At 35.8% G+C, this 133595-nt stretch overlaps 4 protein-coding genes across 5 annotated transcripts in view; 2 read left to right on the forward strand and 2 right to left on the reverse strand.

Moving 5' to 3' along the window:
* LOC138335073 (homeobox protein EMX2-like) overlaps positions 1 to 11527 on the reverse strand; it is a 24780-nt gene extending 13253 nt beyond the window's left edge. The window contains exon 1 of the mRNA XM_069283976.1: positions 10475 to 11527. Within this exon, the coding sequence (XP_069140077.1) occupies positions 10475 to 10937 (463 nt within the window). The 5' untranslated portion in view covers positions 10938 to 11527. The remainder of the gene's footprint in view (positions 1 to 10474) is intronic.
* A 22267-nt stretch (positions 11528 to 33794) lies between these two features.
* LOC138335074 (sideroflexin-5-like) lies at positions 33795 to 73318 on the reverse strand. The gene is made up of 12 exons (XM_069283977.1): positions 73198 to 73318; positions 72422 to 72490; positions 67777 to 67881; positions 62504 to 62558; positions 59947 to 59972; positions 58495 to 58605; positions 58123 to 58188; positions 57668 to 57758; positions 56896 to 57015; positions 43433 to 43511; positions 39726 to 39843; positions 33795 to 36488 (listed from the first exon to the last, which is right to left on the reverse strand). Exons 1-12 carry the CDS (start codon positions 73252 to 73254, stop codon positions 36411 to 36413), a joined length of 975 nt encoding a protein of 324 aa, XP_069140078.1. The 5' UTR covers positions 73255 to 73318; the 3' UTR covers positions 33795 to 36410.
* Positions 73319 to 73372: 54 nt separating this feature from the next.
* LOC138335075 (putative pre-mRNA-splicing factor ATP-dependent RNA helicase PRP1) lies at positions 73373 to 83747 on the forward strand. The gene is made up of 13 exons (XM_069283979.1): positions 73373 to 73503; positions 75651 to 75748; positions 76075 to 76223; positions 76731 to 76921; positions 77502 to 77703; positions 78015 to 78191; positions 78836 to 79090; positions 79319 to 79577; positions 79882 to 80073; positions 81252 to 81374; positions 82514 to 82704; positions 83120 to 83289; positions 83558 to 83747. The coding sequence occupies exons 1-13, from the start codon at positions 73454 to 73456 to the stop codon at positions 83700 to 83702; spliced, it is 2202 nt and encodes a 733-aa protein (XP_069140080.1). The 5' UTR covers positions 73373 to 73453; the 3' UTR covers positions 83703 to 83747.
* A 7672-nt stretch (positions 83748 to 91419) lies between these two features.
* LOC138335076 (transmembrane emp24 domain-containing protein eca-like) lies at positions 91420 to 104562 on the forward strand. 2 transcript variants are annotated; one of them, XM_069283981.1, is made up of 5 exons: positions 91420 to 91592; positions 95576 to 95691; positions 100599 to 100703; positions 101057 to 101203; positions 101731 to 104562. In XM_069283981.1, the coding sequence occupies exons 1-5, from the start codon at positions 91421 to 91423 to the stop codon at positions 101878 to 101880; spliced, it is 690 nt and encodes a 229-aa protein (XP_069140082.1). In that variant the 5' UTR covers position 91420; the 3' UTR covers positions 101881 to 104562. The 2 variants fall into 2 exon arrangements, with proteins under 2 accessions (XP_069140082.1, XP_069140081.1); XM_069283980.1 differs by lacking the exon at positions 95576 to 95691 and adding an exon at positions 95059 to 95174 and having other exon boundaries at positions 91421 to 91592.
* Positions 104563 to 133595: the final 29033 nt, after the last annotated feature.

The raw sequence follows: 133595 nt of genomic DNA on the forward strand, positions 1-133595 counted from the left end.
ATTTTTGCCAAATTTACACCCTTTATAGAAAAAGTTCTGGTATTAAATTTGGTTGTTATTTGGTACATCAACAGGGAAAGGGTTGTTCTTTCTAAACCAGGCAGAAAATGGGGGGGTCCGTGTGCTTACTTTTTTGCATTTGAATATTTGTTATTTTTCAGTATTTTAGAGTAAAAATTAAAAGTGCTCCAAAAGTGTTTCATTAGAGTAAAAATTAAAAGTGCTCCAAAAGTGTTTCATTTTACACATTAATGCTCAATATTTAAATCACCACGAACCCAGTAAAGATTTACAGAAAAAAAACTAGCTCAATACTGCTAAAAATACTGGCGCAGTGATGATTTAAGTGAAATCAATTTCATTAAAAAATGGGTAAACTGTCGCTCAAAGCGAAAAAAGACACCATTTCAAAATAGCCGCCAAATGGGCCGTTTCTTAAAAATACCGTATAAAAAAAATCTACAAAAAATAGAAATGAATTATTTTGACAAAATTTGCAAATGGCTACAAATATTGATAGATTGTATTTGAAAATCTCAGAACTTCCTTGATCTATGTCGAAACGAGACTTTAACGGGACTGAAACCTCAGAAGAATACATCCTTAAAGATGCTTCACCGCCGACAGAGCATAAATGATATTCATCATTTGAACAGTAATTGGCGTTTAATCATATATATATATGCCTAATTAACATAAAAAATAACATAAAATAATTCAATTTGCCTATGGTGCATGCGCAATCAGTACTTCATTCTATATAGGACATAGTGCCACGGATTTTTTTCGGGATGCAATTAATTATTTTTTTTCATATATTTAACTTGAAGTAAAATTAGAAGCTCAAACTTTTCAATAATGGTAATGATGTAAAGTAAGTAACTTTCGTAATTGAAGAAAAATACTAAATCGTCTGTTCTTGTTTTTTATAGTGAAACAATACCATTTATCAGCGGTGGAGCATCTTTAAATAGTAAATGTTCAGTTTAAATAATAAAGAATACTTTGTGGATTTTTTTTTCGTTCTCCTTATGCAAATAGATTAGTCGAACTATTTTTTTCAATTTATAGATGAGGTTGTTTTTGGTTTCAAATCAACTCTCAGAATGTGTTCTTATGAGTTCGTAATCAAGGTGAACCAGTGTTTTTTCTATATACTACTTAGTTTTATTGCTAAATGTCCCTTTGCCCTTTCCGTAAATGCAAGCACGCTTTTTCCTTGCGAAAAAAGTCCCCGTTTGTCTTCGCCTAATAGACATTTAGCCTTCTGCGATGGGTTACGAAGTGTGTACGTCTTCGTTGCAACCCCTTTGCCCTTTAGAGAAGGAACGAGAATGGAAACTTAGAAATTCTCTCGGAATATTTTATAATTAGGAAAAATCAATCACTTTTGCTTAAACAGGGTTAATAAGTATTAGACAATACAGTATTTGTTCTTATTGATTCCCTATCAATCTTTTGCCCTTTCCGGTTTTCTAAGGAACAAATAGTGTTTGCGGTGAAGAAAATGTCAACCATTCTTCCTTCTCAAGTCTTTCATTTATTTCTTGAGTAGAATTAAGATTTTTTGTCCACTTTGTACCTGTGTCTTATTTCTAGGAGCTCCTTTGCCCTTTGGCATTGTTAGACTGATAACAGAGGTAAGGAAAGGCGCCCAGTACATCTAAGAAGGTCATGTTTGCTCTCCGGTCTTGAATCAACAATATTGAAGATTCATCGCAAATAATGTTGACCTTGTTGTATTTAGCGTTCTTTGGTCTACATTAGTCTTTGAAGACATTCATAGAAATTAGTACTGGTCATGCAATTAGTAAGGCGAAATTTCTATGAATCTTTTAACAATTGTTCCTTCCCACTATTTTGTTAATCATTAATCTACCTTTAACCTCCTTTTGAAAATCAAAATTCTGACAAATGGACTCCTGCCCTCATTTATGAGGGATGAATAAGTGTGTCACTGATAATGATTATGTTGATGCCTATTAGGTTGAGGGTTGTGGCGGTACTTATTGGCGAATGTCACAATACGCCATGGTAAACGGTTAACGCCCTGTCTTTGTCCAACACTTTATCATTTAAGGCTTTCAAATCTTACGAAATAGCTCACAGCAAATACATTTCTTTATATATTTTTTTCTTTCATCATTGAAATTAGGATGTAATTGGACAAGTGCTTACCCAAGCGCGATGTGCCACTGAATACTGGGATGTCAAGAGGAGGTTTGAAAATTGTCTCGTCCAACCTTTCATTAAAGGATCTCAAGATATTTTCAATATTCAAAATAAGAATATATGGTATGGGTAAATTGTACTTTTAGTTCGTTGATTGAAATTACTGGCATCATTTCGTAGAATTTTTGACGAGTACATATGACACTGTAGGATAAACGCTGACACCAGACCTTACTGGTACAGACTGTCTTACAGGACAATTCTTTACAATTTGTCGTATAAACACTTCCTATTAACATGATTAAAAGATCGAGAGCACTTTTAAATGCAAGTCTACGCAGCTTTTGTTATCTGAATGTACATATTAAATTTGATGTAAAAAGTTGTGAAAGTTTTTAAGGATGAATATCGTATTCATTATTCATTCTCATTCAAATAAAACATTTTGTATTTTGTCATTTTGGCAGTTAGCTTGTAATACTTAAATCAAGCGAAAGAGATTCGAAGTTTCTTTTTATCGTGCGCATTTAGATATATCGATTAGAGATAGCATTAGGACAGGATTACTGGCGAATCTCAATACCACGAAAAGTTTCTGTTTCCCCGATTGAATGTTGCTCAGAATTACTTTTTTTCTCTTTTGTTATTAACTTGTGGCATTTTAAAACATTTACAGCAAACAAGAGCACCTGGTTTCGTCTGAAGACATATAATATTTACTCTAGGAAATGCATAATGTTAGAGCCATTAAAGTTTTAAGTAATATATTTATTTGTTACCTGAATTTGTAAGATTACATACAAATATTTTTGCAGTGAAACTGATTTTCATGAATAGGCTCAGAAATATTTCAGCCAAAATAGGATTGTCAGTCATATTTGTGGTAATAGAAGCAATCTTTGATTATGTACAGAGTGTCAGGTCTAAAAACAAACCGGCATGAGGCGCTAAGTTTAACCCGGGATAGCTCACAAAAAGCCAATCGCCTTTACCAACACAATAGAAAGAAGCTGTGAAAAGCTCTTGTGTGGGTTAAGACACAGGAATGTTGTCTTGAACAAACGATTGAAGATTGTAAGAATAAACAATTAAACTGACAATTGATATTTAATGACTGCACGGCTCATGAATTTGCCGATTCTTTACAAAGAAGCTAATGTTCTTGTGCATGTTATAGCTGATTAAACAAAAGCGGACCAACCGCGCGACCGAAGGTCACCTCTTATCACGTTCTTTATAAAAAAAACTGGCAACATAAGTCATTCTAACTACTTAGCATTGCCTAATTTACCTTTTTTATATCTGCAAGCTTAAATCCTCCCTTTTAATATTTCAGAATATTATTTTCGTGCAGTTTTAAACACACTTTGCAAATTTTATGTAAATACTCCTCGCAGGTGTTGCGTTGAAAATAGCTTAAACCCTTACCCAGTATAGAACATACAAATGTGAATGCATTTTGAGCGTCAAGAAGAACGGCTTAAGCTGGCCATGAATTCAGCTTCTTTGAACAATGTCTCGCTAATTAATTTTCGTTTTCTCTAGTTTGACAGGCTCACGTCCTGGTTAGGATAATTAATTTTGTCTTTGTGCTCAAGCTACTGGAACAAAAATAACAATATGTTTGGTTTAATGGCCTGCCCTCAACGACTGGTCGTATCTAGTTGCAAAAGCCAGTACCGGTAACAGATGCGACGCCATGTTCCCTTTCAGTCACAATATTGTTCCAAGATGTGTGATTTTAACGCACGAGGTCAAATAAATAAATATGACAAGAAGGAATGTTCCCTGAAGGTGACATTAGAATAGTACGTTGCTAGAGGTGTCAAAGAAATCAAATGGAACGTGCATTTAAAATCGAAATAAATACAAATGGCATTTCAAGAATTTCGATACAAAAATAAAATGTTAATTATCATATTGATGGATTTCCTTAATAGACAAGTTATTTATAAAATAGATGTTTATGGTATTTTAGGTCAGTGTGTGTGCGAAAATGTCATGTGCATAAAATTATGATCAACAAATGTGATTGATGCAAATTAAATTTTTGTATCATTGTTTTGGATATGTATTTAAATATCACAAATATTGAAATAAAGATGCCTGAAATTAATGTAATTTAACAATGTCATAATTTGTTGAACATTATAACAATTATTTTACTAAAATATCAAAATACTGATAAAATTATAACATGAAATAAACGTTATACACGACGTTATGATTTAGTAAAGATTGTACTTTACACTAATTGTTTTGCTCAATGTATGAAGTTGGTCATCCAATTTATTAACATTACCCATGTTAAGTGGATTAGTCAATGGTTAAGATAAGCCCTATCATGATGTTGTAAAAATAAATTTGACCTATGCTATTGTTGCCAAACAATAACTATTTGTATAGAATGTTCCCCATATAGACATTCCATACTTTTACAAACAATAAAATGATATCAACATTACTTTATTTGGTTCACAAATTCAGCAATATGTTCTATTAATGTAACAAAATGAACAGCTTTAATTCATTCCGTCTTTATAAATAGGTTTAATCGAATGGAAAATTCTTGATATATAAACGATAAAACGACAAATATATATAACTGTCAATTTTATATCCCGATCATGTAAACGGTAAGGTTAGATATATGTTTAGATTCCTTTAAGTCCCGAAAACAAAACAATTATTGTAAAGCAATTTCCACTTTAATGCGCAACAAATTAACCTAATACTTGCGTGTTTACGCTAAATCAATCCTTTAGGTGTATATCTGATGCGATAAGCATGCTTAATGAATTCTCAAATTTCATGGAAAATCATAATTGAAAAATCTAAGCCTGTGTTATTCTTTACAGAGCGTATGTTCTTTATCTATAACGGCATGTAAACACTTTTCTAAAACTACTCATTTCTCGTCTTGATACGATGATCGTTTGTAGATTATTTCTTAGGATCTTTGTAAGCGAGGTAGTTTGTTTCCATGACGACGTGACATTTACATTATAGAATTTGATATTATAATCATCTACACATGCTATTGGCCTATCTGTGTGACTGTTCTATCCCACAAATTACTCTATGACAACCTGAAGGAAACAGCCACGCCCATTCAATTTCTGCACTGCACACATTTAAATCATCTATCAATGGTAAACACTGTGCTTGAAAATTTGTTTCTGACGGCTTGAAAATGTCAGAATTCTAAACGCCATAGTGATAAATTGTAAGACCAATTGGATAGTAAGCAATTTTTGTTATACATTACAAAACGCACTGTCAATACGGATGTTATTATAAGTGAATATTTCAATCTCTTAGCAAAATAGGAACAGCGTACTCAGGGGAAATATATATACGCTAGCATATTAATTGATCTGGCAAAGGTTTAGATATATACGTCTAAGAAAACTGTTTTTATCTTAATTTGATAAAGGAATGTCATAGCCATATGTTTAAAAAATGGATGTCAAGTACATTTGAGTATTTTGTACGACAAAAAGTTTATATGATCAGCCTTTCAAGTACAACAAAATATACGGATAAGAAGGGATTGTAGGAGAGGCCGAAAACGTTTATTGAAATGTATGAGATCTTTAATAAACAGTCCCTAGTGGAACTAGCGTGAAATATATCCTTCAGTGCTTCAGTGTAGTCAGACGTCTCATTTCAGATGTTTTAAGGTTTCACAAAAAAACGTGTGGGGCTTCGCGCTACGCTACCCTCACCTCCTAAACACCGTACTTGGCGATGCAATCAAAAACGCATTGCCACTGGTGTTAGCGGTAATAAAAGTCATTGGAACATTCGGGGCGCTATGTGTACGAGTTTATCGATGAGGTGTTCCAACAAAAGACACCACGGTGTTTTCCATAGAAAATCACCACTACTGTAAAATCGCCCTTATTCGTATGCCAATCTCCCACAATGTACCTGATACCTATATTTACTGGCGTTTAAGTGGGATCCATCTTTGCCTTTCCCACGAAGGGCTACATCAACGGCTATCAATTGCCGGGACAGAGTCAACAGTTATAATTATCATGTCATTTCGTATATGACAAATTAGCCAAATACCCATAAAGTTTAAATACATAAGTACAGTACCTGTGTTAAAAGTTACAGCGATATCTCGCTGGAAGGCAAATATATTTGTATAATATGTAGTTTAACTTAAAACAGTAACTTCATCATGTGTTTTCAAGTGTCAGAAGAATGAAGGGTATTTTTCAAACGATAAATGTAAACACAAGCGGGTAATTTAAGAAAAAAAAAGAAAAGAAAAATTTTGAAATACGAGATAAATTTCGTTAAACGGGATATAAATTATGTGTGTTTACTGCTCTTTGAATAGAAACACATCAACATTATTTACACCTAAACAGCAGTTGGTTTTTGTAATATAATTGTATTATTCTGATTCACATTCCTTAATTACCTATTGCTGTCCAAAACCACGTATTCCAAATGATAAATTCAAATTTAAACTTCAATGAACTCTTTATGGAGTGTGTTGATTTGAAATTAAAGACATTTGTCGGGAGATACAATATATCTCCCTTTCAGGGTTGTTAAAAGGATACCTCTATACCAATGGTGATTAGCCATTATAGAGTAAGTATTTGAGTATATTTACTTATCACACGACCGGAACTTTCGAAACCTTTATTTGACTATCATAAATATGCTATTCGTGGGCATGCGGGAAATTTAATTGAATAATGATTTTTAAAATAGGATTAATTTTTAACAATAGTATTGTTAGTATTTTTCCACACTTCAATTTTAATCTTTGTCCTTGTCAAACTTGATTCTATATTTAGAAGAATTATTTCCACTTTCAAATGGAACTTTATTTCCTTTTCATGATTTTATAGAAAGAAATTACTATCCTAACAAGCTTTTATAATTTGGTTACTTCGTCTAATTAAGAGTTATTTTAAAGTAAATAACACCAATTTCCTCTGTAGGCATTCTAAACAAAACAACACTAAGCGTACAATAAGTAACACTTTCCTTTGTAAGTCGAATTGACCACATCATTAAATTCAATTTGTGTTATCTTTATCAAAAACACTTGTCGTACACATGTAATTAACTCTCGAACTCTATCAACTTTGCATTGTTTAAATGCACTGTGTATCTCCGCAAAACCACGCCCATCTCCCCGGGGGAGCGTTTATCTCAGAACCTGGTTCGGCGTCCAAGACGCGCGTCACTGACTTTCTTCGTTTGATCATTTGTTAATTAAAACTTAAGTAAGAACTGGCCAGATTCATTCCTGATTATTATTTCCCTCGCACTGAAATGTAAACCTCCATGGAGACAACACGTCACGGTAAACTGATATACAGAGGGTTTCCTCTTGACGAGGAACTGTGAAATCATAGCGAGTAATCCCCCGGGACCAGCAACACTATCAACGCCTTGTTAACGGGCTAACAGACAGTCAAACGTTTGGCAGATCAACCAGGGATATTACCACAGCTACATATCAATAAACCTTTCTAGAATTATTATATATAATTATATGCCATCCATTTTAATAACTGTCTATATTTATTTGATATCTGATAGTAATTTATAAATTATGTATCCACTTGAAATTGTTATGCATTTTTATTATATAAATATCGGTCTTTCCTTTATTTTCAATGCACAGTGTGCAATTATTTATTTTCTAAACCTGAAAATATAAAGAAACTTAAATTTGAAAAACAGGTTTGGAAATTTATTGATAGACTACTTACTATTATCTACTATAAGTATTTTTTTTATTTTTTTTAAAAATCGTGTTATTAACACAATTTATCAACAAATGTATATTGTATATTAATAAGATATTATTATTCGAAATAAATATAATAAACATATCTACATCACTATCTTCTATGCCATGTCATTACTTTAGTATAAATTCTTTATTGTCCGCATGTCATATATTTACAAAATAAAAATAATACGTGATGACAACAAAGACTTACATAGACCTTAATTTTATTCACAGTATATAAATTTAAAAGAACATCTTTTTTTAGAAAATGTCTTAATTGGATCTATTTTATATTATTTTTTTGACCAGCCACTGCAGTATATAAAAAACGGCAAAACGCAATTCATTCCAGAAACAACAATTAAGAACAAAATAATTTCTGTCTGAGAAATTATGAATATTTTTAACATATATTTTAGCACAATTCGACACTGCAACTAGAGATAAAACTTACTGAAACTTGAAGAAAATGTTATTTTCTCTTTAGCAGTGTTTCAGTGCCGTACATAAATGTCGGAAAGAAATTAATGTTGTTTTTGGGTGGCGAGAAAAGTTTTCCGGTATGTTACATTTGTCAAAACAACGATGTTTTCTCGCAAATGAATCAGTAATACCACCAAGTGATGTGTCAGGACCTAGAAACACACATGGTGTTCATTCTTAAGTTACAAAATGATTTGTTAGTATGTTAGACGGCTTAAAATTCTCAATACATAAACCATGACACCATTTATAAGAAGTGGTTTTGAATTTTAATAATTGTTCCATCTTGGTGTTGTCAGATAAAAACAAAATCACAAAAGATTGATATTATTTGAATTGCTGCAAATTAAATTGAAATCATCAGATTAGTTTTGTGTATAAATTATACATGATCATTCACTGAAAGCGGGTTATATATTTTCGCCATCGCCATACTTCACAATAAAAAAAACCCAACCGGTTGTGATTTGCTGCGATGTAAGAAGAAAATGATAATAATTTGGCAACATGCATGGGAAAAAGTATTTTTATGCCATGTCTTTGTGTGCCATTGATCTTTGTGAATGCAATTGTGAATTTCACATTCGGAAAAATAACCCCAAAAGATCAATAATCATACACGTGAAAATGTATTTAATTATTGTTAACGATCAAGCGTGTTATGTATGGTTAATTTCAGTTTATTTGCTCCTAAACGTGAGATAGTTTTGTATGGAATAATGACAATAAATTTGGTCGCGTTTATTGAATAATGAAAATGGATTTCAACCCCGGAAATACGGGTCATGGATAGTAATTCTATAATGTGTTTCACTTAAACACCATACACACGACAGTTTGTTGTTTAGAATTAGCGATGACCAAGAATAAAAGTTTGAACATATGATATATTTGAAGTAGGGTTCCGTCAGAGATCACGACATATTTTAAGAATGGTTTCTTTATAAAATCACCCAATGATTTGTTGCTTAATTGACGTAATTTACCTAATACTCTTGTTAATATGGTCAATTTACCCCACGCCTCATAAAACTAGAATAAAACAGTACTGGCGTTTTACCATATTAAAAACTTCTTCTAAATTGCTAATAGTCAATATAAGATAATTGGTTGGTGTCATACGTCATGATATATGGCTAGCCAGCCGATTAAACCTTGTATCCTCAGGTAATTATTGCCTGGTACCCCGGGGTGAACCGCCGGCCGGAGAAATCAAGGTGCCTAAATATGAAGATTAATGAACCTAAACATTGTCCATGATATTTTTATGAATTACTCTTTGAACCCAACTTTAAAATATATAGGCACAAAATTGTTGCAGTCGCGTCAGGATATCAGGAGAATAGTGTTGGTCATGTGGCGTTCAACCGTTCGAACAATCTTGGCGTCATCGTAAACAACATGCTAGCAGACATAATGGTAGAACAATATTACAACATAAATTACCTTTTATTTTTATAAAGATACTTTTAAAAATAGCATAGCACCATATGATTCTAGCTTGTATTTTTTTCTTAATATTTTATATTCACATAAATATTCAAAACAATTATTTTCTTTTAAATTTACATCAAATGGACTATATAACTATAATTTATATACATTAATTGCATTTTCTTATATAATTGTAAAGTTTTGATAGAAAAGTAAAATAGAAATAAATTTAACAATAGTTATCTGAATATAATATCCAAGCAACCACATAATCTAAAACTTTCATAATAAAAAAAACTAGCCAAGGTTTAAACAGGAAACAAAGCATATTTACTTCATATAGAAATAAATTGAGACAACAAGATTAGATAAAACACAATATTAGATTGGAAGGAGGAATGAAACAGAAAAATAGGGTAAACAATTTCGTCAATATTTATTGCAAATTAGAATTTTTTTATGATATGAATGTATTTTTAATAATTTCCAGTGCAATAATTAATTACTAATACCATTCATACCCAATAATTCAATAAATATTGACGATATTTCTTTAAACACATTATGTTAAAAACATTAATCATAAACAGTTTAATGTATACATTTACTTACCGAAAGGAAGTCCAAACAAGCCCTGGGGATGTCTTGCTAACATCCAGGGGTACATATTGGAGGGATCGCGACTAGCACCTAAAAGTCCGGGATAAAACGGATTGAGGGTTGAAACTGTAGGGGGAGGTAGTGTCCGACCCAGGGATGTTACCCCCGGGGCCATGGTGTTTTGAAACGCCCATGCTGCAGATCTCTGTAATGTCAGTAAATCATTATGGTTAAGTTGAGATTGTTCAGCTAGAAGAAGGTTTCGCACATGTGGAGGTAATGCCGGGTGTAAGGGTGGGATCCTTCCCGCGATGAGGGCAGCATCCGGCGCTGAAGATGAAAGTCCTGAGGGAACGGAACTAGAGATGCTGTGCTGTGGTTCGGAACCCGAGCTGGTTCGAGTATCTTTATGAATCAAGGAATCTATAGAAAATCCATTTGAAGCGTGTTTTGGAACAGGCAAAATCGGCTTCATGTTGACTTTCCTGTTTCCACGTAGTGTTGTCACAAATTTTAACTTGATATTGTCATGAAATTAATAATGTCTTGTCAACCTCATATACGATTGTTTTCTTGTATATATATTATTAAGTCAATATCAAGAATGTACCGAAATACATAATTCGGAAATTTCAATGGAAAAGTTCCCGTCATAAAATGATTAAAAAAAACACTAAATAATGTTCTTTTTTCCTTTGATAAATGTTGTCCTTGAGTCAACAACAGATGATGTCTACCTTTACATCTGCAGCTTCTCTTTTACTGTAATATGATGGCACTTTCTCTGACGGACGATCCTAACTGGCCAGTAGAATTGCTTTCGATCATTTTCTTTGAGCTGGTTTCCTCTGGTGAATAGGTTTCAGTTGGGCGACAGTGATTGGCCAGTTAATGCTGTGTCGTCTGCGGGGGTCATTTAACCCGATAGGTGGCAGCACATTATAATTATAGACAGGATCGATGTTCATAGCAGTCTGATGTATCAACTATTAGCTGATGGTGTATTTCTTGTCTTAAACAAATTTCGTATTCGCTTCAACTCAAGTAATCCACCGTTTACGTCTAACCTACACAAACCGTATGTTGCCAGATATCCCTATATATATTCTGCTGAAACGATCAATGTACTGAAATCTCTCATTGTCATTTAAATTATAGGGGTTGTGACAACAATATGTTGAACCATAGTGTTTTCAATAGGGGCAGCCCTCACTACATGACGATAACGTAGTTTATTTTGTTCAAACATTGATGAACACACTGATAGAAATTTAATTATGTTAAAACGTGAAGCGAGGAAATCTACAAGATTTAAATATACCTTTGCTAATAAATTATTACCGAGGCAGATTGTGACCTATGTTATTTCCCCAACATGTTAGTTATCAATCCTAGGATTTTAGACTACAAGTTTTGTAAAGGGACTAGGTATATGGAAGGGTTTACTAGGTACGATATGTTTAGAATACCATTAATACATGTACAATGTAGAAGTGATCTGCATTTTTTCATGTCGAAACAAAACGTTTTTAAGTCATTTTGTTGAAATAACACTATATTTTTGTTTTTCTAATTTTATAAAATTTCAGGTTATGAAATATTCAAATAAAAAAGTCAATTGTTTTATTTTAGTATGTCTTTAAATCACATGTTAAATGAAAATGAGATGAAATTGATTAATTGACAAAAATAAATTCTAAATGTTTGAACACGTATTTTGTATTTTCTATGATAAAATATGTATATAAATATATAAATATGGACGACCACAATGAAGGATGAAATACTGCATTACATGTCTTCATGTCATGTGTACCTTTGCCCTCCATCAACTTCCGCTTTATGGTGATAATTGAAAGGAACTGTAGTTTAAACGTTAAATTAAAATATTATCCCAGTTTTGCAAACCAAAATAATTTTAAAACAGACATAAAATATAATGCGCTTTTCAACAAGTCAACATCACAAATGGTAATGTTTCAAGAATACAATAAACACCAGTATATAATAACAAAAATAAATAATCATAAAAATAATAAATCAGATACGCATCTTTTTTTAATGATGTCGTGTTTGATAACATGAAACAAAAATAAAACGACATTTTTTAGAAAATAGTTCTCAATGATGAATAAATCTTTCAACCATGTTTCAAACTAATGTACACTGATGGATTTACATATATAACATCTTCTTACAAAGTATACCAAAGACGATTGCGACCAATTTACGAAAAAAACAAAGGTTGATAAAATGTGTCTTCATTGATTGTTAAAATTGTCGAAAATTAGTTTAAATTATATCCATTAATTTTTTTCTTCCTATTTATTGCATATTATTTTCAAATGATGTAATAATGATAATTATTAACATATGATATCAATAAGCCTTTTCATATGTCACACAAAAAATCATAACTGTTCAACAATGTTAAATAGTTTCAAATTAATGTAATAATGTGAGAAAATATATTCGTGTTGACGGGTGATTTCCACATTTTGAATTTTAATTTTCAAAAAGTAATTTCTGCAGACTATATTGAATATCAAATATCTGTTATGTATTTCAAAACACATATATCCAGGGTATTAACATTCTTAGAGATTGCCCTATTACCTTCGTGAAACACAATGCGTGAAACACAAGCGTTATATCAAATTGCAGATGAGACTTCAAGACAATACCCTTCATTTGCAACGCGTGAGAAGTTCTTTTGTGGCTCTCATTCGCAAAGTTTCTACCATTTTCCTAAAATGGCTATCTGTGAACAATAGTCTTATTTGTGTCAATAATGAGTATCTGGTTGTGTAGTATACGAGGCCTGACTCACACCCACCTCACATGACATTGGTCCTCCTTGTGAGTTACACCGTTATTTGACACCCCTCTGTACTAATTCGCACCCAGTCGTAGAAGTACCCATAAACACATCGTCACCATCGCCAAAAAAAAAGAATTCCCTGCGGGAGCAATGTTGTCATAACAATGGCCTTATTTTTAGAAAATAATATCCCCAAATGAAAAACGAAATTATTTAAGAGCATCGTCCTTATCTTCATGTGCTTCAAAGAGAAAATACAGAACATTTCCCTAGACTGTTTAAACATCCTAGAATTAAGCTGTTTGGTGAAATTGGACCGAACGATCGGGGAAAATAATTCAGCACCATTGATCTAGTTTTAATTGCTGAAACTTTTGCAATATATATGTTATTAAATCAACATAATCTAGTTACTACTTAGAGCTGTTTAAGTTGCCATTTTACAAGATGTAGCATCAGCGTTTGTTTATTTAATAAACAGTGTTGCTATGATTGATACGATCTGTTTTACACTTTTTCAAATCTGATTTCCACGCTTTTAATCCTAACTTGCATGCTGAATACCAAAAATGGTATTCTTGCGAACACATTGCATTTAACCAACGAACATATAAATTAAGTGTTAATTCGAAAAGAATAGAAGTTCACTTTTGATTTCGTAGCATTAAGGGATCATGTCATCTTTCATCTTTACACTATGTTTATTTGAATTATCAATCTCTAAATTGGTTTAGGGAATGGTTTGATTTGTATTTATGTACGGATTGATATTCTCAAGATATCCTAAATGTTTTCTATATTTTTATCCGAATTTTACAGAATTATTACAAGTTCACATGTCACATCTAATTCTGTATGTTGATTGTATGGCATTGATCCATTTAAGCTTAAATCATTTAATTTTCTGATTGTTCTTACACTTATTTGAAAAACAAATGCTTAGTTCAAATTGTTTAAGCTTCGATTTTCCTCATTCTTAATTCTCATGGGCATATCCTAAAAGTAATCAGCTGTATTTTCTAAGTTTTCAATTTGGTGATGGATTTTAGTATTTAATAAATGCTATATGTCATATCACCTCTGAATTAGCTGTTATGCTTGATAGCAACACCAAATATTTATAATAAATACATATTAGAAATGTTACAATGAATTTTACCAAAGTGGATGTATAGTTTATTGCATTTATAACATTTTTTGATAGGTATGAAAAGGTTTTAGGAAGTTGGAAAGTTACATATTATGACTACAATTATGGATAATAAAATTTATAAACAAATCCATCCGAAAGATTGCAAAAATTGACACTTCATATATACCTGATTTAAAAACCATGGTTACCTTTAAATTACCTTAATTAACTCGTCAGAGATATGAAAACACAGCAGTATTAATCATGGAATGTGATGTGAAGGCGTTAACAAAACATTTAATTCACAAAAAAATTACCAACTATAAATTAGATCATTTTAAAATTCCTATAAGTTGTCTGGTTTATTCATCATATAATGTATAATCATCTAGCTGAACCTCAACAAGTTACACATATCCATATTCATAGTGATTTTTATTTCTATTTTTAGCAATTGTCAATTTTGAAAAAAAATGTGTGATTGATAGTGCTTGGTTGCAAATATATGCAATGAGAGCTTACTTTATTTTGGAACTTGTCATTATTGATGGTTGTAGTAAAAAAATGACTGTAGTTTTAAAATAGTTTGTTAGGATAATAACAGAAATAAAAATCAGTCAAAATTGGATGAAAATATTTTAGATTAATTGATGAAAATGTTGACAGTTTATAAAACGATTGTAAGCTTGGATGAATTTGACAACTTCAAGCTGTTTTAAACATTTCGTCTTCAGGTAAAAATCTAACTTCTTTGTTTGACATTTGTATAATTATATCATCCGTCTAGTTTGTGTTTATCCTGTACTTATTATCAGTATATTATGTTTATCTGTATATATTTTATATAACATAATAATATAAACAATAATCATATCAAATTAAATGATTGATGTTTATGATGTTTACTATGGTTAATACTTATATATGTGTAGTAATATTGTAATATTACTGTGTTACCATAGCGACAAACAAAGAACCCGACATAGGCATATAGACAGAGTGAACCAATTCATGCGTGACGAGAGACTGGAAAGTGATAACAACTGAAGGGAGATAACTGTGGGCTGCTGTCACTATTGATGTTATAGACAATTTCTCTTATTCATTTGACATGACTGCTTGTGTAATCATTTTGTCATATTCCTATCGTTATTTCAATAGTGCATTAAAAGAAATGGTAAAAAATGACAATTCGTTGCAATTTATTGAGAAATCAATTAGTGTCAAAATCTGTTTTCTAAAGATGCAAAAGGAACAAGTAAAAAGTGTTCACATCCGAATGTTGGGTGATACCAGATGATATGTTCCGAAAATATGTGCTAAAGTACATTGTAGATGAAAATTGACACGGGTCATGTGACCAACCCAACCTGTGTACATTAGCTAATATGCGTGTGGTATATTGAAACTGCTTTTCCAAGCGAAGGAATTATACCATTGGTTAGAAAAATTAAATGACATTTCGACATTTTGACATAATGAACCTCAAAAAACTACAGTAGATTTGAATCAAACAATACGCACGCTCTACTGTCAAACAATACACATATCTGTAAATTTAATTATACTTGTCAACTGAAACAACACTTCGTTTTTTACACGCGGAGTTTGGATGCACGGTTTGATATTTTTAAACCTAAACAGGCAATGCTAATTTTTGTGGTAAATTGAGCATGGATTATGCCAAACTGTTGAGGCGTGTGTACCATGAAGACACGTTGACGTACCAAGGGTTCCTTATAATGGCGTGTTCATCTTTCTGATATTTCAGCCTGCGATTTCGCGCTGCTCGTTTGAGAAGGATCTTTGGTTGAATGAGTTCATGTTTTCATTGACAATAGAGGATAGAGTGATTATCGTAAGCAGTCCATCGCCAAAAGGCATTATCGTCGGAACGACAACTTCCTGATGTACGAGAGCTCTCTTATTTAATTAACTGTGCAAGAGGCAAAGAAAGCGAAACAGAGTTCTAAAACGCAGCTTTATATGTGTCACATTGTCTTTTTTCACAGATCATCTTTTCAGTTTAAAAAAACCTCTAAATTAAAACAGTGATTGCTATTATGTTTAGAAATAGTAAACAAAAAAGGTAATTATTTGATTATCATAAAAATATAAACTGGTATGTCAATTTCATACATGAATAGTATAAAAGTATCAAACCATTTGTGAACATTTACCATTTTTGTACATTTTAACATCATTATATTCGTAAAAATGAATATATATAATAAATATATTACACATTTTTTTTTTTTTGTGAAAACGTCTTTTTATTACAAACGAAAGCTTTCCTCTAAGTAAACAAAAATAAACTGAAAGTCGAATTTGAAGTTGATCTGTTGATTGGCAATGAATTCTTCTAAAAACGTTTAGTTCATTTAAAGCAGTACTCATAATCTTACCTTTTTCCAAACAACCTGTCTCAATAATTTCTCAAAATCATTCGAAATATTGGAACATTGTGAAAGATGAACTGAAAATGTATTTAGTTTACAACGTCATTTATTTTTTTAACTATTTTATTTTATCTTATTTCAAAGATATCACTCATTTTGATTGTACTTGCCATATGTACAAATACATACATAGACTCAAAATGCTACTACTAGAAGGTTTTTGCAATAGCTTAATTTTGCGGCATAAATTTCACTAGTGACAGTGCGGTATCACATGGATGACAGTGAGGAAAGGATAATTGGACTGTTTTCTTTGTCCAGTGGAGAACATCATAACCCTAACCGGTCAATTAGGTCCGCTTTAACGTCCCATACACCGTAAACAGATTCTAAACAAGCTCTTATCACTTACAGTAACCAGCATGTCACCGAAGCGTTCAATTGACTCAGATCGCGGTTCAGAACTTTACGGCTGGCTGTTCCAATGAGGCTCATGGGAGATCAATTCACAAGGACGATTTTGCGGTAATCGCGGACTTAAAGAGTAGGCTATCAACTGGTAAAGTGTGCATAGAGTCCATTGGGAATGGGACGGAATGAAGACAGTGATCACATGCACATATAGTAAACAATTAAATACAAATCTGAAACTAATTCACAACATGAAATAGGTGATTAAAGGGATTTTGGTTCCGGGTTCCGTGAATCAAAGGAAAGAAGCGTTCTCATTATTTCACTACGCTAACTTTTGATATTTAATCGGGATTGATTATCTATCTTTAGATGAAGATAGTTCACCGCTGTCCTTCCCCAATTAATCCTAAATACAGTAAACGGGGTTCGTACTGGTCACCTCATGGTAGTATATTACGATAAGCCTGTTATTTTATTAATATGATTTTGTTTTTAAAAAGTATACAGTGTATATAATTTACCTATTGCCTATCACTTCACTAATTTATTTTTCGCTACAACAGAAATATTAATATAAATATCGTTCCCGTAATATATGACAGTAACAATAACCTACTCTAGCGATTAAAAACAACTGATAGTGTATTGGTAATGCATTCAATATGTATCAACTCTTCAGAGGGGAACATAACATTTCCATTAGAATTTCGTTTCTTGTCTGGCGGAACACATCTTTTTTATTCTAAATGCCAGTCTAATAAGTCAAAATCGAATTGACCTAATTGATAAGCTTAAAAAATCCACTTCAATTTTATTTCTCTCCACTGGCTTATTATTTTCGAAATGGGATGGAGCTTGATATCTGTTTTTCGATTCTAATTCCTTTTTCTAATTTATAACATTTTTTAAATTTTCATATATATTTATTGTTTGTATCGTTGTTTATGCAAATGATCATGTACATTACTGTAAATAAACTCGTAGTTGATGGGAAATCTTACCTATCTTAATGCTTATGGGGATGTAATTTTACTATTTTTGGCAGTGTGTTAATAATGATACATATCTTAATGTGCCACATAATTTCTCACCAAGCTAATAAATAGAGACGATATGTATTCAGTATTAGCTTTCAATAACATGCAGTTACATTAATATGCCATAATACATTACAGCTCATTTAAGCATAGCATGCTATACAATCCTTTCGCTATTGTCAAAATGTCAAAATAGCGACAATTGAAAAACGTTATCATGTGATATATTTGAATACACATTAAAGTTCATTTTCATATTAGTTTGGTCATTATATTTAATTCTTATAACACGTACGACTAATTTAGTCATATGGTTAAATTGCCTAATAATTTCACTCAATTTAATGCAATAAATGATCTGATTGGGAGTACATTATATTACTCTACTTCCTTCTTTTGTTATGAGGTCATGCTTTGTCAATACCTGTCTAACCGTTATGGGATTGTATTATTGAAAACTGATTCTAATTTGGACTTGTCATTTGACCGAGATTGGGAGCAGGAAAATATCTCACTTTGCCATTTCGCATTTGTATATTTCAGAGATATCTGCTCTTGTGCGTAGGTCACAACTGTGACGCTAAGTGTTGATGAACACAACGTCATTATATTTTAGAGAAAACTACGAGAGTTTTACTCGTGAAATAATTAATTCACAATCAATACCTACCCGCAAGGGCAGGTAGCTGTAAATACAAAGACGAAGTTCTATTCTATAATGATTGTACTTCAATGAAAAAAGACCAATTTTCATCGAATGGAAATAGGTTATGACAACATTTTATCACATAATCCGCCTGATATCTAGTTGTTTCACTCATGTAATATTTTTGCATATGCTGTTTGTGTAATATGACCTGGAGCAATTTTCATCGAATGGAAATACACTATGACGTCATCAGTAAATCATCAGAAGTAATAAAATGACGTCGAGATAAATGCCGTGACGTCAACAATTCGAGGATGGTGGGACAAAAATGGCAGCCTCATTGGATTTTTGCAATACATTTTGACGTGAGATTCTCCGAAATGTAAGTTGTTGTAGTGATGTGATAGAAATATCTTTAAAAGATAATGTTCATTTCATTATTTCAACAGTAAGGCTCGCAAAAATCAAAACTTCCTAGACTCGTTTAATAAAGTCTCGTGTGAAATGAACATTTACTATCCTACATTTAACTGAAACACCAAAGACTTGTAATTTCAGAATTGGAATATTGACACCTAGCTCGCTAAAAGAGGCTATATTCATAATAAGTCGTTATTGAAGACACTAAATAATGAATTGAAAATATTGGTCGAAGTAGGAAACAATACGAGACGAGTACAGAACAATAAAAAATCTTGTCTGTTTTATAGTCCAACCCGGCTAAATTGGTTCTTGAACGGAATTTTAATTGGCGACCCCCTAGTAATGTCAATCATTCATTTTGTAGCTATTTGCACATTATGCAATAATTATGAACAAAAGAACACCAAAACATAAATACGTGTGGAACTTATTTTAATAAGAAAGTTATGCTTAATAAATCAAATGCACTTCACATTGCACGATTTATGAAATGTTGTTGACAATCATTAAATAAGAATTTGACAGTTTTTATTTGTTCTTTGCCCTTGAAACTGTCAATCAATCATGTCACAGTCTTACAAGATAAATCAAATTGTTAATAAGAGCATAAAATGTTACTCTCTTAAGGAACGCTTTGTTTTATTGGATATCCAGCATATGGTACATAGTAGCTCTTAGACTCATCATGTGACAAGTTAGAACGTTATCGGGTGCCAGTTTCATCATTATTTCTTAACTTTAGGGAATTTCTTAACTTAAAATTCTTTAAAAGCATTACAGAAGTTATTGGAAAATGCCTTAGGTTAAGGCGTTTCTCATAACTTCTGTAATGCTAAATACAAATGTACTATTTTTAGATAAATCAGATGATGAGTAACATCCATCTTGGTAGAAAAGCGTGATGATATAGGTTCCGAAATAATAAAGGTAATTAACGATCTTGTATTTAATGCACAACTACTTCAACATTGAGAATTTATCAGAATCAAAAAGGCGAGAAAATCAAGAATATATGTATGGAAAATACCCGCCAACACGGAAACATAAGACACTAAAAGTAACAAATTTACAGAGGATATGATGAAACACATTATAGATGTTTACGAAAATACATAAAATACACCGTGAGAATGGAGCCAGGATCTCCTGATGAGTAAGCGTTCGCTGATTTATCGCCAACAACACCAACCGTAATCAAGGTCTATTCTGGAAACTATTAGGTAGACCGACAGTACATGACACGTCTGATAACACATAGAACAGTAAAACACTTTCGTTTGTGTTGGGTTCTGTGGAGAGTTTTTTGTATGTTTTATATGGTTTGTTTTTTTTTGTGTCTTTTTGTTCGTTTGTGTATTTGTTTCTTGTTTTTTTGGGGTTTTTTTATTTGTTTTTCATGTATATATATTCTTTATTTCATTTAGCAAATAGTCTAAAAAGCCTTTGTGCAAAACAAATACAGACATGACAATGGTAAACAGACTTTTCTGGAAAAAGAATGTACACTATATATATATATATATAAATAAAAAAAAAGAAATCATATTATATAATAATTAATATGCGAGGATGCAAGGTGTTAAACAGCGTATAGAGGTTCCTATAACCAATATAGACCTGAAAAGTTGTTAGTAGGTTGATTGGTTAGATTAACATCCTCAGAACAACCGATGTGGTGTAGAGTATATACGATATGCTGCGTGTATGAAATGCGTGTGTGGTTTGGGAGACTGCGGTATGTTCGTGTTTTGACACTTTGGTATGATAGAACTCTTGTCCTTTATAGTGCTTCCCACTGGAGCATGCCACCAAAGACGAAGTTCATTTATTATTATCTTTTGTTTAGTGCATTGATTAACAAAACAAATCGTTCAAGTGCATAAAATATATGTAGAAGTCAAAAATACTATGTTCTCAATGTAAGAATCGCTAAATACAAGGAAACAGATGTAAATACTATCGAGCCGCGAAAATTATTCATTACAATGGAAATATAATAATTCTATCAATATTCAGTAGAGGTTAAGGTACGAATGTACACTTATGTAAATAAAATCATTTTGATAATTAGAAGTTAAAACTAAAATGAAACGTTTAAGGAAATATTTGTTCTGCCAGATCTTGAACTTGACATGTTGAAGATTATCCGATAGGTTTGCAATAAGTTCAATTTTCTCTCTCCTTTATGCTGCAGTGTAAGTATAGGCCAAACCTTTCAGTGATTTTCCCACCGATTCTTGGACGCTGTGGGCGATATGATGATGACGTCACGCCCGTCCGTGACAAGTGTACAGGTATTGAGGTAATTAAGCAGGTAGATAACCCAGGTAGATCTTTAAAGCCTTGCCCAGTTCTCGCTACCTGCATGGACGGGGTCGTGTTAGTGACGCCGCTTACCCCCGTAGAGGCCTGAGCGATTTGTAATGTTACACCTATGGCGATTGTTTTCAGTTGATCAGCTCTGAAAGGCCAATGCGGGTAATTTGTTGTAAAACTATACACAAACCCGTGTTGTGTTTACAATCCCTGGGACCTTATGATCCCATAAATAATTACCGAATCAGATAATTGACTTAAAGAGTTTCTCAAGTTCCCGATTCACGTTAGGAACACGACCTTATTTCGCTGTACTCTATAAAAACATGTTTTGTTTTACTAGATAGTATTTTATAATGGAGATCTGCAAAATTATTACTACGTCAAGAGAGTATTGAAAAAAATCGACAAGTTATTAAGCCCAAAAGATAGTCTTGAGTTAGAGACATGGCACCGTTGGAATAATTAACCGATTCTCAGATACGTTTCGTTGGGAAAATTGACTTTAATTATTCTATTAGTACAGGAATTACCGGTGTCGTACAATGGGGCGTTGTCTAATAGATTTTTAAGTTTCCGAAAATTGTGCAGAAATTAGTTGGACAATTGGAGCATTTTAACACACGATTTCATTGTTCGATTGTAACAAGATATTACAAACTTTGGCCTTTGGTTGTATTTTATTGTAGATATAGGTATCCCAATCTTACTTATATTTCCTCTTTATCTGTATTTGTATCAATGAACGTGTGATTTATGAAATCAATTTCCAAACTACACTTGAAATTATTCGTTGGTTAGGTCCTGTGGTGTACTGAATATTATTCTGAAAAATAAAAAATATAAATTGTAAGATAATGAACATAGCAATGCCATATCGATAAACATTCATATGTTTTTCTCCCATACTTCACAGGGATATCCGTTGGTTGCTAGGGAAAAGATATCTCTATCTTACACAGGGGGTGTAAGATAGCTCACACGCGCTAGACAATAACGTGACGTCATCAATACATGCGGCGCACATTGTAGATGACGTCGTCAATTTTGACGCATAGCGACGTTGTAGCGATAATGGCGCGATGAAAAAGCCGGAAACCAAGTGGAATTTCATCATTTTTCTGCTATGTAAGATTCTATTAGTCCATCCTAGCTTTAATCGTTTGCTTATTTTTGTTTTTGTTTTTTGTTGTTTTTTTTTCAAAAATAGAAACTGCTGCTGCATTACTGATGTCAACATATTCCGTCTTTGCATATTACAGAGTTAGCTCCCTTGCGGGCAGGTATCGATTGTTACGTCATTGTTTTGTGAGCGCAATTCACGTCGTTTTCTCCGAAAAGTATGACGTTACACTCGCAAACACATAACGTCACAATCAATACCTACCCGCAAGTGCAGATAACTCTGTTATATGCAAATTCGGAATTAACAGTTCCAATTCTTTGGAATTTTCCTCCAGTGGAAATAACGTATAAACATGTAAAATTCCATTTCTGTCCTATTATATGAGTATACCATTATTTATTTGTCTATTCGTCACAAATCTTATTATAAATGCCTGTAGTTGTTATTCCTTCTAGCGCCTTTCCACCTAGGAGAACATCCTGTTTCCAAAGCGCTGTGTTCACTACCTAAGTTAACCTGTTGACGATTTCGGTCGAACGCTGATTAACCACGGAGGTAGGGGCTAATTAAATGTCTAGATTTTATCATTTATCGCTCAATCAACGGGCGTTAATCAGCGCATGCGCATTGGTGTGGAACAAAACAAAGACTAAAGAGGTCTACCGCGCGAACTACTGGCTTTCAGGGGAAAGTTCTGCTGTCAAGGCTAGGTTTTGTCATTGATATCATAGTCTTCATGCCAAATAATGCCTAAATTTTTGTTCATTTACTTCATTTTACACGAAATAGCCAGAGATACAATTGTAAAACTTTTTAGTTTATGTTCAAGATTGGTCGTTTTGTAACCTAATCAATCATTTTATAAAAAGCGACACTGAGTTCACTTCATCAATGTGTTCCATATCGACAAAGGAAAAATCAATTAAAACGTTGAAAGTGAAAAAAACAGACATTATCGAACTTTTCAGTGGCATGCTGAAGAACTGACAAGCAGGCGAGTACTTTTTTCTGTTCCCTTTTCTTTACAATAATCTGTCATTGTCACCACCCAGAATTGAACACAAGGTCAAAATTGAGCCATAATTGATTTAAAATTCAATTAAACTTTTTTTAAACTGCTATTATCTTCATATCAAAATAATTCAATTACAGTCATACTTTGACCACAGATGACTGGACTATGATGTGTTAATACATAGTCTTTAACTATCTGTACCTAAACTTTTTGAATTATCAAACTAGGTCTATTTATTAATATAAATAATGTATTTTGTATTTGTTGTTGACAATGGGATATGTTCAAATCAGTATCATACATATCACTTGTATTTATTCAGCAGAAAAATGGAGAATTTAGAAGGTACTAATTTTGAAAGTTGAACAAAAATATTCATTTGAACCGTATATTCAACCTTTTGGTATTTTATCAACATATGTTGTGAGGATAATAATAAAATGATTTCGGAGATGCAGAAATCGGATGATACTATTTGTCATCGGATTACAGCTGTTCAAAACAATCTGATTCAGAAGGATGTTGATTCAGTAACAGATGAATATCCATCATTTATCACCACTTTTATGTAAGTTATTTTCGTCTATACGTACAAATACACATATTCTTTATGCTTTTCTTCAATGGTATAAACTATTGATCGATGACTGTCTTGTTTTAAATGTTAAGCCAGACATTTCTTATTTAGAATTTCAAATACTTTTTCTCTATTTGTGTTTTTCTGCGGATTCCTTCTTATCCTTGCGGGTTTTCAATACTTTAACTGTAAAAAGATGTCTATTTAATATGACCACCAAGTCTTTTTCTGTTTTGTTTTTTTAGTTTGTTTGTTCCTCGTATTGATGTACATGAACATCAATGTCCATTGACAATACAACAACAAATTCTGAAAATATATTGATATATTTTATTTAAGATATAGTCTACTAGGAATTATTTCAAATGTTAATAATGTCCAAATATCTTTTACATTATATCAGTAAGACACTTACAAGATTTCTATGTTTGTCCCTCAATCATTTCTGAATCAGCCGCTTGAAACAATTTATGCAGAGGAAGCGTATACTGTCTGAGCTCTGTGAAATTGAAAAGTAATTACTCAGTGAGGCAATTGTCGGCAGCGGTCAGTCCTGGAGCCAATGAGGACATGGTCAGTCAGTGATAACGCTTAGCAAAGACGTCCGGAAAGATTTATGGTCATTTCGCATGCTTCGGACCGCAACGCTTATCTAGACATATCGATATGGGTCGGCCAATTTGTTGTAATGAAGTCCTTACTGCGGCCTAACTATAGAGTAATGTCTCCTCCTTAGAAGTGGTGCTGTTTGGTAAATGGTCCGAGACAGAGATGGACGGTCTATAAGATCACCAAAGGTCCGAGTTATCACTGGACGTAGGCATGTGCACTGTGTGAAAGTACATGCATGTGTGTTAATCTGTCATTTATATCTGTAAGATTATAAAGAACTTCTATCACTCGTTCTCTCCTTATAACATTATCAATAAACGTTCAATGGGGATCTTCCAGGAACTACGAATGTCAGACTGGACGGTCGTAAATCCGAACAATTTAATGTCAATAAGTTTACTCCTTCTATTCGCGGGTTTTTCAATTTCGCGCCTTCGCGATTGTTTACAAAAGCCGTGGGTTTTTTCCATATCGTCACAAAATAAACCCTAACGAAACATTCAAGTCTGTATGAGATTATTGTAACTTAAGATTTATTATTGAAATGAGAAAGGAAATAAACTTTAATTTGGTAAATATAATTTTGTAGGCAACGAAAATAGAATCACATGTCTTTCGAAGTACATAAGGGTTTCTTCGGCTATTATTTTTTTATTATCATTATTTCCTTCCACGACAACCGCTTCTATCGGAGCAACAAGCATATACCACACGGATAAAGATTATAACTCCATTCGCAGCTTCAAAAGTTTCTTACTTCGATTAGGAGAACGATTTTAGTAGGTTAGTGAAATCGGTGATTAAAGAGAATATGATGAGAAAATATGCATTACACGTGGAAATACGTGATAAAATCTCTCAAACAAATTTCATAAAGATAGAAGTTTGGTGATTATTCATACTGTATAACACGAAACACTGGTCGGTACTTTATAATATCGTGGTTTAGAGCTCTCAAAAAATTTCGTGGATATACATATCCGTTATTTTGGATATAAATATCCGTTATTGTGGATAGAAATATCCGTTATTAGCCGATAGAGCAGTGATAGTAGTAATGTATAAAACATCTTTTTTGTTGCTGTTTTTTTTCTTATTCGTGGTTCTATAACAACCACAAAAACAAAGAAAATGTCTACACAACGAACATCCTGTGTAATACAGTAGGTCACTACTAAAGTAACTTTCTAAAGCATTATTTTGGAAAATTCACTGCGTAATTTTTTAAAAATGAAGGTTGGTTTTTGCAATTCAAGTCAAGAAGTCTTTGACATGTGCCATATATCAAACAAGTGGGAATGTTTAATTATTTTTATTACTAATCTAAGATGGTGGTGTCGAATTTTCCCTTCGTTAATCAGTTGGCAGAAACGTACCTTCAAAATCAGCCAATATTGACTCTCAATGCTTTTGATTTGGTTTAGCAGAAACTGCAACAGCTAATTATAATTATGGCATGTGTTGTGTGTGGTGAATGCGTGAGTGACTTTGGAGGCTGTGTTATGTTCGTGTTGTCTCTTTGTAAAAGTGGTAACATCACTGCTCATGTTCTGGGATGTGTCTAAATCAGAACGAGATCATGGTCTGAAGTCCGGAATAAAACACAAAACTTCCGCGGCAGTTTGATAAAATTTCATTTTCATTTTTACACAATAATACGAATTTTGAACGAGACATCAAATGTCATTTTAGAACAAATGATTGTTTCAGGGACCTTTTAAGGCCGATTGGCATATTTCAAGGACTTTTTAAGGCAGAACTCTTTATTAAGGACTTTAAGGACAACACACAAATTCAAGGACTTTTCGAGGCCTGTGCACACCATGTAAAGGTTACCCTGGTACAGATGTGCTTAAGCTGTAAGTATATGTATATTATTTTGTACGATGCACGTGTTACACTTTTGATGATCCATTTTTTATATCTTTTGAAATGAAATTAGTATTCCTTTTACTGGGTACGACTGCTTTGTAAAGGATTCATAAAGCGGTAACGTTATCTGCATCCCCATTAAAGTGACACCCATGCGTATGAAGATATGGTTGAAAATTTAATTATTATCATACATGAGCGAGTTCTGTCTATATTGACAAACATGGTATGGGGTACAGTAGCTATTTCTGTCGTCAAGGTAGGACATCACGAATACACGTAGTTATCTATTCTGTAAACTTAATTGGATTTATAAACAAGAGCAATGATATTGTAATATAAACCAACATTTACGAACAGTAGCCCCCATAAAACTCCTCATCGTTTGGGAACTATTGCAAAATGATGAAAGCTCATGCGAGGTCTTTAAAAAGTTTGAAACATTTATACTTATATATATGTGTGTTAAGTGCGGGGTAGACATGGATGGCACGGCGCCGCCTGGTGGTCCGAACCAATCTTGGGTAGTGTTATCCAACCCCGGATCGGCCACCCACCATAGGTAACTAGATAGGTCACTTTTAAGAGTTAATTAGCCTGAAAATGGTATTATTATGTAGAAAAGAATAACACGGCCAAAATTGTTTACAATAAATCAATTTTAACACGTGCAAATTTGTTATAGTATGTCTAAGTGATTTCTCTGGTCTCTGCGCCACACAGTAGGCTACGAGTCGGTCACAATGCGAATACGCCATTACGGGGCCAAATAAGTCATGATGATTGTTTAAATGTGTAATTGAAGGTTGTTGCCTGGCTTCTGACTTTTGACAAAGTTTTATTGTGTGGGCGGTTCTGGGTCTCTCTATCATACATCACATGGATAACTTACACAAACACCGCAAGGAGCCATGAGTCATTAGAACCGTGCAAAATGGTACGAGGGGATGCATCATTTAGATCCTTAAATTTCCCAAAATAAAACATAATTATTCTCAAACTCACAGTAATAAATTATGTATAAATACTTAAAAATGCGTACGCACTTTACACCATTGTCACCATTGCAGAGTTTAAGCTTATAATTTTACTTCAAGATAAAAAATATTTAAAACAATTTATTGCATCCAGAAAACATCAATGGCACTATGTCCTATATGGGATGAAGTGCTGATTGCGCATGCTCAAAAGGCAAAATAAATTATATATTTTTGTTTCCAAATGATGAGTATCGGCGGTGGAGTATCTTTAATCTATGGCACGAATCGATTTTAAGGATACTATAAAAGTAATATCCATCATAGTTGGATCTTAGGAATACCTTCCCGACATATTTAGATACTGCTGGTGTAACGCTAAAGTGTCGGCTTGACCTGTCCTCCTTACTTTGTTATCAATATATTCCATAGCAAACATTTTCGAAACAATTCAATTTCTGCGGTATAACGTTTCTTAAAACACCATCTAGCATGTTGTTCATTGCCTTTTGGAAACATCCATCAATATCAATTCCTCTGCTACATTTTCTTTTTGATACTACTTTTGTATTATTTTGCCATACCATCTCGCTTTGAAGCACGCTTCCATAATCCTCTGACATCCGTCCTGGTTTTGAAACGTACCTTCTATATTCATTTATCCATACTTTCTATTTTTATTACTTTAATACGTTTTGCTTATCTTTATAAATTTATTAGCAACTTTCCTTAACAACCTTGGCTGTTAATATGACGTAAAAACCAATTTTTGAAACTGCAACAGCTAATTATAATTATGACATGTGTTGTGTGTGGTGAATGCGTGAGTGACTTTGGAGGCTGTGTTATGTTCGTGTTGTCTCTTTGTAAAAGTGGTAACATCACTGCTCATGTTCTGGGATGTGTCTAAATCAGAACGAGATCATGGTCTGAAGTCCGGAATAAAACACAAAACTTCCGCGGCAGTTTGATAAAATTTCATTTTCATTTTTACACAATAATACGAATTTTGAACGAGACATCAAATGTCATTTTAGAACAAATGATTGTTTCAGGGACCTTTTAAGGCCGATTGGCATATTTCAAGGACTTTTTAAGGCAGAACTCTTTATTAAGGACTTTAAGGACAACACACAAATTCAAGGACTTTTCGAGGCCTGTGCACACCATGTAAAGGTTACCCTGGTACAGATGTGCTTAAGCTGTAAGTATATGTATATTATTTTGTACGATGCACGTGTTACACTTTTGATGATCCATTTTTTATATCTTTTGAAATGAAATTGGTATTCCTTTTACTGGGTACGACTGCTTTGTAAAAGATTCATAAAGCGGTAACGTTATCTGCATCCCCATTAAAGTGACACCCATGCGTATGAAGATATGGTTGAAAATTTAATTATTATCATACATGAGCGAGTTCTGTCTATATTGACAAACATGGTATGGGGTACAGTAGCTATTTCTGTCGTCAAGGTAGGACATCACGAATACACGTAGTTATCTATTCTGTAAACTTAATTGGATTTATAAACAAGAGCAATGATATTGTAATATAAACCAACATTTACGAACAGTAGCCCCCATAAAACTCCTCATCGTTTGGGAACTATTGCAAAATGATGAAAGCTCATGCGAGGTCTTTAAAAAGTTTGAAACATTTATACTTATATATATGTGTGTTAAGTGCGGGGTAGACATAGATGGCACGGCGCCGCCTGGTGGTCCGAACCAATCTTGGGCAGTGTTATCCAACCCCGGATCGGCCACCCACCATAGGTAACTAGATAGGTCACTTTTAAGAGTTAATTAGCCTGAAAATGGTATTATTATGTAGAAAAGAATAACACGGCCGAAATTGTTTACAATAAATCAATTTTAACACGTGCAAATTTGTTATAGTATGTCTAAGTGATTTCTCTGGTCTCTGCGCCACACAGTAGGCTACGAGTCGGTCACAATGCGAATACGCCATTACGGGGCCAAATAAGTCATGATGATTGTTTAAATGTGTAATTGAAGGTTGTTGCCTGGCTTCTGACTTTTGACAAAGTTTTATTGTGTGGGCGGTTCTGGGTCTCTCTATCATACATCACATGGATAACTTACACAAACACCGCAAGGAGCCATGAGTCATTAGAACCGTGCAAAATGGTACGAGGGGATGCATCATTTAGATCCTTAAATTTCCCAAAATAAAACATAATTATTCTCAAACTCACAGTAATAAATTATGTATAAATACTTAAAAATGCGTACGCACTTTACACCATTGTCACCATTGCAGAGTTTAAGCTTATAATTTTACTTCAAGATAAAAAATATTTAAAACAATTTATTGCATCCAGAAAACATCAATGGCACTATGTCCTATATGGGATGAAGTGCTGATTGCGCATGCTCAAAAGGCAAAATAAATTATATTATTTTTGTTTCCAAATGATGAGTATCGGCGGTGGAGTATCTTTAATCTATGGCACGAATCGATTTTAAGGATACTATAAAAGTAATATCGATCATAGTTGGATCTTTGGAATACCTTCCCGACATATTTAGATACTGCTGGTGTAACGCTAAAGTGTCGGCTTGACCTGTCCTCCTTACTTTGTTATCAATATATTCCATAGCAAACATTTTCGAAACAATTCAATTTCTGCGGTATAACGTTTCTTAAAACACCATCTAGCATGTTGTTCATTGCCTTTTGGAAACATCCATCAATATCAATTCCTCTGCTACATTTTCTTTTTGATACTACTTTTGTATTATTTTGCCATACCATCTCGCTTTGAAGCACGCTTCCATAATCCTCTGACATCCGTCCTGGTTTTGAAACGTACCTTCTATATTCATTTATCCATACTTTCTATTTTTATTACTTTAATACGTTTTGCCTATCTTTATAAATTTATTAGCAACTTTCCTTAACAACCTTGGCTGTTAATATGACGTAAAAACCAATTTTTAATAATCCTTCTATATTCATATTTCACTATTTTCAAAATCCCTTTTATCATCAAGCACCAATCAAAATTATTCGTATAGCTTCATTATGGAATATTTTCTCATTATATTTACTAATTATTCCTGCAAACATGTATTATTGTAGAGCATAAATGCAGCCATAGCAACCAGTTTACATGAATAATCAGGGAAAACTTAACAAGCATGCTCACCCTACCTCTGGCAAAACTCAAGTTGTTTCTTGGTAAGTATTGATTTGTCAAATACAGCATTACAACTTATGTATCTTATGCCATGTCCATCTATCAAATACACATATAAGCTATAGTAAACATTATATGTACAATATTCAATAGAATGTAAAATTAAATACTGTATAAAATAAAATGTTTGTTGTGTAAAACAATTATCGTGGTATTCGTTGTTGTTGCGTAGTACACAACTACAATATTTATAAAAGATATTTCTACTTACAAATCGAAAGTACCAACGGATATTTCGTGTTATGCAGTACTGTATACTAAAAACAGTTATTGTTTAATATTCATTATCATTATGCTTGTTCATTTTAAGGAATTTCTGCAACGGATGACAAAATACGCGATGCTATTTAGGAAAGGAAATGTGTGACTGAAAAAACATACACCGCGTCAAAAATATGCACTAGTAACTGATATTAGTAATAATTTGGCAAATTACTTCCAAAGACTGTCGAATGACCGTTCATCTTTAGTTACATTATCTGTGTGCCCACAGAAAGCACTACTGGATCCGTCCACACCGAAATGACGCTGTGCACGTGCGTTCCGTACATAGGAGTCACATGAACCTTACTCATGTTTGGTTGTGTGCTTTGTTGTATGATCTGCAAAGCCTTTTATAATGACAACAGAGTCGCATTTCATAATGTATTGGTTAACATGGAAAGATGGAGGTAATCAAAAGGCACTCATTCCGTTGCGTCTAGTCATTGGTCGGATGAAAGTCGGTTCTTCCACCATGTTACCGATGGTCGCACGAGTGTATAGTTGGAAAGAAGAACTACATACCACCAGAGAAACACTCATAGCAACAGTTGCATTCGGTGGTGGCTTCGTAAAGGTTTTGGTTTAATTTCCTGTGACTGTAAGTTGAATCTCCATTAAATGGTCTACAATATACCAAAATATCATCATGGAAAGAGTATTATTACCCAATTTTGACAACCATCCATTAATATCTCGTCTTATATTCACGGACGACAATGCTGGGCCCCATCGATCACGTGCTGTGATTGACTTCCCCAAAAACAATGCCATAGACAGTCTTCTTGGCCTGCGAAGAGTCCTGATTTCAACCCCATAGAACATTTATGGAACTATTTAGGACGCAAAGTCAGAGCTAGAGATCTTCCGCTTCAAAATCTTCTAGATTTGACGGCGGCACTCCATGAGAAATGGAAAAGAATCCCGATGATTAGAATATGCCGTCTGATATAAAGCATGTGATGACGTATGACAGAAACACTTACTGTTAACAGAGGATACACCAGGTATTGACAAACAGCTCTTTGTGCAAATAAGAAATGGTATTTGCTATTTTTTATCATTTGTTGGAATTAAATTAACCTTCCATTCTATTGTAATTACCATACTTGTTAAGCCATCTTATTTTGCAGTTTTGTCGGGCTGGTTTCCTGCATTGCTAGAAGTTTTAATTTAACAATTTGTGCTGTAATCAATGGATTGAGAAACTTTATGTACTATTCTATCGTAAAAACATACAGATAATGTATACTTAAGGTGTTGTTCATTCGTAACTTTGAAGTTTGTCTGCATCTAAACAATAGGGTGGTGTTTACTTTATAACTTTTGACGCTGTGTATATTTCCTGGCTGTGTACCTCAAGAGACAACAAAAGAGTGCCATCCATATATATAATTTATTTCAGTTTAATTTTGGTATGTTTTGTATAAGTTCTATATATAATACATGAAATGGCAATTTTAGATTTTACATTAAATATACATGTAACGAAATCATCATAATCACACCCCGTACGTCGTACGTAAAATAACAATAATGACATAGATTTAGTCAAAAAGACACAAGCACTATTTAATACATTTTTGGCATGAATAATAGCAATAATTTACCGATTCAATAAACAAAGGATTTCTGAGACATACTTTCATTAAAGCGAACACAAATTGTGGACATAGTACGTCTTTGCATATTACAGAGTTATCTGTTTTTGGGAATAGATATTGATTGTTACGGAAATAGAAACTGTGTTGCTTGACCTTACAGGTAAGTCACTGTAATATGCGGAATCAAAGTCTGCATAGCTAAACTTTGGATACATAAAACACTGTGATGACTTTAAAGGTGTAAAGTAAATCATAGCAAGATAATAGGTGGTATTCAAAATATATCATTTAAAGTGAATAGTCGGGCAAAGGAAGCAGTGTTCTCCTTTAAGAATTTTTTACCGCTGGTCCTTAAGGACCGACTGACCCTAAAAGTTACTGGTACTGACTGAATGTTTTTGGTCCATACAAAGTTGCAATCCATCCTTCAGCCTTGTAGTTTATATAAAAAAAATAGCAACGTAATAGTTTTAATAACAATATATATTCGCATGTCCGGATTAGTATCGTGCACTCTCAAAAAAGTTGACTGAAAAGCAGAATATTACGAAAAATTGTTTTGTACAATTTGATCTTCAACATGCAATTCTATTGCTATTTTTTGCTTTGTATATATCCTCTAACTGGACCAAAAGTTGCAGGTCAAAGGACCAGCTACATGGCAAAAAAATGTCTGCCCGACTATAAAAATGTCAGTCATGGGCATACGGACAGGCGTTAATTTCGAACGCTGAAAGGAAGGCTGAAGTCGGTAAAAATGGTGTTCATATATCCAGTAAAATTTCTTATGAAATAGAAAAATAAAATTGTCGTATGTTTTGATATGTAAGGACTTTTGGAATGCCCATGTACGCCTTTTTTTTTACTGGTTTTCGTTGGAACCTCAGTTATACTCAAATACTTCTCACATTATAAATACTGTAAACAACCTTATTTTTCCACGGCGACGTAATTTCGCGTTTTTCGTGCTTACCGACTCTTTTCTTGTTAACTTAATTATGTGATTTAGATCCGTATGGTTCTACTCTATCTTGACTATAATGATTTCCATGGTGATTAATTTTCACGATTTCTTTTTTTTTTCTTCAAAACTCAAAACTTAATCTCACGTAAAAATATGTTGGTTTACGGCATAAACTAAGCAGTAGAATCCCGGAGATATTATCAAATAAATAAATAAAGTTTGAAACGCCATGACAGAGACTACTTAACATGGCATATAATTTGTAAAATATAGAGAATTACCTACTTTAGTTAGAAATGTATAATTATATTTTAACATAGTTTTTAACATCATGAAAGTATATTTTTATTGTAAACTTGTATTCTTATCACTATGGATTCATAAATTAAACATATTAAGAATATTATTAAAATAATAATTTAACCTACATTTCAAATGCAGTAATGACTGTGTTACAACTTATAATAAAACAATGAGAGCACTTTTAAACAATACACATTATTTCCTACATAAAAATGTGTTGTTTGAAGGCACATCTATTACATATGAAGACATTAATTACAAAATAAATGATTCTTTCAAAAAATGTATATAAGAAATCAATATATATGTATGATAAATCACAAAACATGATTACAATACTTCTAGCGGTAATCTCTTTTAAAACATTGGTTCATTTGAACAACAGCAATTAGGGACATACATGTTGAAATTTAATCATTTATGATGAATATACATTAAATGTAACATTATCAAGACTGATACATGAAAGGAAACTGAACAAAAATCTTAATCAAATGGTCAATTGGATTTAAAATAATATTATATTATTAGAATATTTTTCTTCTCTTCACTTTTAAGGACCTTATGTCAGTTCTAGTAACACTCCTGGCTAAGAGTAATATTAAACACATTACACCCTGAACATGGCGATATTATTGTAAAAGTTATATAATAATATGATATAAATTCATAAAATCCAGAAAACATTGCGAATACTAACTGATAGTGATAAAGATTAACAGTTATGATTTATTAAATATAACTAACACAACAAATAATAAAATATACCGCTACGTAGACGATACAATATGCTTAAAAAATGAATGAAGCAAGTTTCCTTTAGCAAAATAAGGATAATCATACAATCGTCGTCTTAAGTATTTCACACACTGACTTTTTCATTTCATGGAAACTTTTAGAAAAATCCCTGATTTATGAAACAATAGATTCATATTCAAGATTCATGAGTAGATATATAATAACATGTTTATCACTCACACATCGAAAGCTTGGTTTTAGCAACACTGCACATTTTCTCTATGAAACCAAACCAATAGGTCCTATTAATTAATTATATTCAAGCTAATATTTACTTAGGCCCAAGCGTTTGATGTTCTACCAGAATATTCGTATAAAACCAGAACAAATGTTTCACGAATAGCATGCAATAATTTAGTACTCTCTTTTCGGAAAGTCACTAAGACTTTGTATGGGTTAGTTCACAAAGATTGAAATAAAACACACGCTTGAATAACACACTTTTGATTAATAAAAAATAAGTAGGATTAAGTCAATAACTACAAATAAACACTTACTAAAAGATATTAAACACAAGCATGGATTTTTTAAGAGAAAAACCAAACCGTATCTTAGCACATTAATTCTATCAAAATCAAAATGACGCTTTAAACATTCTTTTTAAAATATTTAAACTCGTACGACAAAAGCAATGCCCATACAAAAAATAAATTTCAATGAAAATAGTTCAATGATATAAAAATATTCAAAATGTATTTTCAAACACATCCGATAATAAAGAATGAAAGACATTCAACGCGTTAAATACTTAACAATGGAAATAATTCGAAACCATCCGCAGATCTATATGGCATGAGGTCCGCATATCAAATTATCAGGAATAATAATTAAGGTGTATCAGCGTATATTCTGTATATAATACATATCATGTGTATAATTCATGATATGAAGTAACCAATATTTCGATTAAAAAATTAATAATATAAAAGTATGTAATTACGGTGCATTAATGATTTATTATAATTAAGATCCCATGAAATAACTACAAACTGTATACACTGCTTGTCTTGATATTGGTCGCATGTTGTCTGACAAACAATTTACGACCTACACACCGGAGACTGATGAGATCATTATATTGAATCAAACTTTCTTTAACGGCTACTTGTGTGATTTCTACATCTATCTCGATTTCTTTATCTCGACAATATGTCGTCGAATCATGAGGTAAGTGAACCTTTTCGAGCAGTAAAACCAATTTCAATTTCTCCTACTGGAAATAATGCGTTTTCATTTTCATTTTCCAATTCTTCGATAAAATAGAATGTATACATCTTTTAATCTCTTAACTATGATATCACCAAAATATGCTTTCGATACGCCATAATTATACGGCAGTAAATTGTGTGCTAGAGAAAGTCTGTTTACAGTATAATCTAAGGGATCTCTATGGCACTTTGGAAGAAGGCCTTAGTCACAGACTAAAGCCCTTTGTTGTAGGACAAGACCGATTGAGTCGTGTTGGTCTGGAGTTCCGGTTCCAAATCTTTCACGGATATCTGTAGAAACAAAATAGTAGAAACTTAAATGACTACATTTGGATACTGAGAATGAAAGTAAAGCATCTTCTCATGACAAAGAGCGAAAAGAAAAATTCATATATTTTACGCGAGAAAAAGAGTGTATGCACTAGACAACAAGAAACTTAAACTGAATTCAGTTCATACAAAATGTTGACATAAAATGGCAGAAACAACGCAAGTCTAACAATGTACTGATATGTAGTAGAGGTGAAAACGGTACAGAAAGAAGTACTTGAACTCATTTAACTGGACTGATGAAATGCATGGAGTAATATGCCTTAGCATATTGCTTGCAAAATAACGAAAAATATGCTACAAAATATGGCAACTGTACGCGGTGTCAGGATGAAATTGGCAGCTGAAATGTTTAACAATATACCTCAGGATCATAAAAAGGTTGCATAGTACACACAGACTATGTGCGAGGCATAAAACGGACGACAATATAGCCCCTGTTTTTGACTTATCAGTGCCTTAATGGAAACAATAAGACGCAAACAGCATAGTCCACCAGTCTTATCTCTCCCGGTAACAAAAATGAATAGTCTACTAATTTGCCAATTAGGAATCTGATGATAAATCATCAACACCAATGTGTTGTAAAGTGCCACATAACGACCAGAACGAGGACTAAGATGGCATTGATCCGTGCGACAGCCAATCTGTCGGAATGTCGACCCACCAAATAGCTATGCCAAGAATGGAGCGAGCGAGGGTGGCTTGGGCCGGTCTCTGGCAGTTGATGAACTGTGCTGTGGGATTGGGTAAGACGTTTATTTGTTCAGTGAAACTGATGGACTGAGAGCGCTGATGAGAGTTGTCATTTACTTGTACCCGGCATTGGACAAACAGTGGAATTATTTCAACGCCGAAGTAATTGGTGGCCCAGGCCTTGAATCTGCTGTCGGTTAGCATTACAGTTGGCAGCGCACACCGACTTTATCAGATGGTGGACAAACTATTTTGGATGGCTGTACGACATGCAGATACAGGCTGATAGGGTTCTTTTACCACTATCGCATGTCTCTCTACAGGGCAAGCTGCATTCATTACACCTATCTTCACATGTTTCACACCACAAAAAGGACCTAATTATATATATAATTGTATACGGAGTCTGTCATGGCGTGTACTAGAACAATAGATGGGGTATGTGGCATTGTTAGACGAAAAATAACAGAAAACAATGTCTGGGTAACCGTAATTAATACTAAGTATATATTTTCATAATTTTGGTTTGGAAAGGTCACTGCAACTCACTGCGACTTACCTTTACTCTAACATGTATACTCAAAAGATTTTATTTCACTTTGAACATTTTCTTTAGTCAGTTAATTAAATGTTGAAAAGCTATACGTATTTCCAAATATACTGAACATAATTCCTTTGCACGTGTAAATATATTTCCAAAATATATCTGATAAATGATATTATACTACGATTCACACAACATTGCTCACCATCACAGATATGTCAGTCTGTCTGGTAAGACGATGTGTTGGTGAAGAACCTTGGTTACAGGCTTGGCTCAGATTTTTCTCAACAATTACTGTTAAGTCAAAAATTGTGTTTTTCCTACTGTAACCTCGTGCAAATATATATTTAAATTCATTTTTGACTTATGTTTATTTCTAGAAATCGGGACTTGGTCAGTATACGCTGTTAGATGTGTATATTATGTGTTGAAGATTTAAATATCAAATTAAACATATTTGGAAATAAAACACAATACAGAAAGCATTAAAAAATTACTAATATTTGTTATACAACATAAAAGAACGCTCGTTCATATATATTGCATTTACGCATATCTTTTCAATAACAACGGCGTTTTATTGAAAAAAAAATAACATATACTTTGGACACGAAATGAAGAAAGGAAATAGAGAAGTTGTTAATCTGATATATTCAGTGAATGTAGCGAAAACCTGAATCAACCTGCTAGGTGAAGGATATAGGTTTCCCTCTTTCTCTTTTTTCATGACAAGAATTCCACGGAAGTGGATGTGTCGCCTGCATAGTATCACAAAAAAAGTTATTTATAGTTGAGAATATTGTTAATAATTAGGTGAAGTTACTCTTGTATATATTGATGGATTTTGCCCAGTATTGAACCTATGTAAAATCTAATTGATATAAAACAATATATTCTATCAAATTTGGTTTAAATCGGACAAAAAATATTTAAGTTATCGAGCGAAACCTTTGATTTATCTGTTTTGACAATTCTAAAGTCCTGTAGCTCTTGCAAATATTGACGGATTTTAACCATTATCGAACTCATCCGAGATATAACTGATATAAAACAATATATATAATTTGGTTGAAATCGGACAATAAATTTTTGAAGTTATCGAGCGGAAACCATGGATTTATCTGTTTTGACGATTTTAAAGTCCCATCACTCTTGCAAATATTGACGGATTTTGATCATCGAACTCATCCGAGATCACATTGATATGAAGCAATATACCAATTTGGTTGAAATCGGACAATAAATATTGAAGTTATCGCAAGGAAAACATTTCTCGGACGCCGACGCCAACACCGACAACGACGGCAACATAGTGATACCTAAGTGTCGCCCTTGCGTTGCAGGCGACACAAAAACTACAGCTGCTAATGCTTCTTTGAATGGGACACGGGTTTCTTATTCTTCACTTTCGCTTTCTTTGCTTGTTTCACGGTGGTCTGAGATACAGTTTGGTTTCGAAATACAAACAATATACGATTTATGATTAGTGGCAGAACAACAGTTTGTGAACACGTGTGATGTTTTGACAAAGATACATGCTGATAAAACTGATAAAACTTCGTCTGTCACTTTACCGTAGGGTCAACCATTCATCACGTGCTAGCACGTGCATCCAATCAAAAAGAGTGTAACCATCAACATTTGTACAAGAGAAATAAACAAAGCATTGTCATTAATAATCATCATAAGGTCATAATTATTAGAAATTAACACTGTAAACCAGCTTTCTTTCGCAGCTACTAAATTTCGCAATATCAATTTCAAAACAAGTTCGTGAAGATTAACTTTCGCAAATTTGAAAATTAAATGAAACTATATATCAATTTAAGCGAGGTTCATATGAATTCGTGGAGATAAACATTCGCGAAAAATTGGTTTACAGTATTTCTTTTTTATCAAGTAAATAACAATTCAATATCATGCTATCCTATTATTGTATCGTTTGTATAAAAACTTACCTGAGAATACTGGGGGAACATAGCGATGGCGACAGGTAAAGCACACCCAAATACAGCGGTACACACCACCGCATTAACCGCCAAATGGTACTTAGGGTTCATCTTCAAAAACCGAGTTCTACCAAAGGAAATACCAGTCTGTAGTTATATATACCAGTCTGTAGTTATATTTCTATTGGATAATGGATTCGTCGTAAATCGGATCAATTTACGTTCAGTAATGTAACAAAATAATATAATCGCAAAGAAGAGAGTTTTGATCTAAGTTAGTCTCCTTTAACATGATTTTCCATACATTTCTCACACATCAATTCGAATGCTTGATTCAAGAATATCTCTTAGATCCATTTTCTGGCTTTTTTATATATTGGCATTAAGTGGGTTTTTTTCTTGTGATATTTTTTGCAATACCTTTTCAACATCATGATCTGATTAACTATCTCCACAGTATATCTTTATTCATTTGCTTTCTTAATACTTAAATACTATGTATTTCAAATACCAATTAATATTCTGTCAAAAGTCTAGTGAGTTTTTAATACGCTTCTACATGTTCAAGAATATCAACAAAATACATAAATCACATTGGTACATGCCTGAACTATGTATAATGTAAAAAAAACCTTCTTTAAAAGATTTTATAAATGAGATTACTTCAAAACATCCATATTTCTTGTCTCATAATTTTAGTCACATTCAGACACTAACAAAAGACATATTAAATATCCGATACGAACATTTGTGTGCATATATTATCTTATCATGAACTTCATTTTATGACGAAATTCCCTGGATACATCACAACAGAATGTATCTTGAATTCAAAATTATTTTCTATTCTATTTTACTTTGTCTTTTTTCACTACACGTAACGTGTTGATTTGCCGAAAATAAAACGCAAATCAATCTTGGAATAACATACAGTGTATCTATGGAAACATAGTTCAAATTAAACTACCACTTGGTGTGTCTCGGCCAGGGGACAGAACCAAAAGTCTACCTCACAGGGGCGAACACTCAACAGAAAGCAAAAAGTGAGGCGGTGTCAATGAAGACGTTAGGAAGAGTACAGTCAGTAAGGAAGAAGAGAAAAGATAAGGTTCTAAATTTATTCGCCTTTTACGATCATGCAATAGGGGCAGTAGGTAAAATTCCAACGCCCTACCTCTACTAGTGACATGACTAGTGGGGACAGACAGGAATACCCAATACTAACTTCTCTACCAGTGACATGACTAGTGGGGACAGACATGAATACCCAATACTAACCTCTCTACCAGTGACATGACTAGTGGGGACAGACAGGAATACCCAATACTAACCTCTCTACCAGTGACATGACTAGTGGGGACAGACAGGAATACCCAATACTAACCTCTCTACCAGTGACATGACTAGTGGGGACAGACAGGAATACCCAATACTAACCTCTCTACCAGTGACATGACTAGTGGGGACAGACAGGAATACCCAATACTAACCTCTCTACCAGTGACATGACTAGTGGGGACAGACAGGAATACCCAATACTAACCTCTCTACCAGTGACATGACTAGTGGGGACAGACAGGAATACCCAATACTAACCTCTCTACCAGTGACATGACTAGTGGGGACAGACAGGAATACCCAATACTAACCTCTCTACCAGTGACATGACTAGTGGGGACAGACAGGAATACCCAATACTAACCTCTCTACCAGTGACATGACTAGTGGGGACAGACAGGAATACCCAATACTAACCTCTCTACCAGTGACATGACTAGTGAGGAAAGACAGGAATACCCAATACTAACCTCTCTACCAGTGACATGACTAGTGGGGACAGACAGGAATACCCAATACTAACCTCTCTACCAGTGACATGACTAGTGGGGACAGACAGGAATACCCAATACTAACCTCTCTACCAGTGACATGACTAGTGGGGACAGACAGAACCAATACTAACCTCTTACCATGACATGACTAGGGAAGACAGAACCAATACTAACCTCTCTACCAGTGACATGACTAGTGGGGACAGACAGGAATACCCAATACTAACCTCTCTACCAGTGACATGACTAGTGGGGACAGACAGGAATACCCAATACTAACCTCTCTACCAGTGACATGACTAGTGGGGACAGACAGGAATACCCAATACTAACCTCTCTACCAGTGACATGACTAGTGGGGACAGACAGGAATACCCAATACTAACCTCTCTACCAGTGACATGACTAGTGGGGACAGACAGGAATACCCAATACTAACCTCTCTACCAGTGACATGACTAGTGGGGACAGACAGGAATACCCAATACTAACCTCTCTACCAGTGACATGACTAGTGGGGACAGACAGGAATACCCAATACTAACCTCTCTACCAGTGACATGACTAGTGAGGAAAGACAGGAATACCCAATACTAACCTCTCTACCAGTGACATGACTAGTGGGGACAGACAGGAATACCCAATACTAACCTCTCTACCAGTGACATGACTAGTGGGGACAGACAGGAATACCCAATACTAACCTCTCTACCAGTGACATGACTAGTGGGGACAGACAGGAATACCCAATACTAACCTCTCTACCAGTGACATGACTAGTGGGGACAGACAGGAATACCCAATACTAACCTCTCTACCAGTGACATGACTAGTGGGGACAGACAGGAATACCAAATACTAACCTCTCTACCAGTGACATGACTAGTGGGGACAGACAGGAATACCCAATACTAACCTCTCTACCAGTGACATGACTAGTGGGGACAGACAGGAATACCCAATACTAACCTCTCTACCAGTGACATGACTAGTGAGGACAGACAGGAATACCCAATACTAACCTCTCTACCAGTGACATGACTAGTGGGGACAGACAGGAATACCCAATACTAACCTCTCTACCAGTGACATGACTAGTGGGGACAGACAGGAATACCCAATACTAACCTCTCTACCAGTGACATGACTAGTGGGGACAGACAGGAATACCCAATACTAACCTCTCTACCAGTGACATGACTAGTGGGGACAGACAGGAATACCCAATACTAACCTCTCTACCAGTGACATGACTAGTGGGGACAGACAGGAATACCCAATACTAACCTCTCTACCAGTGACATGACTAGTGGGGACAGACAGGAATACCCAATACTAACCTCTCTACCAGTGACATGACTAGTGGGGACAGACAGGAATACCCAATACTAACCTCTCTACCAGTGACATGACTAGTGGGGACAGACAGGAATACCCAATACTAACTCTCTACCTACCAGTGACAATATATGACAGTGACTAATGGGGACAGACAGGAATACCCAATACTAAACTCTCTACCAGTGACATGACTAGTGGGGACAGACAGGAATACCCAATACTAAACTCTCTACCAGTGACATGACTAGTGGGGACAGACAGGAATACCCAATACTAACCTCTCTACCAGTGACATGACTAGTGGGGACAGACAGGAATACCCAATACTAACCTCTCTACCAGTGACATGACTAGTGGGGACAGACAGGAATACCCAATACTAACCTCTCTACCAGTGACATGACTAGTGGGGACAGACAGGAATACCCAATACTAACCTCTCTACCAGTGACATGACTAGTGGGGACAGACAGGAATACCCAATACTAACCTCTCTACCAGTGACATGACTAGTGGGGACAGACAGGAATACCCAATACTAACCTCTCTACCAGTGACATGACTAGTGGACACAGACAGGAGACAGGAATACCCAATACTAACCTCTCTACCAGTGACATGACTAGTGGGGACAGACAGGAATACCCAATACTAACCTCTCTACCAGTGACATGACTAGTGGGGACAGACAGGAATACCCAATACTAACCTCTCTACCAGTGACATGACTAGTGAGGAAAGACAGGAATACCCAATACTAACCTCTCTACCAGTGACATGACTAGTGGGGACAGACAGGAATACCCAATACTAACCTCTCTACCAGTGACATGACTAGTGGGGACAGACAGGAATACCCAATACTAACCTCTCTACCAGTGACATGACTAGTGGGGACAGACAGGAATACCCAATACTAACCTCTCTACCAGTGACATGACTAGTGGGGACAGACAAGAATACCCAATACTAACCTCTCTACCAGTGACATGACTAGTGGGGACAGACAGGAATACCCAATACTAACCTCTCTACCAGTGACATGACTAGTGGGGACAAGCAGAGACAGGAATACCCAATACTAACCTCTCTACCAGTGACATGACTAGTGGGGACAGACAGGAATACCCAATACTAACCTCTCTACCAGTGACATGACTAGTGGGGACAGACAGGAATACCCAATACAACTAACCTCTCTAACCCAATACCAGTGACATGACTAGTGGGGACAGACAGGAATACCAAACCCAATACTAACCTCTCTACCAGTGACATGACTAGTGGGGACAGACAGGAATACCCAATACTAAACTCTCTACCAGTGACATGACTAGTGGGGACAGACAGGAATACCCAATACTAAACTCTCTACCAGTGACATGACTAGTGGGACAGACAGGAATACCCCAATACTAACCTCTCTACCAGTGACATGACTAGTGGGGACAGACAGGAAATACCAATACTAACCTCTCTACCAGTGACATGACTAGTGGGACAGACAGGAATACCAATACTAACCCTCTCTACCAGTGACATGACAAGTGGAAAGACAGGAATATCCAATACTAACCTCTCAACCAGTGACATGACTAGTGGGGACAGACAGGAATACCCAATACTAAACCTCTCTACCAGTGACATGAACTAGTGGGGACAGACAGGAATATCCAATACTAACCTCTCTACCAGTGACATGACTAGTGAGGACAGACAGGAATATCCAATACTAACCTCTCTACCAGTGACATGACTAGTGGGGACAGACAGGAATACCCAAAATACTAACCTCTCTACCAGTGACATGACTAGTGGGGACAGACAGGAATACCCAATACTAAACTCTCTACCAGTGACATGACTAGTGGGGACAGACAGGAATACCCAATACTAAACTCTCTACCAGTGACATGACTAGTGGGGACAGACAGGAATACCCAATACTAACCTCTCTACCAGTGACATGACTAGTGGGGACAGACAGGAATACCCAATACTAACCTCTCTACCAGTGACATGACTAGTGGGGACAGACAGGAATACCCAATACTAACCTCTCTACCAGTGACATGACTAGTGGGGACAGACAAGAATACCCAATACTAACCTCTCTACCAGTGACATGACTAGTGGGGACAGACAGGAATACCCAATACTAACCTCTCTACCAGTGACATGACAGTGGGACAGACAGGAATATCCAATACTAACCTCTCTACCAGTGACATGACTAGTGGGGACAGACAGGAATACCCAATACTAACCTCTCTACCAGTGACATGACTAGTGGGGACAGACAGGAATACCCAATACTAAACCTCTCTACCAGTGACATGACTAGTGTGGGACAGACAGGAATACCCAATACTAACCTCTCTACCAGTGACATGACTAGTGGGGACAGACAGGAATACCCAATACTAACCTCTCTACCAGTGACATGACTAGTGGGGACAGACAGGAAATACCCAATACTAACCTCTCTACCAGTGACATGACTAGTGGGACAGACAGGAATACCCAATACTAACCTCTCTACCAGTGACATGACTAGTGGGGACAGACAGGAAATACCCAATACTAAACCTCTCTACCAGTGACATGACTAGTGGGGACAGACAGGAATACCCAATACTAACCTCTCTCTACCAGTGACATGACTAGTGGGGACAGACAGGAATACCCAATACTAACCTCTCTACCAGTGACATGACTAGTGGGGACAGACAGGAATACCCAATACTAACCTCTCTACCAGTGACAAGACTAGTGGGGACAGACAGGAATACCCAATACTAAACCTCTCTACCAGTGACATGACTAGTGGGACAGACAGGAAATACCCAATACTAACCTCCTCTACCAGTGACATGACTAGTGGGGACAGACAGGAATACCCAATACTAACCTCTCTACCAGTGACATGACTAGTGGGGACAGACAGGAATACCCAATACTAACCTCTCTACCAGTGACATGACTAGTGGGGACAGACAGGAATACCCAATACTAACCTCTCTACCAGTGACATGGACATTAGAGGGGACAGACAGGAATATCCAATCACTAACCTCTCTACCAGTGACATGACTACCCTGACAGTGGGGACAGACAGGAATACCCAATACTAACCCTCTCAACCAGTGACTGACTAGTGGGGACCAGACAGGAATACCCAATACTAACCTCTCTACCAGTGACATGACTAGTGGGGACAGACAGGAATACCCAATACTAACCTCTCTACCAGTGACATGACTAGTGGGGACAGACAGGAATACCCAATACTAAACTCTCTACCAGTGACATGACTAGTGGGGACAGACAGGAATACCCAATACTAACCTCTCTACCAGTGACATGACTAGTGGGGACAGACAGGAATACCCAATACTAACCTCTCTACCAGTGACATGACTAGTGGAGGACAGACAGGAATACCCAATACTAACCTCTCTACCAGTGACATGACTAGTGGGGACAGACAGGAATACCCAATACTAACCTCTCTACCAGTGACATGACTAGTGGGGACAGACAGGAATACCCAATACTAAACTCTCTACCAGTGACATGACTAGTGGGGAAACAGACAGGAATACCCAATACTAACCTCTCTACCAGTGACATGACTAGTGGGGACAACAGGAATGCCCAGGAATAAACCTCTCTACCAGTGACATTGACTAGTGAAGGAACAGAACAGGAATATCTACAATACTTACCTCCAAGTAGTGACATGACTAGTGGGGACAGACAGGAATACCCAATACATAACCTCTCTACCAGTGACATGACTAGTGGGGACAGACAGGAATACCCAATACTAACCCTCTCTACCAGTGACATGACTAGTGGGGACAGACAGGAATAACCAATACTAACCTACTCTACCATTGACATGACTAGTGGGGACAGACAGGAATATCCAAATACTAACCTCTCTACCAGTGACATAACTAGTGAGGACAGACAGGAATACCACTCGATACTAACCTCTCTACCAGTGACACTGACTAGTGGGGACAGACAGTAATACCCAATACTAACCTCTCTACCAGTGACATGGATTAGTGGGGACATACAGGAATACCCAATACAGAAACCTCTCTACCAGTGACATAATCCTAGTGGGGACAGACAGGAATACCCAATACTAACCTCTCTAACCAGTGACCAATGACTAGTGAGGACAGACAGGAATACCCAATACTAAACCTCTCAAACCAGTGACATGACTAGTGGGGGGACAGACTACCAGTGAAATACCCAATACTAACCTCTCTACCAGTGACACAATTAGTGGGGACAGACAGGAATACCCTAATACTAACCTCTCTAACCAGTGACATGACTAGTTGGGACAGACAGGAATACCCAATACTAACCTCTTCTACCAGTCAGTGACAAGACTAGTGGGGACAGACAGGTAATACCCAATACTACTAACCTCTCTGGGACAGACAGGAATACCAGTTGACATGAATAGTGGGGACAGACAGGATTACCCAATAATAATACTCTCCTACCAGTGACATACTAACCTCAGGAATTACCAGTGACAGTGACATGACTAGTGGGAGACAGACAGGAATTACTCAAATACTAACCCTCTCTACCAGTGACATAGACTAGTGGGGACAGACAAGGAAATACCACAAACTAACCTCACTACCAGTGACACAATTAGTGGGGACAGACAGGAAAACCCAATACTAACCTCACTAAACCAGTGACATGGACTAGTGGGGACAGACAGGAATACATCAGTAATTCAATACTAACCTCCATACGACTACTATGGGTGACAGACACATACAACGGTGACTTGACTGTGGGGACAGACAGGAATATCCTAATATTAACCTCTCTTACCAGTGACATTGACTAGTGGGGACAGACAGTGAATACCCATTATACTAACCTCTCTACCAGTGACATGACTAGTGGGGACAGACAGGAATACCAAATACTAACCTCTCTACCAGTGACATGACTAGTGGGGGATCTAGACAGGACAATACCCAATACTAAAACCTCCTCTACCAGTGGACATGACTAGTGGGGACAGACAGGAATACCCAATACGATAACTCTCTACCAGTGACATGGACTAGTGGGGACAGACAGGAATACCAATACTAACCTCTCTACCAGTGACATGACTAGTGGGGACAGACAAGGAATACGCGCCATACCAAATACTAAACTCTCTCATACAGTGACATGACTAGTGGGGACAGACAGGAATACTCCAATACTAAACCTCTCTACCAGTGACATGACTAGTGAGGACAGACAGGAATACCCAATACTAACCTCTCTACCAGTGACATGACTAGTGGGGACAGACAGGAGGGCATTCCAAATACTAACCTCTCTACCAGTGACATGACTCAGTGGGGACAGACAGGAATACCCAATTACTAACCTCTCTACCAGTGACATGACTAGTGGGGACAGACAGGAAATACCCAATACTAAACCTCTCTACCAGTGACATAGGTCTCTAGTGGGGACAGACCAGGAAATACATCAGAAATGTGCAAGCACAAGACTAGTGGGGACAGACAGGAATACCCAATACTAACACTCTCTAACTCTACCAGAAATGACATGATAGTGACGGGACAGACAGGAATACCCAATTTTAACCCTCTCTAAGTGACATGACTAGTGGGGACAGACAGGAATTACAAATACTAAACCTCGCTACCAGTGACACAATTCAGTGGGGACAGACAGGAATACCAATACATAACCTCTCTATACAGTGACATGACTAGTGGGGACAGTGACAGGAATACCCAATACTAACCCTCTCTACCAGTGACATGACTGTGGGGACTGACAGGAAATCCCAATACTAACCTCTCAACCAGTGACATGACTAGTGGGGACAGACAGGAATACCAAATATAAACCTCTCTGTACCAGTGACATGAACTAGTGGGGACAGACAGGAATACCCAATACTAACCTCTCTACAGTGACATGACTAGTGGGGACAGACAGGAGATGCCCAATACTATAACTCTCTCTACCAGTGACTCATGACTAGTGGGGACAGACAGGGAATACCCAAATACTAACCTCTCTACAGTGACATGATAGTGGGGACAGACAGGAATACTCCAATATCATAACCTCTCTCTACCAGTGACATGATAGTGGGGACAGACAGGAATATACCAATACTAACCTCTCTACCAGTGACATGACTAGTGGGGACAGACAGGAATACCTATCTACTAACCTCTCGACCAGTGATCATGACTAGTGGGGACAGACAGGAATATCCCAATACTAACCTCCTCTACCAGTGACATGAACTAGTGGGGACAGACAGGATTAATACCCAATACTAACCTCTCTTCCAGTGACATGACTAGTGGGGACAGACAGGAATACCCCATACTAACCTCTCTACCAGTGACATGGACTAGTGGGGACAGACAGGAATACCAATACTAACCTCTCTACCAGTGACATGACTAGTGGGGGACAGACAGGAAATACCAATACACTAACCTCTCTACCAGTGACATGACTAGTGGGGGACAGACAGGAATATCCAATACTAACCTCTACCAGTGGACTAATGACTACCAGACAGGAATATCCAATACTAACCTCATACCAGTGACATGACTAGTGGGGACAGACCAGGAATACCCCAATACTAACCTCTCTACCAGTGACATGGGACTAGTGGGGACAGACAGGAATACCCAATACTAACCTCTCTACCAGTGACATGACTAGTGGGGACAGACAAGAATACCCAATACTAACCTCTCTACCAGTGACATGACTAGTGGGGACAGACAGGAATAGCCCAATACTAACCTCTCATACCATGACATACAGGACTAGTGGGGACAGACTGACAGGAATACCCAATACTAACCTCTCTACCAGTGACATGACTAGTTGGGGACAGGACAGGAAATACCCAATACTAACCTCTCTACCAGTGACATGACCTAGTGGGGGACAGACAGGAATACCCAATACTAACCTCTCTACCAGTGACCTATGACTAGTGGGGAGACAGGACAGGTAACTCTCTCTACCCAACTAGTACTAGCGACTCTCTTACCAGTGACCTCTCTACCAGTGACTATGACTAGTGGGGACAGACAGGAATATCCAATACTAACCTCTCTACCAGTGACACAATTACTAGTGGGGACAGATCAGGAATACCCAATACTAACCTCTCTACCAGTGACATGACTAGTGGGGACAGACAGGAATACCCAATACTAACCTCTCTACCAGTGACTTGACTAGTGGGGACACTGACAGGAATACCCAATACTACTACTCTCTACCAGTTACATATGACTAAGTGGAGACAGACAGGAATACATTCAACACAAAACCTATCTACCATTGACAGTGACTAGTGAGTCACAGACCGGAATACTCGATACTAACCTCTCTACCAGTGACATGACTAGTGGGGACAGACAGTAAATACCCAATACTAACCTCTCTACCAGTGACACAATTAGTGTGAGACAGACAGGAATATACCATCATACACCACTCTAACCAGTGACATGACTAGTGGGGACATGAACAGGAATACCCAAATACTAAACTTCTTTTACCAGTGACATGACTTAGTGGGGACGGACAAGGAATACCCAATACTAACCTCTCTACCAGTGACATGACTAGTGGGGACAGACAGGAATATCCAATACTAACACTCTCTCACATAACTAGTGAATACCCAATACTAACCTCTCTAACCAGTGACATGATAGTAGGGACAGACAGGAATACCCAATACTAACCTCTCACACCAGTGACATGACTAGTGGGGACAGACAGTAAATACCCAATACTTAACCTCTCTACCAGTGACATGACTAGTGGGACGAGACAGGAATATCCAATACTAACCTCTCTACCAGTGACATGACTAGTGGGGACAGACAGGAATACCCAATACTAACCTCTCTACCAGTGACACATGACTAGTGGGGACAGACAGGAATACCCAATTACTAACCTCTCTACCTAGTGACATGACTAGTGGTGACAGACAGGAATAACCAATACTAACCTCTCTACCAGTGACATGACTAGTGGGGAACAGACAGGAATACCCAATACTAACCTCTCTACCAGTGACATGACTAGTGGGGACATACAGGAAATACCCAATACTAACCTCACTACCAGTGACACAATTAGTGGGGACAGACAGGAATACCCAATACTAACCTCTCTACCAGTGACATGACTAGTGGGGACAGACAGGAATACCCAATACTAACCTCTCTACCAGTGACATGACTAGTGGGGACAGACAGGAATATCCAATACTAACCTCTCTACCAGTGACATGACTAGTGGGGACAGACAGGAATATCCAATACTAACCTCTCTACCAGTGACATGACTAGTGGGGAAAGACAGGAATACCCAATACTAAACTCTCTACCAGTGACATGACTAGTTGTGGGACAGACAGGAATACCCAATAACTAACTTCTCTACCAGTGACATGAATCTAGTGGGGACAGACAGGAATACCCAATACTAAACCTCTCTACCAGTGACATGACTAGTTGGGGACAGACCCAGGAATACCCAATACTAACCTCTCTACCAGTGACATGACTAGGTGGGGACAGACAGGAATACCCAATACTAACCTCTCTACCAGTGACATGACTAGTGGGGACAGACAGGAATACCCAATACTAAACTCTCTACCAGTGACATTACTATGTGGGGACAGACAGGAATACCCAATACTAAACCTCTCTACCAGTGACATGACTAGTGAGGACAGAGACAGGAATACCCAATACTAACATCTCTCTACCAGTGACATAACTAGTGGGGACAGACAGGAATACCCAATACTAAACTCTCTACCAGTGACATGACTAGTGGGGACAGGGACAGGAATACCCAATACTAACCTCTCTACCAGTGACATGACTAGTGGGGGGACAGACAGGAAATACCCAATACTAACCTCTCTAACCAGTGACATTACTAGTGGGGACCAGACAGGAATACCCAATACTAACCTCTCTACCAGTGACATGACTAGTGGGGACAGACAGGAATACCCAATACTAAACTCTCTACCAGTGACATGACTAGTGGGGACAGACAGGAATACCCAATACTAACCTCTCTACCAGTGACATGACTAGTGGGGACAGACAGGAAAACCCAATACTAACCTCTCTCTACCAGTGACATGACTAGTGGGGACAGACAGGAATACCCAATACTAACCTCTCAACCAGTGACATGACTAGTGGGGACAGACAGGAATACCCAATAATACATAACCTCTCTACCAGTGACATGACTAGTGAGGACAGACAGGAATACCCAATACTAACCTCTCTACCAGTGACATGACTAGTGGGGACAGACAGGAATACCCAATACTAACCTCTCTACCAGTGACATGACTAGTGGGGACAGACAGGAATACCCAATACTAAACTCTCTACCAGTGACATGACTAGTTGGGGACAGACCAGGAATACCCAATACTAACCTCTCTACCAGTGACATGACTAGTGGGGACAGACAGGAATACCCAAATACTAACCTCTCTACCAGTGACATGACTAGTGGGGACAGACAGGAATACCCAATACTACAACCTCTCTACCAGTGACATGACTAGTGGGGACAGACAGGGAATAATCCCCAATACTAACCTCTCTACCAGTGACAATGACTAGTGAGGACAGACAGGAATAACCAATACTAAAACCTCTCTGCCAGTGACATGACTAGTGGGGACAGACAGGAATACCCAATACTAACCTCTCTACCATGACATGAATAAGTGGGGACAGACAGGAATACCCAAAACTAAACCTCTCTACCAGTGAGCATGGGAAAAAAAAATAACTAGTGGGGACAGACAGGAATACCCAATACTAACCTCTCTACCAGTGACATGACTAGTGGGGACAGACAGGAATAACCCAATACTAACCTCTCTACCAGTGACATGACTAGTGTGGGACAGACAGGAATACCCAATACTAAAACTCTCAACCAGTGACATGACTAGTGGGGACAGACAGGAAATACCCAATACTAAACTCTCTACCAGTGACATACTAGTGAGGGACAGACAGGAATACCCAATACTAAACCTCTCTACCAGTGACATGACTAGTGGGGACAGACAGGAATACCCAATACTAACCTCTCTACCAGTGACATGACTAGTGGGGACAGACAGAATGGGGACCCAATACTAACCTCTCTAACCCAGTGACATGACTAGTGGGGACAGACAGTAATACCCAATACTAACCTCTCTACCAGTGACATGACTAGTGAGGGACAGACAGGAATACCCAATACAAACCTCTCTACCAGTGACAATGACTAGTGGGGGACAGACAGGAATACCCAATACTAACCTCTCTGTCTGCCAATGGACAAGACAGTGGGTGACAGACAGGAATATACCCGACTAAATGTGGACATGACAGACAGGAAGGAATACCCAAATACTAACCTCTCCTACCAGTGACATGACTAGAGGGGGACAGACAGGAAATACCCAATAACTAACCTCTCTAAAACTACCATTGACATGACTAGTGGGGACAGACAACGAATACCCAATACTAACCTCTATTCTATACCAGTGACATGACTAGTGTGGGGACAGACAGGAATACCAAATAATACTAACCTCTCTACCAGTGACATGACTAGTGGGGACAGACAGTGGGGGAATACCAATACTAACCTCACTACCAGTGACACAGACTAGTGGGGACAGACAGGAATACCCCAATACTAACCTCTCAAACCATTGACATGACTAGTGGGGACAGACAGGAATACCCAATACTAATACCTCTCTACCAGTGACATGACTAGTGAGGGACAGAACAGAATACCCAATATCTTAAATTCATGAAATGACTAGTGGGGACAGACAGAAAACCCAAATACAAACCTCGTCTAAACTAGTGGGGACTTCGTGGAGACAGACAGGAATACCCAATACTAACCTCTCTACCAGTGACACCCCTCTGACTAGTGTGGGGACAGACAGGAATATACCAATACTAAAACTCTCTACCAGTGACATTGACTAGTGGGGACAACAGACAGGAATATCCAATACTAACCTCTCTACCAGTGACATGACTAGTGGGGACAGACAGGAATACCCAAATACTAATGGCCATCTGGGGCCTACCCACAGTGAACATGACTAGTGGGGGGACAGACAGGAATACCCAATCAATACTAACCTCTCTACCAGTGACATGACTAGTGGGGACAGACAGGAATACCCAATACATAAACTCTCTCTACCAGTGACATGACTAGTGGGGACAGACACGGAATATCCAATACTAACCTCTCTCTACCAGTGACAATGACTAGTGGGGACAGACAGGAATAACCAATATACCTCTCCCAATACTAACCGAATGCCCAATATCTCACAGTGACTAGATAGTGGGGACAATACACTCTCGACCAATACCCAATTATCCTAACCTACAGTGACTCTCAACCAGTGACAAGACTATGGGTAGAATTGGACAACTAACCTCTCTACCATGACAGGAATACTACACTAACCTCTTCTCAGTGACATGACTAAGTTGAGGACAGACAGGAATACTCCCAATACTAACCTCTCTAACAGTGACATGACTAGTGGGGACAGACAGGAATATCACCCTCACCATACAAATTTAGAGGCGACAGACAAGGAATACCCATATAAAACCTCTCTACCAGTGACATGGACTAGTGGGTGACAGACAAGATATACCCAATACTAACCTCTCTACCAGTGACATGACTAGTGGGGACAGACAAGAATACCAATACTAACCTCTCTACCAGTGACATGACTAGTGGGGACAGACAGGAATATCCAATAACTAACCTCTCTACCAGTGACACTACTAGTGGGGACCAGACAGAATACCCAATACTAACCTCTCTTACAGTGAGGGGTCTGGACTAGTGGGGACAGACAGGAATACCCAATACTAACTCTCTACTAAGTGGAAATTGGGATCTGTGGGGACAGGACCATGTATATACCCAATACTAACCTTCTCTACCAGTTGACATAACTAGGTGAGGACAGACAGGAATACCCAATACTAACCTCTCTACCAGTGACTTGGGACTAGTGGGGACAGACAAGATTACATCCTAACCTCTCTACCAGTGGACATGACTAGTAACTAGTGGGACCAAGAATGATACCTCTCTACCAGTGACATGACTAGTGGGGACAGACATTAATTATACTAACCTTCTACCAGTATATATACTAAATTCTTACTTGGGGACAGACAGAATACCTGCAATACTTTTTGACATGACTGTTTGGCTGATCATTTAGGACACTGGAATACCCATAAAGATGACTACCAATACTAACCTCTTACCAGTGACATGACTATGGGGACAGATGAATACCCAATACTAACCTCTTACCTGTGACATGGACTATGGAGGACTGCTAGGAATTATAACTCTACATTTGCGACCACATATACTAACCTCTCGTTAAGTGACATTAGATAAACTTACTCCAATAATACCTTTCTATTTATAATTTTCTAATTAGATGTACCGACCTAATATTTTCATTCTGATTACTATACTTACCCGTTTGGCTGCTAGTTTTTAGATGTACTATCCATAGTACTCAACCATATTCTTTAACTAAAATTCTGCTAGGAAGTATGTCAGTAGGACATGAAAAAGTCGCTGCAATCAACAAATCTTTGATTGCTTAAACTTAAAACTATCTAACCTCTATTTTAACATGTTTGTGGCCCGCTAAAGCTGTACCGACTGATTCTGATTACTTATTTACTATTACCTGTTTGGCCGCTATTTTAGATGTACCGACCACATTCTGATTACTACTTACCTGTTTGGCCGCTATTTTAGATGTACCGACCACATTCTGATTACTACTTACCTGTTTGGCCGCTATTTTAGATGTACCGACCACTTTTCTGATTACTATACTTACCTGTTTGGCCGCTATTTTAGATGTACCGACCACATTCTGATTTACTACTTACCTGTTTGGCTGCTATTTTAGATGTACCGACCACATTCTGATTACTATACTTACCTGTTTGGCCGCTATTTTAGATGTACCGACCACATTCTGATTACTACTTACCTGTTTGGCTGCTATTTTAGATGTACCGACCACATTCTGATTACTATACTTACCCGTTTGGCTGCTATTTTAGATGTACCGACCACATTCTGATTACTACTTACCTGTTTGGCTGCTATTTTAGATGTACGACCACCACTATTACCGTTTGGCGCTATTTTGTAGATTGATTCTGTATTTATTACCTACTTACCTGTTTGGCTGCTATTTTAGATGTACCGACCACATTCTGATTACTATACTTACCCGTTTGGCTGCTATTTTAGATGTACCGACCACATTCTGATTACTTACTTACCCGTTTGGCTGCTATTTTAGATGTACCGACCACATTATGATTACTATACTTACCGTTTGCTGCATTTTTGATTAGACCACATTCTGATTACTACTTACCTGTTTGGCTGCTATTTTAGATGTACTAAACCACATTCTGATTACTACTTACCGTTTGGCTGCTATTTTAGATGTACCGACCACATTCTGATTACTATACTTACCCGTTTTGGCTGCTATTTTAGATGTACCGACCACATTCTGATTACTATACTTACCCGTTTGGCTGCTATTTTAGATGCACCGACCACATTCTGATTACTACTTACCTGTTTGGCCGCTATTTTAGATGTAACGACCACATTCTGATTATTACTTACCCGTTTGGCTGCTATTTTTGATGTAACCGACCACATTCTGATTACTATACTTACCTGTTTGGCCGCTATTTTTGATGTACCGACCACATTCTGTTTATTACTTACCCGTTTGGCTGCTATTTTTGAGGTACCGACCACATTCTGTTTATTACTTACCCGTTTGGCTGCTATTTTTGAGGTACCGACCACATTTTGATTACTATCTACGACATCTATTCCCTCCGCCAGTTCATTGTTCCTCATCAGTAGAACATTACAGACGTTTGCTGCAGCTGTGAAGAAACAATAGGATAAAGTTTACACATCCATTGTGACATACAATCTCATTCATACTGTTGTTAAATTGTACTATTTCCATTTTAACATCACATATCCAAACTTTAAATCCGAAAGTTTATAACCATATACTGAACTGATAAAATGAGACTGATAATTTTGGAAAGTCAAAAACGTTATTAGTTTACCATTAATACTACAAAAACAGCTACTGTATTCGCCGTAATTAGCGCCCCTTCCCCTATAAGCGCCTCCCCTTTTCTGGAGAAGAGTTGAAGTTGTACAAACGTCCCCATTCACGGATTTAACAATGTTTTACAACATGTGAAACCTATAATATCAGAATCATATTCCATATTACATGAACTTAGGAGTCTTTTACATGTGAATCACGACATAATAATGCATCTCAAAGGATAAAAGGCATATGAATGTTTACTATACCATGTGTACAGAAAGATTAAAAATATGGCTGACTTTGTTCGTCCACAACTTACATATTGGTTCATTAATTAGCGCCCCTCTTTGTTACAATTATTTAAGTTCCCTGGGCACTAATTACAACAAATACTGCACATTTAAGTAAAAAAAACAAGTGTCTTATTTGATAATTTAGGGAGGAACGCTACACAATATAATTTTACTTACCAACAGCAGGAAATGGAACAAATCTTGTGATCAATGTTTTTGTGGCCGGGCTGAATTTATCTGCTTTCTGTATAAACCGGTTCAAAGCTACCTGTAGGTTTAAACAGGGGAAATTACTCTTACTTCATCAAAAAAGATCAGGGATTTGTTTGTCATTATACAAAGAGGAGTAACTCTTTCAAAATTTGAAAAGTGACTAATATCTTAATTCAACATATTTTTATTAATAACTAATTCAATAAGTTATTTATGTAAATCAAACTTGAGTTATGAACAATTTTGTTTTAACAATTATACAGACGACAGTATATTCAGCCCAATACCTGCATCTTGAAATCAAAGTAATCATGTGATTGAGAATCATTTTGACAATTTACACTAAGGAATTACTTTGAAATTTCCTTGGACTTGTCATTACGTACTGGTAGTTGGTAGATATTAAATTAAATACTCACAGCTATAGAGACAGCACTGGTAACAGCGCCCACATATCCAGCTAGGAACCTACTGGTAGGGGTGGGCTGGAAAGCAATCACACATTAAAAAAAAAATATAATGTAATTATTATCATAAGTTTTTCTTTATTTCTTCCATAAGGACACAATAACAGAAGAGCATATTTTTTAAGGATTCTATTTATACTTTCTGCTCATATTCCAAAAGACAAAAATAGTCACTATTTTAAAATGACCAATCAGTGATTGTCAAGGGTCATTTAGAATGAACCTGTACATTTGTGGAGTCTATATATGAAGTTAGAATTTTGTCTGTGGATATATGACACTAAAATAGGTAGCATATATGATGGCAGATTCAGTGATACAAACCTTGGTAGCGTTCCTATTAGAGTAGTTCACACAGGCGTTGTGACTCTGGTTAAGCCATTGCCATAGGATCACACCCTTTACACTAGGGTTGGGCAACAACAGACCGACAACCTAAAGGGGGAAAACACGTAATTACTAGTGGAGAATTTATTTCAAAGTTGTTTGTTTGATTAATTAACGTCTATTAACAGCCAGGGTCATGTAAGGACGATCTACCATATATGCAGTGTGATGCGTGTATGAAGTGCATGGTGTGTGTTTTGTGAGACTGAGGTATATATGTGTTGTGTCTTCTTGTATAGTGGAACCCCAAATTATGTTGATAATATTAGAAGTAAAGTGATTAATTATGAATGAACTGATAACATTCTATAATAACAATGTACTGCGCAAAATGATCACTGCGTTAACATTCTTGTAACTTGTTTGAGACTATATAATTTAGCTGCTCCAAAATTATTCACAGAAACTAAAATTTGTAAGTAGGGTTTTGGTAATGGAAACATCAGACTCAAATATGCCAACCATACTTCCAATTTTCTTAATGGAGATCTATCGGACATGGATAAGTTAGCTGCTATTCCGAAAATTTTAAGTTTATACGACAGTCTTGCCTGTTCATAAAACAGTCCCTTGAACTGAGGCCTGTTCCCAGTTTAAACCTTATACTTGTTCATGTTATTGTTTCTGTTCTGTTGTTAATATTGCTGTTAAATTACTATGTAAATGTTAAAGAGCAATAAAGAAATTGTGTATATTATAGGTATAAAGAAATTCAATAATCACTTTGCTTCAATCTTTGGTAACAATAAATGGCTTTGATAAATAGCCAAAAGAACTGAGATTGTGTCATTTTAAATTAAAGTTATTAAATATTAATACATATTAGTGCTGGGCAATCGGTTTGGAATCATAATCTATTATCTGTTTGTAATCGGAAGTCATAAACCGATCCATAATCGATTAAATAATAGGTTTCTAGTTAATAATATTATGGATATAAAATATGCTGTTGTTTACACTTTTCAGTGTAATTTTCTTCGGCTACGAAATATTTACACAAAATTTTTAAATTCTTAATTAATCAAGGTACTGATATAATCTTTTCATTTTCTGTTAAGAAAAGAGGGTGTACATTTAACAGCAATCCAGTAACAAATGAAAAGATATCTGTTAAATTGTATGTAAAAAAGAAATATACAATATACATTATACCTAATATATATTTGATTAGCGATTATCGATTACGGATTTTCATAATCGATAATCGGAATCAGAAATGGAATACCAACTGATTGTGGATTATAATCGATTATCGGCCCACCACTAATACATATACTTACAATTTGGATTTCCAAAGGGCAACAACAAATGGCTTTGATAGATATTCAAAATAACTGATATTGTGTCATTTTAGAGTTACAAAGATTAATACATATACAATATACTTACAATTGGACTGCCAAAGGGTACATATCCTGGAATAAAGAAATATGAGATGTGATCATCTAACAAACAATTATCTTAAAGAGTATATATGTATCTTCTCTTAAGTCACGCCACAAGTAAATAATACCTCTTTTTTAAAAGATGCTCCACCGCTGACAAATGGATTTTTTTCTCTATCGAAAACAGGAGCTGATGAATTGATATTTTCCTTCAGTTACAAATATTTACTAACATTACAACATTACTACCATTGAAAAGATTGAGCTTCTTCTTTTACTTAGTGTTGGGAATCGGTTGTAAAATGGTAATCAATCATCGGTTTAGGACAATTTACTAATTATCGATTTTATAATCGGATACTATTTATAGAAAGCTCTCCTATATTTATATATTTCACCTTTTAGTTTTTTCTGAAGAATTTTAAAAAGATATCCACAGAACGAACAGTCATGAAGAAGTATTTTTTTTAATTCAAATTCTTGAGTATCTATGATGTTTAAAATATTTTGATGTGATTTTGCCCTGATATATATCATAATAAAGGTTCAGAACAGTGTAAGATAAGCATGAGTTATCTCCCATTTTAATAATCGATTATTACCTTTCATAATCGATAGTCTTTGGAAAAATCATAATCGATCGATCATCGATTAAAATCGAGAATCGGTCCAACACTACTTTTACTAGATAAATATTTTTTTAAATAATTAATTGCGTCCCGGAAAAAATCTGTGCCGGTATGTACGGGTATATGGAATGAAGTACTGATTACGCATGTACAAAAGCAAAATAAATTATTTTACATCATTTTTTGTGTTTATTAGGCATACATATACACAATTAAACATCAATTATTGTTCATATGATGAGTATCGCTTATGCTCTGTTGGTGGTGGAGTATCTTCTATGTATCAATAATACCCTTAAATTGAGTTTATTCAAGATAATGCATACTGAACATGAATATTCTTGCAAGTGTTTTTTTTTTTTTTTTTTTTTAGTGATTTGTTCAAGCAAACATTTCGCAATATCATTATTTTCGCAATAGTACGCCTGCATACTTTTTGCAACATAGTTTTATATATAGAACAAATATTATATACAGGGGAAATTTTCATGATAAAAACGTCATTCGCATATTTAGCATAAACTACTGCTTTGCATAAATTCCACATTTACGGTATTACTAGTTCTAGCATGTAAGAAATTCTTCAGGTGCTGTACATGTTTATCTTAGGAGCGTTTATTTTAACAAGAGATCCCAGACGGATCTTGGCGCCCACCAAAGAATGATCTACGTCTGACAATGGAAAGACAGATCTTTTCTCTGCTTTTCAAACTTTTACTACATATTACAACATATGAAATTTGAGAAAAATCTTTTCAGTACTTTCTGAGATATAGCTGTAAAAAACTTCAATTATCAAAACCCAAGATGACTACTTGTCAGCCATCTTATTGATCGAACGGTTTGAAAATGCAATATGCAAAACTAAGGTCCTAGGGGAACCTGCACATGAAATTTGAGATAGATCCCTTCAGTACTTTTTAAGAAATAGCGGTAACAAACTTCAATTGTCAAAATCCAATATGGTGGCTTGCCAGCCATCTTGTTCACCGATTGGTTCCAAAATGAATTATGCACAACAAGGGCTTGAGGGCAACCTACATATTTAATTTGAGACAGATTGCTTCAGTACTTCCTGAGAAATAGCGGTAACAAGCTTCCACTATTAATATCCAAGATGGCGGCCTGTCGGCCATCTTGTTGACCGATCAGTCCTAAAATGCAATATGCACAAACTAGGGCCCTAGGGAGACCTACATGTGAAATTTGAGAGAGACCCTTCTGTGCTTTCTGAGAAATATCGGTAACAAATTTCAATTGCCAAATCCAAGATGGCTCCCTGTCAGCCATCTTATTCACTGATCGGTCTTAAAATGCAATATGCACAACTAGGACCCTAGTGGAACCTATATATGAAATATGAGACAGATCCCTTCAGTACTTTCTGAGAAATAGAGGTAACAAAATCTAACTATCAAAATACAAGATGGCTGCCTGGCGGCCATCTTGTTGACCGATCGGTCCCAAAATACAATATGCACAACTAGGGTCCTAGGGGAACCTACATGTAAAATTTGAGAGAGAATCCTTCTGTACTTTCTGAGAAATAGCAGTAACAATCTTCAATTGTCAAAATCCAAGATGGCGGTCTGTCGGCCATCTTGTTCACCGATTGGTCCCAAAATGCAATATGCACAACTAGGGCCCAAGGGGAACCTACATATGAAATTTGAGAGAGATCCCTTAAGCCCTTTCTGAGAAATAGCGGTAACAAGAAATGTTAAAGGACGGAAGGACGGATGGACGGAAGGACGGACCACGGACAAAAAGCAATTTGAATAGCCCACCATCTGATGATGGTGGGCTAAAAACAAAAAAAGCTAACTTTACAGACCTTTTACAAAAAAGATTACATGAGTAGATCGACATTTTAATATACTGCAGTTGCATACTGTTAATTTTGATATACTATATAGTGTTAAACTACTGTACCTGACATCCTAAATGGCGTGAAGATTTTTTCACCAGTATCCGGATGGATAATTGCCTGAAACAAAGAACAACACCACTTAAAATGTATTTTATATTTTGGCTTATTTTTTTAAAAATGAAACACTAACCTGTTGCAGACAAAAACAATGTAAGTTAACAAAGAAATCATAAAGAATTTTTTTCAAGCTTCTAACCAAATGCTGCCATGTAATATGTAGCATCTGATGCCATATTTTCCATACAACCTTGTAGTAATATGATGCTGCATCATTACTACAAGTTTGTATGAAAAATATGGCTTTCACAGGTATATATCATGATATAGTGTGCATTGATTCTGATATATTATCTTACTTCTCTTGTATTCACAAAGTCATATTCTGTACCTAAGGTGATACTAAGGGAAGTAACTCAGACAAATAAGAATGGTATGTATTGAGCTTAATTCATTCACTTTATATCACAAATCTAGCACATTTTTGTGCCTCCATAATAGAGTTATTCGCCAGGAAACAATGAAACATTTCCAACTCCTTTTGGCTGACAAGTTTTATACCAAAGAGTGAACAAAGGTAAGAAACTCTGAAAAAATCTATAAACAAATTCCTTCAAAGACTTAATCATGTTCACTACCCTGACATAAGTTTGACATGAGAAATAGAATTCTCTATACCGTATTTAAGGGGGCGCTTAATAGAAACAAAATAGGTCTAACCTTTTATAAAATTACTGCACAAAGTGAGTAAGTTTAAAATTATCGTGAAAAAGAATTAAAAAAAAAACAACAGAATTTCATATTTTCTATCTGAACTTATTCAAGTTAAGTGAAATTGAAGCCTAAAAAAGGGGGATAGACACTTAAAGGGATGGGGCGGTTATAGGGTCGATTACGGAATCTAAATGAAATCCCTTTGATTTCAAAAATAGCTTTAAAAAAAATAGTTCTTTTGTACATTTCTTTTGTTTATCCAGTATTGTCAACTCTCGATTTCTCCGGGTTGACCAGTTTTTTTAGACAATTTAAAATGTATAACCCGATTGACCCCACGGGTCATCAATTAACCCAATTTGGACCAAAGTGTCGAAAAGCTTACAAAAATTACGTCAGATCAAGCCATTAGCGCAATCTTAATTATATCTCAGGGCTTAAGACTCATATCAGGCCTTTGTATATTGCAGGTAGCTATGTTTGTGTTTACGCAAACTTTAATAAAGGTGTCGAATTGTAGCAATTAATCTATTCAGTCATGCATCACGATGTCTTTGATCGTTTTTTAGCCAGAGCCAGCTAGCAAAATTAGACATGGCCAATTAATACTGTTCAAAATCAGAAATAATCTCTTCAAAATTCTTCAAAAGCACAAACACTTGATTTCAGACAAAGATTTACTCACTTGACATATAAATACAAGAGATCCCAGAGGGATCTTGGCGCCCACCAAAGAATGATCTATGTCTGACAATAGAAAGACGGATCTTTTCTCTGCTTTTCAACTTTTTACTACATATTACTACATATGAAATTTGAGAAAGATCCTTTCAGTACTTTCTGAGATATATAACACTGACAAACTTCAATAATCAAAATCAAAGATGTTGTTGACCGATCAGTCCCAATATGCAATATGCAGGTCCTAGGAGTACCTACATATAAAATTTGAGACAGATCACTTCAGTACTTTCTGAGAAATAGCGGTAACAAACTTCAATTATCAAAATTCAAAATGGTGGCCTGTCGGCCATCTTGTTGACCGTTCGGACCCAAAATGTATTGGGACCTAAGGGAACCTGCACATGAAATTTGAGACATATCCCTTAACTTTATATTAACTTTAACTATCAAAATCCAAGATGGCAGCTTAAAGGCCATCTTGTAAACCGATCAGTTCAAAAATGAAATATGCACAACTACGGCCCTAGGGGAATCTACATGTGAAATTTGAGAGTGATCCCTTCAGTACTTTCTGAGAAATAGCGGTAACAAACTTTAACTATGAAAATCCAAGATGGCGGCCTGGCGGCCATCTTGTTGACCGATCAGTCCTAAAATGCAATATGCACAACAAGGGCCCTAGGGGAACCTACATGTGAAATTTGAGAGAGATCCCTTCAGTACTTTCTGAGAAATAGCGATAACAAACTTTAACAATCAAAATCCAAGATGGCGGCCTGGCGGCCATTTTGTTAACCGATCGGTCCTAAAATGCAATATGCACAACTAGGGCCCTAGGGGAACCTACATGTGAAATTTGAGAGAGATCCCTTCAGTACTTTCTGAGAAATAGCGGTAACAAACTTTAACTATCAAAATCCAAGATGGCGGCCTGGCGGCCATCTTGTTGACCGATCGGTCCTAAAATGCAATATGCACAACAAGGGCCCTAGGGGAACCTACATGTGAAATTTGAGAGAGATCCCTTCAGTACTTTCTGAGAAATAGCGGTAACAAACTTTAACAATCAAAATCCAAGATGGCGGTCTAGCGGCCATTTTGTTAACCGATCGGTCCTAAAATGCAATATGCACAACTAGGGCCCTAGGGGAACCTACATGTGAAATTTGAGAGAGATCCCTTCAGCCCTTTCGGAGAAATAGCGGTAACAAGAAATGTTAACGGACGGAAGGACGGACGACGGACCACGGACAAAAAGCGATTTGAATAGCCCACCATCTGATGATGGTGGGCTAAAAACATAGTCAACGTGAACGGTATCCTGTTGCAGTTGGCAGGCAAGCCAATCATAATGGCCACCATTTTGTTATAGTCAAAGATAATAATGAAAATGGACATGTGTAGAACAAACAAGAGATCCCAGAGGGATCTTGGCGCCCACCTAAGAACGATCTTTGTCTGACAAAGGAAAGAGGGATCTTTTCTCTGCTTTTCAAGCTTTTACTACATATTACTACACATGAAATTTCAGAAAGATCCTTCGACTGCTTTCTGAGATATAATAACAAACTTCAATTATCAAAATCCTAGATGGCTACTTGTCATCTGAGACAGATCCCTTCAGTACATTCTTAGACATAGCAGAAAAAAACTTCAATTGTCAAAATCCAAGATGGCGTCCTGTTGGTCATCTTGTTCACTGATCGGTACCAAAATGCAATATGCATAACCAGGGACCTAGGGGAACCTGCACATGAAATTTGAGACAGATCCCTTCAGTACTTTCTAAGAAATAGTGGTAACAAGCTTCAACTATCAAAATCCAAGATGGCGTCCTGTCGGCCATCTTGTTCACCGATCGGTCTGAAAATGCAATATGCACAACTAAACCCCTTGGGGAACCTGCACATGCAATTTGATACAGATCCCTTGAGTACTTTCTGAGAAATAGTGGTGGCAAGCTTTAACTATCAAAATCCAAAATGGCGGCCTGTCGGCCATCTTGTTCATCAATCGGTCCCAAAATGCAATATGCACAACTAGGCCCCTTGTGGAACCTGCACATGCAATTTGAGACAGATCCCTTGAGTACTTTCTGAGAAATAGCTGTAACAAAGTTCAATTGTCAAAATCCAAAATGGCCGCCTGTCGGCCATCTTGTTCATCGATCGGTCCCAAAATGCAATATGCACAACTAGGCCCCTAGGGGAACCTGTACATGCAATTTGAGACAGATCCCTTCAGTACTTTCTGAGAAATAGCGGTAACAAACTTCAATTGTCAAAATCCAAGATGGCGGCCTGTCGGCCATCTTGTTAACCGATTGGTCCCAAAAATGCAATATGCACAACTAGGCCCCTAGGGGAACTTACATGTGAAATTTGAGAAAGATCCCTTCAGTACATTCTGAGAAATAGCGGTAACAAACTTTAACTATGAAAATCCAAGATGGCTGCCTGGCGGCCATTTTGTTGACCGATTGGTCCCAAAATACAATATGCACAACTAGGTCCCTAGGGGAACCTAGATATGAAATTTGAGAAAGATCCCTGCAGCCGTTAAGGAGAAATAGCGGTAACAAGAATTGTTAACGGACGGAAGGACGGAAGGACGGACGACGGACCACGGACAAAAAGCGATTTGAATAGCCCACCATCTGTTGATGGTGGGCTAAAAATCTGGATTCTATTAAATATTAATTTAAAAATTGTTTTAAGAATGTAGTCTCGTGGTAAGGGAGATAGATCATGATTTTTTCATACAGACGCTTGAGTTATGACAGTGCCCCAAGCTCTTCAAGCATTTGAATGACCGCGATTTGATTAATACCCCCTTTTCTGAAGTTCGAATTTATGAATAAATTATTTTATTAGTTTGAAAAATAACAACACAAATAATCCTATCAATCTTAAATTGCTATTTTCTGGTAAATATATATTAATTAAACATTTTTAATGATTTTAAAACTAAAAGTATTGACATCTAGGCTATATTGTAACAGAAAATTCTGCAGTGATTGTATAAAAAGTATACATATTAGGGGAGATAACTCTATTGTGAATCCCGTCTTTTTCAATGAAAAATGAAGGTTTTTTGGTGCTAAAAATGCTCTATCTTGACAAATTGTGGTTCAATTTACTTGAAAATTGACTGATTAAAAGCAACTTTGTCACTTTTTTGTCTGTTATTTTTCTATAAAAATTGAACTTCACAATTTTGATTTATTTTCATTTTGGTGAGAATATTTTAGGTAATTTACTTGCGTCTTTTTTACCTAATTTCCTCCAAAAATGATCACTAGAAATTAATTATGACGAGAAGTAAAGCATTTTCTTCAAAAAAGGATTGATATATATCACATCAATTAAACAATATATATATCGTAGAACATTTTGTTAATTATTTTCATTTACAGGGCAGATTTAGTACAGACTAATGCTGTTTTATCATGTGCAGAATCTACTCAAAAATGGCAAATTTGAATATTTATTTAGAAAAAATGGATGGTTCAATTTCTTCGAAACTTTGACAGAAGATGCATAACAACATATTTACTTCATAAATCAAATATGAAAAATATTGAACGACAGGAAAATTTTGGGGAATGTGAGACTACCACCTTAATACAATATTTTTATTAATTATCAGGATAATTCTTTAATTCAAATATTTTCTAATACAATATTTTTATTAATTATCCGAATAACAATATGAAAATAATAAATATATGCATATTTGAGGCTTTTAAAAAATGTTAAAAATTACACTAAAAAGTTGTTTCGTACATGACCTTTGTTTTTACCCTTTCACCCTTTTTTTTTAAGGGTGATCACCCGATTTGACCTCATCAGAGGTTGGTAATACTGTTTATCCAACTGACCTGTTTGACTTTCTGTGCTCGCCATAACTGTTCATCTGTGGTCCCAGGTGGTGTCCTGTTGTTTTTGAAATCGTCAAGTAGTTGTTTACATTCATTTAGTTTTGTCTGCAACAAATAATCAGGGCAAATAAAGGACAGCATAAAAAATACTGAATTGATTAAGAGGAAAGCTCAAATGACAAATTGAAGTGTAAGATAAAAACCATAAAAGTAGGAGAACATATTACTGTATTCGACCTAGTAAGTGCCAAGGGTGTTTAAAAAATTGAAAAAATGAAAATTTGCTTAAAATAAGACGAAATAATTGCAACCATATAGTTTTGATAGTTATGGTCTCTGCCTATGCATTTCAAATTAAGGCATCAAAAGAGGAGGGGCGCTTATAGGGAGATGGGGCTTATTGAATTGAAGATGGTCGGTTAGGTATTTGTAGTGGGATATGGGTACTAGATGGGTAGGGGTTATGGGGTACTAGATGGGTAGGGGTTATTATTGTTGGGGAGTTGGACATGGGTACTAGGTGGGTAGGGGTTATTATTGTTGGGTAGTGGGACATGGGTACTAGAAGGGTAGGGGTTATTATTGTTGGGGAGTGGGACATGGGTACTAGATGGGTAGGGGATATTATTGGTGGGGAGTGGGACATGGGTACTAGAAGGGTAGGGGATATTATTGGTGGGGAATGGGACATGGGTACTTGGAGGGTAGGGGTTATTATTGGTGGGGAGTGGGACATGGGTACTAGGAGGGTAGGGGTTATTATTGGTGGGTAGTGGGACATAGGTACTAGGATGGTAGGGGTTATTATTGGTGGGGAGTAGGACATGGGTACTTGGAGGGTAGGGGTTATTACTGGTGGGGAGTGGGACATGGGTACTAGGAGGGTAGGGGATATTGTTGGTGGAGAGTGGGACATGGGTACTAGGAGGCCAGAGTAGGGGTTATTATTGGTGGGAAGTTAGACATGGGTACTAGGAGGGTAGGGGTTATTATTGGTGGGAAGTGGGACATGGGTACTAGGATGGTAGTGGTTATCATTGGTGGGGAGTGGGACATGGGTACATGGAGGGTAGGGGTTATTATTGGTGGGCAGTGGGACATGGGTACTAGGAGGGTAGGGTTTATTATTTGTGGAGAGTGAGACCTGGGTACTAGGTGGGTAGGGGTTATTACTGGTTAGGAGTGGGAAATGGGTACTAAAAGGGTAGGGTTATTATTGGTGGGAAGTAGGACATGGGTACTAGATGGGTAGGGTTATAATTGATGGGGAGTGGGACATATGTACTAGGAGGGTAGGAGTTATTATTGGTGGAGTGGGAATGGATACTAGGAGGGTAGGGGTTATTATTGGTGGGGAGTTGGACATGGGTTTTGGTTTTAAACATATTTTTATTGTTATAAATTATTGACAACTGGGATTGGACACAAGTTTTGCCAACTTAGTAACGTCCTCTCCCGGACATAGGTACTAGGAGGGTAAGAGTTATTATATGTGGGGAATGGGACATGGGTACCAAGAGGGTAGAGGTTATTATTGATGGAGAGTGGGACATGGGTACTTGGAGGGTAGGGGTTATTATTGGTTGGGAGTGGGACATGGGTACTAGGAGGGTAGAAGTTATTATTGGTGGGGAATGGGACATGGGTACTTGGAGGGTAGGGGTTATTATTGGTGGGGAGTGGGACATGGGTATTAGGAGGGTAGGGGTTATTATTGGTGGGTAGTGGGACATAGGTACTAGGATGGTAGGGGTTATTATTGGTGGGGAGTAGGACATGGGTACTTGGAGGGTAGGGGTTATTATTGGTGGGTAGTGGGACATAGGTACTAGGAAGGTAGGGGTTATTATTGGTGGGAAGTTGGACATGGGTACTAGGAGGCCAGAGTAGGGGTTACTATTGGTGGGAAGTTGGACATGGGTACTAGGAGGGTAGGGGGTTATTATTGGTGGGAAGTGGGACATTGGTACTAGGAGGGTAGGGGATATTGTTGGTGGAGAGTGGGACATGGGTACTAGGAGGCCAGAGTAGGGGTTACTATTGGTGGGAAGTTGGACATGGGTACTAGGAGGGTAGGGGGTTATTATTGGTGGGAAGTGGGACATGGGTACTAGGATGGTAGTGGTTATCATTGGTGGGGAGTGGGACATGGGTACATGGAGGGTAGGGGTTATTATTGGTGGGCAGTGGGACATGGGTACTAGGAGGGTAGGGTTTAATATTTGTGGAGAGTGAGACCTGGGTACTAGGTGGGTAGGGGTTATTACTGGTTAGGAGTGGGAAATGGGTACTAAAAGGGTAGGTTTATTATTGGTTGGAGGTAGGACATGGGTACTAGATGGGTAGGGTTATAATTGATGGGGAGTGGGACATATGTACTAGGAGGGTAGGAGTTATTATTGGTGGAGTGGGAATGGATACTAGGAGGGTAGGGGTTATTATTGGTGGGGAGTTGGACATGGGTTTTGGTTTTAAACATATTTTTATTGTTATAAATTATTGACAACTGGGATTGGACACAAGTTTTGCCAACTTAGTAACGTCCTCTCCCGGACATAGGTACTAGGAGGGTAAGGGTTATTATATGTGGGGAATGGGAGATGGGTACCAAGAGGGTAGAGGTTATTATTGATGGAGAGTGGGACATGGGTACTTGGAGGGTAGGGGTTATTATTGGTTGGGAGTGGGACATGGGTACTAGGAGGGTAAGGGTTATTATTGGTGGGGAATGGGACATGGATACCAAGAGGGTAGAGGTTATTATTGATGGGGAGTGGAACATGGGTACTTGGAGGGTAGGGGTTATTATTGGTTGGGAGTGGGACATGGGTACTAGGAGGGTAGGAGTTATTATTGGTTGGGAGTGGGACATAGGTACTAGGAGAGTAGGGGTTATTATAGGTGGACAGTGAGACATGGTTGTTAGGAGGGTAGGGGTTATTATTTGTGGGGAGTGGGACATGGGTACTAGGTGGGTAGGAGTTATTATTGGTGGGAAGTGGGACATGGGTACTAGGAGGTTAGGGGTTATTATTGGTGGCAAGTGGGACATGGGTACTTTGAGGGTAGGGGTTATTATTGGTGAGGAGTGGGACATAGGTACTAGGTGGGTAGGAGTTATTATTAGTGGGAAGTGGGACATGAGTACTTGAAGGGTAGGGGTTATTATTGGTGGGGAGTGGGACATGGGTACTAGGAGGGTAGGGGTTAATATTGGTGAGGATTGGGTCTTGAACACTAGAAGGCCAAGGGTAGAGGTTATTATTGATGGGGATTGGGACATGGGTACAAGGAGGGTAGGGGTTATTATTGGTGGGTAGTGGGACATAGGTACTAGGAGGGTAGGGCTTATTATTGGTGAGGATTGGGTCTTGAACACTAGAAGGCCAAGGGTAGAGGTTATTATTGATGGGGATTGGGACATGGGTACAAGGAGGGTAGGGGTTAATATTGGTGGGAAGTGGGACATGGGTACTAGGAGGGTAGGGGTTATTATTGGTTTGGAGTGGGACATGGATACTTGGAGGGTAGGGGTTATTATCGGAGAGGAGTGGGACATGGGTACTTGAAGGGTAGGGTTTATTACTGGTACTAGGTGGGTAGGAGTTATTATTAGTGGGAAGTGGGACATGAGTACTTGAAGGGTAGGGGTTATTATTGGTGGGGAGTTGGACATGGGTACTAGGAGGGTAGGGGTTATTATTGGTCGGGAGTGGGACATGGGTATTTGGAGGGTAGGGGTTATTATTTGTGGGTAGTGGGACATAGGTACTAGAAGGGTAGGGCTTATTATTGGTGAGGATTGGGTCTTGAACACTAGAAGGCCAATGGTAGAGGTTATTATTGATGGGGATTGGGACATGGGTACAAGGAGGGTAGGGGTTAATATTGGTGGGGAGTGGGTCATGGGTACTAGGAGGGTAGGGGTTATTATTGGTTTGGGGTGGGACATGGATACTTGGAGGGTAGGGGTTATTATTGGTGGGGAGTGGGACATGGGTACTAGGAGGGAAGGGGTTATTATTGGTCGGGAGTGGGACATGGGTAATAGGAGGGTAGGGGTTATTATTGGTGGGTAGTGAGACATAGGTACTAGGAGGGTAGGGGTTATTATTGGTGAGGTCTTGAACACTAGGAGGGTAGAGGTTATTATTGGTGGGGATTGGGGGTATGGGTACTTGGAGGGTAGGGGTTATTACTGGTGGGGAGTGAGACATGGGTACTAGGAGGATAGGGGTTATTATTGGAGGGGAGTGGGACATGGGTACTAGGTGGGTAGGGATTATTATTGATGGGAAGTGAGACATGGGTACTTGGAGGGTAGTGGTTATTATTGGTGGCTAGTGGGACATGGGTACTTGGAGGCTAGTGGTTATTATTGATTGATAGTGGGACATGTATATGGGTACATGGAGGGTAGTGGTTATTATCGGTTGATAGTGGGACATGTGTACTTGGAGGGTAGGGGTTATTATTGGAAGGGAGTGGGACATGGGTACTTGGAGGGTAGGGGTTATTATTGGAGGGGAGTGCGGCATGGGTACTAGGTGGGTAGGGATCCAGTCTTATTTTCTTAAAAACATGCCACACTAACTTAACATAATTTCTAGTATAAACATGTAATTGGTTTGTCAATTATACTCACTTCAGAAGTAAACAATGTGGATGGGTCAATAACATCAAGAAAGTGACGTAGACGTCCATAAAAAGTGTTCTGAAATATGACAAACAAATCCAAGATTTACTGTAAAAATCTATATAAACATTGAAGTTTTATTTCACTGTTTTGCCGTCTGACACAGTGAAAGTCAACTACTGAACGATTATTTAATTAGATTAGGACGACGCCTTTAAAAGTAAGACAAAGTTCGCATTTAATTTATTTTGTTTTTCAGGAAGTGAAGATAAGTGTAGTTTTAAGGCTATGATTATAACTTCTGTGAATCTAAAATATTATCAAATAATTTTCAAAATCATATTTATTAAAATTTGAAAAGTTTTTATTAAAGTATGTAACCTTTAAAAACTCATAAACAACTTATTATGATACTGCTGCTGCAATGCATAAAGGGCGACAACTCTTGCAAAATGTCACATGTAATAAGTCGACGCCTTCTTATCATTTGATCATGGTTACTTAAACTCATATTGTCATTCAAAAATCAAATGACATTCATATGACATACGAGACCGTCGACAAGTATGTGTCTGTATTAAAAAGCAACCGCACGTGGTTGACAGGCTCGTGAAAAAAAAAACTTTTTAAAGTAAACAGCTGACAGTAGACACGGTAGAAATGCAACTAGACTAGGCCTAACTTATTATTTTAATTTAGCACGACTGTTTGCAGTGGAAAGTGGATGCTATTTAATTAATCCAATGTTAATAGTTGAATAAAAAACACGAAATGCAAAAACGCACCTGATCAAATCGAGACTTCTGCAATTCAAACGGGGGATATTTAGGTTTGGCGTCCATACTGTGTCAAGATCGTCTAATCTCAAACCACACGTCGGAGGTCAAAATGAAACCGGAAGTAATTGTTTTGACCAACATGCTTTCATCCGGGCAACTAATTTACCCTTTACCCGAAAGATTAAAATATATCCCATCATTCCCCCGTGATTAGTGAGAACGTAGAATTGACGTACATTTATATCTGGGAAAAGTTTTCAAGATGTCGAAACGACACCGGATAGATGTTGGGGACTCCTCTAAAAGATCACGGTATATTTAATTGATGATTATGGTTTATGATTTTCTACACCAGCGGAATACATTTAAACACATAATTGATGCGATAAAAGCGTTGTCAGTAAATTGAGTGTTTGAGAAAATGTTAATACTGTCTTTCATCAGCACGAAGTAAACAAAATAAATGAGATGCCAATCTCGTCAATGTTACCTTTGTTTTACAATAATAAATCATTGATGTTTTGTTGAATTGTCCACAAGATATCCTCAAATTGTTAATAACATATTTTTTCGTGATGGCGCTCTTGTTATAATCGATTAGTTGCATAAATATGTAGGGGACGGATGAGGAGAAAATGTAGCTGCATGCATGACCATGCCAGCCAGTCTTCACGTGTAGGTCGTATTCCACCTGATTATATGCAACGTCACTCAACGTAAAGTTAAAAAAAGTGTCTTGTCGTGTTGACCTCTAACATTGTTGCAGTAGACAAGGCCACGATTTATCGCAGTCATAAAAAACAACTCTAGTCAAAATTTAAAATATTTTCAATTATTTACAGAAGTAAAAGTAATATTGACTGAAATCTATTTCAAAAACTCCAATCTTGAGCTCTTACTCCAACAATGTAAGACCTATGCAATTCCACTTCCATGACTTATATTTAGTTTGGTGCCAATTTTAAAACAGATGCTGAGAATAAAGAAAATGCACATGTAGTGGTCAGATTGGGTTTTGAACACAGGACCTCCAAATACTAGCTGGGTGCTCTATCGATTGAGCTTCCTGGTCACTGATGATCAAACCCAGTCTATAGTCTATATAGCTATAGCTAGCTGCTCATGATCATTAAACAGGAATTATATATTGCCTAAAATTTACTCTTGTGAAAATCTCTGGTGTGAAAAACTATAGCTCTATATTCTGACTGAGCCAAAGAAGCATGCTCCATTAGTTGTAAGTGACTTTATCATACATGCCATACCTCCCGGCGTGAGACAAAACCTCCCGTATTTTAAAGCCTTTTATTGTCTCCCGGCAGGAGAGACTAAATTCCCGATTTCTATAAACCCCTCCGTTTTATTTTCGTTGCCACATTTGTGTACATGCTAGGTTAATTTTAGCACGAGAGTAACCACTCCCTGACCCCCTGACCAACACCCAAGTGGCCCTAATTAGCAGCCTTGGGCTATTTCCACCTTGGCTTGTGGTGTCACTTTCACTTACGTCTGTGTATTACGTAAACTGAAGTCAAGCAGCCGATTGGCCGCCTAGAAAACAATCAGCTGGCCTTTCAATAAATTTTATGACTACAGCTAGTGAGCATTACAACAAAACAAATACTGCTTACAACTGTGAATGATTTACTCACGTTTTTAATGTTAAATAGGCCTATCTGTATTTGATGGATGTCACAAACTTTACAATCGTAATGGCCGCCATTTTGGGTAATTGTAATAGATGATCCGGATTTTATAGAATTTCCGGATTTCCTAATAACCACGTTTTTAAAAATGGAAAAAGTATTATTTTTTAGAATTTCTGTGTGAATTTATTTTTAGAAAAAAAATATATTAATAACAAAAAATTATCAGTAGTAACTGAATTTAAATAAATAAAATTAAAAAGAAATTTACTTTTTTTTCTCTCTCAGATTAAATTACATTTTGAATACTACTGTAACGATTCTGTTTTTTTTTTTAAATTTAGTGCTTGTAAATTTAGAACTTTATCTAAGTTAATTATCCGTTATTGTGAAAGATTATTAAAAAGCCCAGTCTAATATTTCGAACAATAAAACTGCTCCAGAACTGGGTGTATATAGGGATGTGACTACTTTTGCAAAACCACACATTCCTTTATTTCAGTAAAATTCAATATGAATGCAGAATTTAATCATAAAAAAGCAGATATTTAATTTATTCATATATGTCGCGCGTATACCTCCCTCTTTTGAGACCAAAATCCCTTTAAATGGTTATCAATCTCCCTCTCCACCCCTAAAAAAATATGGCATGTATGCTTTATTTAACACTCCATACTAACCCACTCCTTTTATATATATTACACTTAAACTTACCAACATAAACTACTTTAATTGAAATGAACATGTACAATTGTCTATGATATTTATCTTCAATATGTCACCATGTATATATCATTCTTACTTGTTTTTTAGGAATGACGATGGGGACAGAGTCAAAGAGGAAAAACCCAAGTCAATATTTGAACAATTCAATATACCCAAACCACAGATACAGATGAACCCATTCACAGGTATGTATGTTGCAGGTTTTATTTGTTCCACATAAGCATATATATTGTATGCAATAGATGTTTAGCATATGTTAAAAGCATACTTGGTGAAATGTCTCGGCGCATTATCATTTGAAAATGTTTAATTAGGCACATCAGTTCTCATTTTACAGTAATCTTTTCCGTATTCATTTTAGTTTGATAAATCAGCTGTTTCTAGAAAAAGAAATTGCTAATATGTATATATGTAAACATAATTTGGTCAATAATATTCAGACCAATTCTAGTTGTCATTGTTATCTTAAAAACTATTTAATTGATGATGTGATTTTGTTTTCCTTTTACAGGTTTACCATACTCACCTAGATACTTTGAATTATTTAATAAAAGAAGCAAATTGCCAGTATGGGAGTACAAGGAGAAATTCATGGAAGTTCTAAACAAAAACCAGACTTTGGTTCTGGTGGGAGAAACAGGTTCCGGAAAAACAACACAGGTGTGATATGAAACATAAGGACAATTTTATCTGTGGTACTGGATATGGTTTACATTGTACTAATATATTGCCTTGGTTTGGTTTATGTTTTATTATTAAGTAGCACATTGTTTAAAATTACATGGTACAATGTCCATGTACCTTAGATAAGTTTGAACATGATAATTAAATATTGATCATTGAGGGTCCACCTAGTTAATAGGTGAGACAGTTACCAAAACCAGGTCAACGCGACCTAATTTTTACCTATTAATCAAACTGATGTATCTGCATTGTGTAAAATTCTTCTGAATATGATTGTGTCGGTCTCTTTTCGAACATCATTCATGATCATGTAGAAGTCATTTAAGAATTTATTTGCTGACAATTTACTGAATCCTGTGAATTCTAAAGTTACAAGTCTATTGCTCAACCAATCAAACTTATGAAAAGTTCTCTTTAGCAGAGAGGCATGTTTTGGCCAGTTTTCACCAGATTATAATATTGTAATTTGTATTTGTGATATAGATACCCCAGTGGTGCCTTGAGTGGGTAAGGGCCAGGTTTGCCAAGAAAGGAGTTGCTTGTACCCAACCCCGTCGAGTGGCAGCCATGTCAGTGGCACAGCGTGTGTCGGAGGAGATGGATGTCGGACTTGGTCAGGAAGTGGGATACAGCATTCGATTTGAGGATTGCACCTCATCAAAAACACTTTTAAAGTAAGATATGTTATTTTCCTCAACCATATTAGTTTGTGTAACAACACTTCCTGTCTAAACACTGCGGCCAGATACATTATCTTTTGGTTTGTTTTGTCAAGCATCTTTTTAATATCCATTTTAAGTTCTAGGAAATTCAGAGTACCAAGAGAAAAATCATCAACCTTTATTCATTACTCAATATGGGTAATGTCTAATGTGGGTTTTAAACTCACAGCCCAGAGGTTGAGGGCTAGTGTTAGATTGTCAATTACATTATTTACCACTCAGTTGTCATGTCTCCCAAAAACCTAAAGACAGGTATATGTACATTTAACACAGTTTTAATTGTTAGCATGAAGTTAATGGGATTGTCAGGACATTCAGTTGACCCTCAACTTTCAACAGTTTCAGAAGTCAAATCACAGGTTTAAAAACCCAAGCTAAGGAGTCTACTAGATGTCTTTATTCTCGTTTGAATACTTCGTATATATGAAGAGAAATTATCAATTTCACAAATTAAGAGTATTGTCAGCACAGTACCTATGTCTATAAGCAACTGTTTTACTTTATCATATTGATATTTTCTTGTTGTTAATAGATATATGACAGACGGTATGTTATTGAGAGAAGGTATGTCAGACCCATTGTTAGAAAACTACGGTATCATCATGCTTGACGAGGCTCACGAGCGTACTCTAGCAACAGACATCCTTATGGGTCTACTGAAGGAGGTAGCCAAGCAGAGATCAGACCTGAAAATCATCATCATGAGTGCTACCTTGGATGCCGGGAAGTTTCAGGTACCTGATAGGATGTGTTTAAATCAGTGGTTGAGATTATGATTTTAACTTCAAAATTGGATTTAAAGAGTTTTCCAGTTTCTAAATTAATATTATTTACTTCAGTTATAAAATATCAATAACTGTGAAAATGCAGGTTTAAAATGGCATTGTAAAACTATACTGAGCATTTTCACAAAGACTGTGATTTTCACATTAACACAATACGATCCAAATACAGTCATTCATTAAAATGGTTTTGTTTAAATTCTAGTATTAAAAATGCTTTACAAAGAGAATTGACTATTTAAAAACAACACACTTGATTTCAGAATTACTTTGACAATGCACCACTGATGAGCGTCCCTGGACGTACCCACCCTGTGGAAATCTTCTACACACCAGAGCCGGAGAGGGATTACCTGGAGGCGTCGATAAGGACGGTGGTCCAGATTCACATGTGTGAGGAGAAGGAGGGAGATATACTCTTGTTCCTCACAGGACAAGAGGTCAGTAGATATTATCTACACTGCTGGATTTATATCGGATTTGCATATTACAGAGTTATCTGCACTTGCGGGTAGGTATTGATTGTGACGTCATGTTTTTGTGAGCGTAACATCATACTTTTCGGAGAAAATGATGTGAATTGCGCTCACAAAATAATGACATAACAATCGATACCTACCCGCAAGGGAGCTAACTTTTGATATGCAAAGACGGAATAGCTCTATCGTAATTAAAATTCTGTAATTTTAGATTAGAGTTATCTGCCCTGTTAGGAAACTGTTGTTATACCAGTTGTTTGGTAGAGCCGCATTTATTTATGAAGAAAACAAAAAAAAATGTTCACCAAATATTTGATGTAATATTAAGTGTATAACACAGCCCAGTTTTACAAACATTCCTAAGGAATTCTTTAACTTACAATTTCCCATAGGCAAGCATTACAGAAGTAAAAGAAAAAATGGTAAGTTAAGGAACCTTCCTTCAAATATGTAAAGCATTTCTATGGAAGAGTGTTTGTGAAACTGGGCCAACAAGATTGCAAACACAATTTTAAAGTCCAGTTAGTCTATAGTCTTGCTTTGGTTGACAAATATTTTTACTGAAAATAAAAACATATTACATGAATCTCATTTCCAACTTACAGGAGATTGATGAAGCTTGTAAACGAATACAGAGAGAAATTGATAATTTGGGACCAGAAATTGGAGACATGAAATGTATACCCCTATATTCCACACTTCCACCTAATCTACAACAGAGGATATTCGAGCCTGCTCCTGCAAAAAAAGCCAATGGTGCAATCGGAAGAAAAGTTGTTGTTTCAACAAATATTGCTGAGACATCTTTAACAATAGACGGTGTTGTGTTTGTGATAGATCCAGGTTTTGCAAAGCAAAAAGTAAGTACAAAAATGAAATGTAGATAATATGATAAAGGATTATGATAGAAGTGGCTTTCAAAATTTTGATGTTTAGTTTCTTTGCAGATACAAATGAAATATTATGATAGTATCTTGCATTTACAAATGAAAAATTCATGTAAATGATATTAAAATTTTCAGTTTTGTTGATTCTAAAAATAATTGTTTGGTTTGGTAATATGATAATTTCAATTCTGCTCTACAAAGGTGTACAACCCTCGTATACGAGTGGAATCATTATTAGTGACCGCCATTAGTAAAGCAAGCGCCCAACAGAGGGCAGGACGAGCCGGAAGAACACAGCCAGGAAAGTGCTTTCGTCTATATACAGAGCGAGCATACAAACAGGAAATGCAAGAAAACACATACCCAGAAATCCTTAGATCAAATCTAGGTTCCGTAGTGCTACAACTGAAGAAACTTGGTATCGACGATTTGGTTCACTTTGACTTTATGGACCCTCCAGGTTAGTGTCAAGATATAATTTATGTATTGACAAATACTATCTCATCATAGTGGAGAATCTTTAATTTAAGTTAATCTAAGCTTAAATAACCATCCTTGTGGCAATTTGTCCCTTGGTATTTTGAATGTAATAGACTTTACTTTTGTTACAAATATGAATGTTTCAGAGAACTTTGTAATTCAAATTATCCTTGAAAACTTTGGGTTACAGTATTCAAAAGAATTTGTGTGTTGCTGTTGTAAATAATATTAAGAATAAATTTTTTTTTATCAAATTCGTGAAACTTAACTTTATCATTGCCTAGCCCCTGAGACATTGATGAGAGCTTTAGAATTGCTGAATTACTTGGCTGCCCTTGACGACGACGGAGAACTGACAGAACTCGGGTCTATGATGGCTGAATTCCCACTCGACCCACAGTTGGCCAAGATGGTGATAGCTAGCTGTGACTTTACCTGTTCCAACGAGATTTTGTCTATAACTGCCATGCTGTCAGGTAATATATGTGACCCGTGATCAAGACAACTAATCTTACTCCTTACTTAACCTAGGTTTTAATATTAATAACCATGGCAATTCAGATAAAATTGAAGCTTCAAGTTTGAATCCAATTTATGTAGACAGCTAAATTTACCATCATATCTTTAAAATGTGCATTCATTGTATTAAATCTTTATTTAGCATTGTGCTCCCATAAATTGACATATTATCACAATTAATCTAGTTAATTGATAATCTATTTGATGTAAGTTCACTATTTGATCTGATAATGAAGCATTGTAAGTTTAACAAATTCATTTTAAAAACTTGGGAATAAGATCTATTCATTAAAGCTTATTTGGCTATTTAGTAATTTAAGTGGATGTGAATCTACTGAGCTCATTATCCTAAAATTTAAGCTGAAAACAGTGTTCTCTACTTTGAAATAAAACATCTGGTGTAAAAAAAATTACACTTAATGGAAGCTTTAAAGAACGATGTTTTGACAAAAAAATATCTTCTGAAGACACTGAAGCTGTTCCTTCGTTGTAAGTTTAAATGATAAATTAGACTTTTACAGCCATTATCACAAACTTGTGGTAGTTTTGGTATGCTAATCACTTACTCGTACCCCTAGTTTAGACGTGATATAAGATCATGGTTGATATGCTATTGTATATAGACCCTTGTTCCAACATGCAATCAGTTACTATATGCCCTTGCGTCAATACACATCTACAGCTGTCATAGGTCATTATGTTCATTGGGAATAACAGATATTACAGGCCATTGTGTCTATACTATAAGGCTATAAGTTATCATTGACCCATATATATGTTGATGTGATACTCAATTACAGTTTAAATAGGTGTTTGTATCAATATTCTGTTATAGTTATCATAGATCTATTAATTCAAATGTATAAAGTAAGGTGGCATGTGTGAGCTGTGTTCAATACAAAATCCTCATGTTTAATCCTTTATGACTAGCTGTCTAGTTACCTTTCACTCTAAACCCATAAACTGCTGTGTTACGTCGGACCCCTGGGTATATATAATATCGTTGGCTGTACGACTCGTGGCTAATATACTGGCTTCCTTTTAGTCCTCTTCCTATCAGTTATGCCTGTGACAGACTAGGTTACTAATGCCGATGCGGATGGGCTCTGTGCCCGGCCCCGTATCACCCGTTTAGTCCCACAGTGTTTTGTGCGACCGACCGAGGCAAAGAAGGCTGCTGATGAGGCCAAGATGAGGTTTGCTCACATAGACGGGGACCACCTCACCCTTCTCAACGTCTACCATGCATTCAAACAGAGTGAGTATCTGTCAAAAACTGGGAATTATCAACTAAATTGTCTAAAGTTCATTGTTTATGCAGTATATCAAAATTTAAGATGTCATCACTTACATCATCGTCGGAGACCCATGGGTGATCGCACTACACTACGCTACACTTATCAACCCGTGGGCGTACTCGATCTCATAGCTTCGTTTCAATGACATCATTCTATTTTCAAAATGAGAACTCTTCAGGCTTGGAGGGAAAATATTTATGGATATCAATGGCTGCGCCTATGAAGACATGCCGCTTCTGTGGCAACTTTGTGAAATGTCATTATCTTCCGACGAGTCCTTCCCAATGTAAGTGGCCCGAAAGCCACGAGATTCTAAAAAGTCGCTCTGTTCTTTCATTATTGAAACAAGTGGTGAAATAACCAACACTGCACAATTTGAATCTCCGTCATTCTTTTCTGTCCATAATTGTTGAAAGGCCTGATAGCGCAGACTCTTACCCCCACCTGTCTTCACCGACAGATAAACATCTTTTCCTTCCAATAAAGCCTCAAAACTTTTCTTTTGAAATTCTTTTAGTACCGGAATGGCAAATCGTTCCAATACACTCGAAAACTGAAAGGGCGACGCCATCTTTATTTCTAGACTACCTATTCGGTTTTGTTAAGTCTAATGTGATTGGTCAAATTATGCGATGGGTGTGCGTGACGGAACCAATGAAAATGCCTCATTAATTATTCCGGAGTTCGAGATGAAGGTCGGGATTGCTCTCAGCAGGGGATATTAACGTTAGTGTATATATCGCCTGGGTTACCGAGGATGCACTTACATGTGCATGAAAAATTTAACACATTTTACATTTAAAGTGGTCCAAATTAAATAAATGGTTACATTGTGTATTTCTGAAGTAAATGTTTTTATGCAGCATTAACCATTTCAAATATGGTATACAGTAAACTTTAGAGCAATATAACAGACTATGTTCCTCTATATGATAATGTGTTGACTGGTACCACTCTCATATACTACTCATATACTTGGATAATTCCATCACCAGTATTGAGTTAATTAGGTTGTTACTAAACAAGTAATTAGTTTAGTGGCAAATATTTGACCTAATTATTAAATGTAGATTCGATGGTATTATATCTATGGTTTCAGGCCAGGAAGATCCTCAGTGGTGTTATGACAACTTTGTTAACTTCCGATCACTGAAGAGTGCCGACAACGTGCGGCAGCAACTGGCCAGAATCATGGACAGGTTCAACCTACGGAGATCAAGCACAGATTTTACGAGCCGAGACTATTACCTTAATATCAGGAAGGCACTGGTGTCGGGATTTTTCATGCAGGTCTGTATATTAGGAATTACTCATTAACCTTTTCCATCAGATGTAATTGTACAAATTAGAAATGGATGTATAAAACTAGAAAAATATTGTATGATTGATTTACCTGGAGTCTTATTTCTAGAAATTTGTTGATGTTAATTTCTATCAAAAAAGTAGGATCAAAGTTAAAAAAAAAAAAAAAAATTAAGAAATCTGAAAAATTAAGGAGTGCTGAAAAGAAAGTAGGCCCTTTTTTATACCAGAGATATACAGGATTCAGATTGTCTGTCTGTCTGTCTGTAATTTGTTCTAATGGATGACGGGTCGAAGTTCCTTTTATAAATGTCAATGCTGTATGGTCGATGGGTAAATGTTATCCAATAATAACAGTTTCTTAGAGTGTTACATTTACTGTTATTGACCTTATTTATGTCAGGTTGCCCATTTGGAAAGGACTGGTCATTATTTGACAGTGAAGGACAGTCAGATTGTCCAACTACATCCCTCTACATGCCTTGACCACAAACCAGAGTGGGTCCTCTACAACGAGTTTGTATTGACCACCAAGAACTACATTCGTACAGTGTCTGACGTCAAGCCCGACTGGTATGTATTTACCTTCACGAATACCATATTAAAACATATAGCAAAGGGAGACAAGGTAGGAATCAAATAATAAAAATACTGAGAAGAAAAAAAATCAAATAAAAAAAATGCATTTGGCATGTACTAGTTTGCTTTATAAAATTTTCATAGTCTTCATAGTTAAATTTTATTATATAAGGACATATGTATTTAATTAATTAAATAATATGATAAATGTTTGTCTTAAGCTTAAAACTTCATTACATATATCAATCCAATGTCTTTGTAGGTTGATAGCTGTTGCCCCACAATACTACGACATGGAGAACTTCCCTCAGTGTGAAGCTCGACGACAACTAGAAAGGATTATTGCTAAAATGCAGACCAAGCAGTACCAAGAAGGATTTTTAACACGCCATATTCTTCATTATTAGCTTTGAAAATCAAAGACTGGTATTTTCACATTGATATATTACATTAAAAAAAAAACAATCTACAATCTTGTTATACACTTATAGGTGTTGAATTACTTCAGTAAACTCGATCTACAATCTTGTTATACACTTATAGGTGTTAATACTTCAGTAAACGATCTACAATCTTTGTTATACACTTTATAGGTGTTGAATACTTCAGTAAACTCGAATCTACAATCTTGTTATACACTTATAGGTGTTGAAATATACTTCATACTATACAATCTTGTTATACATATAGGTGTTGAATACTTCAGTAACTCGATCTACAATCTGTGTTATACAGACTTATAGGGTGTTGAATACTTCAGTAAACTCGATCTACAATCTTGTTATACACTTATAGGTGTTATATACTTCAGTAACTCGATCTACAACTTTCGTTATACTCGATCGATCTAGAACAATTCTTGTTATACACTTATAGGTGCTTAATACTTCAGTAAACTCGATCTACAATATTGTTATACACTTATAGGTGTTGATATACTTCAGTAAACTCGATCTACAATCTTGTTATACACTTATAGGTGTTATAATACTTCAGTAAACTCGATCTACAATCTTGTTATACACTTATAGGTGTTGAATACTTCAGTAAATACTCGATCTACAATTCTTGTTTACACACTTATAGGTGTTGAATACTTCAGTAAACTCGATCTACAATCTTTGTTATACACACTTATAGGTGTTAATACTTCAGTAAACTCGATCTACAATCTTGTTATACATTTATAGGTGTTGAATACTTCAGTAAACCTCGATCTACAATCTTGTTATACACTTATAGGTGTTGATATACTTCAGTAAACTCGATCTACAATCTTGTTATACACTTATAGGTGCTTAAATACTTCAGTAAACTCGATCTACAATCTTGTTATACACTTATAGGTGTTGAATACTTCAGTAAACTCGATCTACAATCTTGTTATACACTTATAGGTGTTGAATACTTCAGTAAACTCGATCTACAATTCTTGTTATACACTTATAGGTGTTGAATACTTCAGTAAACTCGATCTCAATCTTGTTATACAATACTTTGTTCGATCTACAATCTTGTTATACACTTATAGGTGTTGAATACTTCAGTAAACTCGATCTACAATCTTGTTATACACTTATAGGTGTTAATACTTCAGTAAACTCGATCTACAATCTTGTTATACACTTATAGGTGCTTAATACTTCAGTAAACTCGATCTACAATCTACAACTTATAGGTGTGAATATACTTCAGTAAACTCGATTTACAATCTTGTTATACACTTATAGGTTGCTTTATACTTCAGTAAACTACAATTTGTTATACACTTATAGGTGTTAAATACTTCAGTAAACTCGATCTACAATCTTGTTATACACTTATAGGTGTTAAATACTTCAGTAAACTCGATCTACAATCTTGTTATACACTTATAGGTGTTAATACTTCAGTAAACTCGATCTACAATCTTGTTATACACTTATAGGTGTTGAATACTTCAGTAAACTCGATCTACAATCTTGTTATACACTTATAGGTGTTAAATACTTCAGTAAACTCGATCTACAATCTTGTTATACACTTATAGGTGTTATATACTTCAGTAAACTCGATCTACAATCTTGTTATACACTTATAGGTGTTAAATACTTCAGTAAACTCGATCTACAATCTTGTTATACACTTATAGGTGTTAATACTTCAGTAAACTCGATCTACAATCTTGTTATACACTTATAGGTGTTAATACTTCAGTAAACTCGATCTACAATCTTGTTATACACTTATAGGTGTTGAATACTTCAGTAAACTCGATCTACAATTTGTTATACACTTATAGGTGTTATATACTTCAGTAAACTCGATCTACAATCTTGTTATACACTTATAGGTGTTATATACTTCTGTAAACTCGATCTACAATCTTGTTATACACTTATAGGTGTTAATACTTCAGTAAACTCGATCTACAATCTTGTTATACACTTATAGGTGTTAATACTTCAGTAAACTCGATCTACAATCTTGTTATACACTTATAGGTGTTAAATACTTCAGTAAACTCGATCTACAATCTTGTTATACACTTATAGGTGTTATATACTTCAGTAAACTCGATCTACAATCTTGTTATACACTTATAGGTGTTATATACTTCTGTAAACTCGATCTACAATCTTGTTATACACTTATAGGTGTTATATACTTCAGTAAACTCGATCTACAATCTTGTTATACACTTATAGGTGTTATATACTTCAGTAAACTCGATCTACAATCTTGTTATACACTTATAGGTGTTATATACTTCAGTAAACTCGATCTACAATCTTGTTATACACTTATAGGTGTTATATACTTCAGTAAACTCGATCTACAATCTTGTTATACACTTATAGGTGTTATATACTTCAGTAAACTCGATCTACAATCTTGTTATACACTTATAGGTGCTATAGGTGTTATATACAGTACTTCAGTAAACTCGATCTACAATCTTGTTATACACTTATAGGTGTTATATACTTCTGTAAACTCGATCTACAATCTTGTTATTACACTTATAGGTGTTTAATACTTCAGTAAACTCGATCTACAATCTTGTTATACACTTATAGGTGTTATATACTTCAGTAAACTCGATCTACAATCTTGTTATACACTTATAGGTGTTGAATACTTCAGTAAACTCGATCTACAATCTTGTTATACACTTATAGGTGTTATATACTTCAGTAAACTCGATCTACAATCTTGTTATACACTTATAGGTGTTATATACTTCAGTAAACTCGATCTACAATCTTGTTATACACTTATAGGTGTTAATACTTCAGTAAACTCGATCTACAATCTTGTTATACACTTATAGGTGTTGAATACTTCAGTAAACTCGATCTACAATCTTGTTATACACTTATAGGTGCTAATACTTCAGTAAACTCGATCTACAATCTTGTTATACACTTATAGGTGTTATACTTCAGTAAACTCGATCTACAATCTTGTTATACACTTATAGGTGTTAATACTTCAGTAAACTCGATCTACAATCTTGTTATACACTTATAGGTGTTAATACTTCAGTAAACTCGATCTACAATCTTGTTATACACTTATAGGTGTTATATACTTCAGTAAACTCGATCTACAATCTTATACACTTATAGGTGCTAAATACTTCTGTAAACTCGATCTACAATCTTGTTATACACTTATAGGTGTTAAATACTTCAGTAAACTCGATCTACAATCTTGTTATACACTTATAGGTGTTGAATACTTCAGTAAACTCGATCTACAATCTTGTTATACACTTATAGGTGCTAAATACTTCAGTAAACTCGATCTACAATCTTGTTATACACTTATAGGTGTTGAATACTTCAATAAACTCGATCTACAATCTTGTTATACACTTATAGGTGTTATACACTTCAGTAACCTCGATCTACAATCTTATACACTTATAGGTGCTAAATACTTCAGTAAACTCGATCTACAATCTTGTTATACACTTATAGGTGTTATATACTTCAGTAAACTCGATCTACAATCTTATACACTTATAGGTGCTAAATACTTCTGTAAACTCGATCTACAATCTTGTTATACACTTATAGGTGTTATATACTTCAGTAAACTCGATCTACAATCTTGTTATACACTTATAGGTGTTATATACTTCAGTAAACTCGATCTACAATCTTATACACTTATAGGTGCTAAATACTTCAGTAAACTCGATCTACAATCTTGTTATACACTTATAGGTGTTGAATACTTCAGTAAACTCGATCTACAATCTTGATTTATTATACCACTTATAGGTGTTACCACTATGTTCCCGGCGACCACGGTAGCCCCGTTTTCCCGAAACGTGGTGCGCCGTGGAATTTTGGGCTACTTTTTGTCTCTGTATTCAAGTTGAGCTAGGTCTTGTGAAGTTTTGCCACGGTCTTTTAACGGATTACGTTGTGGACCGTGGATATAAGGGAAGTGCTGTTCCCGGAGGTTAAAGGTACACTACGGTTTTACCACGGTTTATCAAGGATACCACTACGTTCTCTCTAGGCCTGTTACGATCTGATGAGGTCTGCTACGTTTTACACGTTTTGATCAAGCTCCGATACGTTTTTCACGGTCCGCCGATGCTTACTAGGCTAGGGATGAAAGTCTGATGCCGGCTTTTTTTGTAGCAAATGAAACAATATTTAATGCCGAAAATGTCATTTTAAAACACGTTTTAATTACAAAATGTGTTAAAAGAAAATAAATCTTAATTATATTTGGTCTAATTCTACGCAAATATTTTTTTCTGTAATGGTTCTCACTTAATCTCACTTAGCTTTGGTATAATTTGATGGTTTTAAATGTGTTTGATAATGACTATTTCTATTTGTTAATACAAATAATTCCATGAGGTAGCAAATATGTACATGTACCAGGCCAGGCAATGTTACTCCATCATATATTGCTTGCAACGTAAGACCGTAATAAGACGTAACATGCCGTATCACGTCGGGCTTTCAACCGCTACAAGCCGTGATGTGCCTTGACAGAACGCATCGAAACGTGTATCATCCACCCTGGCTTGCCGTCAAAACCTTGACAAACCTGGACAAAACGGCACAAAACGTGCAGCCAATCGGCATCAACCGTGATAAAACGTGGGAAAACGCAAGACCGGCACAAAACTTGAAATCACCATGAAATTCGGGGAACGTGCTTGCTGCCCGTTCCACCACGGACCGCCTGGAAGTTTTGTTACGGCCTCGTACGCACTGTTACGTTTTGTTACGTCAATACCGTTTTATTACGTCCTGTTGCGTTCACCGTCTGTACCGTGACTGCCGTGGCAAATTTTTTGACAGTTTAAAAATCTGGCACGGCATCCACGGTAATCACGACAGCTCACGTTTGTCTATCACGTCCCTTCTGCGTTGTCAAAACGTTGTTCTCGCGGTCACCACGTTTTGTCCACGGTGGCCTGAAACGGGGCTGTCGTGGCCGCCGGAAACATAGTGTAAACCTAGCATTAGTTGGACATCTTACAGACAAAAAGACAGCTAACTACTATTGTAGCGGAAAATACATTACCTGGTAAAGTTTGTCAGAAGGAATGTTTTCCCCATTACATGTTATCTGGAAAGCGAAGCAAATAAAGGACCAAATCTTAGCAATTGATATAGATCTCTTGGAGGATGGAGTGGAAAAATTACACAAAGGTATGAAGTAACATTAAGGAAAAGGCGCAACTAAGAATCAATGATTACGAACTATTCAAGGTGGTCAAGGGACGAAATCGTCTAACTAACAGACCGAAGGTAGGTAAACCAGGTAGGTAGGTATGTTGTATATACATCCTGCTACTTATCGGAGTGTAGCTTCGTATTATTGTAGCTCAAAAGACAGAGATTCGTTTTAATCGGAGTGTTGCATTGGAAGGGTTAACTACGATGTTGGTCACAAAGTATAGACCAGACCATACGGTTGGTGGTGAGAAGGAGACATGCTATTATGAAGGAAGAAAACTATATACGCTGCATTAGACATTTGAGAAAAGTAACGCAAGCGGCAGCCATTAGCTTTCTTAGCGAATGCCAATTCATCGTATCCGTGTTTAATTATATTAGTTTGTCTGTTATAATGATTCCCTGAGAGGCTATTGAATAAGTAAGGAAGGATTTGGAAGAGACCGTTATCAAAGAGTTGTGTAAGATTGCAGGAGTGGTCAAATCTAGATCGACGCTATCACGACCAACCTCTTCAGGCTTTGATTAGGAAAACTGTCTGGACTACTAATTTCATTTCAATTAGTACACGCATGCAACATACACATCGTTATCTCATGCTTGGCGTGTTTACTTGACTAGTTAGCGATCCATACCCGAGACTACCAACGCAAATAAACCAGTCCATCTGAAGGGTTATGTTAAACATTTTAAAGGCATAGGTCAAGAGGCTGGAATTAACTTAACAGGTAGCAGGCTCTGAAGGAAAAAGATAGAGGGAGAGGATACAAGAAGAATTATGATACAAAAGTGAGGGAGTCGATGAACACTAGAGAAAGATCGAAATACTATTAGAATGTCAAACATATATACATGTAATGGCAGACCGATGATTTGTTTGTTTGTTTAGTTAAATAACGTCCTATTAACAGCTAAGGTCATGTAAGGACGACTTCCCATCTATATGGTGTGTTGCATGTATGAAGTGCGTGGTGTGTGTTTTGGGAGACTGCGGTATGTTCGTGTTGTGTCTTCCTGTATAGCGGAACTCTTGTCCTTTTATAGTCCTATATCACTGAGGCACGCTGCTGAAGACACCAAGCAACACACCCCACCTGGTCACATTATACTGACAGCGGTCCAGACCGGTGGGTAAAAGATACCTTCATATTGTTTTATATTCATATAGGTGTTGGGGAGTTGTGCTTATCAATTATCAACAACACGACATCAAGCCAGACTGATATGGTAATTGGACCAATCTTTGGGACATTCTGTATTAGAACTCATTTGACCGTTGAGGCCCAATGGGCCTGTTATTATTCTATTTTGTTCTAAATGTGTTGGTTAGGCTTTCAGTTGACTAGATCATTATGAACTAAACTTTAAAGGATAATGGATATCTCTGTTACATATTCGGTAGTTTTATATAAGCACTTGTCGCGCTGTTTTTGAAGCGCTAAATTTTGTAAAAGAGAGTTTCTGATATTGAAATTAATATTAAAGTCTAAATTAAATTACACCCACGCACTAATAAATTGTAATTTTTAGATTTGCGCTCAAAGTTGGCTACTAAAATAAGTATGTTTACAGTATGTAAGTGACCGCGTTCAACATCCTCGATACCTGGCCAAGACACAGGGACCTGGCACGAAAATCTTTAACCAACCGTATACATATATATATTATAGTATATATAATATAAATATATATGTATACTGTTGGTTTAAAATTTTCGTGCCAGGTCCCTGTGGGCCAAGACGCTCCTTTCACTATCGATATATTCATCCTTCGGTAATATATATACTTAAAGGCCCACTACCTTCCGAAACGGCTTTTAATTTTTAAAATGGGAATATAAAACAAGATCGATAATTTTGTAGAGTCGCAAAAATTGTTAACTTACCGTTAGCACTACATTTATCATCACCTTCTGAACGATTTGATTAAAATAAATAAAATGTTTATTTTCATAACGCGGGTCGTATTATGTTTCCCGCCGTCATCCTAAATACCACGCGGTAGTTGACTATCACTGCGCCAGACGGCAAAACAGCGAATTGACTCTCCACTGTTTTCATATGTTACGCAGGAAATCTTGCATATGTTTGGTGTCGTAACCTTATTTAGGTCACACCGGTATGCATTTTCTGATGTTATTAATGTTTTTTAAGAAACCTTTATATTTTGCTCGGGAAAGGTAATGGGCCTTTAAACTGAAGGCATTTCTGAAACTAACAGAATATTGCCAAGGACGTATATGAGACTTATAAATCCTTGATATTGCTAAGAGCAAATTTTAGTTCAACTTCAAAGCCATGGATACGTGGCATGCAGTGTTAAGTGCACCTTTGTTCACACCTGTTGAAAATGCAGCACGTGCATCCTTAAGATTTATTTGTCAAAGCGTTCAGGTGATCACGAGTAAAATACGTGTCCTTCAACTGCGCATGTCTGACATGTCACTTCCTTTCAACGCAACGATGGCCGGCAAAACAGTATTCTGTAGCATTTTTGCTGTTCTAGTATCCATTTCGACAGTTTCTGGCTTGTATTTTCATATTGGAGAAACGGAGAAAAAATGCTTTATCGAAGAAATACCTGACGAGACAATGGTTGTAGGTAAGGAGATCTCCCCAAATGCTTACCATCTACACCAAATGTTGCCACCTGTCAACGTTGAGAATGTTGTTCTCTGAGCACAGGTTGGACACATGAAATTTATATTTATATAGCTAGCTATACAAAATCGACGGTAAACAAGTTTTTGAAGATAAAAAAAGGCTTCCGGTTCCGCTCAAAACCTACTCCTGAAACTTGCAGTGGTTGTTTATAACGATCATTCAAACATATTGAAAGCAGTTTTGATGAGGTATAATTAAGCTAATTAAGTTAATCATTGTGTAAAAGGAGCGGGTCGGTGTGGCTTGTAAATAGTGTTAAATACGGTCTCTGTCACTCAGCTGACGGAGCATGCTTCTTTGGCTCAGTCGGTAGAGCCGTAGATTTCCAGCCGGAGACCCGGGTTCGATTCCTGGTCGGGGCACTCGACAGGAATGTGCATTTTCCCTGTTCTTCTACATTGGCGCCCAACTAAATAACCCATGGTAGGTGGTTAAAGAGTCTCGGGTTGAGATTTAGGAAATCTCAAGAAAACAGGCGTATAGTAGTGTAAAAGGAGCGGGTCGGTGTGACTATTACATAGTGTTAAATACGGTCTCTGTCACTCAGCTTACGGAGCATGCTTCTTTGGCTCAGTCGGTAGAGCCGTAGATTTCCATGCCGGAGACCCGGGTTCGATTCCTGGTCGGGGCACTCGACAGGAATGTGTATTTTCCCTGTTCTTCTACAATTGCTCTATTTTTCGAACGAAAAGTGGTTGCATAGTGTTCAAATTATCCTAATACACATTCCCTGCAAGTTTCAGGAGTTGGTTTTAAGCGCAAGCATTTTTATCTCCAGAAATGTTGTTTTTTCGCTAGTTTTGTATAGCTATTGCTATATAATAGCAATGAAATTTACATGTACCCAACCTGGTACATGTGGATGCAAAAACTGAATAATTTAAAATCATCCAGGTTTCCAATATAGGTTTAATAACATTCTATGTTTTTTTTCATCAATGAAACGTTGATACTGTCATTCTCTGAGATCGTCGGAAACTTGATTTTAATTGGAATTAGACAAACGAAAAATTACCCTAGAAAATTGGCAAAAAATTTAAGCTACGTATGGGGCATCGATAAATTATTGGAAGATACTCTCTCTTTACATAGTACGACTGATTATATTGAAGGATCCCATTTTATCTGAGAAAACCACTTTAAAGGGACAATTCATTCTACGAGAACATTAAAATTTGTATATATATCGGAAAACCCCCAGTTCTAATGGAAATTAGATCAGTCGGTTTTACTGTGATATGTCAGAAAATCCCATGGTGGTGAAATGCGTGTGAAATGTTCAAACTCACTCGCTGTCCGCTATTACACATTGTGGTCGAATATCTTGTATGCCGAACCCAGTCCCTTGCTCGTAGAGTAATGCTACTTTTGTCTAGAACTGCTCAAATCGCTCTGACAGAAGTGTGTTTACCTTATTAGGTGAATTGTTTTGCCTAAAAAATCATTATATCACCTCCACAGTGGTTATGTAGTTCATTTGTTTAACGTGCGTGACTTTGGCTCGGGTATGGGTACAGCGTACATATTGTACCTGCTTAATCGTATTGATCAACGATTTATAATTACAATGGTATCAATTAAAATACTAAATAATGACGTGGAATTTGTCAATATCTTATGTTATATGTTTCATAAGAAATGTAGAACAATACATTTATGCCATATTTTGCTTCTTGGTTATGTAAAAGAATTAGCCTGAGTGAATTGTCCCTTTAAGGCCAAAAAAAAATTTATATGCATGTTTCAGGTTACATGACTGAAAAAAATAGGGTAGATCGGTCAGTAATTTATTTTATTTTATTTCATTTTTTAAGGATAGAGGGGGGAGGGGTTGAGTTGCTTTGTTACTACATTACAAAGTAGGCTGGCTAGAAGTCTTTTATTTCTCATTACCATAATTGAACTTTATCTGGATAAACTTAAAGCCAGCGTAAAAATCTAAATTGAAAACTTCACACACTACATTTTTGTTTTGAAAAAGCGTGATAAAATAGGTAGAGACGGAGTCACGGAGGTAAAAACTAGGGTAGGTAGGGGTACCTGAAAAATACATATTATTTTTTGGCCTAATGGAAAACCCAGTGCAAACTCTAAAAGAACGAATAGAATTTAAATGTTTATTAACAGGGATCATTTAATGTTTTAGAGAAAATTATGATTCAAAAAGCAGAAATGGTGGTCAATTTTTTACTCTTATTTAAAGATGCTCCACCGCTGACAAATGGTATTTTTTCACAATCAAAAACAGCAGCAGACGATTTGATATTTTTCTTCAGTTACAAAAGTTACTTACTTTACACCATTACCATCGTTGAAAAGTTTGAGCTTCTAATTTTACTTCAAGTTTAAAATATCGAAAATAATTAATTGCATCCCGAAAAAAATCCGTTACACTATATCATATATGGAATAATGTACTGATTGCGCATGCACCAAAGGCAAATTAAACTATTTTATATTATATTTTGTGTTAACTAGACATATATATACATGATTAAACACCAATTATTGTTCAAATTATGAATATCATTTATGCTCTGTCGGCAGTGGAGCATCTTTAATATTGATAGTTGCACTACAACTCAAGGTTGACGTAGATGAACTTGGTGTATTATGATAAATACAAATGTATGCATAAATTTGCTACCTCTAGACTTTAAAATTAATCATAGAACAAAGGAGAAGGTAGGTTAAGACTCGAATATGGCCGCAAAATTAATTCTCCAGTAAAGAATACCATATTTAGCCATATAACAGTTGAATACATTTGCTAACACATTACATCTCGAAAATATCCCGCATGTGCCAATTATGTTCACTATGATGTCATCAACATGCAGTTTCCCGCCATTTTTCTTGAAAAATCATACTTTTTGAGTGGTTTTCTCTAAAAATGAATGTGGCCGCCTTCGTGGAGCAGAAAGAGATTTTCATACGTTGTGTATCGTGTATTTACGTATATCCATGCAAAATATAAATTTGCTCCAAGGTGGTGGCCTAACCCATTTCAAGCCTTTTCTAACCTAAAGATGATGAATTTCTTGTAAAATTTGCTGAGAAGAGGAAAATCATCAATTTGATGACGTCATAGGTGGAGCACATCGTGTACATGGTTATAAAAAGTTATGTTTTGACGAATGGCAAGTATGAGAGTTTTTATTCATGTGAAATTGATTTGGATCAGAGTTAATATTTTTAGGCCTGAAAAATTAAGGCCAAATCCTGGTCCTATCATATCTACTCCTTTTGTTCTAAATTGATTTAGCAATCTTCAAAATGGAAGTGTTTAATGCTACAGAATAATTGTTGGCGGAAGGGAAATTTATTCTCTGAAGGACTAAATCAGAGCTAGATTGATCCCTAATTAATGTAGATTCGGATATATTTTGAATTTGCTGTTTCAGGCCATTACAAAGTTGAGATTCTAGACAACAATATTAATGACTATGTACCAACAGTATATGGATTAGGAATGCATGTAGAGATCCGAGATCCTGAAGACAAAGTTGTCATGTCAAGGGTAAGCTGCTGGGTTGTTGAGCACCCAAAGTTATATGAAGGTTTTGTGATCATGCTGCAATTTTAAGAAGATTTGATAAAAGTCAGATTAGCTATTATTAACACAAAAGTGTTTGTTTGCTGTCATTAGTAACAGTAAATTAACTTAAATTATTATCAATCATTACTCTCGAGGATTATCATTGACTTGGAAAAATATGACTGGAGCATTGTTCTTGTCATGTGTTCAATATGTGACTTTTTACCTTACCGGTATATTATATTTCATGATACTTGCTATTCTGACTACTGCAAATGCTCTTAAAAAGCAGCATGTGATACTGTAAAACAAAAAGCAAGCAAAAATGCTTGTCACAGAAAGGAAGCGCCATTTCAGTAGCAAAATATTGAATTTACTTCCAGGTAACTACAAAGTACAGGTGTATGATTATACTGTGAAAGACTACATGCCCAGTGCCCCAGGGTTGGGGATGTTTGTTGAAGTTAGAGACCCAAACAATGACATAGTATTGTCAAGGGTGAGTTCTACTGTCATTTCCAGAATTCTTTACATATGGAGACCATCAGTACTTTGATTTTCTTTCTTTTTTTTTTCTTTCCATTAATTTTTTTTTTAATTTTGAGCTTACATGGTAGTAATAGGATTAAGATATATTCAAATATATAAGTATAAGATAAATGAGTTGTAGATTAAAACACATAAATAAAGATAAACCTATTAATAAAGATAAACCCAATGCATGATATACTGTCTTTCCATATTACAGAGTTAGCTCCCTTGTGGGTAGGTAATTATTTTGTGAATGCAATTAAAATTGTTTTCTCCGAAGAACATGGTGTTACACACGCTCACAAACATTTGACATCACAATCAATTGGTACCTACCTGAAAGGGCAGATAACTCTAGATCTGTAATATGCAAATACAGAATATTTACACAGAAGAAATCATTATCCATGGATCGATATCTAATTATGATTAGAATCTTTTAATATGGATGACTAAATCCTTCAATCCTGTAACATTGATTATTCATTCAAATACTTGAATGACTGATTTAAAAATCCCATGTCAGTATTTCACTGTTTTAATCTATTTACTGGGATATGTGGATTTATCACTTGCTATTTCTGTTTCTTTTTGTTTTAAGTCAATGCATGCTTTATCTACTTCTTAAAAGATATTTTTGTTATAACATGGATTTGTTCTGAAATAATTTATTATGGTTAGTCCAAAGGATTCACATATATGTCTAGATTTTGTATTTTATTTTTGTTGATAAATATCTTAACATATTTGCATGAGAAACTATTTTTTATTTATTTTTCGTTTTGGTCTCCATATAGAATGATGGAATACAGTATACGTTAATGATATGGTAAATTATTTGGTTGTATTTTGTGACCTGCATTATGTTTTTATTTTCTGGGTGGATGGTTTTTCAGACTATTCTTCTATGTTGGTCTTCTATAGTTTTTTATTGCTTTCAATTTGATTTAAGCACTTGTTTTTCGTAATCTCCTATCCTTTTACTTCTTCAGGTGCTTTTGGGTAAAGTATGATTTAGCATCGATTAGTCCCACCTAACAGTGATTGTGATATACGTTATGCTGTATTTTGACACAATTTTTTAGCCCACCATCATCAGATGGTGGGCTATTCAAATCGCTTTTTGTCCGTGGTCCGTCGTCCGTCCGTTAACAATTCTTGTTATCGCTGTTTCTCAGAAAGTACTGAAGGGATCATTTCATATGTAGGTTCCCCTAGGGCCCTAGTTGTGCATATTGCATTTTGGGACCAATTGGTCAACAAGATGGCCGCCAGGCAGCCATCTTGGATTTTGATACTTTAAAGTGTACACGGAACGGAAAACGATATTTAGATATGTTATTCTGTTTGATCTCCTGACAAGAATGTTGAAAACCGCATCAAAATCGGCCGCTTCAGTACTGAGATACAGCCCTCCGAAGTGCTCGATTTTTACCTGTATATCGACTGCTAATCAGGGAATCGGCCGCTCACGCTGATTTGAGGAATAACCGGATGTGACGTCACGAGGACAACGGCAGTGAAGTGTTTGGTAGTGGGGTTTTAGCAAAAAGGGGGACATATATGTATTCCTGAAATGGGGTTACGAGAATTTTACAAATATATATACAGTATACAGTTATGTTGACGATTTAATTATATATATAATAGGAAATATTACAACTGAAATCAGGCTAAATACATATGTAGATAAGCGGAAACATGTATACGTTATTTAACGCATTTAACTAGAGATCTTATCTCTGTTTTAACAACTTTCTAAATTATCAAACCTCGGGAATATTCCATTTTCATTATGTGATCTAAAAAGAGACGAATTAGAAAAATGATGGTTATATAATTATTCATTTGAATATGTTTCTGTATAAATAAAAATTCTCTCTGGGCCTATGGATTTCAACAGAAATATATATGTATTTATGTTTCTGATTTCAAGAACCAACATAACGAAAAGAAAATGTTTTAAATGTATTTCATAGTTCAATACATGTAGATATCATAGACATAAATTAGGAGGGGAGTAAAAAATGGATATCCGAAATCTAGCAACTATCAGAAATATCAAAATATTGACATTGAGCATTATATTTTCATTGTTCTTTCTCGACATGCCATTTGTAAATAATTTTGTAGTTTTTGTTATAAAAATACATTTACGTGTAACCAGAACATATAAACAAGATAAATGTATAATGAGTCTTTCTGAAATATATACTGTACATCTAGTAATTGATACACTTGTTATATGTTATGTTAGAACGGTATATTTTACTGTAAACCAGGGATTTTTAAGTGTAAACAAATATTACATTATACAACAATTACATGATGGTCCATCGCTAACTTACCTGTGATCTTACTTTTGACAGCTGACGCGAGCTAATCAACAAAGCGTGACAGGTCACTAAACACCTTTCTTACGTAATCTGGGTAGCCCCCTCATTAGTCTCGGTTGACCACGCGGTTTAGTTACTGCAGTATACAGGTATAGAGATTAACGCAGCACGACAATGACAGTTCTGTTTTTGTTCTGTACTTGATATCTGCTACTTGGATTAGACTTGTCACTTAGACATCTTCAGTCTCATTGTTTTCGTCTGACCCGTGCATGATTTATTTTTCAATTAAAGACACTAATGAATGAACTTGAGCGAAATATCAACAAGTCGCCGAGTGTACTGTATTATATGTAAGCTGAATATATTTCGTCAAAAAACAAATAGATCGATTTCAGATGTAGATGCATTTACATATATGCAAAAAATTCTGTTTGGAATCATAACTTAATCGTATGGACAGGTTTTATAAAAAAGTCAGAAATCTGTTAAGCTGGTTTGGCCAGTAGACACTCAAAGACCCGAGTCGGGCTTTGGATAACATAATCAAGAATCCTTGATATAATATTCACATATATGTGGTTCCAACCACCGCAAATATACAACGTACGTGGATTATTATGAACATTTTATTGTGTAAAATTATGCAGTAATTGCGTAGAGATGTTCATTTATCTAAGACAGGTACATCAATATACATGTATGCATGGCATAAATCCCTGTTTTCAAGCGTTTTTCAAACTCATATATGTGATTAAGGATAATATTAAATAGGTATCGGACATGAACACAGGTATTTGTGTCTTCAAAATCGATATTTACAAACAGATAGTTTATATTAGATGGCAGACACCAAAAATCGCCTCTCTATCTTATGCGAGTAGAATAGGTCCCGTTGTCCTCGTGACGTCACAGGTCAGGGGTCCCGAATCGAGGTCAATGGCTTGGGGCTTCAGGTGTGTTTTAGAGAAAAGACGCATTATCTCTAATACTGTAATCGCTATGAAACTCGTACTTTCTCCATTCTAAATTTTATCCAAAGACGCATTTATCAAGCCTTCTATACCAAACCATTCCGTGTATACTTTAAAGTTTGTTATCGCTATTTCTCAGAAAGTACTGAAGGGATCTATCTCAAATTTCATATGTAGGTTCCCCTAGGGCACTTGTTGTGCATATTGCATTTGGGACCGATCGGTCAACAAGATGGCCGCCAGGCAGCCATCTTGGATTTTGATACTTAAAGATTGTTATCGCTATATCTCACAAAGTACTGAAGGGATCTTTCTCAAATTTCATATGTAGGTTCCCCTAGGGCACTTGTTGTGCATAATGCATTTTGGGACCAATCGGTCTACAAGATGGCCGCCAGGCAGCCATCTTCGATTTTGGTAGTTAAAAATTGTTATTGCTATATCTCACAAAGTACTGAAGGGATCTTTCTCAAATTTTATTTGTAGATTCCTCTAAGGCTCTAGTAGTGCATAATGCGTTTTTGGATCGATCAGTCAACAAAATGGCGGTCAGGCAGCCATATTGGATTTTGATAGTTAAAGATTGTTATCACTATTTATCACAAAGTACTGAAGGGATCTTTCTCAAATTTCATATGTAGGTTCCCCTAGGGCTCTAGTTGTGCATAATGCGTTTTTGGATGAATCGGTCAATAAGGCTGCCATCTCGGATTTTGATAGTTAAAGATTGTTATCGCTATTTCTCAGAAAGTATTGAATGAATCTGTCTCAAATTTCATATATAGGTTCCCCTAGGGCCCTAGTTGTGCATATTTCGATTTGGGACTGATCGATCAACAAGATGGCCGCCAAGGAGCCATCTTGGATTTTGATAGTTGAAGTTTGTTACTGCTGTTTCTCAGAAAGTACTGAAGCGATCTGTCTCAAATTTTATATGTAGTATGTTTGCAAAAGTTTGAAAAGCAGAGAAAAGATCCATCTTTCCTTTGTCAGACATAGATCATTCTTTGGTGGGCGCCAAGATCCCTCTGGGATCTCTTGTTTGATGTTACAATCAATGCAAGGTGTGACTAATTGTCAGCAAATCATACTTCATAGTATTGGTATCTTGAAATTGACATATACATTCATTTGTCAACAAGCATTGTTGCATTATTGTTATTTAATGTTATACTTTTTTCCAGGTCTCCTTGTCTTGAACAAAATGCAATAATCGATGTGAAATTATGTTCATTTGACATAGCTGTTAAATTGTTCAGCAAAACAATTAGTATGCCACTAGATCTTGACAAAAATGTCAGTTAACACTATCAATAAATTTGATCTGATTTCATTTTGTTCTGCTATATCATATCAAAAATCAATGGTCATTCTACCACATCACTTGAAGTAAGGAAGGATCAATGTTTCTCAATGTATCAATATCCACTCATTCAATTACCAAAATATTTTCAACTTCTAGACAATGGTTTAGAGTGAGACTAATACTAAAGATATATATGCTGCAGTAATTGTATCAAGATAAATGTCTTGTTAGATATATTGACTATTATGTTGTGTTATAGACATACGCTGCTGAAGGACGGTTCACATTCACATCCCACCTGGCTGGAGAACATGTCGTCTGTCTCCACTCCAACTCAACAGCCTGGTTCTCCAGTGGACAGCTTGTATGCATTATTAACTCAGAAAATTTACCTTATTATTATAAATCAAAATACTGTAGACTTCCATATCAATTTTTCTCAATACTGATTTGTTCCGTTAGAATATGTATTGAATTACATTTATTTAGCACTGAAAATTATATTTCAAATAAACATCAATTTGTGTGTGTGGGGGGGGATTACATTATAGGATAATTGAATTGAATATTCTTCATAATATGACATATGATATATTCTCCCTATGTAAAATTATCAAAATGTTCCAACACCTCAATTTTAAATTGCAAGCTTTTTTTCTATTCAGAATTTTAATTACTTTAGTTTTAAAAGTAAATATATCTTAATTTGTGACACAGCGAGTTCACCTGGACATCCAAGTAGGAGAGCATGCTGTAGATTACTCTCAGATTCAGGCAAAAGACAAACTGTCCGAGCTCCAACTCAGGATCCGTCAGCTACTGGACCAAGTTGAACAGATTACTAAGGAACAAAACTACCAAAGAGTGAGTAATTAACAACTCTGATGCAGTGATGTTCATAGAGAGGTGCATTGAGGCATCATCTATCCTTGTGTTATATGACGTTGGTAGGATTATCTCCCTTTAGCTATGGTAGTTTGTGTTGTCAGACATAGTTGTGAAATCATTTTGTGTATCTAGTCAAAAAACTTTTATAGCTATTTATTACATAATTATATTATGTATGAACACTATTTATTCTAATATCACAGGACGTTAGTTGTATTTATAAAAAAAAAAAAAAAAAACAATAAACAAATCATATATCACAGAGGGATTTACTAGTTCATGTGACATTGATTTCTGAAACCAGAATACTATTGAAGAAATTCATAATGTAAATATATCAAACCAGGGTGGGTTTAAGTTTTCAAATTACCTTATAGTAAGGTATTCAGGCTATCTTTTTCTAATGAAAAGTTGAATATTACCTGGATTGTTGTTTGATTCTTGAATACATATGTATGAATTATTTATCTGGTTCACATGTTGAAACAACTTTTCCATTTCAGTACCGTGAGGAAAGGTTTAGACAGACAAGCGAGAGCACAAATCAGAGAGTATTATGGTGGTCCATTGCTCAGACTCTCATTCTTCTGCTCACTGGATTTTGGCAGATGAGGCATCTAAAGAGTTTCTTTGAGGCTAAGAAGTTGGTATAGGCCACAACATCATTATAAGGCAGCAGACAGGCTGTAGATCAGGAGTTTGGACACCTGTAACTCGAGTTATTTCTAGAAAGATGCTTTGGGAATTGTTGATTTCAGGGTAAATTCATATCAATGTCTTTTGAGATCAAACTTTAAAAAAACTACACTGTTCAATTTCACTCTATATGTAGTTTATCTGGCATAACAGGGTGATGTTGATCATAATAACATGGTACGGAAATCAGATGTATACATCATATACAGTCAAACTTGTCTAATCTGAATTTGCATATTACAGAGTTATCTGCCCTTGCGGGTAGGTATTGATTGTGACGTCATGTGTTTTCGAGCGTAACGTCATACTTTTCGGAGAAAATGACGTAAATTGCGCTCACAAAATAATGACGTAACAATCGAGCTAACTCTGTAATATGCAAAGACGGAATAAGACCGTCAAAGGAAATAGTGACCATTATACACTGGTCAAATAGTGTTAAAATTGCCATTTGGAGCCCTATGAAAGTGGTCTTATTAAGCAAATATTCTTCATACAGAAATGGTCGCTAAGACAGGTTTAACTGTACCAGGTATATTTTAAACCAAAAGCTACAAGTCAACAGGCACCTCGAAAAATTATAAAAATACATAAATAGTCAGTGTGAAGGGGTTTGAATCCTTTAGATTTGTGTACTAAAGAAAGACAAGATCAAAAGAATACTGCCAGATTTATAATAGATGATTTTCATAATAAGTTAAAGGCCTATAACTCTTGAAATACAGCTTGTTGAAAAATGTTTCACTTTTTTCATATTTGTATCAATTCATATAAGAACAAGAAATGTGATATCCTGTTATTGATACTTTAATATGGTTCATTAACATATAAAATATTCTAGTTATTATTTTAAACGGCTGTTACAGAAATTCAAAGTGCATATAAGGTTTCTTTAAAGAGAAACGAGATTACCGGATACAATTGAGCTGTGATCCATTTTTGAAACTTTCAAAACTGATTAAATTAAATAAACTGTTACCAAGATCTCTGTTTTTGTAGAAAAATGCAAGAAAAAGATTATTCTAAAATAATCAAAATGATAGTAACTGACTTTAATTGTGAAGCCATATTTCATTTTCATTTCTGCACGCCTATTATCCCCATCTTTTTCTGAACCTTTAGTTATTGTGGGAAATGGTTATTAAAGTATTATACCCTTGCATTATATATCACCTATTTTGATTATTGTCCCTCAATATCTTAGAATGTTTAAATGAAGTGCTTTTAAAAAAATTGATATGGCTTTACAGAAGTTGAGCAAGTTTTTGTGATAGTTAATTACAAGAATTTTACTTGATGTAAGTAAATTTTGAATGTGAGTGTGAAAAAAATGCTGTATGGTGATGGAACTGATGCCAATAAAAATCTTATACTGCCTCTTGGTACACCAGTTCTTCTGGAGAGTGTGAACCTAAGCTAAAAGTTGGTAGAATGGTATACATTTTTTCCGTTTTAGGTTTAAATATCTTTGTTTCCTAATGAATGTATAGAAGTATTTCACTGTTGAAATGATGATGTTGATGGATATTTGTTCTCTTATTGAATGAAAATACATACATAATCATGTATAGAAAGTATGCATGGAGTTTATCCAAGTAAATCATTGCTTAGCAATTTCTTTTATTCTGTTGTATTTTCGACTTCAGTCTAAATTCATATTACTGTTATAATGCAGAAGCATGCATACCAAACTGCAAATACAGAAAGTAATAAGAGATTGTAGCAGCCAGGTCACCCAGTATCATGTGTGTAGAAAACATCATGTTTGCCATTTATTATGAACACTCAGAAAATCCTGTAAAGATATGAATATGCTGTAAAAAATGTGCTTGTAAGGTATGATTGGATCTACATTGAATGTAAGATGAATAACTGAGAACTGAAAGATTTGACAAAAATAAGTAGTATAGAAATAGGTGAACTTGTGTGTCTATTTATATCAGGATATTGGGAAATCCAGAAAGTATCCACACTTTATTTAGTCTAAAAAGGTATGTTAAGAACATCGAAATTAGTTTAAGAATTTCTGGTACAACAAGTTCGAGTATTTGAAATTAATTACATCGTTTGCCAGTTTTTATTAGAACGACTTCGAGTATTTGAAATTAATAACATAGTTTGCCTGTTTTTATTAGAATGACTGCATGTAATAGTATCAGGATTTATTTGGGCATTACCCACACTTGTTAGAGGTTTCTTTGAAAGAAACTGTATGCTTCTTAATGCATGAGTGCTAAACCAATAATGTTTGGTTCAACTACATTACGATTGCTAAATATTTCAACAATTTTTTTTCCATCATGTAAATAAAAAATACATAATACCTGATAACAACACTACCATGCATACTTGTTGATTGAATTTTCATTAAGTGATTTACTGGAATTTTATCCTCCTTTGAAGTGAAATTTTGTTTGCTTTATGCTTTGTGATTTTTGCTGTCACATTGAAGTGTTCAATGAGAGTTAGAAAGAAGAGGAAGGAGTGGGGTCGGTGTGAGAGTGATGATGATGATAAATGGGTTTAATTTCCAGCATTTGGTTGATAGTCTCATTTCTTAGTAATGTTTCTCTGTTTATTTATTGTGACTTGTTGGGAGGAAGTGTGAAACTGTAATAAATAGAAATATACCAAAAAAAGTGTGTTTGTATCATTACATATAGCATAATTAACCCAATCTTATACTCAATCTGATTAAAATACAAATCCTTCTTATCACAACGTTAATAAAAGGATCTGACAACATCACATTTGGGGTCACGTTGTGGTGACCTTTGGAAATGGCTAATAAAAAATGTATTTGATCTGAAGTACATGATTCCTTATGGGATGTTGTCAGATCCTCTATTGAACATAGTGATTATAAGGATTGGTATTTTAATCAGATTTTGATACCTTTTGTTGACGCATGTCTTGAATTAAATTTTAAAGATGCTGCACCGCTCACAAATGGTATTTTTTCTCTTATCATAAAAACAGCAGCAGACGATTTAATATTTTTGTTCAGTTACAAAGGTTACTAATTTTACACCATTACCACCATTGAAAAGTTTGAGCTTCTAATTTAACTTCAAAATAAAAATATTAAAAATAATTATTTGCATCCCGAAAAATTTCCGGGGCACTATGTCCTATATGGAATGAGGTACTGTTTATCTTGTTTTCTTTGGAAAACGACTGATGGCTTTATGTGTTACTTTTGTGAATGGTTCTGGGTGCTGATTGGGTTTGATATGGTAGTCACATTGTATGCTACAGAAGCTAAGTCGATGCATCTAAAGTGCTTAGACAATCATTGGAGAAACTGTCAACAAATATTTTAACTTTAGTATATGCTTATTAACTCAAATGAACATTAAATTACATGTATATATTATGTATACTGTATACTCTACAATGTACATATAGCGATTAGAAGAATATGGATACAAAGAACATTTATAATTACACTAGAAGTAGTAATCATTGTATCATTGAATTCATGTAATATTGATATGGATATAGAGGCTAAAAGCCTGCATCCATTATATGTCGTATTAAATCGTATTAAATTGAAGTCTCCGCTGGAGATCACCGTTAACGTGAGTCTGCTGGTAAGAATTCGTGCCAGGACCCTGTGTTCACGATAACATCGGGGTTTCGCCCGTTCTCGGATGTTTTAATCTTAGTGGGAAAAAGCCAACCAGAAAGTCGGATTTAGTATGAAAAAAAAATGAAAAATTAATTATAACAATACATTGCTATTTGATGCCATGTCCAAGTGTCCAACAATTTCATAAACCATCACAATATCAATTTCAGTTAGATTTCTTATTTACACAATATTATATATTTAGTACATCACATGGTAATTACTAGGAATGCGATTGGGTAACAGCCATGGTATATTTTGCGACAGTTTCGTGTCCTTCTTGACTACGGGAACTATACCAAAGTATAGTCCCTCGGGAATGAACACGCGACCAAATATATGACGTCATAATGAATGTCATGGGACGTACTAAATCTATTATGGCCCTTTCCCTCATTTCCCTCGGGGGAAAAGTTCTCTTATAGTGTTGTCTGGCGAGGTATAGTCCCCTCGTCTTCGACTCGGGGATTATACCTCGCCAGACAACACTATAGGAGAACAGTTCCCTCTGGAAAGGGCCATAATAGAATAATATGATTAGAAGGATTTGCCTGTGTTGTTTGTACCAAACAACAACTAACGCTTTTTAAAAGATGTCTTGTCCATATTGCACTGTGAAAGAGGAAAAGAAACTTGGATGACCTTTAAAAACTGTCAGAGGCTAGATGATTTAGTAACTACGGAGGGACGGATAACAATAATGGCCTTAATCTCGGTCATTTCTGTTAGACAAGGATACCAATAAATGCATTCAGTGTTAATATTATATCTTGCTCAAGCAGTGGCGTTATGGGAGGGGCAAAGGTCCCCAATATTTCGTACCCCCCTCCCTTCCCTGCGCTCTCCCCATCCACAGGAGATACTTTATATTTTTTTTCATATATCATTACATATAATCCTTGTAAAAATCTATAGACAGTGACATCGCTAACAGAGTAAATTATTTAATACGCTTCATAGCGTAAGCGTATTGAAGAGCTGGTATTAATCAGATTGGCTGAGATGAATTTTACGATGTATTTTGATGAATTTGCGAGCGCCGAAGGCGCAAGATTTTTGTTGTTTGGGGTCCGGAAGTCTCCCCCGGGAAACAATATTACGATTTAGAATGACTGAGATAAGTTTTACAATGTATTTACAATGATTTTAAAGCTTTCATAACACGGTAATTTTTCGATTTAAAGTTACCTGCATTTAGAAATGATATTTGTGAATGTCGTCACCCTGCTCGATCTGAACATACCGGATTCAAACCATCAGCATATTGTTGTGTAACTCAAAATAATGATGAATTAATTGTCTTGCTAAGACATATAAACAAATAGATCTTTTAAGAGACATCTTTTGGAATAGTATATTCCATTGATGGACATTTTTAGTCTAGTTCAAGTGTATTGAATTTTCATTATAAAGGTTTGAACATTACGTGTTTGAACGTTTTAGGAAACGCGCCGCCGGGAAATTTTCGAAAATGAAGCACGGAAAATGCGCAGAAGGACCCTTTTTCTTTCAAATGTACATTTTAAGAACATTTTACTCGGCGAAAATGGGGGGGGGGGGGGGGGGCAAAAAGAAAAAAGACATGTTTGCGCCCCCGTCCTGAGGAACGGGGGGCAATTGCCCCCCTCCCCTCCCCCCCCCCCCACCCCCCGCTTCCTACGGCCCTGTCAAGCAAACAACCGTAAAGGAGCACCCCCCTCTATATGGCACACGGCTCTATTCTATAGGTTTAAATTGATATTAGTGTGTGAACATAAACGGTGTCGGTTGTAAAAGACTTCTTCATTCTTTATTCTTGCAAATGAATGCTGTTTGCTGTTACTTAAGATCACAAGGGCGTGACTTTTCATCAGTTAATTAACTTCAAATCTATACAAAACTGTAATTATTGTTGTTGTAATTGTCTGATGACCTGGCGTTTCCTCCAAATTATTTGTATATTTGACCTTGATTTACAAATTCCAAATTTAGTTTTTCATATTCCTACATTATAATATGTGTGACTGTATCTTTATGATTGTTCGCGGATTAAGTCGCCATTTCCTTTAAAATGACGTCCGTTCACTGTCACTGAAACATATAATTTGACTTTTAAAATCAGTTACAATTCAGCAAAATCTGAACTTTGGAAAACGACCTACATTTTATTTATTTTTGGTGTATGTTGTATCTTATTGTTTGTTTATGGTATGCCGCTAACAAATTGATAATGCTTAAAATGTAGAACATTTGAACGTGTTGTCGGCATTGTGACGTCAAATGTCATGGAACATCACAAGTATGACGTCATCAACGTAATTTGAAATTGACGTGAAATTAGGACAGCGCAGGTGTGCGTGGAAATATTCGATCATCAACGATTGTTAAGGTATGTAAACGTATTGGATTCAATGCAAGTGTAAAAATTGGCAGAATATTACTATTTGGATATTGATATTGTTTACGTATTGTTTTGTCTTTGTTCATCTAGTTAATCGATGTCTAATAACCGCATTTTGATAAAAAAATGAAAAAATAATAAGTCAATATATATATATATATATAACGTTATATAAATAAATACCGATTCAGTATATATATTATTTGCAGGATGGAAACTATCATGAAAATGCAAAATGAGCCCAGTCTTAGTTCCGAAAAAGTTAAGGAAAAAGTTCGACGTTCAAGACGTTCTCTCTCTAATATACACAGTGGCGACGTCACTAATGACGAAATTCAGATGATGAAACTGCCAGCCCAGACGTGTCGTGAAATCAACGCACGCGCCAAAGATACTAGTGACAACATGCAGGTCAAAAAGCCATCAAATGGAAACAGAAAACCGAGTAAAGCTATTATGAACACTTATTCAAATGATGCATTCTTTGTGAAAACAACGAACCGACAAGACTATGTTGGTTCTTTGGTCATTGCACGTCAACTCGTGCACGTGCCCTCAACAATGTGTCCGGATGTGCAAAAGCACGTAGAAAGAGTTTACACACAAAAACTGACTCTCCCGCTAGCTTGTCCAACATGTTGGAGTCTCCAAAGAAACTTCGTCTAACCAAATTTTTACATATTTCTCTTTTTTTTTCATACGGAGACTAGCTGTTTTCGGGTGTAAATTGAGATTAGAATTTACTATTTCGGGGATTAAGAATTTAGCTATTCTATCTGAACTGGGGCTTACGCGTATGTAGTTATGAGTCATTTCCAGTTTCTTGTTCCAATTTTTGTCCCGGTGAGGTATCACAGGTGTTTTTTTATATACAGTAACGTGCCAAAAGTCTTCGTAATTTTTATTTTTCCCTATATAGTCTATCTATTTTTACATTTATTCTTTGATTTTTCCTGATCTCATCTATTGGTGGATTTTAATCTATTTTGGCATACTTGTAGAAAATTATCTACACTTTCAGCTCATAATATTTGTATAATTTTCCGATATTTTGTTTTCAAAATATATTTTTTTTTGTGTACCACTTAAACTTATTACGTCATTTCCTTCTTAGTTCTTACCAAAATGGCAACGAAAAAGTTTTGCCTGGTAATGAAATACGGTTTTCTCAAAAAGTGCATTAAGGAAAATTATGTAAATATTACGAGCCGAAAGTGTAGATGATTTTCTACAAGTATTCCAAATTTGATTTAATCTGCGCCTAGATGAGATCAGGAAAAATCTAAGAAAAAATGTAAAAATACATAGAATATATAGGGAAAAAAATAGAAATTATGAAGACTTTTGGCTGTAAGTGCGCCACGTCAAACGCCGGTGTTTAGTTGATCGCATGTACAATGAAATAGATGTGCATTGTAATAAGTAAAAATTGGCCATTTGCTTTGATTTTTTTATAGATTATAAAATACCATATTTTTTTTCTTCAGCGTAACGTGACGCTACCCAAATAGGAATGCTACCCAAAATGGAACACTTATAAGAAAGCGGATACACCATTTTCAGTTTACAATATAAACTAACAAAAACTGTCATTAACAAGGTGCTGAATAATATCTGTGATAATTTTTATACGTCATTTGCTTTTCAGTTGCTTATTATTTAGACACAAAAATAATGAAATTGTAAAAAAAAAAACTCTGGGTAACTACATCGTGTGACAACCCTAAAACACCAATTTCAAAACAAGAAAAACAATTACTGAATGGAATTTGTTTGACGATACGTAACTTGTTTGAACTATTTTTTAATTAATTCAAACATTGTTTGCCATGTCTGGACAGGTAATAATCAATCTATAATTAGGAGGTGTTACATTTTGGTTACTCAAACTTGCTGAAACATAGGGCTGGACTGGGCATGCTTCAAAGATCTCTATTTATTAATATATGCATTGCTGACAGATAAAACAGATCAAGGAATTAAAACTGAAGGCATCTATTTGTTAAATGTTAATAGAAAAAAATCTAAATTCGAGCACATGATGGATTTTTTTTACATATTATCTTCAAAAAGTGTCCCAATTCGGGTAGCGTCATGTTAACATTACCAGTCAGAAACCCACAAAGCTAGCAATCGTGTCCCTCAGGTACTGTTGTAGCGGAATCTATATATGACATACTTTATCCATGGTGGCTGGTTTCGTCCATATCGTACTATCGCATTGGCGACCCCGCTATGTGACAGTGCGACAATGCGATAATGCGTCATGCGACAGTGTGTTTATTGCATGGCGTTTTGTCGCACATATAATTGACGCACTGTTGCACGGTGCATTGTTGAATAATTGTCGCTTTACGCTTGATGCATTGTTGCACTGTCGTGTGGCGCATTATTGCATTGTCGCCCTTCATTTGGCGCATTAGTGTCCACGTAAATTTCACAGGGACCTGAAACATACAGTACTATATATATGTAGAATACAAATTTTACCTGTTTTTTATATAGACCCTAAAACGTCTAAAAATGGTCTATGGACACTCTGATAACTAATTCTTAGATCCATGTGGTAAAATTTGTGTCTCCGGGGCACATGTGTCTAGTGTCATGAACATTCCTTCACTTAATTAATTCTTCATAGAAAAGCATTGCGGATTTTAAGGAAGGCTCCTTCATTTAATTTTTTTCTTTAACTTCTGTAATACTTTCCTATTTAGAGATTTAAATTAAGGGATTCCTTAAATTTAAGGAATGTTTATGAAACTGGGCCCTGTCTGTAGTAGACAGACTCGTTAATCTCATAAAATATGAATCGTTTCTGAGAGACATCCCCCACCCTCTTCATGTATATGCTCGATAATAAACGTGAATATATATATATATGAGTGGGTTAATCTTTGGATTTCCATTTACTTGTGTTGAATTTAGTTTGGACAGCTTAGAGGAGATGGTTCGCGATTATTGATTTCATCAAGTTCTAAAAAAGCACTGATTCACATACAGATACATACAAACGATATTCTGTCTAAATATATAACCTAGTCAAACACAAACCCTCAGTACGTTCTAGGATAGGACCCGGGCAATCTGATTAAAATACAGATCCCCGTTATACACTACGTAGTGTAACGTGGTGTATAATGGGGATCTGTATTTTAATCAGGTTGGGACCCGGGTATCTTTGGAAGACAAGTTTTTGCAGATTTCAGCATGGTGTTGAACTTCTCTATTTTGCAGATGATTTCGCTGTTAAGTATATTAGGAGTTTTGACATGGAGACTTGTAGTAGACAAGTGGCAGTTACCTAGCAAATAGAGAATATAATTTAAATGTTCAACAAATATGATGTATTCCTTCATCTTTAATGACGATGTCAATGGTTCTTGTCATGTCTTCCAGAAATCCGAGAAGTACACTTGTATGTTCGAAATGTTAAGGAAGTAACATTTTCAAAGAGAAGTCTCAAGAAGAATACGCAGGAAGGACCATGCAAAATAATTCCTGACAATTTAAGCAAGGTGCGGCAGCTGTGGTGCTGATCCTGAGTCGGCATATGTCATCAAGACAACTGTCCCAAATAATGACTGTATATTCTGAAATTGGTCTGATATAGGAGAGATATAAAGTTCTTGGTGAATTTCTACTTAGTTTATGTTTCAATATTCATAATAATTAAGTTCTGTCTTGATGAACCTTTATCACAAATATTAAAGATGTGATCCTACCATGATCCTTTTTTTAACAAGAGGCCCATGGGCCTTAACGGTCATCTGAGTACCTTGGCAATAATCATATAGGAAATTAATTAGATATAGTGTCATGCCTCATGGTTGCCATCTTCGATTGGGGATCAACCAGAGATGTAACAACACTTTTTTGGGACCATGTCAGGCTCCTTTCATGCAAGTTTCAGCCAAATCGAACCGGTAGAACTTGAGAAGAAGTTCAAAATGTGTTTTCAAGATGGCGGCTGTGGCGGCTATCTTGGATTTCAGATCAACCCGAAAAATAACAACACTTTGTCGGGACCATGTCAGGATCATTTCATGCAAGTTTCAGCCAAATCGCACTGGTAGCACTTGAGAAGTTCAAAATGTTGTTTCAAGATGGCGGCTGTGGCAGCATCTTGGATTTTGGATCGACCCGAAAAATAAGAACACTTTGTCAGGACCATGTCAGGATCATTTCATGCAAGTTTCAGCCAAATCGCACTGGTAGAACTTGAGAAGAAGTTCAAAATGTGTTTTCAAGATGGTGGCTGTGGCGGCCATCTTGGATTTCGGATCGACCCGAAAAATAAGAACACTTTGTCGGGACCATGTCAGGATCATTTCATGCAAGTCTCAGCCAAATCGCACCGGTAGAACTTGAGAAGAAGTTCAAAATGTGTTTTCAAGATGGCGGCTGTGGCGGCCATCTTGGATTTCGGATCGACCCGAAAAATAACAACACTTTGTCGGGACCATGTCAGGATCATTTCATGCAAGTTTCAGCCAAATCGCACCGGTAGAACTTGAGAAGAAGTTCAAAATGTGTTTTCAAAATGACGGCTGTGGCGGCCATCTTGGATTTCGGATCGACCCGAAAAATAACAACACTTTGTCGGGACCATGTCAGGATCATTTCATGCAAGTTTCAGCCTAATCGCAACGGAGAACTTGAGAAGAAGTTCAAAATGTGTTTTCAAGATGGCGGCTGTGGCGGCCATCTTGGATTTCGGATCGACCCGAAAAATAACAACACTTTGTCGGGACCATGTCAGGATCATTTTTATGCAAGTTTCAGCCAAATCGCACTTGTAGAACTTGAGAAGAAGTTCAAAATGTGTTTTCAAGATGGCGGCTGTGGCGGCCATCTTGGATTTCGGATCGACCCGAAAAATAACAACACTTTGTCGGGACCATGTCAGGATCATTTCATGCAAGTCTCAGCCAAATCGCACTGGTAGAACTTGAGAAGAAGTTCAAAATGTGTTTTCAAGATGGTGGCTGTGGCGGCCATCTTGGATTTCGAATCGACCCGAAAAATAACAACACTTTGTCGGGACCATGTCAGGATCATTTCATGTAAGTTTCAGCTTAATCCCACTGGTCAAACTTGAGAAGAAGATTGAAATGTGAAAAGTTTACGGACGGCGGACGGCGCACGGCAGACGGCGGACGGCGCACGGCGCACGACGACGGACGAACCATGATCCTTTTTTGTTAAATGCTAAACCTAAGTGTCTATGAAATTCATCTTGTGATATTTGGTGGTTACTAAAACTGAGTGGTGGGAGAAGATATGAATGTTTTCTTGTAGATGTTAAGGATATTGTTTTATTTGAATTGAAAAGATTTAGCCATTGATTGATCAGCTAGCCCATGAAGAAATTGATGATAGATCATCATTAAAGAACTCTGCATGTGTTACTGTCAGTAAAATGTCATCATCATTATCAGTACAGAGATGTGTCATCAGCAAATACTTTTATTTAAGATATTACATTTATCTGTTAAGTCATTTATAAACAATAGGAAAAGAAAAGACCAAGTACTGAACCTTGCGGTACACCATAAGCCTAAATGCTATACTCGATCAAAAGCCTTACTTATATCACAGAAAACAGATGAAAATAGTGATTGATCTTAATCAACAAAGGGAGGAAACATTTTGACTTATAAGAGAACTCCCTCCATTAAGTGTTTAAAAGGGTCATTTTATGATATTTCAGATAATATCTGACATTATTTTTTTTCTCCATAATATTGTCCAATCAGAAGAAATCCTCTGAATTAAAGAGGAAGATTCTCATTCTTAAAAACTGTAAAAATACAGTCAAGTATAGATAAAAAAGAAACTGTAAATTCGACAATTCTAGTCCATATATTTTACATTATTAAAGTGTATATTAATCTAAATCGGAAAACTAAAATAAGTCAGAAGTTTTAAGAAAATGATGAGTCATTTAGTTATCTAGTATAGTATTTCTATTAATATTTTCACTTTTAAACGCTGATAAATAGCACAAAAATGCATAGCTTAATACTAAGACAATAAAGTCTTCAAATACAATTCAAGTTGATCAGAGTCAGCAACATTTGAGAGGCTTATTGGATTCCTCATCAAAATGTATATTATATAAGCATATTGTGAATCATTTTACTATACTATACTATTTGACCAAATATATACCTCCTAAATACCGAATTGTTTTATCTCAAATTCGTCTATCTGCTCATAATTTGGTCATCGAAACAGGCAGATATACTGATACTGCTAGAGAACAAAGATTTTGCCCTGGTTGCAATTTAGATGTGGAAGACGAATATCATTTTATTTTAATGAGTACTAATTATCACAATTTAAGAAAGAAATATATGTAAAACCTTTTTATTGGCGTAAACCATCTATGTATAAGTTGATACAATTATTATGTTGCGAAAATATAAGAGATATACGTAGTAGCAAAATTTATATTTGGGGCCATGAAAATACGATCCCGCCTCCAGTAATTTCAGTATAGTTATTTATTGTTGTAGCCTTTATATAATACAAATTTATTATTTCAATATAAAAAAGAAAGAAAAAGGAGAAGATAACTTAACGATCAATTCAAATACATAAACTGATTTGCTGATCACCTACCAGGTGAGTTCTTGCACTGAGAACAATTCTGAGATAGACTATATCTCCCTATCAACACACCTTAACCCCTATGAAAACACCCCACCCTACACAGAGTTGGTGTTCGCGGAAGACCCCATCTTTTACAAGTACTTATTGAGATACGTACTTATATTATTAAATTATTATTATATAAGATAGCCCGAGACTATGAAATCAACGAATTGATCGATCGGGCTTCGAGTGCATCAAGAAATATACTCGGCGAAATCAAACGCAAAGTATTCATACAATGTACGTGAGGAACAAAAATGGTTTCATAAATTGTGGAATGACCGAGGTCTTGTGAACGGTAACAAGTTGAGAACTTATAGGAAGTTAAAAAACGATTTACAGCCGGAACCGTATGTAACCTGTTCAATTCAATTCAATTTGTTTATTTCCGTAAGCCTTGCGGCTTATAAGACACAAAGTACAATTTTAATACATATTGAATAATTTAAACATGTACAGGAGAGTGATTGTATACAATAAAACACAAACATTAGCACACAATTATTATACATCATATACTATACAGTTACGGTGTATTAAGAGACTGAGAACGTTTCTGGAATGCAAGTTTTAAGAATTTTCCGAGATTATTTAAAACTTTAACATTATTTACACTGAGTAATTGAACAAGTTTGAACACACTTGGGTGATAAAAATAATAAGGTTTCAGATATCTAACTCGTAGTTGGGTATAAAGAGGACATTTAAGGATGAAGTGAAACTCATCTTCTATATCATTGGTATTACAAACTGTACAGATTCTATTAGGTCGTGCTACATTTTGAAACCTACCACTTTCAATATTTAACTTATGACTACTTAATCGTATACTTGTAATACTGTTTTTATACTTTTGATCAATGGGTTTCTTTAAATAATATTGTAAACCAAAATTGTCTACTAGATGTTGATATAAAATTCCTTTTGAGGAATTCTGTATCCTGTTTAAAATTTCTTGAGTACATACATCATAAAATTTTTGTTCAATTAGTTTATATACAATATTACTCTCATACGTACTATTCCACAAATACCCCAATCCTAGCTTATTCAGTTCGGCTTGTATATTCATGATCCAATCATCATTATCTAATATTCTTTGCTCATAACATGCTTTTAATATACAATTATCGGTTTCTTTAAGTTTTACCCAGTATTTCAATATTTTCATTTTCCGGATAATATGCATAGGCAATCTACCTAGCTCATAGTATACAAGATCGTTACAAGTGTTTTTACCGAGGCCTAGAATTCTTTTACAAAAAGTAACATGTACTTTTTCAACCTCAAGTGCTCTATGAAAACCCCATACTTCACATGCATAAACTAATACACTTCTAACGTAAGTGTCAAATACTGAACATAATGTTTCAGTGTTAAAACTATGACTTTTTAATTTATTTGATAATGCAAAATATGCTTTTCTGCCCTTTTCAGCTACATGTTGTTGAGTTTTGTTAAATTTACCATTATAATTAAAAAACATACCTAGATAGTTAAAATCATCTACCACTTCTACTTCTTTATGGTTGTAAAACCATTTTTCTTCTTGTCTTACAATACCACCATTTCTAAAAACTACAATTTTAGTTTTTTCTACATTAAGTGTAAGCTTCCATTCATTATTATACAAAAACATTGCATCCAACATAGTTTGTAAAGCATGCGGACTTTCTGCAATAAGCACTGTATCGTCCGCGTACATAAGTAAAAACAGGGATATCATACCAATTTCAACCGGTTGACAACTTTCTTTTATAAAATTCATTTCACAATCATTCACAAAAAGACTGTATAAAATTGGTGAGAGAACTTCGCCTTGGAAGAGACCGATTTTGTTATCAAAATATTCTGATATATGACCATTGTATTTCACACATGATTTTACATTTTCATAGAGAGACTTAATAATTTTTAAAAATTTTCCTTGAACTCCGTGTTTTATAAGTTTACACCAAAGTTTCCCTCTATCAATAAGATCAAATGCCTTTTTATAATCAATGAAACAACAGTACAAACGTTTCTTTTTATTAAGAGTTCTATTAATTAGTGATTGAAGGACGAATATTGCATCTACTGTTGAGTGACCAGCTTTAAAACCAAATTGAGCATCAGTTATAACAGAATTTTCCTTATCCCACTTAATCAGCCTTCTGTTTAACACTGCGGTAAATAGCTTTCCCATACAACTGACTAAAGTTATACCTCTATAATTATTGACATTATTTATATCACCTTTTTTATGTACTGGGACAATGGAGCCACGTGACCACACTTCTGGAAAGAACCCGGACTCAAAAATTCTCCTAAAGAGTTTTGATATACAAGGTATCAAAATATCTTCACAATCTAAGAATAATTCGTTTAAAATTAGATCTTCACTGCAACTTTTATCTCTTTTCAGATTACGAATTGCAAAATGTATCTCCTCTTCAGTAAATGGTTCATCTAATTCATTAAATATTGTTGAATCTATATCGTTATGCGACAATTCGTCACTAGTGTCATCTGTATCAATGTTACTACTAATATTACTAAAATAGTCTAAAAATTCATCCATACTAATATGTGGTTGAGATACATGATTTTTACGCTTTGAAAAATATTTATAGAATTTCTTGGGGTTATTCTTTCTGAGAAACTCTACCATATCACCTTCTTGTCGTTTGTATTGCCGCTTAAGTCTATATTCCAACTTTTTGTAAGTTTGTTTTTTACTTATAAGAACCTATGATTATCATGTGTCATGTTAACATTAAAATTAAATAATGCACGTTTATACTCATTATATCTATTTTTAGATTCATCAGTAAACCATGGTTTGTCCTCTTTATCACCTTTATACTGTTGAGGGTATTGATTCTTATTACTTGTATTTTTAACATTACAGTTTGGTAAAACAACATGATTTATATCACCACAAAATTTGGTTACACATTCATCAATTTTTTCTTGAGAATTTAACGACATATCACATATATTAAGAAGGTCATGAACTATTGCTTGAAGGTCATTGCATATTCTATCTACATTGTCTTTGTTCCATCTCACAGGTTTTGTTGTACTACCACTACAAGACATTATTGCGGTCATCAATTATATTAGTGTTACACATATTGAAGGAAAAACACAACGGTGAGTGGTCAGACATAGTATTGAACTCGCCCGTGCCAAATTTTAAAACATTTGAAATATAATTACAATCAACTAATAGATAATCAATTAGGCTCATTCCGTTGTTATTACAAAAGGTATAATTTCCATTTTTATCGCCTGTATGACGACCATTAACTATTCGCATACTTGTAGATTTACACAATGTAAGTAATTTTCTACCATATGTATTTACATGTTTATCCATATTACTACGAGGACAACTAGTTGAATCGTTATTATAAAACATATCATCAAACAATTCATCATCAAGCCCATCATTTACAATATAATCTGGCCTAGTTCCTGTTCGAGCATTTAAGTCACCGGCTACATACACATTTCCATTTGTTTTGTAACGGCTTATTAACTCCTCTAGACTCATGAATATATCAATATCACATATATATATTATAAAAGATACTATTTTCCGGAGGAAAATAACAAAAACACAAAAAATTGACTTATTACCAGAGTAAATCTTTACCCAAAATATACAATCAACAATATTTTCAACTATAGAAAACATATTTTTTAAATGGTTTTTATGCAGAAGCACAACACCACCCCCTTTTCCAGTAGGTCTGGGGAAAACATATGTACAAAATCCATTCAACTCAACTACGTCATTACTCGTTATCCAACATTCAGTCAGACATATGACATCATATTTATATAATATTTCTAAAAAATCTCCGTCGGTGAGTTTACTAATGAGCCCTTTACCAATGTTCCATGACAGGACCGACAACTCACTCTCCTCCCTGTCCTACCTCTGTTCCCCTACTGACTGGGAGCTCGAGGTGTCATGGGTACTAGACTCACGAGACTCAATGATCCTCCGTTCCTCAACTGGTTGTCCAGGAGTACTAGGAGGAACACGTGACTGTCCTGACTGGGCCTGGACGAGGTTACCCTCGCTAACCCTCCGTTCCTCTACTGGTTGCCCAGGAGTACTAGGAGGCACACGTGACTGCCCTGACTGGGCCTGGACGAGGTTACCCTCGCTAACCCTCCGTTCCTCTACTGGTTGCCCAGGAGTACTAGGAGGCACACGTGACTGCTCTGGCTCACGATCAGATGACAAACGTGGCAGACTGGATAACGGGGTATTATTATGCACAGATGGGGAAGAGGGAACACGTGATCGTTTTTTAACAATTCTACCATTGTTAACATTAGATGATAGAACAACTTCACTAAAAGATCTACTAGGTGTCTCTTGACCATCATACAGTTGATTGTCGATGTAAAGTTTGTCTCTCACAAGTTTAACTTGGTGGCCTGCTCTTTTGTGCGATCGCAGAATAGGGTATAGCTCTCTACGCCGTTGTTCTACAGCTACCTGTTCGTTACCACGACTACACCGTAGTGTCTTAGCTAATATTCTTATAAATTTCTTTTTAGTTACATGTACATATTGTCAAAGCTATAACGTGTGCTATATTGAATGTTTCTATTTTTAACAGTGCATCGTACGTCTTTTCGACTGGACATTTTGATTCAAATATATTTTATTGTATGTTTGAAAAATGTGTGACACTCTAATAAAATAAATTATTATTATTATTAAATTCCCAGCAATGGTTTGTGGCCTGAGGTGATCTACAGTACCAGCGAAGCCATGCACGAGCGGCCGTGGTCTGGCAATGCAAGGTCACGGTTCACATTTCGTTATATTTAATAGTGTTGTGAACAGCTTTTTCATGTATAACAGAAATATTACACAATAAAATAAATAATCTATTTATAACTTTTTCACAAAATGAATATCTACCTGTGAAGAAAAAACGAGTACTGTGACGGCCCGACACCGCTTCGCAAGCTGGCTTCACACTAACTCTACACAAATACATTTAGCAATAAACAATTGTAAATATAAAAATATAAATGTCTGTAACCTCGGAAATAATAAGAAACAATTTTAAAATCGGAATTTGCAAGTATGAATATGTATACTTTTGTCAAAGTATCGATTGTGTAGCAGGGATGTACGTACAAATGTATCTGTTCTCTGAACGGCAACATATTTATCAACAATAGGTAGGTGTTTTTTTTTAGGAAACAATGGGAATGCAATTATTTTCACCTGTAATGTCACCTGAGATTTACTTGCATTTCAGTATCATAGGTAACATTGGTGGGTTTGGAAAAATAATCCCTTTAATAAAATTCCTTACAAATATACATGTAATGTAAAAAATTATTAAGTAAAGATATTCAGTGCTTTAATATACATGAAATTATATACATTGTAAATGCTAATAATTAATAAGGAACTAAATGCGGATTATTAAGAACAATGCATTTTGGGTTCCAGATGATTTTTTTTCAAAATTTATCTCAATTTTATCAGAAAAGCAGGTCTCTTGAACAATGTATGTTTTAATATAACAGTATTCTGTATTGACACAGGAGTTCTCCAGGGCTATATTCCTAGCCAACTTTCATTTATTGTGACTGTGTATACATGTAGTTGATTATTTTTTATTACATAGACGTATACCTTTAAGTATATGATAAGACATGAGTGTAGAAAAAAAGATATCATAAAAGTTAAAATTAATTTTGTTGAAAATTTTGACCTGTTGTTTATAGTTTAAATTATTTATTAAAGCCGACACATACACACATATATGATGTTTTTTTAAACATTGGTAATAATACATTGAAAACATCATTGATATTTAATGCTCTATGTGTATTTTAGATACAACGTATTTTTAGAAGTCACTTAATTCTATATAAAATACTAAATGAATGAGTTTGTAGACTGTTACTTGGAGTCTTATATCTAACCATATGCATTCTAATGCACATTATAGATGTAAATATAATACAGTTGCAAAAGTCACAACATTATTTGCGATATTATGATCTTTCACCTATATACACAATATTTTAAATGCATATTTTCTTGTTGATGTCTCCCTAAGTCGCCGTTTTTACCAATACAACCAACGTTTCTCATGAAAGAAATCATCTCTATCATACCTAAATGCAGTTTATCAACTGCATAAACATTAAATCAAATTAAGCTTCTAACTAGTTTTTCTTAATATCCTCCCTTGACTGCATTCCAGAACAACTTGAAATCGAAAACACGAAGTTGATGTCCTAGCGAGATAATCACACATTCAGTAATGACTTCTGCTTTTGAAATCAGAAACAACGATAAACACATTTTATTGAAACGAATGAATCTTTATATTCATGCACCAATACTGATGTGGTCATTAGTAAATTACATTTTCGTAAGGTATATCGTCTCTCCATGGTAATATCCTATTAGGATACAAATCGACATTCCATGGTTTAGCCCTCGGTTTATGGCATGGAATGTATCATTGAGCTTATTAATTTTCCTACTAAGGCTGTCTCCAATATAACGTTAACACCATGACCTAGCTCATCTTTAAATATTCTAAATGTGGGTCATGATACAACCTTGATCCTAATTACACAATATCTTAAATGTATATTTTCTTGTTGACGTCTTCCTAAGTCTCCGTTTTTACCAATACGACAAACGTTCCTCATGAAATAAATCATCTCTATCGTACTTGAATACAGTTTATCAACTGAATACACATTTAACCAAATTAAACTTTTGACTGTTTTTGTTAATTTCTCCATTTGACTGCATTCAAGAACAACTGGAAATTGGAAATATGAAGTTGATGTCCTAGCGAGAACCACACATTCAGTAATGAATTATGTTTTTCCCGATCACTGAAATCAGAAACAACAAACACATTTAAGCGAAACGAATGAGTCTTTATATATATTTACAAATACTGATATGGTCATTAGTAAATTACATTTTGTAAGGTATATTGTCTTTCCATGATACCGACGTATTAGGATAGAAATCGATATTCCATGGTTTCGCCCTAAGTGCGGATTTTGTCCTGGAATGTATCATTGAGCTTATTAATATGTCCAACTAAGGATGTCTTCAATATAACGTTAACACCATGACGTAGCTCATCTTTAAATATTCTAAATGCGAGACCATGATACGACCTTGAACTTAAAAACACAATTTTTTAAATGCATATTTACTTCTTGATGTCACCGTAAGTCGGTATTTTCATCAATAACCTTGATATGTTACTAAATGCTTGGTATCTGTAACTAAGAACAAAGTCTCTTTTATAAAAACAATCAATATGTATCCTACTTGTATGTAGTTGATAATATGAATATATATTTCTAAGATTAAACATTTTGACATTTTACTTAAGGTTTCATTTTGACTGCATTCCAGAACAACTGAAAATTATAAGTACTGAGTTGATTCCTTTACGAGATTATCATATATAATGAATAATGCTTTTCTCGATCATTGAAATCAGCAATAACACACACTTAATACTGAAACGAATATATTTGTGTATTCATGGATCCATTCTGATGTAGTCATGAGTAAATTACATTTTTATAAGTTATATCGTCTTTTCGTGATACTGAATATATTAGAATAGAAATCGAGTTTCAAAAATCTCGCCCTAAGTGCGGTTTTATACCATTAAACTCATTAATATGTCCAACTAAGGCTGTCACCAATTTGCAATATAACGTTAACTCCATGATGCAGCTGATCTTTAAATATTCCATATGCGAGAAAATGATACGAACTTGAACCTAATTACACAATATCTTAAATGCATATTTCCTTGTTGATGTCTCCCTAAGTCTTCCTTTTTACCAATACGCCAACCGTTTCTCATGAATCATATATATGATACTTGAATGAAGTTTATAAACTGAATATATATTTAATCAAATAAAACTTTTAATTTCCTCATTTGACTGCATTCAGAACAACTGAAAATTTTAAGTATTGAGTTTATTTCCTTACGATATTATCACACATAATGGATTATGTTTTTCTCGATCACTAAAATCAGCAACAACACACGATTTGTAGTGAAACGAACATAATTGTGTATTCATCAAAGGATACTGATGTGGTCATGAGTAAATTATATTTTCGTAAGTTATATCGTTTACAAATACATATTTCCTGGTGTTTGTAAAGCATGTTTAAATACATTCAAATACATGTATGCATTTATTAACATTTTTGTTGAAAGACAACGTTGTGTATATATTTTGTTAAAAGCATCACGTAGTTTTCATTTATTAATTCGTTACATTTAATTCAAATGAGGAACAGCAGAATATCAAATGATGAAATTTTCAGACAAAAATTTAATTCAAATGAGGAACAGCAGAATATCAAATGATGAAATTTTCAGACAGGGCCAGTAGCGAGTGCATTCGAACTTTGCACCAAAACCTAGATGCAAGATCCGTAAGAAATTTCCTTACATGTAATAACTGCATGCTTGTGTGGCCTATCTAATTAAGATGTAAATTTCACCAGTATGTTAGTTATATTATGGAAACTTGAATGTCAAAAAGCCTTCTTTATGCATTAATTTGGCTAATTTACATCAGATGTCGGTGTAACACAGATGATATATGGCGTTACGTAAACGCTGTACTGTACTTAACCAAATTTTCCTGTGATTTGTTGTCGACACTAAATTTTTAATTGACAAACGATTTCTTCAGAGATGACGAATTTTACCTGCAGGTTCAAACAAACTACGTTTTGTTAATAAATAAAAGACTTCCACTCCATATCACCTCTCATTGATATATTTGACTTGTACTTTTCAAACCTGAAGAACAATCGAATAAGTCTTGCCTTGTACTGTTTTGATAATCGTTTACCTCCGCGAGTAGTCATACATTCATTTTGATATTTTGATAACAGATTCAACTCAGTAACATTTGTGACGACCCCCTATTGTTAATAAGCCGTGTCTGTGTCGCATGTTTAGTCCGTATACAAGAAAAGCCGTGATATTAGGACCACCAGCGATATATCTGAATTTCAGACCGTCCGGATCTTATACCTCAATATATTTAAATGAATTTAGTAATTTTTTTTTTACTCTTGTTAATTAGTATTCAATAGAAATCAGTAATCCACTTCCTAAATGACTATAAAATTGTCTTTTGTAATTTACATTAAAAAGAAAGGTTTCTTTCTTGTGAGTTATCAAGAGAAAATCATTTAAAAGATTATATAGTTTCCTTCAAGACTTTTTTCTTTCCTTTTTTTAACATTTTGGAGATTTAAAATTGGATTTGTTTCTTACTATAATCTATTGGCTTTTATCTTTTGGTTTTATTAGTTTAGCGTCCTTTTAACAGCCAGGGTCATGTAAGGGCGTGCCAGGTTTGTTGGTGGAGGAAAGACGGAGAACCCGGAGAAAAAACCATCGACCAGCGGTCAGTACCTGGCAACTGCCCCTCTTAGGATTCGAACCCGCATCCCAGAGGTGGAGGGCTTGTGGTAATATGTCAGGACATCTTAAGCACTCGGCCACCGCGGCCCCAGGGTTTTCATATACGTCCTTCATTATTATCATCACGAAACAATTATACATATAGTCTTAATCTTCAATAAATATTTGAATGTCGCACGTTAACCCATTGTTATCTTTTTTTTTTATTATATAAACAGGTATATAATGATAAATAGAAAGATATTTACAGACGAAAAGTAGTAAGTTATGCTATCATAATATAAAATGAAAAACAAAACTCGACACATCTTTAGCGCTTTCGCAGTGTCTAGACGGCTCTTCAAAATGTACTAACGATATACATTTTTTTTATAAGCAAACACACCACAGAATGTAAGAATGTCAAATATATAGCATTGACTGTTTCTTCTGTATATTATTTTTGTAGCGTATTTTTTAGCTAAGTTTATAATTATGCGGGACATTTATTCACCTTTCCTACATTTATAGGTTTTTTTCTCGTGATACATTTTAAAGCTATATTTAGACGTCTCCTAGTTTTGCCTGACACGAAGTACGGACACCTGCACCGACTTCGGGGGACGTTTCAAATTGTAACATAAATGCATCAAATAATAAATTAAACCAGAATGTTCCTTATTTACCTCTGTCGGCAGGATTTACCCGATAATCAGCTGAGGTTTTTTTTTGTGTGTGTGTGTGCGTTTTTTTTTTTTTTTGTCACAATGACAATTTGAGGACAATAGGTTTTATATAACAGTTAAATATGTTGATATTTATTGCTTGATAAGTTCGAAGTCGTTGCCCTTAATCCGTGACAGGCAGTTGAAAATAGGAGATGCTTATACAATAGACATTTCCCTTGATAAAACATTTAGTCCTCAAACGACAGCAAAAAATTCTTCAATATAATATTTGAAATGTGTTATCTTCGTCAGAAGACGCAAATTCAATGCTGAAATAATTTTCATAATCACAACACAAGATAATATTTCTTAAATGGCAATGTATTGCTTCAGTAGAACTATGTGCTTCATTGTGACGACTGTTAACACCAACTCGTGTGCAATAAATACATATAAGGGTACTTAGTACTGTATGTACCTCTGAAACAGGCGCGTGGACAAACTAAGAGACAGGAGTACCCGCTCAACTCAGTTATAATGAATTCATATTATACAGTTACGGTTCGGCCTCGGGGAACATCACCTTCCTGATGCCTCGTAACAACCTACAGAATGGCAATGATATGTATATATGATTACAGGTATTGCTATATTTTGAAACGATTTTGAAACAAAGACGGCAGAATAGGAAAATCATCACCCACGTATCCTCGGTGATTTTTGTATTTTTATTATGCTTCTTCACTTGGATATCTTGCATATAAACTACATTTTGTAGATCTAAGCTACAGTTTTCTGGTCCTACAGCAGATCGGCAACGCCCTATTTTGATTGGTTTACATTCGGTAGAGACAGTGAATTCTCCTTTTCTATTTTTAGCCGGGTTATAACCTGTCCGAGCGGTATAGACCAATCAGAAAACTACAAGCATTCTATCTATATTGTATTCACGTCAATAAGTTATACTTTGAGTGTAACGCATTTGATCGTTTAATTTGGTATTAAGATTTGGTATATTCGTGTTTTGTCTTCTGTAGAGCGGAACTGTTGCCCTAGTGCAATATCACTGAAGCATGCCGCCGAAGACAACAAGCAACACATCCCATCCGGTCACATCAAGCGCGCTCGATCGTCCACTGGCGGTTAAAAAAGAGGATCATTGATACATGAGAATGCTTCAACATACATTTAGCATAAAAACATATCTACAATATAATGTGGACGGTTTAGTTTACATTTCGAAACGCCCCCCAATTTCGAAGTCATTGTCGGTGACAATGACCCTATTCTTGGTCGAGCAAAGTGTGACATGCCTATTACTTTGAATGATGTATGTCTGCGTAGGATTCAATGTAGGCAGCCATTAAAATACGATTGTATAAGACCATGCATTCTCTACACATGATTAATAGATGATGTTAAAACCATGTCAAAATCAGTGACTAATTTAAATACATTTCTACACATGTAACTTCACATGCGCAACGGACATATTTAGGAGGCTATATAAACTCAGCCAGTATGACCACCTAAACCATTTCTTTTGACGTTTCTTTTAAGTGGTTTCACTGATAACGATTTACTATAAAATACTCTAGTTACGGGCGAGTACATTTACACCAGACGACATTATATGACAATGTGAAACAAGGCAGTTTTTAATTCTACATGCAGCTTTGTGAGTATGATGTTTGTAATCATCGTTTCAATTATGAATGCCACTTTGAAAGAAGGTTTAATATAGACCTTGCCTGTTAACCAATAAAACATTTTGATTTGGATATAAATGTCAAAAAACAAATTAATTAAAACACTATAACTTAAAGATGCTCCACCGCCGACAGAACATAAATGATATTCATCATTTGAACAATAATTGGTGTTTAATCGTGTATATATATGCCTAATTAACACAAAAACTAACATAAAATAATTTGTTTTGCCTTTGGTGCATGCGCAATCATTACTTCATTCTATAAAAGATATAGTGCCACGGAATTTTTTCGGGATGCAATTAATTATTTTTCATATTTTTAACTTGAAGTAAAATTAGAAGCTCAAACTTTTCAATGGTGGTAATGGTGTAAAGTAAGTAACTTTTTTAACTGAAGAAAAATACAAAATCGTCTGCTCCTGTTTTTGATAGTGTAAAAATACCATTTGTCAGCGGTGGAGCATCTTTAATAAAACTGTCTTTTTCCTTAATGTTATTTTTTCTAGAATATAAGTCGTGTTATAAATCAAACATTATCTAATGGGCATATTTATTCTATGTTTGATTAAATTAACGTCCTATTTGAACAGCCAGGCCCATGTAAGGACAGCCTCCCATGTATGCCGTGTGTTGCGTGTATAAAGTGCGCGGTGCGTGGTTTGGGAGACTGTGGTATATTTGTGTTTTGTCTTCTTGTATAGTGAAATTCGTGTCGTTTTTCTAGTGCTATTTCACTGAAGCATGCCGGCGAAGACAAGGGCGGACCATTCGTCCCACGCCCTTATTGCTGATCGCTAACTAGCTAATATATTTGATTCAAACTGATTAAAACACTGATCCTTATAACCACTCCGTTCAACAGACATTTGTAACATCGACAGAGACACAGATTCGGAGTAGAACTTCGACGGTTTGAGGGGTCATCTCACAATGCATGACAATTATTAACATATCTTTGTACCTTTCTCTTACACTATACTTACATATTTGCTAATTGCGGCGCATTTATAGTATCTACATTTATAACTTGTAGTTTTGCAGCTTCATGGAAACTACGATAAACTCAAAGATCCGCAGGAGTACATTATCGTGTACACTTATATCGATTGAGATGCGCATTCTTTAGCTAGATTTACTATCATATGAACAAGCCATTGCGTCACATCACACATATGCTACAAAGAATTATTTTAGCTCTAGACGATATTTCATTTTACCTTTATGATTGGCCCATTCGAGAGTTCAGCGGAAATTGAGCTCTAATGGCAGCTTAATGTTACGTGTAAAAAAATTGTCTATTCCTTAATGTTCAATTCGCACTTCAATTCGATCCAGATATCGTGCGTATATCGTGCGAGAAGCTCAGGAGTCGCCTACCCGGTCACTTGGGTTTTCACCGGGCACTCCGGTTTCCTTCCACTCTAAAACCCCTCGCGCTCTTTCATCCGGGCCATCGAAAGTGATTTGTATAAGTTGTATAATTTTTCTTCACAATCGATTTAAAATGAAGTTCATACTTGTGTATCGTGCAGACATGGTATTAAGATTGTACAACCCAAAAACGTGGCAAAAACGATTAGCAGTTTAGAGATATGTGTGTTATGAAATAGGTAAAACCTAAAGAAACAAGGAAATCAACAAATCAAATCAAAAAGCGCTTTTTAACAAAAAAAAAAAAAAAAAAAAAGAAATGATAGAAACTTTGACAACTCATCCTCAATCAATGTTTCCAATGGCATTGATTCCATTAACCATTTTTGATAGTACAGCAGGAAAATTGATTTTGTTGGTGGGAATTAATGCAAACATCACTCTCTGCAATCGGAACACTTCATGAAAAAAAATGAAATGCGATTATTTGTTGGACAAACGGGCACATTTTTATTTATAGCTATAATGCCATAAAAGGAATACTTTTTTTTAGATTTTTTAGAACTTTTTTAAAGATATACAAACATGCTTAATCAAGATGATAATAAATACTCTTGATAATTTTTGTTTTGTCATTAAAGCAGTATAGTGACTGTAGCTGATGCGTATTATAAAAAGAAATGAAAATAAAAATAGTATAGCATGAGATAGGATCGCACCCGAGACCTTTACATCTTGTGTCTTATGTAGTATCCGTTTGTCCAATAAACATTATATTGTTTTTAACAACGACAAATTATACAGAGCTGGGATGTCCTCGGTGACGTCCGAGAATTTTTTTTACATTAAACAATTTGAGATGATCCCTTAAAACAGTCGAAGTTTTTCTCGGAGTCCGTGTCTGATCGTCGTTTAAAATGTCTAATAGAGTATATGACAACATTACATAAGGGGTCATGTTCGGATGACCTTTTATCACGTGCACGTGCACTTAAATAGATTAAATACATTTTCTACACATTGCTACGTCAAGTGATTACGCCATTTCGTTCCAGTATGCATAAACATTTAGATATGTTGTGCATTATGGGCGAGATGACTACGTAGACGAAAATAATTCGGGCAGCTTTTTAAAACTATTTCGTCCCCAGTCAATATTCTAGCAGTGCCAATTTGATTTGCGATTTCCAAAAGTCATCTTGACGTGGCTCCTAATGGGATGTTGTCAAATCCTCTTATCAAACGGTCATAATAAAGATCAGTGTTTTAATCAGATTATCTTTGATTAAAATGCAGATCACTTCGTTTACATAAAGATCATTATTATAACTCGAGTCTGACATTATACTAAAAGGGATCACGTTCTAGTGACAAGAACGTGACACTTTGAATTTGCTTATCATATTGCTGCTTCCAAAATCTTGAATATGAATTTAAGGAGACAAAATAGTGGAAAGAACGGTCAGAATTATTTTCGTTTATGTAGTCATCTTGCTCAAAGAACACAACAATGCCAAAGATATACGTAAACTGGGACGAAATGTCATATTCAATTGATGTAACTAGAGTACACATAGTATAAAGTTTACCAAAATGTCGGAACCCTAATTGGATGTTCTGAGATATTCTATGTAACAGTAATAATAAGAATATGTATACAAAGGTATCACAGGTAAACTGCGATATAGTTCCATCACATAATCCGTCAGATATCCCGAGGCTTAGCCCGTGTAATAGTTTAGGTCATCTTACCAAAAGGACATGATGACTATCATCCTCGATACTCCAGGGCTTCCGATCACTTACGATCTCTACACCCCTGGACTATCTCATAGTGAAATTGAAGGCAGCTCAGCGGAAAACATTTGACCAATCACAGGCTAGCAAAGATTTCCTTTGAAGACTATAGAGAGAGCGACGCCTAACATCTAAGCCACACAGTCAACCACAGTGTACCGTTATACGGCTCTTTTGATGTACATCAAATGACTAAATTACCTGTTCTATTCTGTTGCCTCCAGTTTTACTATGAAATAGTCCAGGGGTGTAGAGATCGAAAGTGATCGGAACCCCTGGAGTATCGAGGATGGATGACTATATATAGTAATTTTGGTCATCATGTTTCTTCCGTCGTCAAGTACTGACATTTTGCCTGTATCATGCTGGGATGAATGGCTACCAGGTTTGTTCACATAAACTTAGCCTCCCATTCAAGGTCACAGGGGTCAAATAGACTAAAATTTTTAAACAACTTCTTGTGTGCAGTAGCATGCTGTGGTGAAACTCTACTAAAATTGTTGAAATAAATTACCTCGGTCCTTATTCTCATGGACCAAATAGGCTAAAATATTAACACGACTTCTTGTGAATAACTAAGACGCCTAGATATCTGATATTGGACCCGTAACACGCTTTTATGAAGGACACGAGCCCTTGCTCCTGTCAGGTAGGCTCTGGGTTCTGTACCCTGGCAGGGACACAACATGCATAGTCTATAGAAGGAGCTTCTGCTCCACTATTCGTTCAGTCTTACGGGAGTGACACGCCTGCATGGTTTTCCCATTGTCAGTATAATGTGCGAGGTATGTTGCTTGGTGTCTTCGGTAACATGATTCAGTGATATAGCAATATAAAAAGAGCAAGAGTTTCCTATAAAAGAAGACGCAACACGAATATACCGCAGTTTTCCAAAACACAACAATGCCAGGCATCACATAAATGGGAGGACGTCCTTACATGCCCCTGGCTGTTAAGTCCGTTTACATAATAAATAAAACAAAATGTCTCCGCCTGGGGACAGAACCCAGAGCCTATATTTGACACAGTTACAATTTTTGAATAATTTGTTAGTTAGTGATTATATATAGATTGAACATTGTTTTGATTGCGTTAAAGGTAGTGTGAACGCCTTTAACGAAATATAAACACTGTTCAATCTATATATTTACATAAATAAATTTACTTTTACGTCAAATTTAAAACGGTAATGATTGCTAAGTTGGATAACTACGATAGTCAGGATGACCGATGATATAGTTCCGATTGTTGAATTTTATAGCTGCAGTATGGTTTAAAATACAAACATGACACTTCTCAATTATTTTCAAAGTATTTTTTTTCAATTTGATAATATATCAATAATGTCCATTTCGAATAAAAATTGAGATAACCAAGGCGGAGCGACTACCGGTATGTATCGTTGTCAGGGTAGTGATGCGGTCCGAAGTGGAGAGAGCCGCCATATTTGATTTACAACCGAGGAAAGTTACTGTGATATAACCTATTGATGGTATGACCGTTGAGCTGCTGAATGTTTGTCATGTATTTATCGGTCTTAGAGCGCGATTTAGACTAAATCCTTCATAGTCTTCATAGTCATGACTTTTATTTTATTTTACGGAGGATAGAAAAGTGTTTGCGTGTGTGTAGGCCTATTTTGAATGCAAAGATGTTTCGGATAGGCTACCTGTAATGTTTTTTTTTCTTTCTGGAAACCTGTATATGATCTGTTAACCTATTGTTCGCTTAGACGCTCCCAGAATTGTTCACCGACAATCAGATGTTCTGTATATTTAGGTGAGATGAGTGACCGTACACACATACTGGCATAACTACTGTATGGAATTTCCCCGAACATTCCCGAGGAAAGCCCATCGGTTGTAGCCCTGACTAGAGATTCATTTTGCAGTTTATTACTGTTACAATGCATGGAGACATCTTTTGTTTTGATGTCAAATACATGTTTGACTGGATCTAATAAAAACTCTTTATTGTTATTTTGAAATTCATCACATTATGACGCAAAATATTATCGAAGCGTGAACTAGAAGTAGTCCGAACCTGCACTGCGTTTATATTCATGCGTCATTGCGATTACGCTAATTTGAACACAACTCCCCTACCGTTGACTATATAGGGGCATATGCAAATATATGTATCTACATTACATGTGTTTGTCAGTGTGGTGTGGAAATGTGGAGAGTACCCTGTTTAATTTTAGAAACGTGGTGTTATGTAGCGTAGAGTGTATTGTGCATGTCAATATATGGTGTTGTTTACTAGTTTTATGTTAAGTAGGGTGTGAAAGTGTAAGAAAGCATGCGAGAGTGAGAGTCTTTAAAACCAGTGGGCTGGGGGGAAAGGCAACGGACGTATCCGCTGGGGCGAAGCCGTACGTAGCCATTTTCACCAGACTGACAGGTCTTGGAAGTTAAATTGACATTCATTATTTTAAGTAAACGTCTAGAAATATTACATATATATGTATATATAATGAATAAATAAATGTTGAATATCCTTGTGATGGAATTAAAATACTCAAAAACAAAACTAAACTTCAGGAGATGTTTTTAAACTAGTTGTTGTTGCCTTATCAATATAATTAAACATCTCCTGAAGAATAGCGGTAGCTGTGAAAGCGCTAGAGATCGCAGATGATTTTATTTTTGTTTTTTAGTATATATACATATATATATGTATATGACTGATAATTATGACGGTTTAACGGATTGTTCAATAACCAGGTACGCGCTATTTGTAGGTTACGTACATGCATATATGCAAATTGTATTTACACAGGCCGTTATATTTTCAGGGCTTTTATGATGTCTTGTCCACGTCCGGTGAATAAATGAAAATAACGATCCCTGGCAGATGCAGGTATTAAATTTATTGTAAATCCTGCACCCTGTTACACTACATTACATGAGCGAGCGCTCAACAGAAGACCAAAAGTAAGGTAGTGTCAAGGGAGACGTTATGAAGAAGAAAGTCAGTTACAGAGAAGAGAAAAGATGCTATAAATCTTGGCATCCAGAGGTCTCCATCTGCAATAGTGGCAGCAGGTTCAATGCGAACACCCTACCTACAATGCCAGATTCCAGGTGGAAGAAAAAGCGCAGTTTTTAAGTATGTAGAAGAACTGGGAAAATACACATACGATGCCTATCGAATGCTCCGGCCAAGAATCTAACCTAGGTATCCAGTGTGAAAAACTACGGCTTTATCGACTGAGCTAAAGAAGCATGCTCGGTCAGTTGAGTGACAGAGACCGTAACCAGCCGCTCCTTTCATGGGGTACAAATCTTGCTACAGATGACATGAATTTACTGACGCTCTTGTCATCACCCAATCCAAAGGTTCTGTTTTGCACTTCTTTTTTTTAGATTACCTAAATCTCAACCCGAAAGTATTTCTCATATTAGCCTGTTTAAAAAATTAATTGATCGTTTAGTTACATGTATGCGCAAGCAAACAGCCCGACATATCTTATCGATAGGTATATGGCAGCCAAAGCATCGGTTACTCCCATAACATGAGTGTCGACTGGTCAGCCTTTTTTTATCGGACGTTTATTTTGCTGACTGTCGACTCTCATTTCCGAAGGGTCATTTCTTTGATGCAGCTTCCGACGTCAGATGAAGGCGGAATGAAAAGTGCAATAATATCAATATATATAGCTCTAACAGTGATAACATTGATGTGTACTTACAGTTTAGGTATTAATTATCCCATTTATCTAGGAAACCCATAACTTGAGGCCTCACAAAACAGTATTTTAGCGGATTAGATATGATGAATCCTTTCCTTAACATTTTGACCTTGTTTTAAATATGGCGGCTTGTTACTACAAAAAACGGAACGTGTATTCAAGCGAGCAGAATGCAAGTAAAAGTTAAGGCAGATCAAGCGTTTTGGGGACTTTGCAAATCGTTTTTTTCTATTTTCCGGGCGGATCGCTTTCATCATGAAGTTTTGTCTGGGTCATGAAAGTTTACGTTAGGAGATGTAAAT

Source organism: Argopecten irradians, chromosome 11 (genome assembly GCF_041381155.1).
Source record: "Argopecten irradians isolate NY chromosome 11, Ai_NY, whole genome shotgun sequence".
In the NCBI taxonomy this organism is placed as follows: Eukaryota; Metazoa; Mollusca; class Bivalvia; order Pectinida; family Pectinidae; genus Argopecten; species Argopecten irradians.

What these genes read in the sequence shown, in the direction of transcription:
- LOC138335075 (XM_069283979.1), top strand. Translation starts at nt 73,454, where the DNA reads ATGTCGAAACGACACCGGATAGATGTTGGGGACTCCTCTAAAAGATCA. An exon ending in TGACTTTATGGACCCTCCAG is followed by an intron (nt 79,578 to 79,881) that starts GTTAGTGTCAAG and finishes ATCATTGCCTAG; the next exon opens with CCCCTGAGACATTGATGAGA. An exon ending in TGTCGGGATTTTTCATGCAG is followed by an intron (nt 82,705 to 83,119) that starts GTCTGTATATTA and finishes TATTTATGTCAG; the next exon opens with GTTGCCCATTTGGAAAGGAC.
- LOC138335076 (XM_069283981.1), top strand. Translation starts at nt 91,421, where the DNA reads ATGTCTGACATGTCACTTCCTTTCAACGCAACGATGGCCGGCAAAACA. An exon ending in ATGACATAGTATTGTCAAGG is followed by an intron (nt 95,692 to 100,598) that starts GTGAGTTCTACT and finishes GTTGTGTTATAG; the next exon opens with ACATACGCTGCTGAAGGACG. An exon ending in AGGAACAAAACTACCAAAGA is followed by an intron (nt 101,204 to 101,730) that starts GTGAGTAATTAA and finishes TTTCCATTTCAG; the next exon opens with TACCGTGAGGAAAGGTTTAG.
- LOC138335074 (XM_069283977.1), bottom strand. Translation starts at nt 73,254, where the DNA reads ATGGACGCCAAACCTAAATATCCCCCGTTTGAATTGCAGAAGTCTCGA. An exon ending in TACCCTTTGGCAGTCCAATT is followed by an intron (nt 58,606 to 59,946) that starts GTAAGTATATTG and finishes TTCCCCCTTTAG; the next exon opens with GTTGTCGGTCTGTTGTTGCC. An exon ending in CTAATAGGAACGCTACCAAG is followed by an intron (nt 58,189 to 58,494) that starts GTTTGTATCACT and finishes ATTGCTTTCCAG; the next exon opens with CCCACCCCTACCAGTAGGTT.